Raw genomic sequence first — 144,179 nt, 5'->3', positions numbered from 1 at the left:
ATTCCAGACTCCTCGAATGTTCCTCAGATGCCCCCTCCACCTTACTTTTTCCATGCTGCTCATTTTCCGGAATGTCTGTTCCTTCTATTTCTGCCCCTAGAAATTTTAACAACTCTCCCTCATCCCCCCCACTCACAAAACTCCAATAAACCAGCTGTATTTTTTTCGAACACATATTAAAATAAAGTCATAGCTATAAAGTCAAAGTCCATATGGATATTACTCTCCATCATCTAAAATCATCTCACGTATCATCTATGGCGTGTCTACCACATTGTGGAAAATATTGCCTTAAACCGCTTATTCAATTTGCTTTTCCTTTTTTGTTATTTATGCACTTGTCTTATTTCTCCTAGTAAACACTCAGCCCCAGACAGCAGATAACATCTTCCTCATTTTGGGGATCCTGAAGCATCTAGATAACGTACCTCAGAGGTTCATTGAGTAAGCATTTTTTTTAATCAATAAAGCCTCTATTTTAAATTAATTAATTAATTTATTTATGGCCGTGCTGCATGGCATGTGGGATATTAGTTCCCCAACCAGGGATCGAACCCGCGTCCCCTGCAGTGGAAGCGTGGAGTCTTTACCACTGGACCGCCAGGGAAGTCCCAAGCCTCTATTTTATATCAGGCATTGTAATTGATAGCTAGAAGTAAAAATAAGAACAGTAATGAAATTTGGCTTAAAGAAAATTTAAGACTTTTTTTTAGAGCAGTTTTAAGTTCACAGCTAAATTGAGGGGAAGACACAGAGATTTCCCACAAACCCTCCACATTCACAGCCTCCCCTATTATCAGCAGTAGACTTTCAGAGAGAGAGAAACCTATCTTTTCTTCCTCAATTCCCTGCTAACTCTAGAGGGAGGAAGAGAGAGGGAGTGGAAGGTGATTCGACAAAACAGAAAGGATGTGGAAAAAAAAGGCAAGTGTTAGTCATTCGGGAAAAGGGAAACCCTTGTGTTAGTGTTTACAAGAATCTCGATGGTATCTGCTGACCCAGAAGGAAGAATCTTTTCCATTTGTTGAAAAATCCAGCCTGACCATATTGAGGTAGTACTCAGGGTCACCCACCCAGCTTCATTTTGGGGCATTCCAGCCTACGGTAGTTTCCCCTCCATCAGTTAGCATCTTCTTATACAATCACAAAGGTCCACAGAGTGAAAGTGGAGGATATGTGCTCTCAGTAAAAGTAGGAGTTAATCATCAGATCCTTCTTCTAGGCCCCTACTGTCAAGAACATGGACTTCATCTCCAAGGACCTCTTGGATTGGTGAGGGAGCTAAATGTAGCTGTTTGGTGGATACATTTATTTGTAACAAGTTCGGAGACTCACAGGTAGGGTGTGAGGAGGAAAGTGACAGGAGAATGACACTGGAAAATTAGTTTGGGAACCATCTGTGAAGGGCCTTGTAGACCAACCCAAGGAACTTGACCTTTAACCTGGAGCAGAGGTGACAAACTTAAAATCCCACAGAGACAAGGCATGTCGATGAGTGAAGCTGACCAGGTAACAGGGAGGGGTGAGGACTGTGGCAAAATGGGGATTCTTGCCTTGTCTCAAGGGTGCAGCTACTCTCAGCTTCAGCAAACTGTTACCAGGCAGGAATGGTTGGCCCAGTGTGACCAGATCTTCCAGTTTCCAAGAGAGGCTGGAAATCCCGGTGTGTTTTTGTTTTGTTTTGTTTTGTTTAATTAAAAAATATATTTTTTTATTTTTCTGCCATGCTGTGTGGCACATGAGATCTTAGTTACCCGACCAGGGATCGAACCCAGGCGCCTTGCAGCAGAACCGCAGTCTTAACCCCTGGACCTCCAGGGAAGTCCCTGGAAATCCAGGTTTTTATATGACAGTCCTAGGTTTTTAAAACATATGGGTCAAGTCAAACTGGTTCTCAAACCAGATACGGCTCACAGGCCACACAGCTATCACCTTGGCAGACTGAAGGGTTTTAAGGGAAAAAAAAAAAGATATGATCATATCTGTGCTTTAGAAAAAAATCACACTGTAGAGTGAGAGAGGAATTACAGAAAATAGACTAGAAGCAAGGAGACTCAACTGTTTCAACAGGAGGGAGGTGACAATGATCCGTGCTAGGGTGGGGACAGAGGGGAAGGTTGTTGGGATGACTTGGAGTCCAGGATTCAGGGGGAAGAATTTAGCTTTCACCAGCATCTGGAAGAAGGCACATTCCTCCTCTCAGTGCACGCCCTCCCCTCACCCTTTCCTAAACTGAAAGCTGAAAGGACAGACAGATCATCTCTAAAGCCAAAGGACAGGGAAGTTTAGCAAAGACTCTGGTCTTGGGAGCAGACTAATTTTACTAATGATCGTTTTTGAGATAAACTCCTTGACCAACTGCCCCAACTCTCATTCTCCCCCACCAATGGGCTCAGCACGTAATTAAAATTTAAAACTTATAGGGACTTCCCTGGCCGTCCAGTGGTTAATACTCAGCGCTTCCAACGCAGGGGGCACGGGTTTGATCCCTGGCTGGGGAGCTGAGATCCCACATGCCGTGCAGCCAAAAAAGAAAACAAACAAAAAAACCATACAGATCATGGCACTCTGCTCTTTGGAGCGGTGGAATTTGGGAAGCTCAGAGCCAAATCTTCTTTTGCTGACAGCAGAGGGAGGACCTGGCTCCCAAAGAGGCTGTTTCGTGAACACGGACGTGAGAGGTGGCTTCAGACCCATTTCATGGTCTTGGTGGTGGTACAACTGGTCACTTGGCTCCAAGGAAGAATGCAAAGGGTAGGAAGGTGCAAGTGGGAGAGAGGAATGGCGACTCACTTCAGAGAATTTTTCTAACAGCCAGCAAGAGCTATATTAAGGATTTTTTTCCTCCGCAGATCCTTCTGATTTTGAAGTCTGGCATAGGAAGTGGCCCTGAGGAGATGCAGAGCTAAGCCTCCCCTCCCTGGCACGGCCCGGGAGCGCCCCACAGGATAAGGGAGAGGACGGCAGTCAGGCAAAGGTTAGGGAGGAAAGCGCAGGCAGAGACCCAGGACGGCTCCAGGAAATGTTTGTGTTTCTCCACCGGGAGGGAGGACAAATAAGCTGTTTTTTCACTCCTCCTGGGCAGCTTTGCTTATTCTCCAGCTAAGAGAGAGGCTGAAAATAAAAATCATTCTGGGACAGGACTCAACGACTCCTCTCCAGCACGAATCTCCTCGGACCTGCCAGCTGCTTCCCAGAAACGACAACTGCGTGAAGTGACCCGCGTTTCCAAGCCCTGGGGTGCTACATGCTTCAGCTCTCAGGGAGACAGGCAGCTTGTGACCCGGGCTCCAGAGAAAGGAACCCCTACCTCGAGTCTCCCATTTCCTGGCCGAAGTTTCTGTTCTCCGTGGAGTGGCTGCATCCATGCCCACGTGTGGTACCTGTGTCCCAGGGTGAAGAAGTTGGAAACGCAGCAGCTGGAGCATTCAGGTAAGCATCTGTGTTTTGGGGGGAACTCCACAGCCCAACACACAGAACACTGGTCCTCTGTCCACCATGGAAAACAGGTCGTGCTGCCTCATCCAGTGGGACCCCATCTCCCAGGTGATGCCGCCGCTGCTGATCCTGGCCTTTGTGCTGGGCGCCCTGGGCAACGGCATCGCCCTGTGTGGTTTCTGCTTTCACATGAAGACCTGGAAGCCGAGTACTATTTACCTTTTCAACTTGGCTGTGGCCGACTTCCTTCTCATGATCTGCCTGCCCTTTCGGACTGACTACTACCGCAGACACAGGCAATGGGTCTTTAAGGACATCCCTTGTCGGGTGGCACTCTTCATGCTGGCCACGAACAGGGCTGGGAGCATCGTCTTCCTCACGGTGGTGGCTGTGGACAGGTATTTTAAAGTGGTCCACCCCCACCATACGGTGAATGCCATCTCCAACCAGACTGCAGTTGGCATCATCTGTGCCCTGTGGACCATGGTCATCTTGGGGACTCTGTATCTTTTGACGGAGAACCATCTGTGTGTGCAAGAGGAGATCACAACTTGTGAAAGCTTCATCATGGAGTCGGCCAACGGCTGGCACGACGTCATGTTCCAGCTGGAATTCTTCCTGCCCCTCAGCATCATCTTGTTCTGCTCCTTCAAGATCATTTGGAGTCTGAAGCGGAGGCAGCACCTGGCCAGGCAGACTCGGATGAAGAAGGCTACCCGGTTCATCATGGTGGTGGCGGTTGTGTTCATCACCTGCTACCTGCCCAGCGTGTCAGCCAGACTGTATTTCCTCTGGACAGTGCCTACCAGCGCCTGCGATCCCTCTGTCCACGTAGCCCTCCACGTCACCCTCAGCTTCACCTACGTGAACAGCATGCTGGACCCCCTGGTGTACTATTTTTCAAGTCCCTCGTTCCCCAAATTCTACTCCAAGCTCAAAATCCACAGTTTGAGACCTAAGCGTCTAGGACACTCCCAGAGGCCAGAAGAGATGTCCATTTCAAACCTTTGTCGCAAGAGTTGCATTGGTGTGGCAAATAGCTTCCAAAGCCAATCCGACGTGCAGTGAGATCTCCAAATGTGATGGATGGTACCAGAACAGACAGATGGACAAAATCAAGGAAGACCCATGGGCGACTTAGAAATAATTCATGCTGAGAGGTGGAGAGCTTTGAAAATGCCATTCTTTCTTAGCTGTATCCTCCTCACTCTGTTAGATACGAAATTCAGATCACTATGTCTTTTTGGAAGGTTCCAGTTGAGAAGTGAGTCGGTTGCATTTATATGATTTGATTCCAGTGACAGGGGCGTGTGTGTGTGTGTGTGTGTTTGTGTGTGTGTGTGTGTGTGTGTGTGTGTTGGGTGGTGGGTTGGGAAGAGTTTGGCTCCTGTGTATTTTTAAATGGCTGAGTTAATAGGTACTAATGTTTAAACCCATCATGTTCTCTCTCTGGGGGAGTTAGTGAATTTAATAGCCTATCCTCTGACCTTAAATTCTTACTTGTCTTGGAAAATAGAAACTAGTGTAAGTCAATATTTTTATTTCAGGCAGAGTGAGGCCCTTTAGACTGGGAAGTCTCGACCCCAATGATTTTCATCTTCCTGGGGCTCCTCTGTACTTTTCTGACTTCTCAGGAACCCAAGAAAAATGACAGCCAAACAATCTGTTCCCACCTTCTTGGAGCTCCACGTTTATCTGCAAGTCTTTGCATTTCAAAGAAAGTACTGAAGGATATGTTTACCTGCCCTGAATTTTCCAGTGGGAGCTGAGTGCTTGAAAAAATCCCGTTAGCCTTTGGGAAGTGCTGAATGTGGCGTAATTGCTTTGGCTGCTTGTTATGTGACTATGAGTTTGAATTATTCAATCACTCATTTTCCACGTATTTCCTGAATTAATATTCTGTGCCAGGTACTGTGTTAATGTCCCTTTTACCTGGACGGTCCTTAGTCAACTTGTGTGTGGCGGGGTGGGAGGCGTGTGTGTAGCAAGCAGACAGAAGTTAACGAAGTTCACCCTTTCAATGATTATAGTTTCTAGACCTGTTCTCTGCAAACACCAGTGTTTTCCTCTTATTGTAGGATTCCATACAAACATGAAAGGGAGGAAAGGGTAGTATCCCTTACACACATGAATTTCCCAAATATGTCCATGGGACCCTCAAAAGTAGGTGATTGTATGAGTGACATGCTGCCCCTGCCCTAGATTAGGGGGAAAGATTCCAAGCCAACCTTAGCTCCGTTCTCAAGCCACAAAGTGGTGAAAGTGTTCCCGGCTCCTTTATTTACACTTTCTCCAATTCCCAGGGGACTCTGCAGTTAAGGCCCTTACCAGTTTTTCATCCTTTAGCTTTGAAACATCCCACTAGGCTGTTCCTATTAATTCCTTCTTCAGGGGCACTGCACAGCCCAGGGATGGGCTGTACAAAGCTTAAATCACAGCTCAACTGCTTACAATGTGTGACCTCGGGACAGATTTTTTTTCCTTTGGCCGCACCACCGCGGCATGCGGAATCTTAGTTCTCTGACCGGAGATCAAACCCGTGCCCCCTGCAGTGGAAGCTCGGAGACCTAACCACGGGACCACTAGGGAATTCCCTGGGGGAAGATTTTTACCTAACCACGTTTAGTTTCAATTTCCTTATCTGTCAAATAGGGGTAACAATAACGTTGACATCAGGTCATTGGGTGGATTCACTGAATGTAGGATCCTGAAGCACAGGGACTTTGTTTACTATCATATACCCAGAGCCTAGAGGCATGCCTGCACACAGTAGGTGCTCAGTAAATATTTGAATGAATGAATAAGTGCATGTAAAACGTTAAGCGCAGTGTCTGGCAGTAAGTGCATAATATTATGATGTATTATGTTAACGCACTCTACATATAAAGAAACTGAGGCACAGAAGCAATTTCCCCCGGGGTTCAGAGCCCTGTAGGTAGCTGCTCTGTTGTGACTACTTGAGTTCTCTGGCTCCCTAGCTTCCAGGGGAGAAGTGAAAGCAAGGATTCTTATCAGCATCAAAGAACCATATATCCTCTTGATAGAAATCTGTGAAAACCCCACACTTCTGCTTTAAATTCCATTCTTAGTTCATTCTTTCCTGGGCTGCCACCTTGTTGCTTCATCTTAATAAAAACAGATTCCAAAAGAAAGTCCGCGTCCTGTGTGTGATCCTGTGTTAAAAGATTCATGAGGGGCTAAAGACGCAGATGTAAAGAATGAACTTGAGGACGTGGGGAGGGGGAAGGGTAAGCTGGGACAAAGTGAGAGAGTGGCATGTACTTACATATACTACCAAATGTAAAATCGATAGCTAGTGGGAAGCAGCCACATAGCACAGGGAGATCAGCTCGGTGCTTTGTGACCACCCAGAGGGGTGGGATAGGGAGGGCGGGAGGGAGACTGCAAGAGGGAGGAGATACGGGGATATATGTATATGTATAGCTGATTCACTATGTTATAAAGCAGAAACTAATACACCATTGTAAAGCAATTATACTCCAATAAAGATGTTAATTAAAAAAAAAAAAAAACATTCATGAGACTTTACCCGCCAAGGAAAGAAATCCAAAAAAATCCAGAAGCACACAGTAGGCTGAGGTTCTCACTAAAAAACAGCAAAAATAAACGAAAACAAAAATCAAATCCCCAACTGAAACAAGAGGGAAGTGGGCAGGGCACAACCTTTGAAAGAATGACATAGCCCAAGGACATGACATAAACTGATTAGAACCAAATGGGTCCAAGATGGCGGGCAAGTCAACTTCCGCTAGACCTTGAGCCTCAGGACACGCTCACTGTAACACATCAGCCAGCTAAATGACACACCAACAGGTGCCACGACAGTTCCAGGACCACCAGAAGAATCAAAAAGTGGGCGGTGGCCCAATTCCTGGAAATCCCTGCCCCTTCCCAAAATAGCTGGAATACTCCTCCCCTCATTAACCTATGAAATTACCCACCCCTATAAAAACTGACAACCCCATACTCCGTTGACTTTCTCACCTTCTGAGATGGCCCACACTCTGTCTGCGGAGTGTGTTTCTCTCTAAATAAATCCACTTCCTACCCATCACTTTGTCTCTCACTGAATTCTTTCTGTGATGAGACATCATCAAGAACCTGAACTTCATTAAGTCCTGAAGCCAGGTGTGTGATCTCAGTTGGAAGACTGTGGGTTTTGGCCAGGTTTGGATCCCGGCACAGGGGTTCATGTCCCAATCTGAGGTGCACCGTTTCACAACCACAGTCTTGACTCTGGTTTTGCTTCTCTTTTTTAAAATGCATAGAATGTGATGAAACAAATGTTATCAAGAAGTGTTCGGAATTGTAAGGAACAGTCATATAGCTTTGTTGACAAAGCTTTGTTTAAACTACCTGGAATAGGAAAATGTCATCGATTTAAAAGAAATATTGTGTCCTCTGACTTATAGGGTCTTTCAGGAAAGTCACATAAAAGCGAGAAGGGATAGTAGACCATTATTGTTCAGGAACTGTATGGAGAAAATAAGAGGTACCTTTTATTGGTGCTGACAACATAAACATTTAGGTTCTGGTCTATTCTCAGAATGGGCTTCCTTACCCTTTCCGACAACCGACATGGTTAAGATGGTGTCTGAGGTCACCAGTGTGCAGGGGCTGCTTGGATGGGACTGGAACTCTGGGCACAAGGGGTTGAGCCATTTATTCCCTAGCAAGGTGGGGAAGTGGCCACACTGCAATGCACAGTCTCAGCCTGCTGCCTTCTGGGCCTTTGAATCCACAGAGGTTTCCAATATTACTCAAGGCTCCATCATCCCAGTGAGTGCATAAATGGCTTCAGGATCAGCTAATATTGATAATTTGCAGGGCCCAGTTCAAAGTGAAAATGCAAGGTCCCTCATTCAGAAAGAATTGAGAATTTCAAGATGGCGACAGCAGGGCGTTAAACTAAACACAGGACCCTTTGAACTCATCCATGAAGCTGGGGCCATACATTTTATGTGTAGAGAGGTTGAGATAGAGCAAAATGAATAGATGGGCTCACATGTGGGCTTACTCTATACTCAGCTTCCAGTGATGATAGAGTTGCAGTGAGAAGGGGGTCAATATTTTCTTCCTTGTAAAGATTCATTCATTCATTCATTCCCTCTTTCAAGGAACATTTATTAGGCACCAGCTCTGTACCAGGCACAGTAAAAACACAAAAAACATAGCCTCTCACCCCATGGGTTCCATTTCAGAAACCAAGGAAAAAGTAAATTTACCATTCAGGGCAACTGCAGTGAAAGTGATAAACTTAGGGTTTACAGGAGAACCCGGGGCCCTTAATCCTGGCTTCGGGGCTGAGGGAAGGCTTCTCACAGGAAGTGCCTTGTGAACTTAGCCCTGAAGGATGGAGAAGAGGCAACCAGATTGAAACCTAACGGGACCCTATAGGGCTCCCAGGTGTGGAGGCCTTTTTGTCCCCCATTTCTTATAGGCAAGACTCCAGCCTCCATGACCTTCCCTGAGTTCCAAAGGGCAGATTAGAACACTTGCTAATCAAGCGGGGAGCTGCCAGGAAACCACTTGAGGCAAGATTAAAGGGACTAGAAAAACTCATCAAGATTAGGAGACCAAGGGCTTCCCTGGTGGCGCAGTGGTTAAGAATCCTGCTACCAGTGCAGTGGACATGGGTTAGAGCCCTGGTCTGGGAAGATCCCACATGCCACGGAGCAGCTAAGCCCGTGCACCACCACTACTGAGCCTGTGCTCTAGAGCCTGCGAGCCACAACTGTTGAGCCTGAGTGCCACAACTACTGAAGCCCGCGCACCTAGAGCCCGTGCTCTGCAACAAGAGAAGCCACCCAATGAGAAGCCAGCGAACCGCAACTAAGAGTAGCCCCCGCTTGCGCAACTAGAGAAAAGCCTGTGCACAGCAACAAAGACCCAAGACAGCCAAAAATAAAAATAAAAATAAATAAAAAGATTAGGAGACCACCTGACATCCTGCACACACCCTAATCTTGTCAGCAACCCCACCCTTTTGAAACTTTGCAGAATAAAGCAGAATGCAAGACTGTTACTGTCTTGATCCTTATCACATACCCCGACTATAAGACCCCTCCCTATTCCCCAGGGAAGGGGGGCAGTTCTTGAGGCGCTAGCCTACTGTGTTCCCTCTTTGCCTGGCAAAGAAATAAAGCCACTCTTTCTTTCTCCTCCATAACTCTGTCTCTGTATTTCTGTTCGGCATCGGTGCACAGAGAGTCAAGATTTCGGCATCAAGATGACTCAGTGGGGAAAGGTGTTCCAGTTAGAGAGGAGAGAGAATGAGAACACAGATTGTTTGGGAACCGCAGGAAGATCAATGGGACAGGAACGAAAAGTCCAGGCTGGGCTACAACAACCTGGTAAGAGGTGAAGCCCTGAGATCCACCCAGGTGAGAAGGGTCTGCTCACAATCTTTCTTGATAGAAGATTTGTGAATAGTCTTGCAGACCCCTTTCTTTTTAAACAGGAATTACATTTATTTAATCACAGAGGCATACATGTTTTTGTTCAAAACTCAAGGAACACACAAGTATGTAAAGTAAGCAGTTAGTCTTCCTTTCATTCCTCCATCTCATTTTCTAGAGGTGATGACTTTTTTTTTTTTCGGCCATGCCCATGTGGCACGCAGGGAGGGATCTTTGTTCCCAGACCAGGGATTGAACCCCTGCACCCTGCAGTGGAAGTGCGGAGTCTTAACCACTGGACCACCAGGGAAGTCCCGAGGTGATAACTTTTAACATTTGGGCTATATACACTCTTGCACAAAACTAATGAATCTTTAGTTTTGCTAAAGCAACATAGATAGATAGATAGACAGATAGATAGATAATTTTGCAAGGTGCTCTTATCAGGAATATCTTCCTATATCAGAACAGAGATTAAGCTCCTTGTTTTTAATTATATTTCATTGTATAAATGGACCACATGTAGTTTATTTAACCAATGGCCTTTTAACAGACATTTAAAGTTATTTCCAATTTTCCTCTATTGCTGCCATCCTATGGTGAACATCCTATTCTGAATGATATATCTTTGGGTAAATGTGCCAGAGGTTTCAGAAGATAGATTCTTAGACATGGAATTGTTGAGTCAAAGGACAGGCATATTGAGTGAGGTAGTGTGCAGAGCGGCTGAGAGAATAGCCCCTGGAGCCACACCGTGTGGGTTCAAATCCTATCTCCTTTCCTTACTAGCTGTGTGACCTCGCGCAAGTTACTTAACCTCTCACTGCTTTGTTTTTCTTGTCTGTAAAAGAATAATACCTATCCCTTAAGGATGTTCTAAGCACTAAACAAGTTTAGCTTATAAAGCACCTACACTAGTGCCCAAATGGAGTAGCTCTATTTCTATTAACCCTTATTATTATCTTGTATTAGTTCTTATTATATTAGCTTTTATTATAACCTTGATCGATACCACCAAATCACCCAACAAAAAGGCTGAACCAACTTAGACTCCCACCGACAGTGTATGAGAAATACTTCTTCCGTGCCCTTGCCAGCAGGCCCTTGTTCGGTTGCTTTGTTTCATAAGCGTTTTTCTCCTTCTTTTTCAAAAACGAAACAAAAACAAAAGCCTTTACTCCTTTAAAGTGGTGAAGTCCAATTTATCGGGTTTTTTGCTTGTTTGTGTGTTTGGGGTTGTACGTAGGAAGGCTTTGCCTAAGCCAGGGTCATGACGACTTACTCTCAGGTTTTCTTCTAAGAATTTTATGTCTTACATTTAGGTCTGTAATCCATTCTGAGTTCATTTTTGTGTACAGTTCAAGGAAAGGATCCCACTTCATTCTTATGCCTATTCAGTCATCTAGCAGCATTTATTAAAAAGATGATTCTTTCTCCCATGGATGTGTTTTGGCACCCTTGTTATAAAATCAGCTGACCATAAACGCAAGAGTTTGTTTCTGGACTCTCAGTCCTGCTCTATTGATCTATGTATCTATCCTTATGCCAGAACCACACTGTCTTGATTACTGTAGTTTTTTTTTTTTTAATTTATTTATTATTTATTTATTTTTGGTTGCATTGGGTCTATGTTGCTGTGCACAGGCTTTCTCTACTTGTGACTAGCGGGGGCTACTCTTCGTTGCGGTGCGTGGGCTTCTCATGGCGGTGGCTTCTCTTGTTGTGGAGCACGGGTTCTAGGAGCCCGGGCTTCAGTAGTTGTAGCACGTGGGTTCAGTAGTTGTGGTGCGCGGGCTCAGTAGTTGTGTCACACGGTCTCTGGAGCGCAGGCTAAGTAGTTGTGGCGCACGGGCTTAGCTGCTCCACGGCATGTGGGATCTTCCCGGACCAGGGCTCGAACCCATATCCCCTGCACTGGCAGGCCGGTTCTTCACCACTGCGCCACCAGGGAAGCCCCTTGATTACTGTAGTTTTGCAGTAAGTTTTTAAATTGCGAAATGTGAATTCTCCAACTTTGTTCTTCTTTTTCAAGATTATTTGGTTATTCTGGTTTTGCCCTTAGGTTTTTTGCAATAAATTTAACACCACGTTTCAAAACCCTGAAATACCTTTCTCCTTTCTTTTAATGTCTTTGTTAGTCAGTATCACCAGCTTCCTCTGCCCCCTTACTTCCCAATTTCTCCTACTTCTTCTTCTTCACTAGTGGTCCAAAGGTCTCTCATTTCCCAAATGTCCCAACTCAATGTCATTTACTACCTGCAGAGGCAAGTCTCCCCAAATACCACCAATGAACTGTGCCTCCTGAACCCACACCCTTATGTGGCCCTCCCCGTGGAAGATGGGCTGGCGTGGTGACTTGCCTTAGCCAGTAGAATGTGGTGGAGGTGATGTTCTGGGATTTCCAAGCCTAGGCGTTCAGAAGGTCTCCCTGTGTGCTTTCGGAAGTGTTGAGTAGCCTTGTAAGAAGTTCAGCGCGCTCAGTGGAAAGAATATGTGAAGAGGCTGTGTGCAGATGGCATATAGAGAGACACAGACCATATGAAGAGGGAGAGAAGCCCAGGCATCCCACATGGCCTGCGTGAGCCTACCTGCCATCTAAGAGACCCCAAACAAGGACCAGCCAGCTGAGCCCAGTCAACCCACAGAACCATGAGAGATAATGCAATGGTGATTGTTTTAAGCCACTAAATCTTGTGGTGGTTTGTGACACAGCACTAGATAACTAAAACAGAGACCCCAGCTACGTTCAAAGACAAACAGTGAGAGTGCCAAATTCTAACCACTAGACCACCAGGGATGGATGGATAAACAAGGTCCTACTGTATAACACAGGGAACTATATTCAATATCCTGTGATAAACCATAATGGAAAAGAACGTGAAAAAGAATATGTATATGTGTATAACTGAGTCATTTTGCTATACAGCAGAAACTAAACACAACATTGTAAATCAACTATACTTCAATTAAAAAAAAAAGTCTCTGGGGTTTCTGATCTGTAAAATGGAGATGGTGATCATAATAGGACATCTCACAGGGTTTTTGAGAGGATTAAATGAGATCACGTAGGCACATCTCTTAGCCTCATGCCTGGCACAAAGCAAGCATTTGATAAAGGACAGCTATTGTTATTAGTATTTTTTTAAAATAAATTTATTTTATTTCTTTATTTTTGGCTGAGTTGGGTCTTTGTTGCTGCGCGCGGGCTTTCTCTAGTTGCGGTGAGCGTGGGCTACTCTTCGTTGCGGTGCCTGGGCTTCTCATTGCGGTAGCCTCTCTTGTTGTGGAGCATGGGCTCTAGGCACGCAGGCTTCAGTAGTTGCGGCACACAGGCTCAGTAGTTGTGGCTCATGGACTCTAGAGTGCAGGCTCCATAGTTGTGGCGCACGGGCTTAGCCTCTCTGCGGCATGTGGGATCCTCCTGGACCAGGGATTGAACCCATATCCCTGCACTGGCAGGTGGAATCCCAACCACTGCGCCACCAGGGAAGCCCTGCTATTGTTATTTTTAATTTTAAAAAGTAGTTCCGTCCCGTTCAGGGGCACATTCCAGTTGTAATAAGAGAACTAGGCATGGAGATTCGAGTTAATTGTGAAAGTCACAAATGTTAAGCGGAATTTCCCCCAAACTTGGTAGAATCACTGCCTGAGCTGTTGAAATGATTCACTGGAACAAGTTTCTGTACAACTCATGCACTAGTAAGAAAAAAAAAAATACATAAAAGGACAGGAGCAAGACAAAACATGCCCACAGCACAATCGGAAGACAGGAAATTCCATAGCAGGGCCAGAATCCAGGGAGGCTGGGATTGACATTCTGTCTGAGTAGCTGTGGACCTGGATTTAGAATCCTAGGGTGTGAGAACTGGAAAGAAGCTGGAAGATGGTCTCATCCCCCACTTTATACATGAGGAAGCTCATGGGTTAAGAGGTTTCACGGCTAATGATGGAGTGAGAAAAAGGCATCCAGGGCCTCCAATTTCTCTCTTTTTTTCAAACGTAACAGTATCTATTGTTGTTCTTTCCTAATTTTATCCGTGGTATTGGGTTTTTTTTGTTTTCATTTTTTAAGATTTTTTTGATGTGGACCATTTTTAAAGTCTCTATTGAATTTGTTATAATATTGCTTCTGTTTTATGTTTTGGTTTTTTGGCCGCGAGGCACGTGGAACCTTAGCTCCCCGACCAGGGATGGAACCCGCACCCCCTGCATTGGAAGGCGAAGTCTTAACCGCTGGACTGCCAGGGAAGTCCCCTATGACTTTTTATTTCTTTTTAAAAAGCAAATATTGGGCTTCTCTTGTGGTGCAGTGGTTAAGAATCCGCCTGCCAATGCAGGGGACACAGGTTCAAGCCCTGGTCCGGAAAGATCACACATGTCACAGAGCAACGAAACCCGTGGGTCACAACTACTGAGCCTGCGAGCCACAACTATCGAAGCCCATGCGCCTAGAGCCTGTGCTCCGCAACAAGAGGCGCCACCGCAATAAGTCCACACACTGCAACGAAGAGTAGCCCTGCTCGCCACAACTAGAGAAAGCCCACGCCCAGCAACGAAGACCCAACGCAGTCAAAAAAAAAAAGAAAAAAAGGAAATATTATGAAATTGTAAAACTTAGAAACGGAGGATCCCTTGCAAATTCCAGTTCCCCAAAATAACTATCGTGAATGGTCAGGTTTTCTGACTCTTAGTTAATAAAGGCACTTAGGGTTTACTTTAGGGTTACTTAGGGTTACTTTATGAATGTCATTGACAAGTCCACATGCATCCAAGAAGGGAGCAGGATATTCACAGGCAGCAAGGATGGGAAGCAAATACTAGTCATTTCACTAGAGTCTAACTACAGCAACATAATGTGACCTCAACCCAGTAAGGCCTTCTAGAAGGGGCAATAATATAATAAGAGGCAGTGTAGTGTAATGGTTAGGGACACAGGCCTTGAAGCCAGGGCCAGATTCAAATCTTATTAGCTGTGCAGCCTTGGATAGATGACCAACCTCTCTGAGCTTCCTCATTTTGAAATTGGAATCAGTAACAGTCCCTACCTCATGGACTGCAGTCAGGGGAAAACAGGATAATGTATTTCAGATAATGATGGGACTTCCCTGGCGGTCCAGTGGTTAAGACTCCGCGCTTCCACTGCGGGGGGCACAGGTTCAATCCCTGGTGGGGGAACTAAGATCCTGCATGCCGAGCAGCACGACCAAATAAATAAAGAAATAAAAATAAAGCGCTGAGTGTGGCGTCTGGCACAAAGGAAGCTCCCCCTACCGGGGGTGCCAACACCATCTTCATCATCGTCAAGTGCCACTGCCTCCTGTGTGAGTCTAACATTAGATCATCCTGACTGCCGTTTCCTGGGAGGAGTCTACAAATCCCTATCGTGGAACCTGGGTGTGAAACTAAAGAAGCAGATGTCCTACTTCTCACTCAAAGTAGAAGCAACACAACTCAGAACCTCTTGCACGGCAAGAATTCATCAGACCAAAATACTACAGGGTGGAAATGTTCTGTAGTGTTATACCCAATTATATCGAAAAGCAAAGAAATGATGTGTGCAACGATGACCTGCTGCAAGGCAGAGGTCAAAGTCTTTTTACATTCTCTAAGTTTAATTTTCCAAAAATGGGGGCTTTTCAAATATTACGTGCATCGTGGGGGAGGTTGTGTGCGTGTGGGGACAGCTGGCATACCGCTGGTATATATACGCTCTGTACTTTCCACTCAGTTTTGCTGGGAACCTAAAACTGCTCTAAAAAATAAAGCTTATTAATTTTAGTAAGTCACGTGCTCAACAATAAATTACTTACTTGAGCAAGAAGCCATCTCAAAATCTAACACAAACAAAGAAAAAAACCTAACTTATTGTAACACACCACTGGCAACCCAACTGGGTTCAAGTTTTCAAGCATCTTATGAAATGGCATGCTGCTCTCAGATAGCTTTTTTTTCCCCTTAGCTGGGGATTAATTGCAGGGTTCTGGTGTAGAAAAGCAACCCCATGTTTTACAAAGAAGATGGCATGGAAACATCAAATGCAACACATCTGTCCTCATAAAATACTAGACAATTACTGTCCTCTCGACCTTTCCAAAAAAAAAAAAACCATACACATGCTACCGTTTCCTAAAACATAAGCCTGTTAATATTCCATGCAATTCTTCATGTTTCTGTTGAGAAACATGAAGTAAATTATTATTGCTGTTGTTGTTTTGTTTATTATGCAAGGCAACCACATGACAGTGAATTAATTCTCCCATGTTAAGTATTCAATATACAGGCACACAGCCTTCCACATTTCAGTCTGCTTGAATTATGTCACGTCATAATTCACAATGACAGTCTGCTTGCCCAAACGTATTCTTTACATTTAGAAAATTCTGTGGGTTCTTATATGCCCGGGGATTTTTTTTTGTTATTTGCTTATGCAAACAGCAGGTTGCATAAGAGCCTCGCTGGCTTTTTTTTTTTTTTAAAGCGATTTCGTAGTTTCCTGGTAACCATTCAGTCATCTATTTCAACACCCTGACATAACATAAAGGCGAGTGCTGAACCACAGGTTCGCCACTCAGACCCACACCTTGTTCCCTGAGCGTTCGCTAGGTGAGGCGCTCCCTAAGACCAACGCGATTCACTCATGAACCTGTCCCACCCGCATTTTCTGGAAATAGGCAAGAAGAACTGCTGTGTGTTCCGGGATGATTTCATTGCCAAGGTGCTGCCGCCGGTGGTGGGGCTGGAGTTTGTGTTCGGGCTCCTGGGCAATGGCCTTGCCCTGTGGATTTTCTGCTTCCACCTCAAGTCCTGGAAAGCCAGCCGGGTGTTTCTGTTCAACTTGGCTGTGGCTGACTTCCTCCTGATCATCTGCCTGCCTTTCCTGACGGACAACTATGTGAGGAAGTGGGACTGGAGGTTTGGGGAAGTCCCCTGCCGGCTGATGCTCTTCATGTTGGCCATGAACCGCCAGGGCAGCATCATCTTCCTCACGGTGGTGGCCGTGGACAGGTACTTCCGAGTGGTCCATCCCCATCACGCTCTGAACAAGATCTCCAATCGGACGGCGGCGCTCATCTCCTGCCTCTTGTGGGGCATCACTATCGGCCTGACGATGCACCTCCTGTACAAAAAGATGCTGATCAGGAGTCACAATTCGAATCTGTGCAGCAGCTTCAACATCTGCGACACTTTCCGCTGGCACGACGCCATGTTCCTCCTGGAGTTCTTCCTGCCCCTGGGCATCATCCTGTTCTGCTCGGCCAGAATCATCTGGAGCCTGCGGCAGCGACAGATGAACAAGCATGTCAAGATCAAGAGGGCCATCAACTTCATCATGGTGGTGGCTGTCGTCTTCACCATCTGCTTCCTGCCCAGTGTGGCCGCGCGCATACGCATTTTCTGGCTCCTGCGCACCGCTGGTACGCGGAACTGTGACACCTATCGCTCAGTTGACCTGGCGTTTTACATCACCCTCAGCTTCACCTACATGAACAGCATGCTGGACCCTTTGGTGTATTACTTCTCCAGCCCATCTTTCCCCAACTTCTTCTCCACCTTGGTCAACCGCTGCCTATGGAGGAAGGTGCCGGATGAGACCGAGAATAACCGCAGCACAAGTGTCGAGCTCACGGGGGATCTGAGTACTACCAAGAATGTTCCCGACACTTTTAATGGCCAATCCCAGTGAGCCTCAGAGCCCCTCTTATCTGATGCTGGCCTCTCCTTAAAATAACCAAGCCAAGAAGGGAGAGGATCATCAAGGACCAAGATCTCTGGAGAAGCAGCTGGGCTGGTACACAGAGTAACATCACGAGCCTTGGCCTGTGGTTTCCCAGAACTTCCAGATCCAGAGAATCAGATTTAGAGAATCGGTCTGGCAGCATAGGCTGCTTGGTTGCAGCGTGTCTCCACCGGGATCTCGGGGGAATGGAGGAAGAAGCTTCTAGGCGTCTGAAACTTCTGTTCAATCTCGGACACTCGCAGAGCTGAAGATGGCAAAACTGTCCACATTTCTGCTGCTGGAGAGTTGGAGCCACAGAGACGCCCACTGGCACCTGTGACTCACCAGCCTCTTTCCTTCACCTGCCTGAGACTTTGATGGTTCTCGGCTCCTGGGGAAACGCCTAGCCTGTTTGTGGGCTCCCACTGGGATAAGGAAAGCTAAGTGATTGGAGGGGAATTATTGCTCCTGGAGGGAGCCCAGGCATCATGAAACAAGCCAGGAGGTCACCTGGGTTCCGTGGGACCAATCCATCTTTCAGCTACGCTTTAGCAGAAATGGACCAGACAGAAACTCATAAGCTCTGGTTAATATCTGAGTTTCCAGTGCTGGTAAAGAGGGGATTTGCCCCAGCAGGGACTGAGCAAAACAGTGTTACTAAGGGAAAGGAAATGGCATTTATGTTACAACCTGCAAGGAATCCATTCCTCTCTTGTTTACACAAATTTGAAGGTTGAACTGTTAAAAAGACTTCAGGGAGAGAGCTGCTTGCCACCTCTGTTTGCTTTTATCACTAAAAGGGAAATGCTTCCCAATGGTTAGAGGGGGGAAGCTTCCTCCTGGTTCATTTGCTTGTGTTTCTATAAGAAATCTACCACTTCAATAAATTTTGCTATGAGACACACAATCTGGTGTTGCATGTGTCTGGGTGATGGTTCACAGACATGGACTTCTTACTTATGTGGAGAATTTTATGTGTTGTTAACCCATAAAATTTTCAACCAGGTTGCCCTGGTAGAAAAATACCACATACTGTAAAGTAAGAAAAGGACATGACTCTAACCTGCAACATGAGATAGTTAAGTAAAACTTACATATGCATTCGAACAAAGATGGGAGAGAGCTGGGAGAAGTAAAAGCAATTTAATTCAGAAGGGTAGTACAGACAGGACTGCAAGGGCACTTTGCTTTATTTAGGGTTTGGTGAATGTTGCTATGAGTATTTGTGTATTAAAAAAGGCATCCAGCCAGACTGGGGGAGGAGAGAACTTCCTGTGGAATGGTTTCAGTTCCCAGTTCTGGGATGGAAAGGAGACGTACTGGTTTGAGTCTGTGATCGGTCCAGGTTTCTGTTACGCTTTCACTTCCACTCAGTTCTTTAGCAAGATGAGGCTTGCTTTGGCATTGTGGCTCGGATGCCAATAAGAAATGCAGATACTCAGCCTCCCAGCCATGGCTGAATGGCAGTAAAGGAAGAACGATGAACCTTCTTGAGGTTCTGAAGTGTTTTTTGATCAGTGTGCTTGTCTGTTTTTTCAATTAACTCCTAGAGACAGAAAGTTAAAAGCAGAGATCACCTTCTTAAAGAGGAACAGATGAGCAGAGCTGAGCTCAGAGGAAAGCAGGGATTCCCCCAGCCCCAGATGCATGAGTCAGCAGGGAACCCAGTTGTGAAACTCTAACCTGTTCAGAACTAACAACCCATATCCGTCCTTTCGTTCATTCATCCCATCAGCTTTTATGTATTAAGCACCAGCTGTGTGCTGTTGTGTTCTGAGTGGTTGATGGAAATAGAGCAAGGAACAAGGTCCCCAGGACCCTCTTCTCATAGAACTCACATTCAAGGTGGGGAGGCAGACAGAAAAGAAGTAGACAAATAAATGGAAAGGGAGCTTGGGATGTCTATGAGGACTCTAAAGCCAACAAAGCAGGGTGACAGGCTAAAAAGGGGGTGGGACTGGGATGACTGGGAAGTGACCTGGAGCTGAGCAATGAATAACAAGACAGAGCAAACAGTGCAAAAATCTGGAGGAAGGGCATTCTAGGCAGAGGGGATGGTAAGTGCAAAGGCCCTGAGGTGTGTGAGTGTATTAGTCTCCTAGGGCTGCATAGCAAAGTACCACAAATTTGGTGGCTTAAAAAAACAAAAATTTAGGGTTTTCCTGGCAGCGCAGTGGTTAAGAATCTGCCTGCCAATTCAGGGGACACGGGTTCGAGCCCTGGTCCGGGAAGATCCCACACGCCGCGGAGCAGCTAAGCCTGTGCGCCACAACTACTGAGCCTGCTCTCTAGAGCCCACGAGCCACAACTACTGAGCCTGTGTGCCACAACTACTAAAGCCCGCGCGCCTAGAGCCTGTGCTCTGCAACAAGAGAAGCCACTGCAATGAGAAGCCCTTGCACTGCAACGAAGAGTAGCCCCCGCTCATCGCCACTAGAGAAAGCCCACGCACAGCAACGAAGACCCAACGCATCCAAAAATAAATAAATAAATAAATAATTTAAAAAGAAAAGAATGAAATAATGCCATTTGCAACAACATGGATGGACCTAGAGATTATCATATTAAATGAAGTATGTCAGACAAAGACAAATACTGTATGATATCATTTATATGTGGAATCTAAAATATGACACAAATGAACTTATTTATGAAACAGGAACAGACACAGACATCGAAAACAAACATATAGTTACCAAAGGGGAGAGGGGGTGGGGGAGGGATAAATTAGGAGTTTGGGTTTAGCAGATACAAACTATATATAAAATAGATAAACAAGGTCCTACTGTATAGCACAGGGAAGTGTATTCAATATCCTATAATAAATCATAATGGAAAAGAATATGTATAACTGAATCACTTTGCTGTATATCTGAAATGAACACAACATTGTAATCAACTACTTCAATTAAAAAAAAAAGAGAGAGAGAGCAGTCTCCTAAATACTTCTGTTTCCCTGTCCAGGGGAATGCCAACATTAATTTTAATAAACTTATTTATTTTTGGCTGCGTTGGGTCTTCGTTGCTGCATGCAGGCTTTCTCCAGTTGCAGTGAGCGGGGTTTACTCTTCGTCGCGATGCAAGGGCTTCTCATTGTGGTGGCTTCTCTTGTTGTGGAGCATGGGCTCTAGGTACACAGGCTTCAGTAGTTGTGGATCGCGGGTTCTAGAGCGCAGCCTCAGTAGTTGCAGCGCATGGGCTTAGTTGCTCCGCGGCACGTGGGATCTTCCCGGACCAGGGCTCGAACCCGTGTCCCCTGCATTGGCAGGCAGATTCTTAACCACTGCGCCACCAGAGAAGCCCGCCAACATTAATTTTAAAAGGGAGCAAGCAATGACATTCTGGGCTAAACCAATGGCATATTCTACTCAGTCTCAAACTGTGTGTGGTACAACGTGTGAGTGTGTGTGTGTGTGGGGGGGTGTAACTATACGTATGCATGTCTGTGTGTCTATATACATATTGGAAGGGGCAGTTATCATCATTTACACATCTCTTTTTCATTACTTCCTCTATATTTTGGAGGGTACCAGTTCTTGGGGTCATGAGTTCCATGAGTTTACTCTCTGCAATGTAAAAAAGTAGGACTTCCTTTTAGCTGCTCCCAAAGAAATGCCCTGGGACTTCCCTGGCGGTCCAGTGGTTAAGACTCCTCGCTTCTACTGCAGGGGGTGCGGGTTCAGTCCCTGGTCGAGGAACTAAGATCCCGCATGGTGTAGGTTAAAAAAAAAAAAAGGGGGGATTACCCCTAAGTCCAGAACCATAAAATCAGGTGTACAAAATTGTCTTTGTTTCTGATTTTATGAACTCTCTTACCTTTCCAAGTTTATTAGCCTATCTGCCCCAGGGCACCTTGCCTGACGGGAGGGGATTTAAACTGCACCTAGTGTTCTGGTCCTTAACATGCCTTTTGGTTTAATAGTCAATCTGCTGATTATGGTCTGATTATGGTCTGTCAATCCTGATTATGGTCTGTCAATCCGCTGACCTTCCTGCTTACAACAAGCAGTTGGATTCACAGACGGTCCATCAAGCCCAGCTCGCCTCTCTCTTCCCCCACTTTGCTTCTACAATCAGAATTTAGCTGAGGGATTCGGTTAACCACAGTGCCTTGGTGAAGCCACTAGGTACTGGAAATTGACCAATTACCAACCAACGGAAATATGGATCATCGCCTGCTCCCCCATCCTTTGGATCAAATTGGCGACTTCTTCAAATTGGAAAGGAAATTTTGATGAAATCCTTCAGTCGTTGAGGCCGGGTTGTTTGTGTTACTGGAAATTCCTCTTTTTTTATTTTTGTCCTTTCTCATGGTAGGGAGAAGATGCCTTACTATAACTGTTTAACTCCAAGTGCTTATGGATGAAGTAACTGAAACACACGTAAATTAACTTAAGCAAAAAAATTAAAGAGAGAAGAAATATAGCGGTGTTTCTAAACTAAGAGAGAATTCAACCAGGTGTGGGCAGACCCAGGACACCAGCGCACAGCTCTTCACCCGCCTCTTAACCATGAACATGATTCAACCCTTAATACCTGTGTCTCTCAGGTCAGATTCTCATAAGAAATAATCTGATTGGTCCCAAACCACATTTTATAAAAGGGTCATTAGGACAACAATCACATGGCTGCTGTGTAAAGGGTTTTTTTTTTTCTTCCAGTTTTCTGGAGATATAATTGACATACAGCACTGCAGAAGTTTAAGGTGTAAGCATAATGATTTGACTTACATACAACATGAAATAATGATCATGATAAGTTTAGTAAATATCTATCATCACATATAGATACAAAATTAAAGAAACAGAAAAAAATTTTCCTGTGATGAGAACTCTTAGGATTTACTTTCTTAACAACTTTCATCTATAACATACAGCAGAGTTAATTATATCTGTCGTGTTATACATCACATCCCTAAGAATTATTTATCTTATAACTGGTAGTTTGTACCTTTGACTATCTTCATCCAATTCCCCCTCCCCCACCGCCTTCCTCTAGTAACTACTAAAGGGTATTTTAATTTTTTAATATTAATTAATTTATTTATTTCATTTTGGCTGCATTGGGTCTTCATTGCCGCGCGTGGGCTTTTCTCTGGTTGCGGCGAGCAGGGGCTACTCTTCGTTGCGGCGCGCCGGCTTCTCATTGCGGTGGCTTCTCTTGTTGCAGAGCATGGGCTCCAGGCGCGCGGGCCTCAGTAGCTGTGGCACGTGAGCTCAGTAGTTGTGGTTCGAGGGCTCTAGAGCACAGGCTCAGTAGCTGTGGCGCATGGACTTAGTTGCTCCGCGGCATGTGGGATCTTCCCGGACCAGGGCTCGAACCCGTGTCCCCTGCATTGGCAGGCGGATTCTTAACCACTGTACCACCAGGGAAGTCCCTAAAGGGTATTTTTAAACTACTGTTTATATGAACTCATGCTGACTGCCAGGCGTTCCTCAGATAACATTTCAGACCACCGCCCACATCACTCGCTTAAAAACCACGTTTGCGCTTTCAGCAGACTTGATCTCAATTCTCTTGCTTCCAAAATTTCTGCCACGTTACAAAACTCTGGAGAACAGACAGGTAATCAGCCAACCTTGAGGAAGAAATGCAGTTCACACTGCCCCAAACCCAAACAGACGTGGACCTCCAGATGTTGACTGCTAGAGCCCTTCCGAAGGCCTTCCTAGAGAATTAAAATCTTTGCAATTTTATATATTACTTAATAAACTCGAGTCCAAGACATACTCTTTGGCGGGCTTAGCTGTGGTGAGTACCTAGCCATGACATTCTGTTCACTGAGTTCTGCGTCTGCTATGACACAGGAAACATGGCTATTTTTACAGCCCGGTGCTGGGTTCTCTTGGGGCTCAAGTTTAAGATTTGGTCACCCTCTGTCTCTTCAGGGAGAAGGGATTTGCATGTGGCATTACAAACATCAGGCCTGATCACAGTCGCATGGCCCTGTCTTATGAAAGGCAAGCACTTCTAGGCTCTTAACAAATACTGATATACTGGGCAGTGGCCAGTATAGAGAGAGATTTACGGGCATCAATAGGTATTGGGAACAGTACATGACATTTCCAATGCAACTGAAAAGAACAGAAAACTGCCTACTGATGTCATCAGGTTGAAAGACAGTGGGTTTCTTTTCATTGTGCTTACAAAATATCCCTCCTTTGGAATACAATGCTTCAGTAGGAAAATGGTATTGATTCATTTTTTATTTCAGTAAAACAACATGAGGCAAAGATTGGCTCATAATTAGAGAGATGCTTCATTTAGCATCATTTGATCGCTATCAATTATTGTATGGAAGATTTCCTCCACGCCGTCGGCCAGACACTATGCCTAGTGTTTTCCATAGGTGATCTCGTTTCATCCTTTCAGTAACTTCATAGGGTAAGTGCTATTCCATTTCACAGATACGGGAACTGAGGTCCAGAGAGTTTGAATAATTTGCCAAAGGTCATAGGACCTGTAAGTGATGAACCGAGGGAACAAGTATAGGCAGTCTGACTCCAGAGTCTTTGCCTTTAAAGTTCCGAAACAACGCAAAGTGAGAGATGAGCAACGTGAACTGAAAAAAGTAGGGTGAGTGCCTTGACCCATTAGGGGTCAATAAATCCAGAACTTTTCAGGCTGCCCGACCACTAGGGATCTCCCAGGTCCAGGCTGAGCTCATGTACTTAAGCTGCCAGGCACCGTGCTTGGCACTGAGTGGATCAATAAATGTTAGTTTCCCTTCTTCCAAAGCTCACTGGTGACTGAGCTCTTTCTCCCTTGTTGAATATTCTTCTCGTCTTTCTAATGAAGCTACCATCTCACGAGGAGGCAGGTAAACGATGTTCAGTGCAACAGTGTTTGTAATAGTGAAAACCAGGAAACAACCTAAGTGTCCATTAGAAGGGGAATAGATAAACAGCAATACAGGCACCCAGTGGAATACTATCAATACATAGCAGGGAAGAAAAAAAGGAACCAGAGTTACCTGTATCAATAGAACTGAACCTTGAGCATAACATCTAGAGCAAAGAGCAAGTTGCCAAAAGATACATGTAATATGATAACATTTTTTAAAATGTTTAAAATATGCTAAACGAAATAACATGGATTTTGGAAGCATCCGTATGTAACAAAACAAAAATCATGGAAGAGAAGGAGGCATAGCAGCTGCAAGATACAGATGACCCCTGTGGAGGAAGGAGGAGCACTTGATTGAGGGAGGCCTCAACTGTCTCTGTAACGTTTTTACTTTATTTTAGAAGAAGGATCTGCAGATGTCCTTCAAAGGGGGAATGGTTAAACAGCCTGGGACACGTGCATGCCATGGAATACTACTTAGCAATGAAAAGAAATAGACTATTTGACACATGTAACAATTTGGGTGGATTTTAATGGCATTATGCTAAGTGGGAAAAAAAAAGACCAATCTTAAAGAGTTTCATACTGTATGATCCCATTTATGTAACATGCTTGAAATGACAAAATTATAAAGAAAACAAATAGGGAATTCCCTGGCAGTCCAGTGGTTAGGACTTTATGCTCTCACTGCCGAGGGCCCAGGTTCAATCCCTGGTCAGGGAACTAAGATCCTGCAAGCTGAGTGGTGCAACCAAAATAAAATAAAATAAAAATTAAGAAGATGAATAGATCAGTGGTTCCTAAGGGTTAAAGAGGAGGGAGTGGGCATTGTACAGTATGAGGGTGTTCCCTCATGGTGGCAGAATCATCTGTATCTTTTTTTTTTTTTTTAGCGGTACATGGGCCTCTCACCATTGCGGCCTCTCCCGCTGCGGAGCACAGGCTCGGGAGGCGCAGGCTCAGCGGCCATGGCTCATGGGCCGAGCCACTCTGTGGCATGTGGGATCTTCCCGGACCGGGGCACGAACCCGTGTCCCCTGCATCGGCAGGCGGACTCTTAACCACTGTGCCACCAGGGAAGCCCCCATCTGTATCTTAAATGTGGTGGTGGTTATACAAATCTCCATATGTAGTAAAATGTCATAGAATTAAAACAAAGACATACAAGAAGAAGAGGGATTGTTAAGTCTGGGTGGTAGGAACACAAATTGTGTTATTGGTTTTTGATCTTTGTGAGTAGGAGGTTGTATACACACATGATCAGGTAACCTGACGGGACTATGGGGCAGATGCTACAATTCAGGCCCTCTCTCTCCATGTTCAGTTTTTCCTCCACCTTCTTTTGCATCCCTCAAAATACCCACAAATGTCCTTTATGTTTTAAAGATTTTATGGCTGGCAACTTGGGAAACTCATAAAGGGTAGCCCAAAATTAGCTTGTTTATGAAACCATAAGGTTAAAAACTCTTACAAAATGAAATAAGGGACTTCCCTGATGGTCCAGTGGGTAAGATTCCACACTCCAAATGCAGGGGACCCAGGTTTGATCCCTGGTCAGGGGAACTAGATCCCGCATGCATGTCCCAACTAAGAGTCCACATGCAGCGACTAAGACTCGGCTCAGGGCTTCCCTGGTGGCACAGTGGTTAAGAATCCACCTGCCAATGTAGGGGACACAAGTTCAAGACCTGGTCCGGGAAGATCCCACATGCCGTGGAGCAACTAAGCCCGTGCACCACAACTACTGAGCCTGCACTCTAGGGCCTGCGAGCCACAACTACCGATCCTGCATGCCACAACTACTGAAGCCCATGCTCCTAGAGCCCATGCTCCGCAACAAGAGAAGCCACCACGATGAGAAGCCTGCACACCACAACGAAGAGTAGCCCCCGCTCGCCACAAATAGAGAAAGCCTGCATGCAGCAATGAAGACCCAATGCAGCCCAAAATAAATAAATTTAAAAAAACAAGGAAAAAGACTTGGCGCAGCCTAAGTAAATAATAAATAAATAGACAAATAAATATTTTTAAAAAATGAACCTGGAAAACATAATGTGAGAGTCAGATACAAAGGGCCACATACTGTATAATCCCATTTGTATGAAATGTCCAGAAGAAGCAAATCCATAGAGACAGAAGGCAGACTGTGGTTGCCAGGGGCTGGGGGAGGGGAGATGGGGTGTGACTGCTAAAGGGCAGGGGGTTTCTTTTTTGGGTGAAGAAAATGTTTTGGAACTAGATAGAGGTGATGGCTGTACAACACTGAGAATGTACTAAATGCCACTAAACTGTTCACTTTAAAGTGGTTCATTTTGGGCTTCCCTGGTGGCGCCGTGGTTAAGAATCTGCCTGCCAACTTAGGGGACATGGGTTCGAGCCCTGGTCCGGGAAGATCTCACATGCTGCGGAGCAACAAAGCCCTTGCGCCACAACCACTGAGCCTGCGCTCTAGAGCCCATAAACCACAGCTACTGAGCCCGTGCGCCACAACTACTGAAGCCCGCATGCCTAGAGCCCATGCTCCGCAACAAGAGAAGCCAACGCAATGAGAAGCCCTTACACTGCAACAAAGAGTAGCCCCTGCTCACCACAACTAGAGAAAGCCCGCACACAGCAATGAAGACCCAACATGGCCAAAAATAAATAAATAAAATAAATTAAAATAAATAAATAAATAAAATAAAATGGTTCGTTTTATGTTATGTTAATTTCACGTGATTTAAAAAAGAAAACTGTTACAACTCTATAGAGTAGCTGCCCCTCTTCTCTAGCTCATCCTCTCTCCCATCCCCCACTCTCCGTCCCCAGTCCTCTCCTGGGTCAGGCAAGATCCCTGCCCCAGAGAGGGTGGTCTGAGGATGGACTTAGGGTGGAATACTAGGTATGAGCCAGTGTCTTGTGACTTCTGGTCGTTTCTAGCCTGGGTAGTTCTCGTATAAACATGTTCCTCAGTTTCACTGAATACAACTCCTTAGAGCAAGATATAAACCAGGGTGTCTGTTATGAGCTGATTTGTGTCCCCCTCCACCCAAATTGCTATGTTGAAGCCCTAACCTCCAGTACTCTTTTTTTTTCTTTTTTAATATTTATTTATTTGGTTGGGTCAGGTCTTAGTTGTGGCAGGTGGGCTCCTTTGTTGAGGCTTGCCAGCTCCTCAGTTGTGGCATGTGAACTCTTAGTTGCGGCATGCATGTGGGATCTATTTCCCAGACCAGGGATCAAACCCGGGCCCCCTGCATTGGGAGCACAGAGTCTTAACCACTGTACCACCAGGGAAGTCCCTCCAGTACCTCTTAATGTGACTGTATTTGAACAAGGGGTGTTAAAGAGGTAATTAAATGAAAATGAGGTCATTAGGGGTGGGGCCCTAATTCAATAGGACTGGTGCCTTTATAAAAAGAGGACACAGAGATTAGGACACAGATGTGCACAGAGGGAAGACCATGTGAGGACAGGGGGAAGACGGCTGTCTACAAAGTGAGGGGAGAGGTCTCAGAACAAGTAACTCTACCCACTCCTTGATCTTGGACTTCTGGCCTTCAGAACTGTGAGAAAATAAAATTTCTGTTGTTTAAGCCACCCAGACTGTAAAATTTTGATAAGGTGGCCCGAGCAAACTCGCACAGCGTCTGATCGTCTTTGTCCTATGCCACGTCAGCCAGTGGTTTCAGAGCTCAGCTGGAATGCCATATGTGTTTATTTAAAACCACTTATCACCTATAAATTAGAATAGAATTTCACATAAGGCCTCTTGTGCTACACAGCAGAGAAATTCAACTTAAAAAAAGTAGAAGAATAACATTAAAGACAGGTTGACTTTTCACAGGCAAACATTGCCCAACTGCCTCTTCTCTCTCTCCAGCTATCTTTTGTTTAATGATGGAAACCAATCTCAAAAGTCATTAAAATGCATATTTTTTAAAAACTGAGAGAAAAAAAAAATCACACTTCTCTCTGAGGTTCCCATAGAAGCTGACATTTCAGTCATGATTTCAAAAAAAAATTTTTTTAAACGAAACAACTAAAATTATTATAGTCCATCCAGAAAAAAATTGCTGAATAGTCTTATCTACTGTTAACATTTCTAACAAAGAATATTCACATAAAGCTCCTAAAAATTATCCTTCTAAAACAAAAATTGAACCATGCCTCTTTTCCTAACCTCAAAAACCTTCAATTATCCAAAGAATAGAGTTCCAACTCAGCACAATCTTTGCTGCCAGGCTACCTGGTATCAACGTGGGGTGGAGGTGAAAGGGAATGGCTTTTGGAATTAGATGTTTCTGGGTTGAAATTCCAGCTTTCCCACTCCTTGGCCAGGTGCTGGGGGTGCAGAGAGGATGACAGAGGTCCTGGGCTTAGGATCCTTACAGCTACAGATATTTTATACTGAAATATAATTCACATGCTATAAAATTCATCTTTTTTTTTAGGTCATTTACTTTATTGAATATCTTGTGTACTTTCTTATAGTCTTAATTCAAGAGACTTTCTTTCAGATACATGCCTAAAAAGCCTGAGAACAGCAGGACAGCCAGGGCACAAAATTCAAACTCCTGCCCGGGCCCTTCCTATGTCTTTCCCATTGAGGACTAAGCCAGCACTTCCCCTCTATCTCAACAGCCCAGTGATCCCTCCTTTATAGCTGACAGAGTGAAATAAAATGGAATCTGGGAGAACCAACCAGTTGACAGAGGGAAGCCAGAGAAACTCTCAAGAGAGATGGTCCAGCTGATTCTGGAAGCCGCAGCAGGTCCCTGGGTATGGCTGCATGCTGGCAGAGGTGACCAGGATGTCCTGGGTCATAGCCTGGCTCCAGACACAGACTGGATTCCCAGCCACCCAATCCACGCAACCAAGACACCATGCAACTCCCTGAGGATGCTGTCCTCCAGCCCTCAACCAAAGTTCACTGACTAAAAACATGAACTAAAAACAGATACTGATGCTTGATCTTAGACAAAAGGCTGAGAAATGATAAATTCATCCTTTTAAAGTACAGTTCAGCCATTTTTATTATTGTATATTCACAAACTTGTGCAAACATCACCACTGTCTAATTCCACAACTTTTTCATCATCCCGCCCCCAAAAAACCCCCATGCCCATTGTCAGTCATGCCCCATAGAGCTGCCCCAGCTCCTGGCAAATACCAATCTACTTTCTATCTCTATATCATCATTATTATTATTGTTATTATTGTTGTTGTTGTTATTATTATTATTTTGTGGCCATGCACCACTCAGCTTGAGGGATCTTAGTTCCCTGACTGGGGATTGAACCCGGGCCCTCAGCAGTGAAATCGCAGAGTCCTAACCACTGGACTGCCAGGGAGTACCCATGATGTATTTTTAAATGAAGAAATGCCATTACAATGTTGGAAAAATTGAGGTAGGGCGATTTGGGCAGGGGGCCTTAAACAGGCTTTCTTCCCCATCTGGTTTTTGACTGTTTGTTCTTCTGAAGTTGAGTCCAACAGTCTTGTGGGACTGAGCCCTTCACCTGTGGGATCTGATGCTAATGAAACAGAGTAGGACCCTGTGGGGACCTCCCGGGTTCAAATCCTTTCTGTGTCCCCTGTTTCTTGTTTGTAGGAAATAGGCTTTATTCAGCCTTCTTGACCTTCCGAGTTCGGAAAGGGCAGATTTGAACAGTTGCTTATCAGGGAAGGGAGGGGATGCAGAAACAAAGGAGGAGCAGTGAAGAAACAATAGTGCAGCCTTGGGGCAGGGTCCTGGTTCCTCCTCAAGGGATACACAGAACAATATCTTTGAGTTCTTCTGTAGGAACTAAGACCCCCACCCAGGTGGAGGATGGTAACTTCAGGCCAAGCACAAGATTCCTGGGACACTGTCCTGTTACCTCACCACCAACCAATCAGAAGAAAGTCTGCACACAGTGGGAGGTGATGAAGACTCTGACCCCATCCCCAAATGATTTCCCTTTAAAAACTTTCCTGGTCAAGCAGAACATTTGGAGGTGGCTTTTGGACACAAGTCCGCCTTCTCCCCAGGTTGCCAGCCTCCTGAATAAAGCAAGTTTTCCTTTCCAACCAACACTTGTCTCTTGAGGATTGGCTTTTGAGTGGCGAGCAGCCAAACCCACGTTTGGTAACAGAAGGTGAGTAGAATCTCTACTGAGAGCCAAATGAACAGTCTGGGAGACCAAGTGCAAGAAATGTCTCCAAACATAGAGCAAAATGATAAGGAAATAGAAATCTGTGGGGAAAGATAAGCGAGTTGGAGGATAGCTCCTGAAGAATGAATGAACACACAATAGGAGTTCCAAAACAAGAATAAGCAACAGATCAACAAATAATAGGAGAAAATGTCCCTGAAATTACTAAAGATCAGCAACTGCAGATTGACAGGGTTCACTGAGTTCCAGACTGGTCTGATAAGAGTCATATGTGGGCATATTCTGGTAAAATCACCAAACCTGGAAGATAACCATCTTACAAGCGTCAAGCAGAAAGCAGAAGATATGCACAAAGGAAAAAAAGTCAGACTGGCATTAGATTTTCATCTACGCTATGGAAAGATGACAGTGGACCAGTATCTACAGAAGAGAGAAAGGACTCCGACCCAAGAATCCTCTATCCAGTTTTCAAAATACTTTCCATCTATTGAGGCAAAAGGAGAAGAGTCAAGGATACCCCCAAGGATTCAGAGAATATAACTCCCAGGTCTTCATCTGAGGAAATGACTTGAGAAAAGACTTACCAGACTACAACTACACCTGAAAAGAAAACTGAAAGAAGAAGAAAACAAAAGAGAAAACAGTGTTAAGAACACAGGCATAGGATGTCTTACATCTAAGTGGATCCAGAGAGGGATTTGTGTAACAGAGAAGGACTCTTGAAACCAAATGGACCTCCTCTAAGGGAGTTCTAACAAACACTAAATTATTTCAGCCAAACCTCAGAGACTGGTGAGTGGAGGTGGGGAGGTAAAGGGTCTCATGGGTCTCATTGGGGAAGATGGAAAAGGAAAGGAGGAGAGGGAGGAAGTGAAAGTGTTCTAAAGGTCTCATCTCGGAGGGATGAGGGAGAAGGGGAGGAAACAGATCTAGGAGCTGGCAGGACAGTGCACCTCCGTGTGGGACATGGTGAGTTACAGGCTTCCCATGATCAGGACAAGGAAATTTGCTTTTGCCTAGTTGAAGCCAAGAAAGCAACATGGGTCACCAGCAGCTCTACTGGAGTCATCCAAAAAAAATTGGCCAGCGTTCTAGCTCTTGCTGCGTCTGCTCAAACCGGCCCAAACCGGTACAACCTGATCCAGAAATACAGCCTCAATATGTGCCGCCAGTGTTTCCGCCAGTACGGGAAGGACATCGGCTTCATTAAGTTGGACTAAGTGTGAACTTCTTGAATGGGTCATCCAGCATATCTACCATCCTCAGAAACAATACTAACTCTTTGTATATAAAATAAAAAATTTTAAACTTACCCAAAAGACAAGGAAATTCATCATGAAGGAAATGGAGAGATCTTCTTAACCAAGCCTGGGAACTCAGAAGCTATGAAAGAAAAGATGGGTATTTGACTATGTCAACATTAAAATGTTTTATGTGACAAGGGGTACCAAAAATAAAGCCAGTGCAAGTGATGGAGCTGGAAAACTATTTGTAATACAAATAATAGTCACCAACTGTGGTTGACTAACTTACTGTGTGCCATGCACCATCCTATTGACTTGTATTAACTCACTGGTGTCTAGAACAACAGTATGAGGTAGGAATTATGATGTTGATCATGACTGCTACTTCCCAGATGAGTAAACTGGGGCAAAGTTGAATGACTTGTCGAGGTCACATAGCCAGTCAGGGGCTAAGTTCTGAGGCGACCCTTGGCAGCCCGCCCCAGAAGACGATGCTCTTAATCACTTCTCTGCAATTAAGCCAAAGTTCAGATGGATGCTATCTCAAGAGCTTTTACAAATTGACCTGAACAAGACAAACAACCGAGACAGAAATGGGCTTAGATTATGAACAGGTTATTTACAGAGGAGCAAAACCAAATGGCCAACAAAAGAATGTAAAGATCTTCCAATTCAACAGTGGTCAGAAAAACGCTAATTAAAGAAGCAATAAGACATTGCATCCACTAGACTGACTGACATAACTAAAACGAGCAGTGCTCTCAAGTGTTGGCAGGAATATGGAGAAAAGGCCACTCTGGTACATGTGAAGTTTTGCAGCCATTTGGGGAAGCAATCTGGCAACATCTGTTAAAATGGAAACGAAACCCTTTGACCCGTTTATCCAACTCCTGGGAATCCGTCCCAGAAAAATAAAAGTACCAATACTTAAGGACAAGGATGTTGACGGGAACATTGTTTTTTTGTATGTGTGGTAGGAAGCTGGTCACAAAATGAATGCCCATCAAAAGGAAAAGGGGAATGATGGAATAAATGATGCTCCATCCACCCTATACATGTTTTAATAAAATAAAATCAATCCGTGTCTGCAGCCTGGCGGCCTGCTGGCCCTAAGGGCTGGCAGATGTGTTTTTGGTGAGCCAGCAGTGTTTTTATAAATTCCTGCAGGCTTCTGAGTCTATGATCCCCTGCAAATATTTCCATTAGACACAAAGTCTGCCGTCAAAAGGGCTACAGTACACAAACACACGTGGTATATGTGTGCTATTAACCTTTCATGGGGGGGCAGGGGGAGGTGTGGGTGATGATGTGGAGAAATTGGAACCCTCATACATCGCTGGTGGGAATGCAAAATGGTGCTGCCACTGTGGAGAACAGTTTGGTGGGTCTTTGATAAGGTAAACACAGAGTTACCATAGGATCCCAGCAATTCCACTCCTATGAATATATCCAGAAGAACTGAAAAAGATGTTCAAACAAACACTTGAACACAAATGGTCATAGCAATACTATTCACGATAGCCAAAAGGTGGAAACAACCCAAATGTTTATCTACTAAATGAATGGTTAAACAAATGTGGTCCATCCATCCATCCATACAATGGAATATTATTCAGCCATAGAAAGGAATAAAGTACTGATACATATACAACGTGATGCGGAGTGAAAGAAGCCAGAACTAAAAGGCCACGTGTTTTATGATTCCGTTTATAGGAAATGTCCAAAAGAGGCAAATCCATAGAGACAGGAAGCAGATTAATGGTCTCCGGGACCTGGGGGGATGGGAGAATGGGATGTGACTGCATAATAATGGGTTTGGAGTTTTTGTTTGGGGTGATGAAAAAGTTCTGGAACCAGACAGTGGTATTTGTTGCACAGCACTGTGAATGTATCAATAGTTAATGCCACTTTAAAGTAGTTAAAATGGTGAATTTTATGTTATGTATATTTTATCACAATAAGAAAAGATTCATGGAGCGGGACAATTAGAAAAAGAGAGTCTGAAAAGGTAACTGGGGGAGGGGCAATAAAGGAAAAGGGGTTGAGAAACACTCTGGGATAAAGACTAGTCTGTGCTTCAATATATCAAAGATCGTCAGCCTTAAAGCAAATACCTAAATAATTCATCTTTTTTTTTTTTTTTTAAACAGTGAGGGGGAATTCCCTGGCGGTCCGGTGGTCAGGACTTGGGGCTTTCACTGCCATGGCCCGGTTCAATCCCTGGTGGGGCAACTAAGATCCCACAAGCCGTGCAGTGTGGCCAAATAAATAAATAAAACAGTAAGACAGGAATAAAGCCACAGACCTACTGGAGAAGGGACTCGAGGCTACGGGGAGGGGGGAGGGCGAGCTGGGACAGAGCGAGACAGAGGCGTGGACATGTATACACTACCAAACGCAAGGTAGACAGCTAGTGGGAAGCAGCCGCACAGCACAGGGAGATCAGCTCGGTGCTTTGTGACCGCCTGGAGGGGTGGGATAGGGAGGGTGGGAGGGAGGGAGACGCAAGAGGCAAGAGATATGGGAACATATGTATATGCATAGCTGATTCACTTTGTTATAAAGCAGAAACTAACACACCATTGTAAAGCAATTATACTCCAATAAAGATGTAAAAAAAAAAAACAAAAAAAACAGTGAGGGATCTTGTAGGCCCTTGAGGCAAATCACCCTCCTTTTCTGCTTCTAACCCAGGATTTGGGGTGTGTTCTTTCACAGCCCACAAGGATTTGAGCTTGATCACTCTTTCTTGCCCAACTTTTGTCCGACTCTGTGTTACTTGGGACCTTCTGGGTTACCTGGGGTAACGCACGTTATATAAGCAACCGAAGTTAGTTTGCTCAGGAAACTGTCAAGCCTTGTGCTGGCCTGGACCATACTGCTTAAGCCAAGTCCAAATACCATCTGACAGAAGATGCGTCGTTACTTTATACGCTACGAAGACAGGAAAAGAACGTGCACCCACGATGGCAAACTTCTTATCACTTGAAAATTTCAATGGATACTTGTCACTCTTGTGCATATATTAAAAGGAAAATGGAAATAAGTTGACTAAGGTATTCCTACAATGTCTTCCTGCTTAGAATCTGACTCTTCTCATAACTTTTCGAAGCAGTCACACTGAGGTCTGTGTTTTTCACTCACCATCGTCCTCCGTGCCTTGAGAATGATGGTGATACTGCATTTCTCTCTCTTTTTTTAAAAATGTATTTATTTTTATTTTTGGCTGCGTTGGGTCTTTGCTGCTGCGCGCAGGCTTTCTCTAGTTGCGGCGAGCAGGGACTACTCTTCCTTGTGGTGTGAGGGCTTCTCATTGCGGTAGCTTCTCTGCAGGGGCTCTAGGCACCCGGGCTTCAGTAGTTGTGGCACGTGGGCTCAGTAGTTGTGGCTCGTGGGCTCTAGAGAGCAGGATCAGTAGTTGTGGCGCACGGGCTTAGTTGCTCTGTGGCATGTGGGATCTTCCCGGACCAGGGCTCGAACCCGCGTCTCCTGCATTGGCAGGAGGATTCTTAACCACTGCGCCACCCGGAGAGCCCGATGTTGCATTTCTTAAAAGACTGAAAAGCCGCTGGCATTGGGTTCTTGTGCCGGCTCAGGAATCATGCAGGGGAGCCTCCTTTTGACTCCTCCAATGGCAATGTTGCTATACATGTCTGATCCTCTTCTTGCCTCATCCCTCCTCCAACTCCTGTGTTCTTAGGAGTGAAAAAAGTGCTCCACTGTTTCCTGGAGCCATCGACACCCATCCTGGAGCTTTGGACCCCTGTGCTTTTGGCGCTCACCTTCCTGCAGGCAAAGTCGTCACTCCAGAATTGCTGCCCCCGCAGCAGCAAGAATTAAGACACCAGCTATTGTTAGACACAGTCCAAGACATTAAACGTCATGAAAAACAAAGGATACATTTAATTTAATTTAATTTTTTTTCAACTTTATTTTATATTGGAGTATAGTTGATTAACAATGTTGTGTTAGGGACTTCCCTGGTGGCACAGGGGTTAAGAATCCGCTTGCCAATGCAGGGGACACGGGTTTGAGCCCCGGTCCGGGAAGATCCCACATGCCGCGGAGCAACAAAACCCATGCGCCACAACTACCGAGCTTGCGTTCTAGAGCCCGTGAGCCACAACTACTGAGCCCATGAGCCACAACTACTGAGCCCACGAGCGACAACTACTGCAGCCCACGCACCTAGAGCCCGTGCTCTGCAGTGAGAAGCCACCGCAATGAGAAGCCCGTGTACGGCAACGAAGAGGAGCCCCCGCTCACTGCAACTGGAGAAAGCCCGCGTGCGGCAGCGAAGACCCAACGCAGCCAAAAATAAATAAATAAATTTAAAAAACAAAAAACAAAAAAACAATGTTGTGTTAGTTTCAGGTGTACAGCAAAGTGGTTCAGTTATACATATACCTGTATCTATTCTTTTTCAAATTCTTTTCCCATTTAGGTTGTTACACAATATTGAGCAGGGTTCAAAAGATGCATTTTTGCTTACATCGATGAAAATGGTATGCCAGGAAAGAGAAGCTCTAGAATTGTCCCCATTCTCACGATGTGGCCTCAGTTGGTCGTTGCTCTGACTTCTGACTGTCTTCTTTGGGGGTCTCTTGGCTTCTGCCCAACTCCAATGGAGGGGTTTATTTCTTGCATATCTTGCTTGGGTCCAGACTTCCATAAAAAGAGGACCTGACTGGATCGTTGTCACTGTCCAGCATCTTCCCTGACATGACTGGGTCTAATAGTCATTATACAATGGGAGTGGGTTGAATGGTGATCCTCAAAAAGATATGTTCACAGGCTTCCCTGGTGGCGCAGTGGTTGAGAGTCCGCCTGCCGATGCAGGGGACACGGGTTCGTGCTCCAGTCTGGGAGGATCCCACGTGCCGCGGAGCGGCTGGGCCTGTGAGCCATGGCCGCTGAGCCTGTGCGTCCGGAGCCTGTGCTCCGCAACGGGAAAGGCCACAACAGTGGGAGGCCCGCGTGCCGCAAAAAAAAAAAAAAAAAAAAAAAAAGATATGTTCATGGATTAATCCCAGAACCTTAACTTGTGAATCTTACCTTATTTGGAAAAAGGGTCTTTGCAAATACAATTAAATTTAGGATCCCAAGATAAGATCATCCTGGATAAGCCCTAAATCCAATGACAAGCATCCTTATAAGAGACACACAGAGAGGAGAAGGCCATGTGAAGACAGAGGAAGAGACTGGAGTGATGCAGCCACAAGTCAAGAAACAGCTATAGGGCCACCAGAGCTACAAGAGGCAAGGAAGGGTCCTCCCCTAGAGCCTTCAGAGGGAGTGTGGCCCTGCCAACATCTCAATTTTAGATTTTGGCTTCCAGAACTGTCAGAGAATAAATTTCTGTTGTTTTTTTTGTTTGTATTTTTTTTCCACCCAGACCGGGGCACGAACCCATGTCCCCTGCATCGGCAGGGGGACTCTCAACCACTGCGCCACCAGGGAAGCCCCAATTTCTGTTGTTTTAAAGCACCAAGTGTAGGGTCTTCCCTGATGATCCAGTGGCTAAGACTCCATGCTCCCAATGTAGGGGGCCCGGCTTTGATCCCTGGTCAGGGAACTAGATCCCACATGCCGCCTCAACTAAAAGATCCCGCGTGCCGCAACAAAGACGTGGAGCAGTCAAACAAATAAATAAATATTAAAAAAAAAAAAAAAAGTGAAGCACCAAGCCTGTGGTAATTTGTTATAGCAGCCTCGCCCCAGGAAACCAATATGCAGTGCGGAGTGCCTTTGTGAGCAAAGCGTATGTACCAGGCCAGCTGACAGCTGTCAATCAACCAGTGGATGGCTCCCCTGGGCTGGTCTAGTCAACTGAAGCTCAAACGGTGACATGACACGGTCCTCGAGCCATGGGCTTCTCTCTCAGCACAGCACAGAGTGACACAAGGACTGCAATTCCATTTTTAAAAACTTCCCCACTCTGGCCTTTATGGGTCTAAAACAATCCTTTGTTTTCAAACCTAGTATTATTTTTCTCATACACATTCAGTTGAAAACAAATTAATCCCCATAATGCTCTAGGTGGTGTCCCTGGAGCCTGCACTTGGCCTTGCTGGCTAATTGAGGGACTTCAGTGACACTGGCTGATGTCACTGCTTTCCCTTAACCACTCATTGCAGGGAACTGCTGCAGTCTTTCCTTGTGTCTATTGTCATGGAGGATCCAATCAGAACACTTCCTCTCTTCCATACTTTCATTGTACCCTGTGCTTTTTTTTTCTTCATCACATTTATCACAATATTAATTTAAAAATGATCTGCATAACCCCAATGTTCATAAGTGATCATCAACAGATGAATAGATGAAGAAGATATTACATATATATATATATATATATATATACACAGTAGACTACTACTCAGTCATAAAAAGGAAAAAATTTTGCCATAACAAAAAAAGATGCAAACTCACAGAGCACAAACTAGTCGTTACCAGAGGGGAAAGGGAAGGGGGGGAGGGGAAATACAGGGGTAGGGGAGTAAAAGATACAAAATATTAGGTATAAAATAAGCTACAGGGATATATTGTACATCACAGGGAATACTGCCAGTATTTTATAGTAACTATAAATGGAGTATAACCTTTAAAAATTGTGAATCACTACATTATACACTTGTAACTTATAGCAACTATACTTCAATTTAAAAAAAGAAAAAAGTAATTATTGATAGATAAAAATAAATAAATAAAATGAGCTGCAGAATTATTTGTTTAACCTCAATCTCCTCCACCACACTGTTAGCTCCATGAGGACAGGAGCTAAGGCTCTCTGTCTTACCATCATCTCCCGACTGCCTTGCCCAGTGCCTGACACACAGTAGACACACAAGAAATATTTGTGGAATAGACAAAGAAATGAATTCCACACGGCTTGGTGGTGGAGGCAAAGGCAAATCTGGGTACACAGACCAGAATCTAGACAACGTTAAATAAATGGAAGTTCCTTGAAACACATTCCCAGTGTTTCAAAGGTGCCATAAGGGAAGCACACCCTGGATCCACCAGGGTCCTTCCTTTAGTATACTTTAAGAGCTTCCATTTCACACAGGCTTCATCGTCTGACATGCTGTTTGTCATGACCTTAGTTCCCACACTTCCTCCTTAAGACAGATGTTTGCAGAACAAACAATCCCCAAAGGAAAGCTTGCTTGGCAGGTAGAACAGTAAGGTTCACACCCTTGAACAGAATACAAATTAATCTCACAATACGGGGAGGGATGGTTGACAGAGAACTTGCCTACCTGTGTCATGACATTCACACTCAAGGTCACCATCTCCTGAAAATGGCCCTCTTCCACGGGACCATGCCCTTCAGAGGTGATTGGGTTCTCACCCAGCTTCAGGGTGTGACTCTTGATTAGTTTTAGCCAATCGTGGTGGTTTCACTCTCCTTGCCAAGACATTGCTGTAGGCTCAGAGATGTGACACAATTCTGACCTATAGGATGTGAGGGGAAGTCTAGGGATGTGTTTCAGAAAATTTTCTAGTGATTCCATTCCTAAGTATATGTCCCGGAGAACTGAAGATCAGTTACTTAAATAAATACATGTACAGGCACGTTCACAGCAGCACTGTTCGCAAGAGCCAAAAGGTAGGAAGAGCCGAAACATCCATCAGCAGCTGAACGGATAAACTCAATGTGGCATATCCACGCGATGGATTATCAGAAAAGGGAACGAAGTACGGATGCATGCTACAGTGTGGATGGACCTCGAGCACATTGGATGAAGTGAAAAAAGCCACAAAAAAGGCCACGTACTGGGACTTCCCTGGCGGTCCGGTGGTTAGGACTCCGCGCTTCTTCCACTGCAGTGGGACACAGGTTCGACCTCTGGCTGGGGAACTAAGATCCACATGATGCGCAGCCTGGCCAAAATAAAAAAAGGAAAAAAGGCCCCACATTGTATGATTCCAATGTCCAGAAGAGGCAAATCCTTAGAGACAGAAAGATTAGTGGTTTCGCAGGAATCGGAGGGGAGGGAGAGAGGAATGGCTGTTGAGTGGGTATGAGCTCTCCTCTGCAGGGTCATGCAGATGTTTTGGAACTCAATAGAGATGGTGGCTGCAAACACTGTGAAGGTACTAAATGCCACTGAATCGTTTACTTATAAAATGGTTAATTTTATGTCGCGTGAATTTCACCTCAAATGAAAAAAAAAAAAAACCTTTGGAATTCTTGCCTAAGGATTTAAATGTTTGGTGCAGCTGAGGCCTGCCACCTCCGTTCCCCCCGTTTTTTTTTTTTTTTTTTTTGCAGTACGCGGGCCTCTCACTGTTGTGGCCTCTCCTGTTGCGGAGCACAGGCTCCGGACGCGCAGGCTCAGCGGCCATGGCTCACGGGCCCAGCCGCTCCGTGGCATGTAGGGATCTTCCCAGACCAGGGCACGAACCCGTGTCCCCTGCATCGGCAGGCGAACTCTCAACCACTGCGCCACCAGGGAAGCCCCCACCCCCCCTCTTTTTAAAAAAAATTTTTGGTCGCACCACGGCATGCGGGGTCTCCGCCTGCAGTGGAAGCATGGAAGTCCCAGCTGAGTCCTTTTGTGAGGAAACAAGCTAAGGCCAAACCAGTATATTAAAGGATGGCTGAGTGCAAAGATGGAAAGAACCTGGGCTCAATTACATCATTGGCAAGTGCTGGGAACTCAATATCTGAACTTCTGATTATGCAAGATAGTAAATGCCCTCTTTACTTAAAGCCAGCTCTAGTTAGGTTTTTTATTACTGGCAGCCAAAAGACTCCAAAGAAGGTTCTGAAAAATGAAGGCAAAGGTATTGATTTTATCCAAATGGGAGCAACAATCACACGACTAACAGTAGCCATGTTCGTGCGTCTCTCCCTGGAGAGAAAAGATAGCGTAATGAGTTGCTACAGCTAAAGTGAAAGAAACAAACCTTTTCAGCTTGTAGGTAGACAGCTAATGATAAAGAATTCTCAAGTGCAGTTAAATCTCAGGGTTAGGTAAGGAGTATGTGTATGTGCGTGTGTGTGTGTGATCCCCAAGATGAACCCAGGTCTCATACTGTCTCAAGCCAATCTTAGTATTTCAAAAACAGGGAAGGACTAGCTTTAGGTGCAATATGTAAATAATTATAGGATTGTCGGCTCTGTGTACTGCAGGCAAGATGCAATCGCTAGCCACACCACTGAGTTTGTGTGGCTTCTCTCGGGCTTTGAGAGCTTAGCATAGAGCAGTGAAATGTGACCAAACGTTGTGAAAAACTCATGCTTTCTCTGTGTGAAATGTCAATTCTATGCGGTGAAAGTGAGCACTTCCCTTTTCAAAGTCAGGTTGACTTTTCTGAATCACTAGGCTGTGACTGGGAGAAAGCAGAGGAAGATAGAAGTGGATCCCTCTCCACCCCCTTTCCCTCAATTTTCTGTGGTTCTGGAAAGTTCTGGCACCTGTTGGGCTGCACCCCACAGGCCAACAAGCCCTGTGCTTCCCCAGCTTCAAGAGCCTGGAGTCAGCTACAGATATATCAATGGTTCAATGGATGGGGGAGCTTACACATCTGAAGCAAGGTCCTAGAGCGACACCCCACCTGCGCAGCGGTCGGTGGGCAGGTCGGTGGTGGCGGTCTTCGCTCCTGGGGGGCAGGGGAGGTTACCAGTTATAGGAGAATTGACCTCACGTGGGCTCATTAGTTGCCAGGGGAACTAGCAGAGGGGCACGCCCCTCACCGCCCCTTTGATAAGAACAATCACTAGCTGGGGCCTGGGACAAGTACTTAGGAAGGTCAGTCCTGTGCGTAGGGTGTAGGTGAAGCAGGCACTGGTCGGGCAGGGGATGGACAGAGAGAAAGAGAACAGCCGTGGTCAGTGGCCTGATCATACACAGCCTTATCCGTTTCCTGCTCTACTCCACAGACAGAAAGCATTCAGAAAAAGGATAATGCAGCTGGATGGGCTTTTATAAGGGCATTTAAGGGCTAATATTAGAGATTAATAATTGAAGTGTGGTTGGATTTGATCTTGCTCTTACTATATTTCTTGGCACTTAGTCCTAAGTCATTGTGTAATGTGTAAACTATTAAAATAAATGACTTAAGTCGCCTACGGTAAAAACCTGTTTCACAGCTGATGGATTAAGGGAACCCGGTCCTTCACCCATGCTGATTAAGGTGCTATATTTGTCTATAAATGTTGCAGGGCCTTAGCCATGATGGAAATTAATTAGGATGTATTCCTCTGAGAATCTCTAATAGGGACATGGAGTTACCTTCCTCTCTGTCTTCACATCTTGGTTGTTTTTTATTGACTCAGCTGGGATTTCATATATTCAATGGGTCTTCTCTCTAAAGAGGTGAGCTGTTTATTCAAGAAGTCTTGAATTGCCTGGAATGTGAGGTATTTCCAAAACAATGAGTAAGTGCGCTTAAATAAAAGGAAACAAAACAGAATCCTGCCGACTTTCGGAGTGTGGACATTGAGTTAAATCTAAACTACTGCCAAGGTCCTTTGGGCTCTGCTTATGAGCCAGCTGCAAAGAAAGGGAAAGGAAAGAGGAATAAAAAATCGGCTTTTGAGACTTGCCCTGCTGGTTACTTGTATCCACTTTTGAAAGCTGTTGATTCTTCAGCTTTTCTGTAGATTTAATGGGATAGTTACAGGAGATGGATGACGGTGAGGGTGGCACACCACTGTGAATGTACTTAGTGTCACTGAACTGTACAGTTAAATATGGTTAAAACAGTATGTTTTATATCATGTGACTTTTATCTCTCTCTCTCACACACACACACACACACACACACACACACACACAAAAATGGGATCGTTAAAATGCACATGAGATTGGGTAACACGGCCAAAACCACAGGATCCAGAGCGGAGGGCTAGGTTCTGGTTTAAAAACCTGAAAAACTGAACTCTGTAATCACCAAGGAGGAAAACATTAGTGAAACATACATTGTTTACTAATTAGAATCAGGGATGAAAATAAGTAAACACTTAGCCATAAAAATCAGAAGGAAGTTGTCATCACCTTTCAAAAGAATATGGTTTCGGGCTTCCCTGGTGGCGCAGTGGTTGAGAGTCCACCTGCTGATGCAGGGGACACAGGTTCATGCCCTGGTCCGGGAAGATCCCACATGCCACGGAGCGGCTGGGCCCGTGAGCCATGGCTGCTGAGCCTGTGCGTCCGGAGCCTGTGCTCCGCAACGGGAGAGGCCACAACAGTGAGAGGCCCGCATACCGCAAAAAAAAAAAAAAAAAAGAATATGGTTCCTATATTATTCAGCCCTACAAAGGAAGGAAATTCTAACATGTGTTACAACATGGATGCAGCCAGAGACATTACGCTGAGTGAACTAAGCCAGTCACAAAAGGACAAATACTGTATGAGTCCATTTAACTGGAGTTCCCTAGAGTAGTTAAATTCATAGACACACGAGTAGAATTGTGGTTACCAGGGGCTGGGGAAATGGGGAGTTAGTGCTTAACGGGGACAGAGTTTTAGTTTTGCAAGATAGAAAATTCTGGAGCAGGATGGTGGGGATGGTTGCCGAACAGTGTGAAAGTATTTAATGCCACTGAACCGCACACTTTAAAATGGGTAAGATGGTAAATTTTATGTGTATTTTACCACAAATAAAATTTTTTCTTTAATGGAAAAAGAAGAAAGAACATAGTTCCTAATCTATACTGGGAATGTTCTGTGTCTTGATTTGGGTGTTTATTACATAGACACGTTGTCTTTGTGAAAATCCATGACGATTTCCGTACTTTTCTGTACTTTAGTTTACTTCAGTTAAATTTATAAGATGAGGGCTTCCCTCGTGGTGCAGTGGTTAAGAATCCACCTGCCAAAGCAGGGGACATGGGTTCGAGCCCTGGTCCAGGAAGATCCCACATGCCGCGGAGCAACTAAGCCCATGCTCCACAACTACTGAGCCTGCGCTCTAGAGCCCACGTGCCACAACTACTGAGACTACGTGCCACAACTACTGAAGCTGGCGCACCTAGAGCCCGTGCTCCGCAGCAAGAGAAGCCACCGCGGTAAGAAGCCCACGCACCGCAACGAAGAGTAGCCCCGCTTGCCGCAACTAGAGAAGCAGCAATGAAGACCCAGTGCAGTCAAAAAAATTAAAAAAAAAAAAATTTGTAGGATGATTGTGGGACTTCTCTGGCAGTCCAGTTGGTCAGGACTCTACGCTGTCACTGTTGAGGGCCCGGGTTTGATCCCTGGTCAGGGAACTAGGATCCCACAAGCTGTGAGGCGCGGCCAAAAAAAAAAAAAGTATAAAATGATTGTTTCTTATCAGTGGCAAAGTAGAGAGCTCACTCTCACTTAAAGGAGTACACGCTTTATCCAAAGGCAGAAGCAGTAGAATTTCAGGAGGCTGGAGTGGTTTGAAGTGTCCCCCTTACTCCCCAACCACAATATTCATGTCCACCTGGAACCTCAGAATGTGACCTTACTGGGGAAGACTGTCTTTGCAGATGTAATTAAGGTAAGGATTAAAATGAGATCCTACAGGATTAGGGTGGGCCCTAAATCCAATGACAAGTGTCCTTATAAGAGACAGAAAAGGGGAATTCCCTGGCGGTCCAGTGGTTAGGACTCGGTGCTTTCACTGCCAGGCCCAGTTGGAGAAGTAAGATCCCACAAGCCGCACAGAGTTGCTATAAATAAATAAATAAATAAAAGACAGAAAAGGACAGAGAGACACACGGAGCGGGCCATGTGTTGATGGAGATAGAGACTGGAGTGATGCTGTCACAAGCCAAGGAACACCTGGCACCACCAAAAGCTGGAAGAGGTAAGGAAGGATTTTCCATTAGAGACTTTGGAGGGAATGTGGTCCTGCTGACACCTTAATTTTGGACTTCTGGCCTCCAGAACAGTGGGAGAATAAGTTTCCGATGTTTTAAAGCACCCAGTTAGTGGTCATTTGTTATGGCAGCCCTAGAAAATGAATACAGAGATATTTGGGGCAAATAGAAGAGAAACTTGAGTTTTCTCCCACTGCCTTTCAAGAGACCTAACCAAGGAGGTTGGATGAAGATGATGTGATAGCATAACTTCGTCACTGGCTTTCCTTCCGGTTCTTTCTTCCTTTCCCTCTTAAGATCTCCTCTTTCACTCTTCCATACAACCCTCACCACTTACATTTTCTTTTCACTCTCGCTAAGCCCAGAAGTAAAAATGAAAATATAGAAAAATCCCACCAGTAAACTTGTTTGAACCAAAAGCATGGAACTTTCTGAGAAAAGGTCACCCACTAATATATCAGCATGCAGAATGCAGAATTCTTTTCTTCTTTTTTCTTTTTGGCCACGCTGCACGGCTTGTGGGATTTTAGTTCCCTGACCAGGGATTGAACCCAGGCCCTTGTCAGTGAGAGTGTGGAGTCTTAACCACTGGACCGCCAGGGAATTCCTCAGAATTCTTCTTCTTCTTCTTATTTTTTAATTTTGGTGAAGTGCAATTTATCAACTGTTTCATTTATGTCTACATTAACATTTTTAAAAACTAATTAATTAATTAATTAATTTTTGGCTGTGTTGAGTCTTCATTTCTGTGCAAGGGCTTTCTCTAGTTGCGGCGAGCGGGGGCGACTCTTCATCATGGTGCGCGGGCCTCTCACTGTCATGGCCTCTCTCATTGCGGAGCACAGGCTCCAGACGCGCAGGCTCAGTAGTTGTGGCTCACAGGCCCAGTTGCTCCGTGGCATGTGGGATCTTCCCAGACCAGGGCTCGAACCCGTGTGCCCTGCATTGGCAGGCGGATTCTCAACCACTGCGCCACCAGGGAAGCCCCAGAATTCTTATTTTTACATGGCAAACTTATGAATGATTCAACTATTACAATCAGTGTTGTATACTGTGGTTGGTGAAGAGTCATCTTAGAAAGAGAGATTGAAACACCAGCATATGCATTCATATCATTTGATGACAAAAGTTTTCCTAGATATTCTGGCTCCATGTGACCAAAAACATCATCAACTACAGGGCATGTGATATTATGGGGTGGGAAGAAGAGGAAGAAAGTTTGTAAATTACCACTTCTTCTTTTGAGGTATGAAATATAGTATGGGTTATGAGTAACATCCTTTCAGACTTAAAAAATCAAGTCTATATAAAGAACACTGGAAAAAATAAGTTGACAAGAATCCTGGTTTTGAGATCATGCCATTTCTCCTGATTCATCATATTATTTCTTTGAATGAAAGGACTATCTTAACACTTCATATGTAGATGCATAGTCATATAAATAAGATATTCTCTTAAGTAATTCAAGGAACTTGGATACTGAGTAAATGTCATGTAATAAAGAATGAGTGGGAGTTAACTAGGCAAAGAGAGAATGGGAGCAAAGACTTGAAACAGCATATGGTGTGTGCAGAGAATCGCTCCCAGAGACAAGACAGGGAGTGGAAAAAAATCTGATCATAGAGTCTTAACTGATATCTTAAGAATGAGTAAGCCAATATGTATACATATAGAAAATAATAAAACCCCCTCAAAGTATCAAGGTGGTTAAAAAGCTATACGACAGGGCTTCCCTGGTGGCGCAGTGCATTGAGAGTCCGCCTGCCGATGTAGGGGACACGGGTTCGTGCCCCGGTCCGGGAAGATTCCACGTGCCGCGGAGTGACTGGGCCCGTGAGCCATGGCCGCTGAGCCTGCGCGTCCGGAGCCTGTGCTCCGCAACGGGAGAGGCCACAACAGTGAGAGGCCCGCGTACCACACACACACACACACACACACACACACACACACACACACAAAAGCTATAGGACATAACAATATTATTTATAATAGCCAAAAGGTGGAAACAGCACAAATTTCCATCAATGGATAAGCAAAATGTGTTCTATCTATGCCATGGAATATTATTCCACCATGAAAAGGAATGAAGTACTGATACATACTACAACATGGATGAACCTCGTGGCCACTAAAGACCACATACTGTATGATTCCATTTACAGGAAATGTCCAGAATAGGCAATTCCATAGAGACAGAGAGTATATTAGTGGTTGCTTGTGGGTGGGTGGGGTTTGGGAGGGGGAATAGGGGGATGATAGCTAAAAGGTATGGGGTTCCTTTTAGAGGTGATAGAAATGTTCTAAAATTGACTGTGGGGACTTCCATGGTGGTGCAGTAGTTAAGAATCCACCTGCCAGTGCAGGGGACACAGGCTCGAGCCCTAGTCTGGGAAGATCCCACATGCCGCAGAGCAATTAAGCCCGTGCGCCACAACTACTGAGCCTGCACTCTAGAGCCCACGTGCCACAACTACTGAAGCCTGCGCGCTAGAGCCCCTGCTCTGCAACAAGAGAAGCCACTGCAATGAGAAGCCCGCGCACTGCAACAATGAGTAAACCCCACTCGCCACAACTAGAGAAAGCCCGCGCGCAGCAACAAAGACCCAAGGCAGCCAAAAATAAATAAATAAATAAATTTATATTTGTGAATATTCTCAAAACTATTGAATAGTATACTTTAAATATGTGAATTTTATGGTATGTGAACTATATCTCAATAAAACCTTTTTTTGTTTAAGCTGTAGGATTACTTACCAAGGGAAAGTCAGTTTAGAGGTTGTATTCTTCGGTCTTATGGATGTTGGAAGGAGAGTTCAAAAAGAGAAATTGCTCTAGAAATTTCTTTATTTCCTTTAAAAAAACATTCAGCCTTGGTTGTTCTAGAAGCACAGGTTCTTGTTTTCTGGTTGCTTTTGAATATGTAAAGAGTGCCAGAAAGAAAAAAAAACCCACTTTGTAGCTCTCTAATCGTTTGTAAAGTTTATGGTAAGACTTAGCTGTTGTGAGTTAAGATTTAGAATCTTGCTGTGCATCCTGGTTAAAATCATATAGTGTGATGGCCACTCGACTCTGAGATATGCAGATATACTGTGGATTTAACTCATCCACAAATCTCAAGTGGAAAAGGGAGGGGAGATAAGCCAGAATGGAAGACAAGATGTTTGTCCTGGCATTTTTTCCCCTTCATCAAGAGTATTGTAAGGTCTCCCACTAGGATGGCTAAAATTAAAAGGACTGATATACATGCACCCCAGTGTTCATTGCAGCACTATTTACAACAGCCAACACATGGAAGCAACCTAAATGTCCATCTACAGAGGAATGGATAAAGAAGATGTGGTGCATATATACCATGGAATATTACTCAGCCATAAAAAAGAATGGAATAATGCCATTTGCAGTAACATGGATGGACCTAGTGATTATCATACTAAATGAAGTGTCAGACAAAGACAAATATATGGTATCACTCATATGTGGAATCTAATTTTTTTTTTTTTGCGGTACGCGGGCCTCTCACTGTTGTGGCCTCTCCTGTTGCGGAGCAAAGGCTCCGGACGCGCAGGCTCAGCGGCCATGGCTCACGGGCCCAGCTGCTCCACTGCATGTGGGATCTTCCCGGACCAGGGCACGAACCCGTGTCCCCTGCATTGGCAGGCAGACCCTCAACCACTGCGCCACCAGGGAAGCCCCTAATCTAATTTTTTAAACAATGATACAAATGAGCTTATTTACAAAACAGAAACAGACTTACAGATATCAAAAGAAAACTTGTGATTACCAAAGGGGAAACGTGGATGGGAGGGATAAATCAGGAGCTTGAGATTAACATATGTACACTATTATATATGATAGATAACCAATAAGGACCTCCTGTATAGCTCAGGGAATTATCTCAATATTCTGTGATAACCTATATGAGAAAAGATCTGAAAAAGAATCAATATATGTATAATTGAATCACTTTGCTGTACACCTGAAACTAACACAACATTGTAAATCAACTATACTCCAATAAACATTTTAAAAAATAAAAATAAATTTTAAAAATAATAAAATTAAAATGACTGATGATTCAAGTGTTGTCAAGGATGTGGAGCAATCTCTCTCTCGCTGGTGGGAGTGTAGACGGTACAACCACTGTGGCAAGACTGTTTGGCAATATATATATATATATATATTTTTTTTAAAAATAAATTTATTTATTTTTGGCTGTGTTGGGTCTTCATTGCTGTGCCCGGGCTTTCTCTAGTTGTGGTGAGAGGGGGCTACTCTTGGTTGCGGTGCACGGGCTTCTCATTGTGGTGGCTTCTCTTGTTGCGGAGCACAGGCTCTAGGCATGTGGGCTTCAGTAGTTGTGGCGCACAGGCTTAGTTGCTCCACGGCATGTGGGATCTTCCCGGACCAGGGCTCGAACCCGTGTGCCCTGCATTGGCAGGCAGGTTCTTAACCCCTGAGCCACCAGGGAAGCCCCTGAACTTAAGATTTATGTGCTTTATTGGATGTAAGTTATACCTCAGTATTAAGAGTATTGCATAGTAGGGACTTCCTGGGTGGTCCAGTGGGTAAGACTCCACGCTCCCAACGCAGGCGGCCCAGGTTCAATCCCTGGTCAGGGAACTTGATCCCAAATGCCACAACTAGGATCCTGCGTGCTGCAACTGGGACCCTGCACAACCTAAATCAATCAATCAAAAAGAGTATTGCAAAGTAAAGTCGTCTGTCCCAGTAGTTTCCACAATGGTGTGCACAGGACAATCCATTGGATATAGGAAGAAAGTATTAGCATCTCCATTTTTTATTTCCTCTTTTTAAAAACTTAACTATATTTGATTTATAATACTGTGTTAATTTCAGGTGTACAGCTTCAGGTTCTTTTCCATTGTAGGTTATGACAAGATATTGAATATAGTTCCTATTTCTTCTTTTCAAAATCTCTACTAAAAGAATACACATTGGGAGTATATATTCAGAATTTTTTACTGAAGGACATGCAGTAAAAGACTTTGGTGGGGGAGCAGTAGTCTGTTATACCTAGGGCACCAACATTCAACAAAAAAGGAACACGTTGGTTATCTTAAGCACCTATGTATGCTTGCTTAGCTACTCCCCCCTGGATGGATGTGATCACCAAAACTATTTAGTCTTATTCTCTTACTTAAAGAAAACTTGTCAAAAACTACCCAAGGGAGGGATCCAATGTGTTTACATAAGCACAGCAAGTAGATTCCAAATTTCTGGGCCCCAGAAGAAACAGAAGAAAGAAGACTGAATATCCTACCTGTTGTCAGACCACCTTTTCCATCCTCGGGAAGGGCAAGCAGCGCCTCACTAATTAAATTCTCTACTCCAACTAGTCAAAGGAATAGCTATTGAGCCACCTCATGGAAAGTCAGAGATGATGAAAGACTGTGCGTGAGTCATGAAAATTAAATGTAATGTCTTTACTTATTTAATTGTTGCTAAATTCCTCCCTTTTTTTTTTTTTTTGGTTATGTGTAATGAGGTTCCTTCATTTGTTCATGTGACCATGAAACATTCGAGGAAGGAAATTTACCCTGAAAAATGGGTAGCCAAAATTCATTTATCTCATACATATATATTAAGAGCCTACTACATGAGGCATCGCTCTAAGGTATGGGGACAAAATAATGAATGGTGAGACAATCAATAAAGAAGGCGACAAAGATAATTTTGAACAGTTTTGTGAAGGAAGTACATACGTTCATGCCCTAGCAAGTGACTGGGATGGGGAGACATTGGCCAGAGAAAAGGGGAGAGTGGTAGGAACTGAGGCCAGAAAGGTAGGTGGGCTGGATCCAATTTTAAGCCATGGTATGGATGGGCAGGTAGCACTGAGCTATAACAGATCCACCTTTTAAATCCTGTGCTTTAAAAAATGTGACCCTTGGGCTTCCCTGGTGGCGCAGTGGTTGAGAGTCTGCCTGCCGATGCAGGGGACACGGGTTCGTGCCCTGGTCCGGGAAGATCCCACATGCCGGGGAGAGGCTGGGCCCATGAGCCATGGCCGCTGAGCCTGCGTGCCCGGAGCCTGTGTTCCGCAACGGGAGAGGCCACAACAGTGAGAAGCCCACGTATCGGAAAAAAAAAAAAAAGTGACCCTCCACAGGGGTTGCCTTTTTTGGGTAGATGTACCGAGAGGAGAACATTTTTATAGAAAATCTTCCTAGAGAGTGCTGAGCAAAAAAATTAATCAATAGTCAATCTAAAAAAGAAATGAAAAATTTTACTTGAGCCAACCTGAGGATTATAAGTCGGGAGAGTGTCTCAGAGAGCTCTGAGGACTGCTCCCAAGAGGTAAGGGGGGAGGTGAGTATAGATGTGATTTTGGTGAAGGGTGCGTGTAGTCAAGCACACATCTTGATAGAAGGTTGCTGCTACTCACCAGGGAGAGACATCTTAGTGATTTTAGTGCTTTTCTAAGTATGGGAAGAGGCAAGAAACTGGGTTCACAAAATCCTCTCCTGAAAATATTTGGGGACCAGTTCTGCCAGTTTTCCCAGAGCACAAAGTGACTCATCCCCATCCTTTCAGGAGGTGTTGTAGGTCAGTGACTACAGCAACCAATGACTAGATTCCTGTAGAACCGGATGGTGGGCAACATTCTTTATTTTACAACCCCTTCCTTTCAGTCTTAATTGCAACCAAGGTTTGGGAGGCATTTCGTGACCAATTTGTCTCATGGCACTAGGAATGTGCATTCCCAGGTCAGGTGGGGATTTTGTTGATGGGCCACTCAGTGTGCTATTACTGGCCTAGGCTCTGTTAACTGTAACCAAAGGCCTCTGGACCACCTGTCTTACTGGTCTGTTATGGTCCAGGAAATGGTTCCTTCTTGTTGCTTCTTCCCATATCTAGAGCTACACTATTACAATCATTGATCTTATAGAACTATAATTTTTGATCATTTCAAGTCATCTAGTCATCATTAATTTAAAAAAAATTATTTATTTTTTATTTATTTTTGGCACATTGGGTCTTCGTTGCTGCGTGTAGGCTTTCTCTAGTTGCAGCAAACGGGGGCTGCTCTTCGTTGCAGTGCGTGGGCTTCTCATTGTGGTGGCTTCTCTTGTTGCAGAACACGGGCTCTAGGCGTGTGAGCTTCAGTAGTTGTGGCACGTGGGTTTCAGTATTTGTGGCTCTTGGGCTCTAGAGCACAAGCTCAGTAGTTGTGGCGTACGGGCTCAGTTGCTCCGTGGCATGTGGGGTCTTCCCGGACCAGGGCTCGAACCCGTGTCCCCTGCATTGGAAGGCAGATTCTTAACCACTGTGCCACAAGGGAGGCCCTGGTAATCATTTTTTTTTTTTTTTGCAGTACGCGGGCCTCTCACTGCCGTGGCCTCTCCCGTTGAGGAGCACTGGCTCCGTACGCGCAGGCTCAGCGGCCATGGCTCACGGGCCCAGCCGCTCCGCGGCATGTGGAATCCTCCCAGATCGGGGCACGAACCCGTGTCCCCTGCATCGGCAGGCGGACTGTCAACCACTGCACCACCAGGGAAGCCCGGTAATCATTAATTTTATCTGAGGTCCAGTCACACATTTGGTAATGCAAGAAACAATAATCTTGTAAAATAGGCAGAATACAAGAAATATAGCTAGGGCTTCCCTGGTGGCGCAGTGGTTAAGAACCCGTTTGCCAATGCAGGGGACACGGGTTCGAGCCCTGGTCTGGAAAGATCCCACATGCCACGGAGCAACTAAGCCCGTGTGCCACAACTACTGAGCCTGCACTCTAGAGTCCGTGAGCCACAACTACTGAGCCCACGTGCTGCAACTACTGTGCCCACGTGCCGCAACTACTGAAGCCTGTGCGCCTAGAGCCCGTGCTCCGCAACAAGAGAAGCCACCGCAGTGAAAAGCCCACGCATCGCAGTGAAGAGTAGCCCCCGCTCGCCACAACTAGAGAAAGGCCGTGTGCAGCAATGAAGACCCAGCACAGCCAATAAATAAATAAATAAATAAGTAAGTAAATAAAAGATTAAGGGAAAAAAAGAGAAAGAAATATAGCTAGTAACATTAGTAATCATAAGTATTTTAGCTAAGAACTTTCATTATGTGCAGCCCAGTATCTCCCCAGGTTGTCTGACCAGTCTGTTCTGCACCAACCTTCTTTTTTCTTTCTTTCTTTCTTTTTTTTTTTTTTGTGGTTTGCGGGCCTCTCACTGTTGTGGCCTCTCCCGTTGAGGAGCACAGACTCCGGACGCGCAGGCTCAGCGTCCACGGCTCATGGGCCCAGCCGCTCGGCGGCATGTGGGATCTTCCCGGACCGGGGCACGAACCCATGTCCCCTGCATCGGCAGGCGGATTCTCAACCACTGTGCCACCAGGGAAGCCCTTCTTTTTTCTTTTTTAAAAATATTTATTTATTTGGCTGCATCGGGTCTTAGTTGCAGCACAAGGGATCTCTAGTTGCAGCACACAAGCCCTGAGGCATGTGGAATTTTAGTTCCCCTACCAGGGATCGAACCTGCGTTCCCTGCATCGGAAGGCAGATTGTTAACTGGACCACCAGGGAAGTTCCTGCACCAATCTTTATAAGGGAACCAATATATTGGTAAGGCGAGTGGTAGCTCATTGTGACCCGTTATAGAATTGCAAAAGGAATGGCATCTTATAAGGCAGTGGTCCCCAACCTTTGTGACACCAAGGACTGGTTTTGTGGAAGACAATTTTTCTACGGATGGGAGGGGATGGTTCAGGAGGTAATGTGAGCGATGGGGAGAGGCAGATGAAGCTTCACTCGCTCGTCTGCCACTCACCTCCTGCCGTGCAGCCCTGTTCCTAACAGGCTGTGTGGGCCGCTATCGGTCCACGGCCCAGGGCTTGGGGACCCCTGTTCTAAGGAGTTACATGGCTGGTGCTAGAAGAAGAGAAATTGAGCTTTATGGTTGTGCAGGTATTTCTGCTACAGGGGAGGTCTGGTTGTGCATAATGCAGACGCACAATGCACACTAAAGAGGCCAAAACAAGCAGAGAAAAAGTTTTAAGTTTTTCTTGTCTTAAAATGCAAAATTTTCTTTTTTTTGGCCATGCCGCGCTGCACGCGGGATCTTAGTTCCCCGACCGGGAATCGAACCTGCGCCCCATGCAGTGGAAGCGCGGAGTCTTAAGCACTGGACTGCCAGGGAAGTCCTATAATGTGAACTTTTATTTCATCAAGATCTTTGTTTCTAATTTGAGCAAAGGTGCCAGTGTGCCTCAGTTGGCGACTTGGATTTTATGTTAAGTGACAATGGTGAGCCAGTAAAAAGTGTGACGCAGGACAAGATGAGATCGGGCTTATGTTTTAAGAATATACTTAGGGAAGGGGACGGAGAATGGCTGTATGGAGACAAGAGTGGAAAGATAAAAACGATCATGGCTAATAAAAATATAATAAATATAACAACAAAAAGTATCCTGGCTAATTATGTATCTGAACTTAAATATATTTATATTCCATAAAGCTACTTCTTTGGCATATCAAAAGCTAACCCGTTACCCTATCAGAACTGTGCACGTCTGTTAATCTTCCATCAATTTATTTGATAAATTTTCCTAATCTAGAATTATTTTGAGGGATAATTGACATATAACATTAGTTTCAGGTGTACAACATAATGAGTCAATATTTGTATATACAATGAAATGGTCACCACAGTAAATCTAGTTAACATCCAGAGCTTTATTCTGAACAATGAAACCAGTTAAGACTGGGAAAGAACTCCTTTTTTAGCGCAGCTTGAGTCCATGAAGCCGGAACGTTCATTTCCATTTGTTACGTTCTAGTGCCACCACTTGACCCTTTCATTCCTTGCACATTTATGCCCAAGAATACCATCACAGGCTCTACTCGTGATCTCAGGCTTATAATTACAGTTTTCTTAAGGTTCAATCACATAGATATTAAAGAAATACAAATGTAAATACTGAGACACTATTTTCACCTATCAAATTAGCAAAAAGTTTAAAAAAGTATGATTGCCAGGACTTCCCTGGTGATGCAGTGGTTAAGAATCCACCTGCCAATGCAGGGGACACGGGTTCGATCCCTGGTCCGGGAAGACCCCACATGCCGCAGAGCAACTAAGCCCATGTGCCACAACTGCTGAAGCCCATGCGCCTAGAGCCTGTGCTCTGCAAGAAGAGAAATCACCACACTGAGAAGCCCATGCACTGCAACGAAGAGTAGACCCTGCTCGCCGCAACTAGAGAAAGCCTGTGTGCAGCGACGAAGACCCAACGCAGCCAAAAGTAAATAAATGAAAAAAAAAAAAAAAAAAAAGAGTATGATCACCCAACGTTGGGGAGGATACAGTAAAGCAGACATTCATGTTTCTGGTAGGAATAGGCTTTTGTGAATAAGACCTTTTGAAATGCATGCAGTTTGGCAATTTGCATCTAGTCTTTAAAATGTCCTTCTGAGAGTTCCCTGGCAGTCCAGTGGTTAGGGCTCTGAGCTTCCACTGCAAGGGGCACGGGTTCAATCACAGGTTAGGGAACTAAGAGCCCGCAAGCCACTCAGCATGGTCAAAAAAAAAAAAATCCTTTATTCCCTTTGATCTGGTGAATCTGTTCCTGGGAATGTATCTTAAGGAAATAACTCCAAATAAGGAAAAAGGTTTGTGGAAAATATTGATGTAAATTTCCAGAAGAGAGCAAGTGGATGACCATCTAAACCTACTGCAAGTAGCAGGTTTACAAACGAGGCGATTAAGGCTTTGAGACGTTATATAACTTGTCCAGGATCACACAGCTCGTAGGTGATAGAGCCAGAGGTCAAACCCAGACTTGTTTTTTATCCAAAACCCATGTTTTTAGTCATAGCACGTTGTTTCCTGTATAGAAATAACATTTTTCTCAACAGGCAAAGGCAAACAAATTCTAGTATTATCAAATTCAGTTTATTCACAAGTAGAGAAAAAGACCACACAGGCAGGATAGAGGTGTGGGTGACGTTTCTGTGTCCTGGGTCCCGGCTGCAGGCTCTCAACTCCATGCCGCCCTTGCAGGCCAGCTTCCATCCTGCCCTGTCCTGCCGGGGGCTTACAGCCTGCAGCCTGCATCTCCCAGACCCCTTGCCAGATGGCTTCTGTTCATTCCTGCTATTTCTTGGCACTGGCACGAGAATCAGGAGGCTGGAGAAAGCAAAACCCTGCCTCTTTTCCCTTCTGGAGGCGGCAGCACTATAGCCAAGGGTGACCAAGCGCTGCGTGGGCAGCAGTGCCGGCGGGAGGAGGCTCAGCCTCCGGAACAGCAGCGCCCGAGCTCCGAGGCAAAGCAGCTTCCTTTTCTCTTTTTTTAATTAATTAATTGTTTATTTAATTTAATTTTTATTTTTGGCCGCGTCGGGTCTTAGTTGCGGCACACAGGATCTTCGTTGAGGCGTGCAGGAACTTTTCGTTGCGGTGCGCTGGCTCTTTGCTGCAGCTCGCAGGCTTCTAATTGTGGCGTGCGGGTTTTCTCTTCTCTAGTTTTGGCACACAGGCTCCAGAGCACATGGGCTCTGTAGTTGTGGCACTCAGGCTCTGTAGTTGCGGCACACAGCCTTAGTTGCCCTGCGGCATGTGGGATCTTAGTCCCCTGACCAGGGATTGAACCTGCATCCCCTGCATTGGAAGACGGATTCTTTACCACTGGACCACCAGGGAAGTCTCAAAGCAGCTTCTGATGTTAGGCGAACAGCCCCTTCCCTTTAGTTTCTCCAGCACCCCCTCTTCATCTCCCTTTTGCCTTTCAGTCCTCTTGACAGCTTTGTAACCAATTCCTGACACTCAGTCCTTCTCTGCTTCAACTAGCTAGAGTGGTTTCTGTATTTCTGGCTGGCCACTGACGGACACGCTCTGCAGCAAAGATTATATACATATTTACTAGAATGACGTTAAAAAGACTGACATTCTTATTTATATAGATGGAAGAAACAGAATATAAGTAGTTGCTTTTCTTATGGGGGGAGCAAAAAACTTTCCTTCATATAGAGTGCAAAAAACTAATAGTCTTTACAAGTTATACACGTAACTGGCAAAGAAGATATTTATTAATTTGTGACATGAGTTCTTTACGAGACAGTTATGCTATTATTAAGCATCTTAGTTATTACTTCTCGAGGAACATCTGACAATAGCTACTGTACACAGATTGCGCAATTTAAAAACTGTAATAAATAGGGTCATTTGATAACAGATTCCAAACTTCCTCTTATTCTTCTTGAAAAAAGTTTTGATGATCTACTATGATCCATTAAGAAACACCTAAATGGGAAGAAACACAGAAGCATTTTTATGAGTGTCACTTAGTTTTTTAAATAGAAAATGGTTTGATAAACTATAGAACTTAAACCCTTGACTATATTGCTAAAAATCTACGTATGAGATTATTTTGCATTTTAGACAGATATGATTGGAGAAAAACAGATACATTTTAAGGGCCACAAATCTGTCTCCTGAATCAATATTCTCCCTTTTTGAAAAAAGTAATCTTATGTCATTGAGCACAACAGACTGGAAGTGGAGAAGGGAAGTTATTAATGGATGTTAACAAAATGCAGGCTTATTTTAATGTGATTGATCTGGACCAAGGGAAGAAAAAAACCGCTAATAACTTAATTATGTCCATAAAACTACCAAAACATGATCAAAATTAAAATTTTTACCTTATATTTAAGTTCAGAACAGGAATAAAAGTGATTTACGTGCATATTTTATACACAAAAACATTTGGAAGCACATACACCAAATTGTTAACAATGATCTTATCTCTGGTTTCTGAGATTTCAAGTTACCAGTTTTCTTGTTATTATTATTTTTGCTCTTCCAGATTTCTTTTTTTAAAAAAACTATCTATCTATCTAACTATTTATTTATTTGACTGCATTGGGCCTTAGTTGTGGCATGCAGGATCTTTCGTCATGGCGCACAGGCTTCTCTGTAGTTGTGGCATGCAACCTGCAGAGCGCACAGGCTCCATAGCTGTGGTGTGGCCTTAGTTGCCCCGTGGTATGTGGGATCTTAGTTCCCCAACCAGGGATCCAACTGGCATCCTCTGCATTGGAAGGCGGATTCTCAACCGCTGGACCACCAGGGAAGTTCCGCTCTTCCAGATTTCCTTGTTTTTCTATAGTGAATGTATATGTCTTAGCTAATTAAAGAAGAAGTAATAAAAGCAATGGATACTCCAGCACAACATTAATCAATGCCCTTTAAAATTTAGTTTGTCGGGGAGTTCCCTGGCAGTCCAGTGGTTAGGACTCTGCCCTTTCACTGCCGTGGGCCAGGGTTCAATCCCTGGTTGGGGAACTAAGATCCCTCAAGCCGCACGGTGCGGCCAAAAAATTAAATAAATAAACCCGAGAGTGGAACCTAGGCCTCTTGATTCCCGGTCTGGGACTCTCTCATACAAAAAGTGAAATATAAAAATACATGCAGTCACGCATAAAAAATCCATTTATCTCCAGAACAGGTTGGCTCAATTTTAAGACCCTAGAAGTAAAAATCGTGTCAGGTTAGAACCCAGTAACTCTGGGCCAGATTTACCTTCAGAGTTTCACAGGGAGTGGCTCCTGGTGGCACAGGTTTCCCACAGTGCTTGTAATATTCAGTTATAAAGATGGAAGCTTCATCTAAACTATGGAATCAACAAGAAGAGGGGCATGAGGAAAATGTGGGAGTGATAAATACGTTTGCCCTGTCCACTGTGGTGATGGCTTCACAGGTGTATACAAATATCAAAATTTATCAAGTGGCATACTTGAAGTATGTGCAGTTGATTATATATATCAATTTTACCTCAAAAAATACTACTTGTTCATCAATGACAACCTGTAATTATGGTTGGATCACAAGTGGTAAACAAGCAGAAAGAAATCCATGGCATGGCACTGAGAACGTGACACCTCCAGGGATCAGCAAAGTTAGACCAAATGTAGGGATGGACCCAGAAACATTTCAATCCTGACTAAGCTTTCCCTTTCTTCTGTGCCAGCCCATTTCTCCCTTCTTTTTACTTTCCAAATCCCCTCCGAACCCTATGCCAAGAAGCTTACTATTTCTAAACTTGTGGGTGCTGGAAAATTAGATAACCAAGCTTAGCAAAAATTATGTTACATATAGCTACTGATTCTTTGGTCAAGTGTCTAAGGAGTAAAGTTGTCATGTAGGGTTTTAGAGCAGGACTATTTTGGGAGGTCAGGCAGCTTGATTAATTGTCTGATTCCAAGTTCATGTTCCAAGAGATTGGATTACAAGACAACTAACCTCTTAGTATGTGTTAGTAGCAAGGTAGGTGTAACGTAGTGATGCTACAGCTTAATTATTTGGATTACAATCAATCAATTACAATCAAATAGCTTTACGATTATTTGATATTTTCCTCCAAAATAAAGATAAATTTTAAGGAAATTCTACATTAAGTTGTTTTTTAAAAAATTTTATTAACTTACCTTAGCTCATTTGCCAAATAGTTTACTAGTTCAGTGACGTTGTTGGTATTCATCATGTGTGATTTCAACACTGGGAAGTATTTTGTCTTTGCCAAAATCCCAAACTCCTTCTTATCTATGATATTATTCAGGACCAGACTTCTAACCTGTAGAATGACAGGTATCATCACACGCAAAATGTGTTAGATGCCATGTCATCTTATTCAATACCAAAACATTTCTGACAATTAGGAGTTAAATTATCATCGCATCGTGACTAAGCCTCCTCTTTGAGGGTGGGCAGGGGGGACTGCTTTGGTCCATTTCAATATACAGTGAATAAATAAAAAGTTGTTGTTAAGCACTTTGGGACTTTTTGCAAGGAAAACTGTTCACAATGACAAATACTGAAGGCTACAGATTTTCCACTGAGAGGAGCACTAAACAAACCAGACAGCCAGGGTCGCTGCCTCGTAAAAATTTAACGAGGCTTTAATGAAAGCCAAATAATTGTATATATTAACAAACAGATCGAGATGGGAGGTTTTCAGCTTAATCTTGGTTTGGGGAAAATTTATTACCTTCTAATATCAAGTTTTTCATAACAAAAGGGAGAGGAAATTGCCTCTTACTTGATGTGAAAACCCTGCCAGCTGGCCAGTATTCATATGTTCCTCTAACTGCTGTAAAATGATCTGAGGGTCACAGGAGCCCAGAAAATTCTAGAGAAAAAAAATCAAAACATAATTAATGGAAAAGTATAATTACTACTAATTTCTGTCAAACCTGGAAGGTTTTCATTTTTAAATTTGAAATATCATAAAGCATATCTACTACAGGAAAAAAACCACCTCTATCAACAACAACAAAATTATTGAAATAAGGAAAAAAAGCATTTTACAAATAACTATTCCAACAGCAAAGAGTTGCTTAATAAGCATTTTGTCATTCTAAGTGCCAAAAGGAATCTATTTAAATACTAAAACTCTGAAAAGCATCAATGGATGAGTTTAAGAAGTCAAAAAGGAACAAAGTCAAAGACAGGCACAGATGGCTCTGAAGAAATGCAACGAATAGAGCAAGTGAGAAATAAAAATTATGCTCACTTATATAGATCTCTACCTACTGGCTTCTCTACCCGTGGGGAAATAATTGTAAAACGTTTCCAAATGCTTTGTTCTATTTATTCTATAGTATAAAGGGGATGGGAGTTATTTTTAAAAGTTCTATCCTCAGAATGCTCGTGGTGCCTTTGTTAGACACCCACACACAACCTGACTCTTCTCTCCTTTATCTCCCACATCTAATCACCAAGTAAAGCTGTATCTTTCCCACCTAGCTCATTTTCGTTGCCACCACCCTACTTTGGGTACTTATCCCCTCAGGCTTCCCCTGCCTAGCCACAAGATTGTTGGATAATTCCTATTCAAATGCAATGATTCCCAAGAGTTTCACTTCTCGCCCCCTCTCTCCTCTGATCAGGCCCACGTGGATTATTCCTTCAAAAATACTGCCTGATCATTTCACTTTATTCTGGCAGGAAAATTCACTGTTCCCCACTGATAAAGAATAAGGTGCAAACTCCTCTTCGGGCATCCGTCAGACAAACCTTCATCTGTCTCTCAGTCTTGCCTCCCACCAGACCCCCACACAAACCTTCCACCCCACTCATGCTTTACAGGTTTAGTGAAAAGAAAGTGGAACCTTTTGCAGGGGACATGCAGCATGAGACCTTCCACACCCTTGGCAGCCCCGGAGGAACATTTTGCAAAATACCTTTATTTCCTGGTGCCTTTTTTCCGAGTGGGGCATGAGCATTAGACAGGCTAATGCAAAAGCTGGAAGCTCTAACTGGACATACTGCCTGGCCACTCTGATCAGGTCAAGATCATCTGAAACTGGACATCTTCAAGAGAGCACGGTAATTAGTTAATAACCTGTCATATTCACTAGATTATACTGGCCTTCCTAGTTTTCCACAGTGGTTACCTGTTTACGGTTTCAGTAATTTTAAACATTAAAATGCTGGTGCATAACGTATGCCTAGTAATGAGTAGTTTGAGCCTTTTATGACATCCTTCGTGGAATAAAAGACTTGATCTACAGGAACACAGACTCCTGACTGCAGCTATAATTGTGGCTGAAAGTCTATACGTGGCTAAAGACGAATACTTAGAAGACTCAAAATCCATGAGACAACACTGTATGATTTACGGTAGTCACAAAAGGTGCTCTATACTCACATTAAAACTGGGTACAAAGTTTAGGGAATGCAGGTTGAATATAAGTTCACTAGTTGCACTGCATGTGGAAAGTAGACATTGTAAAAATAATAGAGATATTTTATTTTCAAATCAAGTGGTATGCTTAACTTCCCCCCAAAAAGGAATTACTCACAGGAACGTTTATTAGAAATGAATTTTATAAGCAACAAATCTGATTTTGGGGGGTAGGAAAACAAATATTTTACTTACTCTAGGACAGCGATGAGACTCTCACAACAATCTGACAGCTGACTGGGGCTTAAAGGACAAGAGGCTGAAAATTAAAAGCAACAATAATGTGTCTATATGCATAACTATAAAAGGCTACTGTCAGTGTGTCGGGGAGAGGGGAGAGAAAGATACCTGAAAGTAGCGGTATCTGAACCACGTGCTGCCAGGCTCTGCTGAAGTAGGGAACCTGCGGAAACAAGTTTATTAAAGAATTCATGTCTGGGATCTTATGAACCTCTCTTTATTTTGCAGTCACAGAACTATATACACTTAGAGCTTATATTCTTGATGTTAAGACCAAAATTATAAGTTGATATCTCCCAGTTTTAGATCATTAAGATTCTAGGAGAATTTTCTTCATAACTGTATATTTCAGGATATTAACATATAATCCTGGCTGATTCATTATTATTAATTTTGCTCTGCAAAATACCTTATTTATTTATATTTGAAAAAATTGAACTGTAGTTGATTTACAATATTATATGCAAGTGATTCAGTATTTTTACAGATTATACCCCACTAAAAGTTATTATAAGATAATGGCTATAATTCCTTGTGCTATATACTATATCCTTGTTGCTTATCTGTTTCATATGTAGTAGTTTGTATCTCTTCATCCCATATCCCTAATTTGCCACTCCCCGCTTCCCTTTGGTAACCACTTGTTTGTTTTCTCTGAGTCTGTTTCTGTTTTACATACACACTCATTTGTATTATTTGTTTAGATTCCGTATATAAGTGATATCTTACAGTATTTGTCTTTCTCTATCTGATTTACTTCATTGAGTATGTTACTGCAAATGGCAAAATTGTATTCTTTTTTTATGGCTGGGTAGTATGCCATTGTATCTATCTATCTACACCACAGCTTCTTTATCCACTCATCTGTTGATGGGCATTTAGATTGCTTCTGTATCTTTGCTACTGTAAATATATAGTGTTGCTATGAACATTGGGGTCCATGTATCTTTCCACGATTCATTATTGTTGCATTTGGGAAAAAAGTGTCAGAACTCAATTCAGAAAACAAAATTTATACTAAGTCTATGTATGTGCCAGACATTGTGCTAGGACCATAGGAAAGGCGGAAGGAGAGAAAGAATTTCAAAAAATGAATAAGGCAACACATAAATTTCCATCAACAGGAGGAGTGGTTAAATAACTTATGATACATTTTATTCCACATTTTGGAGAACAATTAAGAGTTAAAAATCATGAAATAGGGCTTCCCTGGTGGCGCAGTGGTTGGGAGTCCGCCTGCCGATGCAGGGGACACGGGTTCATGCCCCGGTCCGGGAAGATCCCACATGCCGTGGAGCGGCTGGGCCCGTGAGCCATGGCTGCTGAGCCTAAGCATCCAGAGCCTGTGCTCCGCAACGGGAGAGGCCACAGCAGTGAGAGGCCCGCGTACCAAAAAAAAAAAAAAAAAAAAGAAATACCTCAAAAGATTAAACATAGTTATTGTAAGACCCAATAATTCCACTCCTAGGTACACACTCAAAAGAAACAAAAACATATGTTCACTTATACACAAATGTTCACAGAGTAGCATTATTCATAATAATCAAAAAGTGGAACCAACCCAAATATCCATCAACTGATGAATGGATAAATAAAATGTGGTCTATCCATATGATGAAACATTATTCAGCAATAAAAAGGAAAGATATGGGATTTCCTTGGTGGCTCAGTGGTTGAGAATCTGCCTGCCAATTCAGGGGACATGGGTTGGAGCCCTGGTCTGGGAAGATCCCACATGCCGCGGAGCACCTAAGCCTGTGCGCCACAATTACTGAGTCCGTGCTCTAGAGCCCGCGAGCCACAACTACTGAGCCAGTGTGCCACAACTACTAAAGCTTGCGTGCCTAGAGCCCGTACTCCGCAGCAAGAGAAGCCACTGCAATGAGAAGCCCATGCACCACAACAAAGAGTAGCCCCCGCTCGTTGCAACTAGAGAAAGCCCGTGTGAAGCAACAAAGACCCAATGAAGCCAAAAATAAATAAATTTATTTTTTTTTAAAAAAAAGGTATGATACATGCGATAATGTAGCTGAACCTTGAAAACATGGTAAGTGAAAGAAGCACAAAGGCCACATATTGTATGACTCCATTGATATGAAATGCCCAGAAGAGATAAATCCATAGAGACAGTAAGTAGACTAGTGGTTACCAGTGGCTAGAGGGAGGGGGGAAGAAGGAATGAATGATCCGTGATGGATATGGGGTATATTTTCAGGGTGAAGAAAATGTTCTAGAATTAGATAGTGGTGTTGGTAACACACTTTGTGAATATACTAAAAGCCACCTAACTGTACACTTTAAAAGGGTAAATTTTATGTGTGAATTATATCAAAAAAAAAAAGATCTATACGTGCTGATGTGAAACAATTTCCAAGATACATTGTTATGTGGAAAGAAACACTTTGTCTAGAATGTGATTGCATTTATATGTGCCAAAATGAATACATACACACACAACACCCACACCCACACATATATGCGCCCACACCCCTGCTTATATATAATAGGAAAGCTCTAGAAGAAAACATAAGAAATTGTCAACAGTAGTCACTTCGGGGGAGATAATTATGAAGGGAAATGGTAAAGAAAAATTTTCATGTTTTACTCAGCATATGTTCTAATTTATTAAACTAAGAATAAATTATACATTTCTATTATATATATATATATAATGTGTGTGAACAACACATGAAATTTAGAAAAGATGAATAAGACATGGTCTTTGACTTTAAGGGTCCTCAAAGTCCAAGAGGGGCAGTCGAATGTGTGATTTAAATAAATTATACCGTGACCAATGTTACAGTTGAGCCAAAGTGTTTTGAAAGCATAAAGGAAGATGTGATTCCTGAGGCCTGAAGAACTGGGAGAAGTGATGTCATGGATGAGACAATGTCCAAGCTGAGTTTTCTGGGTCCAGGCACCACTTTAATGGAACAGCATCCTGCAGCTTCACTGAGGAGCTGACTACTTAATCCAGTGTATCCAGCACTAGCCGGTGAGTATAAAGATTAAATTCTGTAAAATTTACTTTAGAAAACTACATACCTGCCATAAAGAATAGATGCTAGAAATGGCTGTTAAAACCTTCCTTAGATAAGGAATCTGAAAAAATAAAACACAAAAGTTCTGAAGACCACCCAAACAGAAAATTCCAATGTGAAAACTAAACTTTCACAAGAATATCAGTAAAATTTATCTTCCATGAGGACCACCAGAGAAGGTCACTTACAAATTCACAAACATCAAAAGAGGCCAGGGAAACTTCCATTTGTTTCCAATGAAATTTATGTCAGTTTTGAGTTTGCACTTTCTCTGGCCTAACGCCAAGTTCTTTAAGTTGGGCATGAAGCCAGTGAGAGTGAATGTTTTCAGCATCCATCTGTTCAATAACAAGTATCAGTGCAAAATGTTTAGGAGATGCTGTGCAAAATCTTTAAAATATACTGCAGTCTAGGGCACTGAGTCTTACTTACCATTCTGAAGCCAAGAAGCTTTTGCAAGAGTCCATTCCAAAGCTGCAGGTCATAGATTTTGTATTCTAAACAAAGCTCAGTCACCAACCTTACGGCCTGAAGCAGACAAAAAAAAAAAATTCATACTGTTTCAAGACACCAGTAAATCAAACCACCTTTGGAAAAGGTAGGGCAGCTAAAGACAAAACATGCTTATAGTCTAAGTGTGTCTATTGCCTAATTTCAGTGAAGGCCCTCATCTCTCTAGGGAAAGAAAAAAAAATTATTCTTTTTCTTTTTTGCCGTTATGGACTCACAGCATCTCAGACTCCCCTTCCTCCCCGCTTTGTTTCATCTGTCCTAGAACAGTTTGCCTGTTGGCCTTATACCCTTCCCGCCCTGGGCTCCAACTGCCTCAGAGACTACATTCCCACCAGTAACTAGAAAGAAGAGAAACAATACTCCCTACACAGGGAAGTCTGTCTAGATGAGGACAGACAGGACTTGGGGAGGGATTATAAGTGTTCCCTTGGGTAGGTGGGATGGCTTCAGGCCTTAGGCTTTCAGGGAGAGAGGTAAGGGGACTTCCAAGTTGCCTTGTCACCTGCCAGGATAGGAAAGTCAGGAAGCCCTCAGAGCAGTAGACCTGTTCAGGAACCAAGAGTTTCTCTGGTTCTGTCTTTCAGAACTCTGAGTGGTGGCAGGCAGCTGAGTGAACACAAGAGCATCTGAGAAGACGGAGGCCCCACTGCCGATGACTCTGTGTACATACCATGGATTCGTGGCTGTGGTTTTTCCATAGACCTTTAATCATTCCTTCTTTAGGACTGTTGCAAAATAATTCATATGTGATGGGGATATTCAGAGCCTCAAATGATGCCAAAAAAGTTATACATTTCAAATAAGATCTGGAAAACAGAGGCATGTATGGGAATCATCCTCACTGACCATATTTACATTTAAAATAATTTCCCTTGGAAATATCGGACAGTTTGTTGTTAAATGTCTATTTTAAGCTTCTAAATATAGTCATGGAATATTAGAAAGAAATCAATTTGAGGGGCTTCCCTGGTGGCGCAGTGGTTAAGAATCTGCCTGCCGCGGAGCAACAAAGCCTATGTGCCACAACTACTGAGCCTGTGAGCCATAACTACTGAAGTCCACGCACCTAGAGCCCATGCTCCACAATAAGAGAAGCCACTGCAATGAGAAGCCTGCACACTGCAACGAAGAGTAGCCTTCGCTCGCTGCAACTAGAGAAAGCCCGTGCACAGCAACAAAGACCCAACGCAGCCAAAAATAAATAAATAAAATCAATTTATATATATATAAAAAGAAATCAATCTGAGCAAGATGAAGAAAACACTCAGTTTCTAAATGTCTCAAGGACTCAAGGGAAACAAGATGTTCTTAAAGGCCTGTTTCCCCTTTGCCAGAACGTCAAGGACACCCGAGGCAACAGAACCACGTTGACACGGCCCCTCTAACGCGCTCTTCTGAACTATGGGGCTTAAAAGTTATGTTTCCAAAGAATCTGTTTTCTATTAATACGATTTTTAAACTTCCACTTACTTCACTTCTTCAATGGGTTTTTTGAAGAGAGATTCTACAGTTTCCTTGTCAGCCAAATAGAGGAGACACTGCAGGGCTCGCGTTCTGTGGGCGAAAGTCAGCTGGTGCACGCCTAACGTCTGTAAGACCAAAAGAGGTTTGTAGAGCTGTGCCGCGTGTTGTAGTTGGATAACTGAGTTTCCATCTAGGTAACATGAGCCACATCAGTTTTTAAAACATTAAAGTCTATGTCTGCCCTTAGGGAGTCAGTGGTTCTTAAAGTGTGTTCCATGGACCCCTGCATGGGGGTTGGAGGGTTTCTTACATTCTTTGAGAAGGAAAATAGTTAGAACCATTTTTGTAATAATACTATAATGGTATACCTGCCTTTTACACTGTGTTAATATTTGCACTGATGGTGCAAAAGCACTGGTGGGTGAACGGTAGGAACACCCAACTGCTGTGGCAGCCACCACATTCTTCACATTTGCAGCATTGCAAACAAGAGACGTCCACTTAAGAAGGTTCTTGAAGCAATAAGAATTAATTTTATTAAACCTCAACTCCTGAATATACTACTATGAGTTCACACTTGAATACGTGTTACTATTAATTAATCAAAACATATTCATTAATGTTCTACATGACTGAACAGGAGGTACTCGTAAAGCACACCGCGAGGCAATGGGTTTTTTCAGGGAAAAGCCCTTGTATGACTGAGCTGTGAGCTGAACCAGGCACTTTTCATGGAACACCATTTTTACTTGAAAGAATGACTATCAGATAAACTAATATGCAAGAAGGGATTTTTCCCCCCTTGCGGTCAAAGACACACAATCAGCATCTCAGCCTTTTTCCCATTCTTCCTTCTATCTACACCTTTACTCTCCCTCTGCTCCAACTGCCTCAGAGAACATTTCTATATGTAAAAGCCTGAAGGCCAGAGATCGAGTTGCCTTTAGGGATAAGGGAAAGTTATCCCTAGAGTTTAGTGGGGAGGGGGTGTGACAGCTCAGGCAGGGCCTGGAGACCAGGGTGGAGACTTCTCTCAGGCTGGCTCGTTGGGGCCTCTGGTATTAGGGATGCAGCTGGACCAGGGCGTTAAAACATTGAATGTGGATAACCCATGGGAATTGTCAACAGCTGCACCACTCAGTTTGCCAAGCAGGATGTTTCAGAAGCCAGCACTAAACGGAGCTCGGCAGATACTACAATCCTCATCTGTAGAGTAAGACGTATTTTGAGTAAGTACAGAAGTGAGCATTATCTTAATCATTTGTAAATGGTAAATATGCAGAAAAAATGTTAAGCTTAGATGTAAAGATGAGCTTTGACTAAGTTTGTAGAGCTTACAGTTGTAGCTGATGTTGCAAAAATGAACAGCATTCTTGAACTATAATCAACCGGACGAGACAGAAGGAGATACAGGACTCTGAAAAAAAATTGTTAATTACATTTAGACTTTAACTTAGTGAGAGATTAGCAAAACAAGAGACCTGTTTTACTCTCCATAGAAAAAGTCATTAGACATCCCAAACACAGCCCTGAAGGGCTATCTCCTTTAAAGGGTGCTTAATTTTTTCTTGAGTTCCTTCACAGCTAAAGAAGATAATAAAGACAATAAATGTCAAGCGTCAGTCCTCTCATCTATGAAATGGCTAGTCAACCTCCCCAAACGTATATTCTTTCTAGTTAAGGAATTAATACAAATCATACTAACCACAGCTGCAAAGTACATTGAACACTACACATGGAAACTCCAGGTTTAGTTCACAGGACCTTGTTAGTGGCACGTTTTAACCTCTGGACTCAGGGCTGACTGGCCCCCTCCAGAGAAGGGCAAGACAGTCAGGTGTACTGGAAGGGGAGGGGGGTGGAGATTCCAGTGGGAAAAGGCAGGAAGTTATGAAATTGGCATGAAGTACCCTTTGGGATCTCCTTCTTGGGGTTCTCTCTCTCGCTCTCTCTCTCCCTCTCTCTCTCTCTCTGAACCGTTTCCCTCTAAGCCTGTCCAGGTGGCTGGTTCAATCAGATGCTCCAGGAGCTACCTCTTGCTTAGACAAAGGTGTCCCTGCCCTTAAAGGACTAAGCAAGGACGAAGGGGTGACCAAAGGAAAGAAGGGCATGGAGGGGATACTAGGCCAGTTCTCCCCAGACCAGGAAGAATTCTTTTCCAGTGTTTATCTTTCCACATCCTCTCTCACCATCAGATCTCCAGGGCCAATGTAGGGTGTAGGGCTTCATGAGTGAGCTGAGCTACTTGGGTCCAGACCAGAATGGCAAAAAGCTGGGATGCATGCTACCACTCCCTTTCCCATGCCTATGCCAAACATCATTAATAGATTACCACATTTTCTGATTTGAGCACAGATATAGTCTTCTCAAGAGGGCAAGCCATGACTAGTCAGACTTAGCACAGTACGTAACACCAATGTGCCTTTCTAGGTCTCAGTCTTAGGTTAGAAGGGAAAAAGAAATCCTGGTGGCCTATATCTGAACCAGCCTAGCTCCCCAGGGAGAGAGAATACACAGGGGTCTGGGGCAGAGTCCTAGCTACAGAAGAGTTTTCCTTTGCTCAATGTACATTCTCTGCTAAAGGTGTTCTAGTAGGAACTCACTGAGGGTTCAGAAACTCTGGATCTTGGTTGTTTTTTATTTATTCCACTGGAGATACTTAACACACTCACAGCCATATATCAATCAACTGATTCTTCTCAGAGGTTCTGATCCAAGTTATACCAAGAAAGTCCAATGTCTAACACATTCATTGGTAAGATCCCTACTAGGCAACAGGATGTAGACAAACATAAGTACAGGAAGAATACCTTCGTAGTGCTTCATCTTCCTGAAGTTCAAATAATTCTGATGGTGTCTTTGAAAAAGTGAAAGAAAAAAAGTTAAAAATTGAAGAAAGTTGGTTGACTGTATAAGCTTATGAAAGTCTATTAGATGAAAAAACCCAATATACAAAATTATATTTAGAGGAGGAGGTGTGGCTCAGTGGTAGAGTGCACGCTGAGCATACATGAGGCCCTGGGTTCAACTCCCAGCACCTCCATGTTTGATGACAGCAAAAAAAAAAAAGATTTATAAAAAAATTTTTATTTACAGACAGGGAATTACAGTGTAATTCATTACTTTATGAGAAGATTCTTGCTTTAAATAATGGGATTACTCACATTCATTCAGTCAACAAATATGTACTGAGCACTTACCATGCACCAGGCATTTGCCTGAGTGAATAAAACAAATATTCCTGTCCTCCTGGAGCTTACATTCATTGGGTAATTTTTAAAAAGAAAGGACTCCATGAATTTTATGAGTTATCCCTTAATTCAGTATATATTTATGGGGACTTACAAAGAAATGTATTAGGTGCTATATGTATAAACACAGTTCCTGGTCTCAAGGGGCTTTCAGTTTAGTGCTCCAGGTTTATGCGTAAGTTAAAACATGTGGGTTTGAGTCAAACACAGATTCTACGTGGCCTGGATATGCTTCTAAGTCCTCTGTTTCCACTGATACACAGTCCTTGCTCTTGGTAAATACTCAAAAAATACTTGTTAAAGTGAACGCCAAGGAATATAAAAACCACTAGTTGAAAATCTAATGTCATGTTAGTTATACTATTTGTTTAAAAATGGATTTTTTTCCCCAAGGATATCTGCCTAGGTGGATAGAGGAATTATAGAAACTCCCTCATTAAATTCTGCCTGAAAACTCAGAAGAAACAATTCCGAAGATTCTGCATTTGGATTGCCGAATCCCATAATGAATTCAGATGTTAATATTATTTCTAAAAAACTGATGCTATGTGTTCTCCTATCTGAAGAGAACACATCCCCTATAGAGTACACTGCTAAGACTCCATAACCTGAATCTAATCATGAGAAACATCAGTAAACCCAGAACGAGACATTTTATAAACCAAATGGCCTGCACCCTTCAAAAATGTCCAGGTCCCGCCACAGATAAAACAGATTCAGGTAAGAATCATCAGTAGAGTCCAAATCAAGGCACGTGTGTGGTGCAGGGGGGAATCTGAAGCACAGAATATTTCACTGTCTCAAAACATCTCCCCTAATAATTATAAAAGGAAACGTAGTAATTATGTGGTACAGAAATGGACAACAGCATAACCAAATTAGCTAAATTAACATCCCTATTAGGGCAAAGAGACATCGTGTGCCCCCAGATGCCAGACCCTGGGCAAGATACACAATCACTCAGGTAATGCTCTATCCAAAATGCGTAACTCCAATCTTATCATGAGGACACAGCCAAGCCCAAGTTGAGGGGCAAAATAACGGGCCTAAACTGTTCAAAAATGTCAGTGTCATGAAAGACAGAAAAGTTATGGAGCTGTTCTAGAGTAAAAGAGATTAGCGACATGACAAATAAATGCAACACATAATCCTGGATTAGATTCTGGTCCCAGAGGAGAAAACTGCTGTAAGGAACATTATTTGCACAACTGGTTAAACTGTAACATGGACCATAAATTCAGGTGTACATAATATATATATGTATTTTACCAATATTGTATCAAAATTGTATCAATACTAAATTATCTGATTTTGATAATTATACTGTGGTTAAGAGAAAATCCTTGTTCTTCGAACTACAAACTTAATTCTTAAGGGGTAAAGGGGCATGACACATGTAATTTACTCTCAAATGGTTCAGAAAAATGTTATGTGTAAATATATTATAGGGAGAGTGATGAAGCAGATGTGGCAAAATGTTAAAAACTGATAGATCTGGGCGAAGGGTATACAGGGAATTCTTTTATACTATTCTTGCAACTTTTCTGTACCTTTAGAATTATTTCAAAATAAAAAAATAAAATAATCACATGAATCTGAGTCTAAGAATAGGCCACTTCTTTTATACAAGAATTCAGCTGAAATTCATCTGAAATTAATTTAATTCATCAATTAAAAGGTAGAATGTATCAACTATACTTCAATTAAAAAAACATTGGCAAGTTAAAAAAAAGGTAGAATAGCAGCAAAACAACATTTAAAGGAAAAGAAAATGTAAACAACCCCACTGAAACTCATCGGACAACAGAAGACATTAAAATGCTCCAATGCTCCTTCTAACATTCCGTGCTCCTAATTAGAAGTCGTATCATTGCAAGACAAATAATTAGCCTTTGAGAAGAAGCCATCAGCCCATACTCAACAACAGACATGCTCAGAACAAACACTTACTTCACCAGGTTTCGCAGACGGGCACAGCCATTTTTCCAACAACATGTCCCAGACTTTCTCCAAATTAATTTCATTGACTTCAGCTATTTCTTTGGCAGCCGCGTGAATATCTAAGATATTAAAGGCAAAGAATTAAAGAAAGAAAACCTCAGGTTTTCAATGCAAGATACCTGGGAATCAAAAGGATAGGTCTCCTTGGACAAAAAGATAAAAAGGGTTTTGCCCTCACCAGGATAATCTTTGCCAGATGAATTCTGAATTCTTTGATTTATGCTGGGATGTTCGTACAGACTGACAATGAGATGTGCTGGTTTCCCGATCATTCTTAAATACTCTGCAGTGTTCAGCTTGTGGGCTATGAGCACAGCCTCCGTGCCTGATCGCCGGTACTGAATATGAAGCTTCTTCAACAGAGCTTCAGCTTTTTCACGTGTTTCATCCTTTTAAAAAAATTCCAAGCAAAAAGAAACTCTTATTTTCTAAATCGCAAGTGAGCCTAAGAATCCAGCTTTATCAGTCAAGGTCCCTCTCTGCCTTAGTTACACCTTTAAGTGTCTACACCAAGCCTCATCTTCTTTTTCCAGTTTAGGCATCCAACCCTTGAAAACACCTATCACCGGGGCAGGATGAGAAGGGATGCTAGGGGAGCACAATTTAAATTAAAAAGAGGGCTTCCCTGGTGGCGCAGTGGTTCAGAGTTCGCCTGCCTATGCAGGGGACGTGGGTTCATGCCCCGGTCCGAGAAGATCCCACATGCCACAGAGCGGCTGGGCCCGTGAGCCATGGCCACTGAGCCTGCGCTCCGCAACAGGAGAGGCCACAATAGTGAGAGGCCCGCGTACTGCAAAAAAAAAAAAAAAAAAAAAAGAAAGCAGAGCCTGTACCCCAATGTTCATAGCTGTACTACTTACAGTAGCCAAGATATGGAAGCAACTTAAGTGTCCATCGACAGATGAATGGAAAAAGAAGATACGGTATATACATATATATAAAGGAATATTACTCAGTCACGAGAAAGAATGAAATTTTGCCATTTGCAACAACATGGATAGACCTGTAGGGTATGTATTATGCTTAGTGAAATAAGTCAGACAGAGAAAGACAAACACTGTATGTTACCACTTACATGTGGAATCTAAAAAATAAAACAAACAGATGCATATAACAAAACAGACCCACAGATAGAGAAGAAACTAGTGGTTACCAGTGGGGAGAGGGAAGGAGAGAGGGGCAATATAGGGGTAGGGGAATAAGTACAAACTACTATGTATAAAATAAACAAGCTGCAGGGATATATTTTACAGCACACGGAGTATAGCCAATATTTTATAATAACTATAAATGAAGTATAACCTATAAATATTTTGAATCACTATGTTGTACACCTGAAACTAATATAATATTGTAAATCAGCTACCCTTTCATTTAAAAAAAAAAAAGAGGAGCCTTCAATCTTACAGTTCAGACACACCTGAGATGGGATATTCTGAAGCCACCTCTCAGCTAAATACAGGCAGAATTTCAAACTGGACATCTTGAAGGAACCTAGAGAGATAAAAGATTTCTAAGCAAATCGTAGTCCTTTCAAGACAATGTATTTCAGTCAAATTAGCCAGTTTTTTAAAACAATGACAGGAAGCATACTCATAGTAAAAAAACAATTTAAACAGGCCAGAGGATACAAAGTAGGAAGTGCAAGTCCACAGAGGCCTTCAGTTTCTATTCCTATCCCCTAGATCCTTACATTCCTCCAGAAGTTTTCTGTGTATGTTTGTGTATGCACACACGTGCTCAAGCACGTTAAAATGGGATAAGATCATACATGTAGTACAGTTTGCTGTTCTCACTTAATATATATCTTGGATATATTTCCAAATCAACTACATAGAATTCCATTCTATGAATACACTATTTTTTTAACCAGTTCCTGACAAATGAGCATTTAAAAAAATCAGTTATTTTCTTTTTTTTTCGCGATACGCGGGCCTCGCACTGTCGTGGCCTCTCCCGTTGCGGAGCACAGGTTCCGGATGCGCAGGCTCAGCGGCCATGGCTCTCGGGCGCAGCCGCTCTGCGGCATGTGGGATCTTCCCGGACCGGGGCACGAACCCGTGTACCCTGCATCGGCAGGCGGACTCTCAACCACTGTGCCACCAGGGAAGCCCAGTTATTTTCAACTTTTGTTACAACCAAAAACATGGTAATAAGTGCCTGTGTTTGTGTATTTTTTTGATCATGCAACAATGTCTAAGGATTCATTACTGAAAGTATGTATGATTGGATATGAGGAAGTATTAATCTATATTCAAGCTGGGCAATGCCTATGTCTCTGCGCCCTGGGCAAGCAGCATGGTGTCTTGCTTGGTTCCTCTTTAATGTACAGCAGTGCCGTAAGTGAGGAGAGGGGGCACATACATTTCTAAGCTATCATACTGTTTCTCCTTAAAGATGAGAAAGGAGTACATTTTTTTACAAGTTCCAAAAACAACACAGCCGACCATTTTAAGCCCAATTAAAGGAAGAATCCATACCTTCTGGGACATCCTGGGCTAGACTGATGGCAATGGCTACAGCCCACTCCGGGTTAACGATAGATAACAAGTAGGATTCGATGGTTTGAGTGATCTTAGTTATCTCCTTGTTAATCAGTGTCGAGGATTTAGCTTGTGTTAACTGCAGGAGCTTAGGCTTCAGTTTTTTTTCAAAAACGTGTTTGGCTGTAGACACGTACAGAGTGTCCAAAGAGAACTTCAAAGACAGGAAAAATTAAGGCTGACTTACGTGCTCACCTTTAAATGCTGAAAACAGCATAAAATCTTTCTACACAGGGTCTGAATGAATTACAGAATAAAGATAAGACTTTTATGAGTTTTAACCCATTACCTTCATTAACTTAGAAATTAAGAGCAATGTTGGGAAGGATTCTTCACTGAGTTCCGTAGCTAGAAAGGAAACAAAGATAGTATGATTTACCTAAGAAAAGGGTTTTGGCTATTCGGTACAATTCATAAGAAGTTAATGAACATACAGAGAATTTTCCAGAAGCTCTGTGCTGTGCCGAAGAATATTAGGTGAAAAGGCAGTCTAGTTTGGGCAGCTGATGGCAAAGTTATTACATGCTCCAACATATACTGATATTCTAGGTCCACTGGAGGAGAAATTCTTCTGTATGACTTCAAATGTTTCAGAAGACTCAATGCCTACATTAAATTAAAAAAGTATTTTCCTGTGAGGTTAAACCCATCATTAAGTGTTTTAAAATCATCTAATTCTATACTATCATAGGGTTCCATTCCTGGGACAGTCTCATATTCATAAAGATGATCAAAACCTTTCGTAGTTTTACCTTCAAAACTATTATGCTATTCTTCTAAACCATAACTTTTGTGATCATTAAAGAAATTATACTAGGAGAAACCGGCGGAACCCTGTTGTTGGTGGGATGTTTTATAAACCAGAGTTTGGAAGTTCTCTACTCTCTTCAAATAGTTTTAGATATACCTCAAAAATACTTGATTTCACTTTAAATACATAGGCAGTAGATCTAAAATTAATCCTCTATATTCTCTCTTAAGTTTACATCTTATATTCTGGGGGCTTGTACAACTTTTTTTTTTTTGGCCGTGCCACACGACTTGCATGTGGGCAATCTTAATTCCCTGATCAGGGATTGAACCCAGGCCCTCGGCAATGAAATAGACACATCCTAACCACTGGACCGCCAGGGAAGTCCCTGGGGCTTATATAACTTTTTGAATCAACCCATTTTCTTTTAATTTTTAAAATCCAATTTAAAAATATATGTAAGCTCCTATGACCATATTTGTAAAACACTAGGAAGTTACTGAGTACTAAAATAGAATTTAGTCCAGGACCTACCTACTAATATAGAAAGCTAAATTTGACTCCGGGTCTTACATGCTTTGATTTTTTTTTTTTTTTTTGGCCAGATGACAAATATTTTTGCCTTAATTCTTCTAAATCAGTCTTTTCGTGACTTTGTACTCTTGGCCAGATTTAAATTGCCTCAGTAGAGCAAAAACTGGATTAAGATAAAACATGGAGAGCACAAAAACTCTTTCTACTTCTGTATCCCTTTTAAAGAAAAGGAAATAGAGTAAAAACTACAGTTTAAAGGGAGCTCAGAGGACAGTCCAGAAAGACACTAGATAACAGTAATTTTTTTAAATGGTCCAAATAAAAACATAAGTTTAAAATCTATAATATATTTGTTATACCTGATTAATATTAATGTTGGTTATCTTTTCATCAGCTCTTTCTATGACTTTCAGGATGACTTCAATCATCTCATAGTCATAGGGATCCAACTGTATAAAAACAAAAATATGTCAAAACTGGAGAAGACGTTGCCAGGCTCGTTGATGGTTTTATGCAGTTATGTTCATCAGCAGAGATTACAAATATAACAGCTCAGTGCACTACAATATTATTAAGTTAGATTATTCTTTAAAAAATGAACATTTTCTCATCTCTAAAATTAACTATTAGAATAAACATACATCTTTAGAATGTCTCAAAAGCTGTTTTTTAAGAAACCTGTATGAGGCAATGTCATTTCAATACAGAGAAATGTTCTTAAGGTACTAAAAACCTAGAAAGATAAACATATTAAAATTTTATAAGACTTTAAAAAATTTTATTTATTTATTTATTTTTGGCTGTGTTGGGTCTTCGTTGCTGTGCATGGGCTTTCTCTAGTTGTGGCGAGCAGGGGCTACTCTTTGTTGCAGTGCGGGGGCTTCTCATCGTGGTGGTTTCGCTTGTTGCAGAGCATGGGCTCTAGGCGTGCAGGCTTCAGTAGTTGTGGCACGTGGGCTCAGAAGTTGTGGCTCGTGGGCTCTAGAGCACAGACTCAGTAGTTGTGGTGCACGGGCTTAGCTGCTCTGCGGCATGTGGGATCTTCCCAGACCAGGGTTCGAATCTGTGTCTCCAGCATTGGCAGGCAGATTCTTAACCACTGCGCCACCAGGGAAGCCCGAATAATTTTATAAGGTTTTTAAATTAAAATTCTTTCTTCCATTTATGATGGGAAAATTAGAACAGGAGAAATTTGACCTTTTCTTGGAAATGACATAACTAAAAGTGTGGGCCTCCAAGCAAAACCTTTTCAAAGGATTTCATTCCAGCTATAACCATATATTAAGATACAAGAAATAGCTGGGTGGCATCTATATATGTTTATAAAAAGAAAGGAAATATTCTCTTTGTTCTGTTTCTGCCCACACACCATTACTTTTAAAAAAAAATTTTAAATGCCAACTAAATTCACGTGAATAATAACATCGAACAAAGTGGGAAGATGATCTCTTTAGTACCTAGAAATTTTGAGCAAGTCTATATAATTTTTGGCTGAATTACAAGCAAAACATAAAACTGAAGTATTATAATTTTAGTCTTATAATTTTATTTCCCCTTCTATCCACCTTCACTCCCCCATCAAACTACCCCTTGACCTAAAAGTTCCAATTCTCAGAAGATCTCCTAAAAAATAATCAAAGAGGGCAAATGTGTGTATGAAGATATTCATTTTAACAACTTATAATAATGAAATTTACAAAAAATTTAAATGTCCTTTCATAAAGGCCTGGTTAAATACAGGATGTTTCATCCACATAGTGGAATAATAAATACGTATCTGTCAAAAATGAGAGAGACGTCTATGCATTGACATGTAACGACAATATGTTAAATGAAAAAAGAGAGTGACAGGATAGTATATCTAGTCTAAGATATTTACCAAATTATTAACATTTTAATCTGTGGGAGTGGGGTTGTAGGGAAATTTCACTTTTTGATTTATACCTTTCTCTCTAGTTTGATCTTTTTCAAAGAATGTGTGCTATTTTTAAAAATCTGGGGAAAAGGGCTATTTTTATTTTGGAGGAAAAAAAGACAGGAAACGTGCTGTATTAAAGTATAATAAAAATACAGAAATCTAAAATTTTTTGAAAATTAATAGTTTACAAAAAATATAGGACTTACATTTTCAATTTGTTACTATAGATATCTGATTAATTAAGGGTAGGAGGGATGCTTGAAACGACCCAATGCATTCATTTCACCATTCATCTACCTTATGCAGTATTCCACTAAGACTGATGACCAAATCTTTTGTGCTTGTCAGTAAAGGAACCATTTCGATGGCTTTGGCCAGGAGTTTGGAACGCTGCTCCTTTGTGGATTCCGTGCTTGTGTCTCCCTGGCTCTGGCTGGCATTAGTGTTGTGGAGGAGTGTTTCAATGAACAGCTGAAGAGCTGCATCCGAGTCCAACTGAAATGTGCTGAAATAAATATTCAATTACACATGAATGTCCCAAAATGCATGCATTTCTACAGTTTCTCACAGAAAACTTAGGTATGAGCTCCCACCACTGAAATCTAACCCTTCCATTGTCAAGTGTCATAACCAGACCATCTACTTGTTTTCAAAGTTAATTCTTGCTTTTAAAAATATCAGATATTCTTGGTGGGCATATGAACTGGCACAATCTTGGAGGGAAATTTGTAATAAAGTTGAAAATATATATTTATGTCCTTTAATAGAGAAATTCCACTTTCATACACTTCACAAAAGTAGCAAAGATACACATATAGGATGTCCTGTAACAACTGCTTGTAATATTTAAAAATTGGAAACAAATACTCATCAATAGGAGGCTGGTTAAATAACTTATTCAAAGGAATACCATAGGATTCAACAGATATGAGGAAGAGCTATATGTCCTAATCTGAGAAGACATTATTTTGTTAAGTGAAGGATACATGCTATAAGATAATGTACAATTCTATTTTTCATAAACTTTTAAAAATGCATGTTAGTAAATGCATAAGGAAAAAAAAAAAAAGAACAATATAGGCCAAACTCTTAACAGTGATTATCCCTGATGGATGGAATTATGTGGGACTTTGATTTTAATATGTTCCGTCTGAATTGGAAAAAGTAGTACATTTAAAAATTAAGAATCAGGTTAGTATAGACAAATTGACAACTGAAATGCCTTCTAAGCCCTATTAATAAGATAGGGATAGTTTAATCTGTTATACAGAATAGCTGAAATCTCAAGAAGAGCTTTACATCCAATAATTTTAAAGTCATTCCCTGAAATTGTAAAGGTCACCTAAATTTATTCAGTGGGACTGCCTGAGGCAAGACGGTCACTATCACACAAGTAAAAATCAGCAATGCCATATGTAAGCACAACGACTGTGAAATGAGCCTGACATAATTATAGCTATTTCAATTTCAGAAAAGAGGTCACGCCATAAAACAACAGACAAAAATCTACCAGGAGTTCAAATTAATAAAGAAGACGGAGTGTGCGTACCTCATTCTGGATTTGTAGCACTCCAAACTGAAGAATGGCATAGTTTTGTTGTACCAGAGTGCAGGTAGGTCACAGCTAGTTAGAGCTATGAGCAGCCTATGGTCCCTGACTTGCAGGTTCAGGATGGTGACAGCCAGGGACATTACTCCCCACCATCCACAAGGACAAAGAACTAGATCCCTGTCTGGTGAGGAAATGCACTAAGCAGCCTCATTATCGAGAACTGAGATTCCACCCATCTGTCACAAACTGGATAAGGATTACAGCACCCTTGGTATTTTAGGAGCAGTACTTATTATCTGACCTTGAGTAGGGCACCTAATATGGGTTTGTTTTCTCATACATAAATTGGTTATAATATACAATAAAAAGTAAACGTGATGATGTGTGGGAAACCACTTTGAAACTAATAATGGGCCAGCAAATTTAATATCTAAATTTATCAGATAAAAACAACTGAGATATAAATTGTAAATCATTTGATCCTCCTCATCACAGTAAGCTGTATCTATAAATAACATTTGGTCTCAGTTTTTTAAAGTTATTAAAAAAAAAATCTCCCTAAATCATACTTTTCAGCAATTTTTAATTTAAGATCAACTTGCCCCTAACTTGACCTGATTTAGAAGTTTACTTGCTCAGAATATTCCCAAACTTCCCTTATCATGTGAATCGTCTGGAGCTTCTATTAAGACCAGTTTCCTGGGCCTCAGCCCAGACCTGCCGAGTCAGAACCAATATAGAGGGACCCAGGAATCTGTATTTTTAATCAAGTGCCCCACGTGATGCTTATCATGAGGCAAGTTGAGGAAACACCAAAGAGTAAATTATCATAAGAGAATTTAATCTGGTTCGGACTTATGCAGTTTGAGGTTGAGCAAAAGAAAACATCAGAGGTCATGGGCCACATGTAATAATCACTGTTATCACTGTGTTCTCACATTAGCATTACCGGTTTGTTAAGCTAACAGCAAAAATACCAATGAAATTTAAAGAATTACCTGCAATATTCCAGAATGAGGCTTGTATCCATATCTATATTCTCCACAAGAGCTTTAATGAGGTCTTTCTTGGTGAGAAAATGTTGCCTAAAAACTGGCTGGAAAGAAATCTAGAAATAAAAAGAGCAAAACAAAAACCCTGCTAAACTGAAATGTATCAGACTAAGGGCACGGTTGTGACCTGCCCTTTTACTATCCATGTTTTTAGAGAAACATTTTTCTATAGCTTCTTCAACTTTTATTTTTATCATACTACCCAACTCGAACATCACTCTGAAATTTCAGGTATTTTTGGCTAGAGGTCCAAAATCTCTCTTAGTCACACTAACCCCTGGCTCTTCAGTAAAGTTTGGTAGTTAGCAACAAACAGTCCCATTACTGCATAGGAACGAGGCGTCAAAACATATACCATTTCTACAATGGTTACATTCCTGATATGTCAACTATTTGCAAATAAAATAAAATGTTTTACATTCATAGTAAAGAAAACAGGATTTTGTTGGTTTGTTTTTGCAAAGTGAAAAATAAGGGCCACTTACTTCTCCCTGGTAGGAGTTGCTGAAGCTTAGTACAACGTATATACATTTTAATATTATCTTTAAACAGATAGCACACAAAAAAGTATGAGGCTAAAGGCTAGGCCTGGAATACCTTAAATGTTAATTAATACTAGATACATTCCTATAAGGAGAAGGCTAAGCAGATGAAATGTCAAGCCTCTTCTAATTTCTTTAAAAATATAGCAAAAAGAAAATGAGGCAAAAGGTCCTTATTTCTTTGAAAGCACCAATGCGTGTAATAACTAACTAAAACTTACAAGTCAGTTTATATATAACCTCTCCAAAAGTAAAGGATAATGAGTTCTTTTTTTTAAATTTTCCAACTGGAAATAGATGAAACTTCATGGCACTTGAAGAATACTCACACCAAGTTTACTAAGACGAATGCCCCACCGGGAATCAGTACTGAGTTCACAGAACTTAAGCTCCATTTCTATTTCCTGATAGAGACTGGCCAGCTGAGAGCCCACCAGAGATATTGCCTAAAAAATTAAAATTGAATTAAAATTGAATTGCAAATAGAAAATGTTCTAATACCCTTTATATGAAACCCAACAATAAAAACCATAATCTTTCTTTATGATAACAGCTGGAATGTTACATGTTGCTTCATACACCGTCATTACTTGTATTAATATAATACTTAGGTAATTCGGCTTTTAGTGTGATGCTGTAAATTTAGTCTGGATTTCTTTCATAAGAAAAGGTCAAATTTGAGCTATCCTGCACGTAAAATGCCCACAAAGGGCAAATTTTGAAACAAACAATATCAAAGACAAGTTTTGCATCCGTTAAACTTGTCCTACAAAGAAGAACTGGCTCATGGGTCTAAGATTTCCAGTACACTAGAGTAAGCATAAGCAGTGAGGTTCTCTGGCTGAATACAGATTTAAGAAATAAAAAATGTAATCTTCTGGGTTGAGCAATGCTTAGGACCTGCATATACATTCCCTGGTGTGTTGCCAGTTAAGGAAAAGCTGGTAGAAACCATGTGTGTTAGCTTGACGTTTCTTTTGCTAAATCTTTAAGATCTGGTGGCAAAGCCAATTTTACGTCTTCCCCTAAATCTTCAATATTTCAAGAACTGAAGGTGTGCTTCCTTAGGTCATACCAATATTTTGTCGTAATTCTGCCATGCTTTATCTATGAGCTTCCATATATTTTCAAAGACTTCTTTTTGTGGTAAGAGAGTGCAGTACCCCAATGCCAAGTTGAGGTCCACCAGGCGACAATTAAATACCTGTGGGAAGAAAGCATCCAGAGAAGCAAATTCCTCACAGTCAAAACAGAATTCAGTCTCTAAAGGCTGATTTGTCACTAAATTTAGTTTTAGGCCCTATGAAAGAACAAGCATTTCATGAAAAGTTATTTATAGTAAAATAGTTCCAACTTGTTTGCTTAGTTTTAATGTCTTTTATCACTATTATACATTTAAGGAAAGAAACTCTAACAAGTTCTATATGACACAGAACCCTTACCTTCTCTGTATTACTTCAAGTCCCCAACATCCCCTCCCCCTCCCCACTCTTATCCTCACTGAAAAATCAGAAGCAGGAGAGAGGAGGGAGAGAGAGAGAGAGAGAGAGAGAGAGAGAGAAGAGCTTACCACAAACTAATACTCACTTTGTACAAAAGTGTTGCGGCGTTTCCCCTGATAAACATAATGGCTTTCTCTTTCAATTCCATAACAACATGCTTGGATTTAACTAATGTGGCCTCTCCACACAACTTTTAGAAAAGAACAAAAGAATTCTCAGGTCCACATCTATGCATAGTTTTGAAAACTTTTCTTAAATATTAAGGAACTTTGAAAATTCAGCATTATATGCGAAAAGTATTGTCATTTAATCTATAATGACAGAAAGCTGGGGCTTGCAGGGGAATTGACTGGGAAAGGGCAAAAAGGAACCTTATAAAATACCCTGTACCTTGATTATGGGGTTGGTGACAAGGTGAATACATTGGTTGATATACTTAAAATACATGCATTTTAATTTTGAAAGCTATACTTCAATAAAGCTGATTTTTTTAAAATATTGGCATTTAGTAAATATGAATAGAGTAGTAGAAATGAATACAAGACCAGCTTCATCAGCAAGTTATCAACAGATAGTTTGTCTTCTAGAATCTTTTTAATGACGCCGTCGGGTAATAATTATAATTTGGGCCACAGTAAAACAAATAGCAGATCGATAGCAGATTGAACCAATGTGGTCACTGGGCTTGGAGTAAGAGGACTTAACACTGCAACCAAAAGCCTCAGATTATTTACTTTACCTCCCTGAATCTGAGTTTCTTCGTTTGCAAAGTGGAGTCTCTCAGGTTTGTCGTAAAGATTAGGTATGAAAATGTGTGCAAGGGCTTCCCTGGTGGCGCAGTGGTTAAGAATCCGCCTGCCAATGCAGGGGACACGGGTTCGAGCCCTGGTCCGGAAAGATCCCACATGCCACGGAGCAACTAAGCCCGTGCGCCACAACTACTGAGCCTGCCCTCTAGAGCTCGCGTGCCACAACTACTGAGCCCGCGTGCCACAACTACTGAAGACCGCGCACCCAGAGCCTATGTTCCACAACAAGAGAAGCCACCACAATGAGAAGCCCACTCACCGCAACGAAGAGTAGCCCCCCCTCACCGCAACCAGAGAAAGCCCACACGCAGCAACGAAGACCCAACACAGCCAAAAATAAAGAAATACAATAAAATAAAATAAAATACTAATTTTTTTTAAAAAAGATAATGTGTGCAAGCACCTTCAACTATACCTGACTTTGTAGATGTTCAACAGACGTTTCCTAAATCTGACAAACTATCAATTTCCTTACAACAAAGCCAAATAGGAAAATGTGGGTTCCAAATTCCTTTGTTTGGCAGTGCTTTTTTTTTTTTTGCGGTTCGTGGGCCTCTCACTGTTGTGGCCTCTTCCGTTGCGGAGCACAGGCTCCGGATGCGCAGGCTCAGCGGCCATGGCTCACAGCCCCAGCCGCTCCGCGGCATGTGGGATCTTCCCAGACCGGGGCACGAACCCGTGTCCCCTGCATCGGCAGGCGGACTCTCAACCACTGCACCACCAGGGAAGCCCTGGCAGTGCTTTTGTATCTGTATTTGCGCAAAGTGAAAGTAGTTGTTCTCGAAACTGTACCTTGTCACTCAAACTGGCATTCATGAAGTTTGACACAGAGTGCTGAAGACAGGTACCAAATGAACCAACTACAAATTTTAGGGCCAGCTCCCATTGGCTAGATTCCTGAAGGTTCTGAAGCAAGGCAGAGATGGAATTGATAATAGGTAACATAAGGCCGTCTCCTGTGAAATGATAAAAGTATTTTACTCGAGTACAAGTATTTTAATATTTAGATTTTTTTTTAAACAAAGAAATACCATATTTGGAAATTGTTTTCCGGGACGGTCTACTTCTTCAATGCAGGTAATGGTCATAGAATTTATTCTCAAAGTTAGTAAATAAAAGAGTTAACATGAGGCTTGATCTAAACCAGAAAATAGCTAGGTACATGGATACTGAGGTACTTTGATTGTAACTTGCCTATTTTGAGATGCTTAAATCATTAGCTGAAGAAAACCATTTCTCTACTTGGAAGACCAAATTTATGAACAGATTCATAAAAGTTAACACTATAAGCCAAATGACCCATTTTCCTGACACTTTGGAAGAGTAACAATGTAACAGTAATAATTAAGAAACTATATTAAGGACATTACATCAGATTCATATTCAGGATTTCAAGAAATTTCTACGTTGGCCTATTTACAAAATTGTAATTCAATGATTATACGTTTCTGATGTCAAATACCTTCACTGATGGAGCAGTACGGTAAACTTGTAGAATCGAAGGGATATCTTTTGCTTTCTACAAAAGAGAATAAATTCAATAACAATAAGTAAAATAACTCTCTTTTAGGGCACATAGTCCCAGAGATACTTTAATATTGTGCTCGTATCAAATAATGTTCTAAAGCAACCTGTTACTTAAAAAAAAACAAAACCTTTACAGGTCTGGATGTATAGATAAGTGTACATCCAGACCAAGACGCAGAACACTACTAGCATCCAGAAACCGTCCCCTTGCCCACTTCCAGTCTACCCTCCAAGGGTAAACACTACCTTGACTTCCAATAGCATGGCCTCCTTATAGTCCGTCCTTGTACTTTACATAAATGAAATCATACAATACATATCCTTTTGTTCCTCACTTCATTTGTTCAGCATTATGCCTACAAGATTCATCCACGTTACTATGTGTAGTTTCAGTTCCAAACCTCTACCATTTAAACTTGCATGAAGCAGAAGTACACAGAAAAAAGATGACACAAATGAGATTTACCAGACAGAGGCACAAGTGATGAAATCAATTCATAGATGACAGGGAGCACCATCTGGGACTCGAGAACTATCCCATCTTCACTGAAGAAGTCACAGTAAGACCACTCCTCATATGGATCTTTATGAGTTCCAAAGGAAGTCTAAATATCAAGTCATACAGAAAAGACACAGATAAGGACACTCCAGGACACAGATTCCTTCTTCACCAAGCAGAATCCAGAATCAGATCTATCAGAGCCAAACACAATGTTGATGGTCAAATACAACCATGTAGTCTGTTTCTTCTGGTCTATGGCTTAAAATAATGCTGCTTTAAGTTAAATTGTTACTCAGGGAACTCCCCAGTGGTCCACTGGTTAGGATTTGGCACTTTCACTGCGGGGGCCAGGTTTGATCCCTGGCAGGGGAAGATCCTGCAAGCCACATGGCCAAAAAACAAAAAAAAAAACCAAACTGTTACTCTGGACAATGTCCAGAGATGCCTTGTTTGAGGCCCAATGTTTCAAAAGATAGTGCAAATTAAAGCCAATAAATATTACTAGAAAAGAGAAGTGGTCTCATGCCCTTAAGTAGTTCTCTGGTCTAGAGTAAGAAAATATGAGAGGTAGATTCAGTATTTTTATAAACTATGCAAGTGATTTAAAAGTGGTGTGTAATGGATTGGGTAGGGCTTTTGTTTAAGGAAAAGAAATTCAAAGCAATTTACTTTCATGAGAATTCCGCAGTCATCCATTTGGCACTGTCTGGAAAGCTCTACTGCCATTAAAGTATATTTACAGAGTTCTAAGGCATCTAGCAAAAAATCTGAAAGAAAATGGAGAAAAAAATCATTAAGCTAGTATTTCATGTGTTTAGAACAACATAAACAACCTTTAAATAATTACCATTCAAAATTCTAAGGTAGGCCACAAAGCAGAGAGAAAGGTTTCCACATAGCTTTGACTACCCTAAATAATACAGGTCAACATTCTTTTTAAGCTTGACTTGAAAGTAAGATCAGATATGGGGAGGCAAGGAATTTCACAATCTTCTGAAGCGAATATTGTCAATAGTCAGAAATGACATTGTTAATTTTGGAAATACTTTAAAATAGTAATCCCCATAGAGATTCAATTATAAGTGTCCCCTTTGTGAAAGAGGGATAATGATCGCTTCTCTACCTCAGTGTCCAACTGTAATGAGACAGCATTAGACAAGTACGAAATGAAGCAGAGAATATAAAACCACGTAGATTATAAATCTTGTCACCTGGACTGCAGATGGTGGCAGCCTGGCATGCTAGATCATGTATCTCAGAAGGAAGATTTAGTCCCTCAGGGATTGCCATTGGAAAGCCATTAGCCAACATCTGACAAAGCTTCTGACACGTCAGGAACAGCAATTTTCCAGTGTTGGTGTTGCAGTGATACTTAAACAAGTCTCTTTGGAAGAAAGGAAGTGTCGGAAGTTAGAGCACTCATATGGAAAGCAGATGGATTTGCCTTTCTTGGATTAATATATAACCACTGGGGCTTCCCTGGTGGCGCAGTAGTTGAGAGTCCACCTGTCGATGCGGGGGACACGGGTTCGTACCCCGGTTCGGGAAGATCCCACACGCCACGGAGTGGCTGGGCCGGTGAGCCATGACCGCTGAGCCTGCGCGTCCGGAGCCTGTGCTCCGCAACAGGAGAGGCCACAATCGTGAGAGGCCCGTGTACCGCAAAAAAAAAAGAAAAAAAAAAAAGTATATATATATAACCACTAACAACATTTACAATGCCTTTAAATGTTTTCAGTGTGCTTCGTTTTTCAACTTGCTTGGGATACCACTAACTATTGCACTGCAAGGTGACCTAAACTCAATGGTTTGGTTACCTAACTACACACGGTTAGTCACACCTCTTGTATGCCATCACTTTCTTTCTTTAAATAAATTTATTTATTTATTTTTGGCTGTGTTGGGTCTTCGTTGCTGCGTGCGGGCTTTCTCTAGTTGCAGCGTGTGGGGGCTCCTCTTTGTTGCGGTGCACGAGGTTCTCATCACGGTGGCTTCTCTTGTTGTCAAGCACGGGCTCTAGGTGCGCAGGCTTCAGTAGTTGTGGCACGTGGGCTCTAGAGCACAGGCTCAGTAGTCGTGGCGCACGGGCTTAGTCACTCCATGGCATGTGGGATCCTCCCGGACCAGGGCTTGAACCTGTGTCCCCTACGTTGGCAGGCAGATTCTTAACCACAAGTCCCTACGCCACCACTTTCTGACCCAGGCATCCAAAACTGGCTTTCAGGGCGAGAAACCAAGAATCACGTCTGTGGAAGTGAAAGGGTCACCATCCCTATCCTCGTCACCGAAGAAGTAAATAAAGGGCTTCCCTGGTGGCACAGTGGTTGAGAGTCTGCTTGCCAATGCAGGGGACACGGGTTCGTGTCCCGGTCCGGGAAGATCCCACATGCCGCGGAGCGGCTGGGCCTGTGAGCCATGGCTGCTGAGCCTGCATGTCCGGAGCCTGTGCTCCGCAACAGGAGAGGCCACAGCAGTGAGAGGCCCACGTACAGCAAAAAAAAAAAGAAGTAAATGAAACCAGGGTTCCTTTCTGATGAGCTGCGTGATTTGGGGACCCAGAACTCACCTGCATTTTCTCAGTGCCCCTTCCACGTTCCAGTCGTTCAAGGCCCTCAAAATCATCTTGGCCTCCAGCTCTTGCCGGGACACCTGCAGGGCCAGCACCTGTCGGTGCAGCTTGGACTCGGCGCTCAGCCTGTCCTCCTCGGCAGCCGCAGGCTCTGCTGGCCTCCAGGGTTTGTGTTTAGCCTGTGCGACTTGCTGAGCTTTAATGTGCTGTTCTCGGAGCTCTACCAGGGAACTACTGCTGTAATCTTCAAATGAAAGAAAGACCTCAAAGTTCTCCTGTAGCAAGGCAAGCAAGACAAAGCTCCACGTCTGTCCAGTTCATCTGCGGTTGAAAACCATTGGAGTGTCTCGAAACTCTATTTTACCTCTCTCTCTCTCCCTTGTAAATCAAGAATTTAAGACTCTATATTTCAAAAGTAACTTATTATATAAAGGTTGGAAAAGGGGAAAATATCACTTAACCCAGGGCTTTCTCAACTTTGGCACTGCTGACGTCTTTGGGTCTGGTAATTCTGTTGTGGTAATTCTGCCCTAATCCTAACCCTAACCCTAACCCTAACCCTAACCCTGAACAGAAGGAGGGAGGGATTAAGTATTAGGTTTGTGCGATTCTACCCCGGTGGCTTGAAGAAGCTAGTTTTGCTCTTTTCTGTAATAACTTCTGGTTAGCTGCTAACACCAGACCTAGAATTAATTTTTCCAACCCAATAAAAGGATCCTGCTGAAGCCCAGGGAAGGACACCAAGAGGTAGTGGGAGTGAATGAGACCTCCTTCTTTGACGCCACACTTCAGAACAGGGTTTCTCAATCTGCCAGATGATTCTGTGCCGCAGGGGCTGCCTTTGCACAGGAGGATGTTTAGCAGCATCCCTGGCCTCTCCCACTAGACCCGGCACAAGGATTGTTCCATAAATGGTAGCACCATAACTAAACATGACTTTGCTTAGATCTAAACCATTGCTTTAAAGTACCTGTAATTTTCAAATTTAAGAAGACCGCGGAGAAGTTAACTTATGCTGACTCCTGGGTGCTTCACACGAAGACATCTATTGTTTAACACAGAAGATCGCAAACTTTTGTGTTGTAGCACCTCTTTACACTCTTAAAAATTATAGAGGACACCAAAAAACTTTTTAAGGAGATATCTATCAATATTTACCATATCAGAAATTAAACAGAAAAGTTTAAAATACAAGAGCATATAAAAGTGCACATACCATCAGCCTTTAGAGCGATGATGTTACCACATCATGAAGCCTCTGAAAACCCAGTATACTCTCATGCGAGAATATGGATGGAAAGAACAATCTCTTATTTTTGCTATAAATAGAGTTTTAATCTCATGGACTCCCTGATAGGGTCTCAAGAGACCCTTGGGAGTCCATGGGCCATACTTTGAGAAACAGCAGTACAATAAACTGTGATAAATTATTTCTTCTTTACACACTTTGAGATAATACAGTTGCGAGTTAAATCTGCCGGTGTGTTAATTTCAAGTTTTCACAAAGAGATCCTCACATCTACCCAATATCCTATTTGATGAAACTTATCAGTTAGCCCTGACAGCCCTTCTATTTATAAAATCTTTTCACGTTAGGAAGGCCCTAGAGCCAAAATAAAATAATTTCAAATTTCAAATCTGAAGACAATGAGTTCAAAGTTAACAGAAATTAATTTTCAAGAAAAAGTGAACGGCCTAGAATGAAACTATATAGAAAAAAAAAATTAAGACATGATGAAGTAGACAGTAATCTTCTGGGCCAGTTTCTATAGACAATTTGCTGTCTATTGCAATATTTTGAGACACTGTGGTGCCTCAGTTTCCTCATCTGTAAAGGAGAATTATAACAGTACCCTCCCTGGGGATCTACTGTGACAAATAACATATGCAAAGCCCCATGTCTAGTACATAGTAAGTACTGAGTAAATGACAGCTACTGTTAGCCATCATTCCGGGCCACTAGAGTTAAATAAATAATCTATAAAGATACCGTAAACCAAAATGGTTTTTTAAAAAGGCATAAACTAGAATACAATTAAAAAACAGAGAACAGTTCCTTAAAAAGTTAAACACAGAATTACCATATAACTCAGCAATTCCTCTCCTGGGTATATACCCAAAGGAATTGAAAGCAGGAAGTTAACAGATATTTGTACATCCATGTTCAATGTAGCATTATTCACAGTAGCCCCAAAGTGGAAACAACCCAAGTGTCCATCAAGAGATAAATAAACAAAAATGTGGTAGAGCCATACAGTGGAATATTATTCAGCCAGAGACAGGAAGGAAGTTCTATACATCCTACAACATGGATGAACATCATACTAAGTAAAAAAAGCTAGACACAAAAGGACAAATGTTTTTATGATTCCACTTTATATGAAATTTATGAAATAGGAAAATTCATAGAGATAAAAAGTAGATTAGAGGTTACGAGTGGCTGCGGGGAGAGAGGAATGGGGAGTTATTGCTTAACAGGTGCCAAGTTTCTGCCTGAAGGGATGAAAAGTAGATACTGGTGATGGTGATGGTTGTACTGCACTGTGAATGGAGTCAATACCACTGAATTGTAAATAGAAAAATGGTTAAAATGGCAAATTTTACATTGTATGTACTTTACCACGATTTAAACAATCAATAATGCAATACACCCAAAACCATTGAATTATACACTTCAAATAGATGAAATGTATGATATGTGAATTATATTACATTAAAGCTGCTTTTAAAAAGAGAGACAGAAAGAGGAAAAAACAGTATATCTGAAGTCTCTGAAGACTAGTGCAGAAGGTTTTAAGGAGGAACTGATCTATGTCAAATGCACTGATGAGTCAAGTAATAATGTTCAACATGGCTTAACATCTTTACCTGTAAGCTAGCAACAGTTTTAAATTGTTTCAAGGTTTCTTCCCATTCATCCTTCTTCTGCAGATTGTCTGTAATTAAATTTTTAAAAGTTATAGCATACATCCAAATTCTGATATTATCAGAATTTTTAAAAGCTAAAATTTTAATTCGCTTTGTTTTTCCCAAGTCTTCAGTAGTTCTTTTCAGATTCTGATAGAAGACAATTTAAGTACAAAAAGAAATCTAATTATTCTTTCTGAAGGTAGAAAAGAGAAGTTTGTTGGTTACAAAACAAATGGCAATTTTTTTGAAATAAATTCCAGATTTTTTTTCCCCCAAGAGAATTACTTTGTTAATTGTTTTAAATTCAAGGTTAAATGGGTTTTTTCCCAATCATAACCAAGTGATAAGTGAGCAATGTGAGTAAAAAGTGCAAGGCACCAAAGAAATCTAGTCCAGCATTAAACAGTCACTGAAGCATATGCACAAATGATGAGTTGATCTTACATGCTTCTGCTCTTACACTACTAATCAAAAGAATAAGGCAAGAAAGCCTTTTCATGAAGTAAAGTGTGTGAGATCAAAAAAGACAATCAGAGGCAGGAAAACTGTGGGTCAGGATGGGAGGTGTCACTGATGCCCTCTTCTGAAAAGGATCAGCTTTAGAACTAAACCAAGAGGAGCGAACAGAGATGGAAACTACCTTTCTGAATGTCACACAGTAATTTAAGAATGTCTACTGATGTCTTCGCTACAGACAGTCTCCAGGCCTTGTCCTAAAAAGAAAAATGCAAAATGAAGTCCCTTTCTTGTATTTGCCATTGTATATGTAGTGCATATATAGACAAATAAATAAAAAGCACAGAATCAGAATAAACAATAGATATGGCTTAAGAGTTGAGAGGTCTGTGTTACAGGGAGTTGGGCAGCCAAAGAATGGATCATAATTGAATAATATATAAGCTAAACATGAAAAATACCCATATGGACTCTTGGATATATGATTTAGAAATACTATAGAATATGCAAATCTCCCAAATCACCTTTCAGATACACTATAATTATCTTTTTTTTTTTTTGCGGTACGCGGGCCTCTCACTGTTGTGGCCTCTCCCGTCATGGAGCACAGGCTCCGGACACGCAGGCTCAGCGGCCATGGCTCACGGGCCCAGCCGCTCCGTGGCATGTGGGATCTTCCCGGACCGGGGCACGAACCCGTGTCCCCTGCATCGGCAGGCGGACTCCCAACCACTGCGCCACCAGGGAAGCCCCAGATACACTATAATTAACAGGCATTTGGGTTTTGTTTTTTTTTTTAAACAGCTTTTACTTATTATTTGAGAAAAAATCTGGAAAGGATCTCTGGAAAAGTTAAAGAGAACTGAACTCGTTTAGTATAGAAATCAGAAGTCTAAGAAAGAATCATCCTTAAGACTAAAAAAAAAAAAAAAAAAATTTTTTTTTTTTTTTAAAGATAAGAAAAAACAAAGAGGGAAAAGCTTTAATTGAAAGACATGGTATGTGTAAAATGCTTAGCAAGGGCCGAGTCCGTACAAAGTACTCAAACATTTTGACTACGGGCTGCAGTTGAAGCTGGTGGTTGAGAACACAGACAGTTTGAAATGAGACACTGCCACTTTCCAAATACCCTTTGGAAAGCCACTAATTTTAAAATTTTAGTTTCTAAACGCAATCAAAAGGAGCTAACAATAGGGTCTCCTTCACAATTTTGTTCACAGTTTTATTGTGAGGAAGAAATGGACAATCTATGTGAAGTATTTAACCTAATGCCTAGTGGACAATAAGAGGATAATAAATTTTAGGTGTTAAAAAAAAAAATCATTTCCCTAAAGGTAAAAAATGATTGAAGTGCACCACTGAGAGAGGCTGGGAGGTAAGTATCTTCAAAGGTTTAAAAAACTCAACTACCCTGGATAAACTAGGTTTTCGGTCCCTTATCTCTCTACCGTGAATTGGCTCTCTGGAAACCGTTTCTAAGTTTCAACGTTCTGTTCTCAGATTAGATTTACTTTGGTTCTGTGGCTGACATTACTCGAGAGTAATGACTATGTCCCATATAATGCAAAACACTGTTTATACTTCAAGGCATTACGGAAAATTCTTTATGTATAACAGATACTTCAGTTAATCCTTTTGATCTGCAGATCCTAGATTATTCAGTGTGGGCTCAAAGCCACTGCTCCAAAGCAGCTGTATTTGTTTGTTTTTCTATATGGTAAATTTTCTATATAGTAAATGGGAATTTTAATGTTAGGCCATTCTATGGGCTTCCCTGGTGGCGCAGTGGTTGAGAGTCCGCCTGCAGATGCAGGGGACACGGGTTCGTGCCCCAGTTTGGGAAGATCCCACATGCCGCGGAGCGGCTGGGCCGGTGAGCCATGGCCGCTGAGCCTGCGCGTCCGGAGCCTGTGCTCCGCAACGGGAGAGGCCACAACAGTGAGAGGCCCATGTACTGAAAAATAAAAAAAATAAAAAAAAATTAGGCCATTCTAGCAGTGAGAAGAGCAAATCCTCATATTTGTAAGTCTGTCTTTTCTATCCTGTTGATAAATATCCATAAAAATTGGATTTATCTGCATTTTATTTAGTGAAAATCTCACCTCATTAGAATTATCTGGTTCTTCCTGTAATGCCAGCCGTGCCCATATGATTACTCTTCCTGCAGTTTTCTGAGCTTCAGCAGGAGGCAAAGACCTCAACAGAAGGATACAGTCTTCACCCTGTAAACAGAGTTTGAAAGGAAGAAAAAACAGCTGCTACCTGCAAAGGATGATTTGGCTTTCCCTTTTACTTTTCTATTTAAAGATGAAAAGACATCATTTTGAAAAAGACATTATGGTTCCATGGTTTAAAAATCTGAAAATTCTGTTTTGGATGACAGCAAACAGAAAAAGTAAATTAAAATACTACCCTTTGTATTTTGTAATTCTTAGGTATGCCTGTAGTTTTGGAATTATATAAAAATAAAGACACTTAAAAACACAAAAAGAAAACCCACCTCCTATTCTGGAAACAAAGGGTCCTACACATATGTAAAACATGAGTCTGAGTTTTGTCAACTACCAAAGACTATGAAAGCTCATTAGGTATTCACAAAATACTTAAAACAAAACTATACATATAGGCCAATCTAACGTCTAATGTTGGTATAACTTTATTTTGTGCTTGTTTGTTTGGATAATTTGATAGTTAAATCTTTAAAAACTCAAAACAAACCAACCATATAAAAGTATGATGTAAAACTTTCACACCTTTTCTCTATCAATCAGGTCAATAATCCTTAGACTGTAGATTTCGTCTTTAGGCAACATATATGCTTCGGCCACCTTTAAAGCATCTTCTAAAGAAGATGGGACATCTTGTTTGAGAATGTATCTTACCACCCTCTGAAATAGAGACAATACACATTTCTTTGTTATGAAATCTCACAGAGAGCCCAGAAATCACTTGTTCATATAATTAAAACAATGCAGCAAACTCTAAACTGTATGAAAAATTAAAACATGATTTGCATTCTGAATTTAATGACAGTCCTTTCACCCTTCTTTTTTTCCCCTTAGCTTTACTGAGGTTTAATTGACAAATAAAAATTACATATATTTAAGGCGTACAACATGATGGTATAATATATTCCTTCAGCTTCTTAATTTACTGTCTGTTGTCTTTACTACTCTAACAACCAATCAAACACTCTCTTAACATTCTATCTAACAAAAGGGAAGCGGTGAAGAATCTAGCTCTATTAATCTTAAAGAATATAAAATCTGGTTAAATTTCTCATGTTGCTCTGGAAGTGGAGCAAAGGCGTTAAAAGATTCAATTATTGTACTTACCATTATTTCCTTGCTTAAGAGATTCACCTCCCTTATTCCATAGCCTCGTAAAAGTTTCTTCATCTCCATTAGTTTGTAACTTTCCTGTAATAACTTGACTCTAAAAGTAAATTTATTGATATTAACATAGACTGTCTTTTTTTTATGAAATACTAAGGGACACAGTAAAGGATAGAAAAACATATATGAATTTCAACTCAAAACATGAAGTCTATCCAACAGCAAAAAAGCTGTTTGGGACACTGTAATCTTACTTGGGATGGTCCATCTCCAAGTGCTGTTTCACCAGCTGCTCCACAGCTGCACTCCAGGGGACCACTGCTGCATACATTATCTTGAGCACAGCATCAAATATGAGCTATAAAGACACACACACTGACAGTGAAGAGCCCTCGGATTTACTTTTCATGCAAATTAATGACACAGCCTGATCTACAGCAGGGATCTTGCATCTATTGGATAGAAGCTTGAGAATATTTCATCTTCTGACTGCAAAAGCATATGTCTTCCAATATTCACACATAAAGGGCAATTTTATTATTTAGAAAAATTCAGAAGAGTATTTTCTCTGCTGAAAGTTAAATCATATAGCTCTATTAGCTTTCTATAGACTCTGTGTTTAAAAATATTCTCCATGGTTTTATTCACATTTTACAATGGTGACTAATAACAGTGTGAAGTCAAAATAAAGGCATATGATAAACATATTTTAAAATGTCTCTATGTTTGTAAGACCATAGAAATGCCTGAAAATATATGCATCCAACTGTCCATGTGGGTTTTTCTGGGGGTGGGAATGAGAAGACTTTTTATTTTCATAAGAAAAAAGGATTGAGTGGTTTTTATTTTCTTTTTATTCTTTTTCCTATTACACAAATTCTCCCTAACAAATATATATTGCTTTTGTGACCAGACGAAAAGTTTTAAGAAAGGATGCACTGCTCAAAAGGAAAATCTATATGATCACTATTGACTTACATCGGTGTCAGATAAACACCCTATTACCGCCATAGCTTTCGCTTCCCATGCTGTATCGAAGAGTGAGGTGAACTTTGAGCTACATCTCTTCAATAAATCCTAAAATGGGATAAACATTTTTTTAAGTTTAAAACTCTCACTAAAACATCCCCACACACATATATAAACATAGATAAATAGCTTTTATGGATGCGTAAAAAACCAAAAACTTCTACTTAGCCATGAATGCTGAACAATGGTCAACAAGTGCAAAATTGCCAAAACCTTGGCCTTCAGTTTTATTTACATGGTACAGAAAACTTTGTTCACGCTCCTATTATTTCACAACAACCATTTGGAGAAAGTCCTAACATTATCTCACTGTGCTCAAGGCGACCAGTCAGTTAGTAGCAGAGTTAACCCACATTCTTAACCAATACAATATGCTGCGTCAATCCTGATGGTAAAGCATGACATTCCGTAAAGAGTTAAACATTTAATACAATGATGCACTGCACAGATCCAGAAAAAAAGACTAGAGCTAAAGAAGAAGTTACCTCTATGTACAGAAGGAGAAGTTCCTCCTCCTGTAAGTCATGTTCCCTCACATAAACTCTTATAAACTTCTCGAAGACGGAAGGGATAAGCTCGGGGGCCAGTACTTTATCAAACATTCGGAATACAATGGTGGTTGTATCCTCCTGGATGTTGAAATAAAGATGGCATAAATGCAAACTCTAGCTGTGCTGGCTATGATAAAATAGTAACAATTCTGATAAATCTAGACTTCTACCTTCTCAAAATCAGAGAGGGCCAATTTGCAGTTGTATTTCCTATGCAGTGTGATTAACTCTCGTAGGTTATTTACCAAAGTCCTTAACTGACAAACTTCCTCCGTGTTTTGATGATCCTTATAAAACAAAAGTGTTGAAGTTGTTAAGGATATGAAATAAAAGTGTGAGAGGGAAATACAAACAAGAGGAAACTGCAACTTATGCCTTTAAGTTTTGTAGACGTTTAAGCAAAATTAACTAGTACAAATTAACAGATCAGAATCCAATAGAAATCTAAAAGAAATTTTCTTTCTTAAAAAAATAGAAAAAACTATTAATATTAGTGTAATATTTTTTCAGAACCCCAATATACTTAGGTACACAAACATCATTTAGATAATCCTCAGTGTTCCATCCATATAGATCATGACCAGATACAAAGTGATGACATTTCCTAAAGTTATATACAAGGAACAGAATTTTCAATTGATAAAAGGCAATTAGGGAAAAGACGAAGTGGTGTTTTATAGCAAGAGGAAAAGCTCTTCTGTGGAAAAACATATAAAATGATCAATATACATTGTACATTATAACATGTATTGATTATATAACATCAATATACTGCTTGAAACTTACAGAAAAAATTCCCATCTTATTCTTAACAGCACATAATCAGTAAGTATAATTAATAACAAGAATCTGCTATATCAGAAAGTAGGAGGAAATTTATTATTTATTTTTGGGCTCCAGAAACTTAAGGAATAAATGTAATTTCATAATGTATGTATGATGTTACAAAAGGTCATACCTTCCAGTCCTTAAGTACTTTAAACTTCAGAGTTGAGGTTATACTGAGATGTCTCAACATGTTAGTTTATAAACTAAATTATGGTACCCCAACAAACTTTTTCAAAATATAAGAATGCATTTTTTTCCAATATAATGAATGCTTTCTGGTTTTAGAAATATGAAGGGAAAAATAAATGAACTTAAGAAATTTAGAAGCCAAATAATAAATTCAGTTCATTAACCTCAAATTAACGTCATATGTAACATCAATATTCCTGATCTTAGTTCTCTTTCTAGCATTGCTATTTTATTCAGTCAGTCAGAAAGTCCCAGATTTTTTTCAATTTGATCTTTTAAAAAATTCTTTGGTACTTAAGCCATTATGACTATTGGAATGCCAGAGAAATGCAATCAAAACTAGAAGTAGTTTACTACTTTAAATAAAAGAAGTAAACCTGATTGATACAGCCTTTGAAAACTAATCTTAATATGTTATTAAGTTTTGCCCTTTTAAAGGACTGTGAAATGTTACTAATGCATAAAATCCCAATTAGACTACTTAGGAGTATGTTTATATATTGTTTCCCTTTTGGTTGGCTCAATAGAGAAAAACAGTGCATTAAGACAGGTTCAAGTTGTAACAGAAACGTAAGGAAGAAAAAAACCTAATTTTCCTTTTTGTGGATTTTAAAAGTACACAACAGAAGAACATACAAAAAGAATATTTAAGAAGTGAATATGTGTCTAAATACACATAGACAAACCCTTCAATATAAATTAAATGTTTTATTACTAAAAATTTGTTTTTCATATCATACCAAGGAACTCCAATGCCAAGAGGACGCCAATCCTAACTCATCTGGTTTTTCTGCTGTAAAAAATACCTCTGCCAGTTGAAGCCCATTTTCTGGCCAGTTTGCCTTTAAAAAAATATTAGAGACCATTAAAAATAATGTTTTATGCCACGGGGAGTACTGGAAATGCCTTTTCAGTGCTAATTATACTGGTATTACCTTATCAGTTAGTTCAAGGTTCCTGGCTGCTTGTTCCAACCATTTTGCAAGAACTTTCTGAAATAGATATATCATAAAATGTATTGATATGAATAAATAATCACTGAAATAATTTAAAACCTCCATCGTAGTCTTTCAAGAGACACTAAAGTGAACTAACTGGTGTTAGCACGACTTAATCTTCAACGATATAATGTAAAAAATAGAATCATCAAGAGTGAAAACACTGAAGGCAACTTACCTGTCCTTCAGGTACAGTCCTTCTCACAAATGGGATCACATCATTTTTAAGCCATGGACAAAGCTTTTGCAAAGAGACTGGTGTAGAAACTGAGTTGAGCAAGTTCTCAAGCATTTTCACATCAAATCTGCTTTCAAAGTTTGCCTAAATCGTACAGAGTGAGAAACTAAGATTTATCTAACAAATTTAAACCGATAGCCTCCCAAGAGGTAAAGACCTATTAGAAAGTCATTTCAAGAAATATTTTACTGTGTTTCCCTGGTGGTGCAGTGGTTAAGAATCCGCCTGCCAATGCAGGAGACAGGGGTTCGAGCCCTGGTCCGGGAAGATCCCACGTGCCTTGGAGCAACTAAGCCCGTGTGCCACAACTACTGAGCCTGCACTCTAGAGCCCACGAACCACAACTACTGAGCCTACGCACCACATCTACTGAAGCCCGTGCGCTCCAGAGCCCGTGCTCTGCAACAAGAGAAGCCCGTGCACCGCGACGAAGAGTAGCCCCGGCTCGCTGCAACTAGAGAAAGCCTGTGTGCAGTGACGAAGACCCAACATAGCCAAAAATAATAAATAAATAAAAATAAAATAAATTTATTAAAAAAAAATTTTACTGATGTAACGACCCTTAAAGGTGATTTACTCTGTGCAAATGATTCAAGTTGGTAGCCACAAATTCCGTGAAACCTCATGGCAGTGAGTACTAGCTAATAAATTAGAGGCAGAGGAACAGGCAGAGATGGCATTCTAAGGAAAACTTAACTGGAGGTGATAGTACAAACCCTAACAAGCATGTGTCTTTAATAGCATCACACCCAGATACTGAGCTTTGGACCTAATGTTCTATATCAACATTAAGGAGATCCGGAGCAGCAATTATAATGGCAATCCTTTTCCACAATCTGAGCTGCAACAGGACTACCCTCTCCACCATTCCTACCTAAGAAAGCCCATCAATAAACCACTTAATAAAATGTTACCTCTTGACCTAAGTTTAGGAGCTAACTAGACTCTGAATGATGAGATAACATAAGTTTATATTTTATGTATAATATTTCCTCTAAGTTAACATCATCAGAGGATAGTTTTCTCTGGGACAGGTCATATTTTATCAAACTGTCTGAAAACACACCATTGCCCAGTCACTCCTGCCACCCTATTAGTTTCCAACACTGATTCAATCACCTCTCACAGGAGCTATAAAGCCATTAAGAAAAAAATGCAAAACAAATTACCCGATGTCTCAGCCAAAGGTACTGTGCACAAACGAGGTTTCCTTCTCTTAGCTGTAAAAAAATATCCTTAAGGTCATCTTCATTATTCAGAAATTCAATCCAAGAACTACCCCTGCAAAGTCAAAGAGAGGAAATAAGTTAGTAGTCAAAAATATATATTAAAGTTATATGTTACAAGTAGATATCATTATGCATTTTAATTAGGTTTTTTTCCCCTCAGAGTTAAAAAAAGAATCAAAAGATTATACAGTGAAAAGTTTCCTTCTTATCCCAGACCTATAGAACTCCTGTATCTTCCCCAGAAGTTATAGCTCTCCTTGTAGGTCCTTCCTGAGATAATCATTACATATACAAGCAACCATTTTTAACTTTAAAATGAATGAGAATTTTTTATGTATACTATTTGTACTTAAAAAAATTCATTTTATATTATCTTGGCAGCTTGTACCAACGAGCACATATAGATATTATTCTTTTTAAGGACTACATATTATTCCATGGCATGGATTTACTATAATTTTTTTTTTTTTTTTTTTTTTTTTTGCGGTACGCGGGCCTCTCACTGTTGTGGCCTCTCCCGTTGCGGAGCACAGGCTCCGGACACGCAGGCTCAGCGGCCATGGCTCGCGGGCCCAGCCGCTCCACGGCATGTGGGATCTTCCCGGACCGGGGCACGAACCCATGTCCCCTGCATCAGCAGGTGGACTCTCAACCACTGCGCCACCAGGGAAGCCCGGATTTACTATAATTTAACTAGACACCCACAGTTGAACATTAGGGTTACTTCCAGTCTTTTGCTATAACCAACAAAGCTATAGTGACTACCCAGTCCTAGTTAAAGCTCAGAAATAGATGATGAATACTTCCTTAAAATGATAAAAAGACAAAACCCTATAAGCCTGTATCATGCTTAAATGATAAAATAAGCACTTTCACTAATATCAGGAACGAGAGAAAGATGTCTATTTACCACCATTATTTAATAATGTTCTACATGGGACTTCCCTGGCGGTCCAGTGGTTAAGACTTCACCTTCCAATGCATGGGGTGTGGGTTCGATCCCTGGTTTGGGAGCTAAGATCCCACATGCCTCATGGGCAAAAAACCAAAACATAAAACAGAAGCAATATTGTAACAAATTCAATAAAGACTTAAGAAAAAAAGGTCTACATCAAAACAAAACAAAACAAAAATGTTCTACAAGTACCAGTCAATGAAATTAGGCAAGGAAAAAAAAATGAGGAAAAAAATGAAGCAAAATTATAATTATTTGCATATATAATTATATACTTGGAAAAAACAAGACCAATTGAAATATTACTACAAGTGAAAAAGGAATTCAATAAGGTAGCTGGTTTAAAAGTAATTTAAAAAAATCAATAGCTTCTATATCCTTTTGAAAATACAACGGAGAAAAGTCCCATTTATAAAAGTAGCAAGAAAGACAAAATTAACAAAAAAATGTAAAAAATCTATATGAAGACAACTGAGTAGATACCACTCAGGAATATAAAAAAAAGGATAGAATGAGTAGGAAGACACATACTGCCCTTAAATAGTGATATGAAGACTTGATATTGTAAAGATACTGATTCTCCCCAAACTGATTTTAGGTTCAGCACATTCCCAATAAAAATAAATAATAAAAAATCCAATATAAATAAGATTTTTAAAAAAACTGGATAAGCTGATTCTGACTCCAAGTGTCATACAGAAAAGAGTAGCTGCCCAAATTCTGAAAAATAAGAAAAGTACAGTAGAACTAGTCTACCAGTTAATAGGACACTTTAAAGCTACATTAATTAAAACTATTTGATACTGGTGAATGAATAGAGAGATGAGATCAAGCGAATACAATTATATTGCAGAAACTTAAATACACGTGAGAATTTTAACATGTGATTAAGGTAACATTTCAATGAGCAGTGAAAAGATAGAATGTTTAATGATAGTATCAGGATAACTGAATAGCTATAAGGAGAAAAAATAAAGCTTCCTTCATTGTTAGTTTATCATGATAAATAAATTTGTCTTAGCTTTAAGGTAACTAGATCTCATATTTGTCAATAACAATATTCTTGGTGCACATGTTAGTATATCTAACAGGATTAATTTCCAGAAGTGGATTGTTAGGGCAAAAGGTATGTTTATTTAAATCTGCCTTCCAAATGTATCAGTTCCAATGGATGATGTAGGAAGTGCCTAAAGCTTAGCAGGAAAGATAACATTGTCTATCACTGAACCCCCCAGAAACACAAATTCACTCAAAGCAATGCTATATCTTTTATAACATTCCAAACTTAAATCTAATTCATAATCCAGAATTCAAAATGGGGAATGCACATACCTGAATTTTTCTGGTCCAAATGCTCCATAAAAAGTAGTCAACTTTGCATGAGCCCTTAGTACCTAAAAAGAAATAACTTGACAGTCTGAATGTTGTGTGCAATAACATTAAAATAAAAAACACCAAAAATTAGGCTTTCTGTTTCAGAAGTCTTGTACATATTCTCATTTTATCCCATACGACAAGTCAATTCCCATAAATATGACTGCCTTTACTTAGCACAAAACAAAAAAACTTGAAATAACGGAAATATTTCCAATCACACTCAATGCAATAAACCTGCAAAGAAGAGGAAGGTATTTGCACATTAATTGTAGGTGCCTTTCGAAATCAATTAGTTTTCCCACTGATTTATAAATATGCCCTTATGGTAAAACCTAGCTGGATTATACTAAACATTTACTTTGAGATAAGAGTTAAAAAATATATAGATGGTCCCTGACATGCAACGGTTCAACTTAAGATTTTTCGACTTTAAGTATGGTAGAAACCATACTTAGAATTTTGATCTTTTCCTGGGTTAGCAATAATATATAGGATGATTCTCCCTCGTGATACTGGTGGCAGCAAGGAGCCGCAGCTCCCAGTCAGCTACATAATCACAAACAACCGATATACTTACAACCATTTTGTTTTTTCACTTTCAGTACAGTATTCAATACATTACATGAGCTATTTGACAGTTTATTATAAAACAGGCTTTGAGTCAGATGACTTTGCCCAACTCTAGGCTAATATAAGTGCTCTGAGCACATTTAAAGTAGGTGAGGCCAAGCTATCATGTTCAGTAGGTTAGGTGTATTAAGTGCATTTTTCTTTTTAAAACATTTTTTATTGATGTATAGTTGATGTACAATATAGTGATTCAGCAATTTTTAGAGGTTATACTCCAATTATGGTTACTATAAGATATTGGCTATATTCCCTGTGTTGTACAATATATCCTTGTAGCTTATTTTTTTATTTTATTTTTTAAATTTATTTTTTATACAGCAGGTTCTTATTAGTTATCTAGTTTATACATATTAGTGTATACATGTCAATCCCAGTCTCCCAATTCATCCCACCACCACCACCCCACCTTGAGTGAATTTTTGACTTGCGGTATTTTCAACTTAACAATGGGTTGGTCAGGATGTAACCCCATCATAAGCTGAGGAAGATCTGTATGTACATGTGCACACACATATATCTTTGGCACCATCATAGCTATCATCAGTTTACAATTATTTGAAATAGCAGGCACTACGCAAAATGATTTATAGGAAATATTTCATTTGACCTCAAAATAACCCATAAGTACTACTATTATTCCCATTTTGCAATAAGGAAAAAATGTATTAAAATAATTTGCTCTTGAAAAAATACAGACCTATCTTGAATTCAAAAGTATATTGTAACAGTATATTCACTCCCAAATTGACCTATAAACCCAATGTAATTACCTCTTTTAAGCCATCAGAATAGATAGGAACAGCTTTATCTTCTTTCTTCAAAAGCTAAGATGAATAAGAAACACGGTTAGAATATCAGCTATACTAGGTTTTTCATGAAAGATGGATTTCCTGTGAATTAAAGGAAAAAATCATCTTTAAAAATTAAATTGCACTCAACTCTGAGATGAACAATGAACAATAAAGAAGTTACATATCTTAAAAATAATGCATTTTATGAAAACAGCTCACATTTTGCCCATCTGTTACACCTTGATTTTAAGGAATATAACTAGCAATGGTATTCATTTACAGGTGAGTGAGGGGAACAACCTATAGCAAAAATGGCATCATTTGGAAGAGCAAAAAAAAAATGCACTTTAAAAAAGGTCTATGGGAAAAATCATTCAGTTTTTTGCAAAATACTTCTTTTGCATAAGACAAACTAACATGCACAAAGGTCAGAAACACTTACCCTGGTTTTGGCATAATTTAGCATTTCCTGGGTTGTTTCATAGGTTATCCATTGAGCCTCCAAGCAGTAATTCACCACAAATTCATCGTCCTGTTTCATAAATGCCAGACATGGTAAGGCAACATAATACTGATCAATCCATTGACCTGGATATTCTAGTATACAACAGGGAAAACATACCTGGATTTTATGCAGATTTTCCTTAGCTTCATCTACAAGTTTTTGCCATTCAGTCTGCTCACTGGTGTTCAGAGAACTCAAAGCTAGTTTCTCCAATATATCATTTGATTTTACTTTGTAAACAAGCTGTAATATAAACATGCAACATCAAGAAACTTGAAGCAAAATAATGCCTGTGGATGAAATCTTACACTGTATGCTAAATAAAAAATGTGAATATTCATGTGGTTCAAGAATAAGCATTAAAGAAGGTAACACTTAGGTAACAGAAAGGTAACCCAGATTACAAAGTGTTATGGAAACCATTTCTACCGAGTCCTCACTAAATGTGACCAGCAGTGTACTAAGAGCTTTATGTGAATTATCTCAGTTAACTCTCATAAAAACCTAAGTAAGCATTTGCACCTCCTCAAAACCCTATGGGGTAAATACTAAGATTCCTATTTTACAATCAAGAAAACTGAAGCTCAAGAGAGGGTAAGTAATGTGTCTGAAATTTTGCTGTTCAGAAGTGAATGGAGGGCTTCCCTGGTGGCGCAGTGGTTAAGAATCCGCTTGCCAATGCAGGGGACATGGATTTGATCCCTGGCCGGGGAAGATCCCACATGCCGCAGAGCAACGAAGTCCATGCGCCACAACTACTGAGCCTGCACTCTACAGCCCATGAGCCACAACTACTGAGCCTGCGTGCCACAACTACTGAAGCCCGTGCGCCTAGAGCCCGTGCTCCGCAACAAGAGAAGCCACCGCAATGAGAAGCCCACGCACCGCATCGAAGAGTAGCCCCCGCTCACCGCAACTAGAGAAAGCCCGTGCGCAGCAACGAAGACCCAATGCAGCCAAAAATAAAAATAAATAAATTTTTTAAAAAAACAGGAAATTAATACTGATATATTAAGAAAAAGTGAATGGAGCTGGTTTTTAGAATACCACACAATTATGTTTCACGTCTACTTTTCTAAGTTTATCAAAGGTTCTTTTTTCTAAATTTTATTTAATTAATTAATTTATTCAAGGTTCTCACTACTTCTTTGCTAAGTGATTTGCTAAACTGATATAGTTTAACTCAGGTTAGTGAGGCATACCATTTTATTTTATTTTTATTTATTTATTTATTAAACATCTTTATTGGAGTATAATTGCTCCACGATGGTGTGTTTCTGCTTTATAACAAAGTGAATCAGCCATACATATACATATATCCCCATATCCCCTCCCTCTTGCGTCTCCCTCCCCCCCTCCCTTATCCCACCCCTCCAAGTGGTCACAAAGCACCGAGCTGATCTCCCTGAGGCACACAGATTCTTAACCACTGTGCCACCAGGGAATTCCCAGTCTATCAAAGGCTCTTTAGCAGCTGGAAACAGCTTGAGTTAGACAAAGTCAAAATTTCAGGTTCCTTTTTTATAAACAAAATACCAACTTTAACATGGGCTCTCTGGCTCCGAAAGCTAAAAGTGATACGAAAGAGCAGTTTCTCTAGTTCTGTGTCTCCACTCCCTGAAAACATCTTTCACTGGTTTTGATTTTTTTGCTTCATTTGCTCTGTTTAAAAATTAGTTATTATGAAACTTTCAGATATTCAAAAAGGTAATAATATAACAAATACTCATGTACTTATCACCTAAATTAAAATTTTTTAATAATATAGTTTATATTAATATCTATAATAAATAATTTTATATTATATAAATTTATAATAAATAATATATTTAATAACATAATTTACATATTTAATGTAAATATAATTTATAATATTTATATTATAGTTTAATATTACTTTCTCTTCTTCCAAATAAATCATCCTCCTTCCCTGAACCAGAAGTATCCATTATGCTGATTTTGGTGCTTGTTATGCCATTAATTCATATACTGCTTTACTCATATACACTTCTAAATATACAAAATTGTTTTGCATGTTTTAAAATGCTACTTTCTTTAAACTTTTTATTTTATATTGGAGTATAGTTGATTAACAATGCTGTGTTACCTTCAGGTGTATAGCAAAGTGATTCAGTTATGCATATACAGGTACCTATTCTCTTTCAAATTCTTTTCCCATTTAGATTGTTACATAATATAAAATGCTACCTTTTTAAAACAACAAACACATGGGTACCCACCACCCACTTAGCAAATGTTAGTTCTTCACTACCATCAGGCTTCATCCTTCATTACTTCCCAGGACGTTTCAAGGGATATCAATGAATTCCTAATCACCAAATCCAACAGACAACTTTCAGTTTTTATACCTGATTTTATTGGTAGTATTTGCAACTGCTGATCACTCCCCACTAAACTGTTTGTTTGTTTTTTGGTCACACCTCACGCCTTGTGGGATCTTAGTTCCCCAACCAGGGATTGAACCCGTGCCCTCAGCAGTGAAAGCAAGGAGTCCTAACCACTGGACTGCCAGGGAAGTCTCCCTTGGCTTCTTTAATCATACATTTGTGTGGTTTTCTTCCCAAATATGTTTATAGCCCTTCTTTCTCTATCCCCCGTGTGCTGGTGCCCCTGTAGCTCATCCTCAGATCTCTTCTTACTCCACACATTCTCCTTGAGTGGTCTGAGCCATTCCTCCGGTGTTACCTATGTCTAGATTCAGCTCAGATCACTCTCCAACTTCCTATCAGACAGCCTCATTTTATAAGATCCCTTACATGCAATTTTTATAAAGCAGAATCCTTCATATTTTACCCCTAATCTGTTCTTCCACACATATTCCTCATTTTAAGTAATGCCATCACATTCCAACTACAGTAAGTCCCCTACATACGAATCTTCAAGTTGCGAACTTTCCAACACGTGAACGTGCGTTCACATGTCCAATCACGTAAGTTAGTTCACGTGTCTGGTGTACATTGTCACATGCGTGCATCCTCTACAAGTGGTTGTGCTTTTGTGTACTTTACTGTACAGTACTGTATAGAGTACAGTAGTACAGTACCTTTATTTCAAGCCCAGGATGTCCAGAAGCAAGCGTAAAAGCAGCGGTGATGTACCTGGTATTGCTAAGAAGCACCAGCTCTTGTACTGTACTGCTGTATTTTTCAAGGTATGGTACTGTAAGATTAAAAATGTTTTATTTCTTGTGCATGTTTGTTTTTTATGTATTATTTGTGTGAAAAGTATTATAAACCTATTACAGTAGAGTACTATGTAGCTGACTGTGTTAGTTGGGTACCTAGGCTAACTTTGTTGGACTTCTGAACAAACTGGATTTATGAATGTGCTCTTGGAATGGAACTCGTTTATATGTAAGGGACTTACTTGCAGTACGCTGAGCCAGAGTCCTGCTAGTCCGCTCCTGACATTTGTACCCCCCACTATGTTTGATCGCTGAGCCCCACTGCTTCTACCTCCTATACACCTCTCTCATCAGACCTTCCCTCCTGTGTGTCTCCACCTCACTGCATTGGGTCAGTTTTTCAACTGGTCTTTGCATCTCTAGATTTACCCTTTTCCAAACAATTTCCCATGTTTACAAAATGACAACCTAATCAAGACATTCTCCAGCTTAAAAATCTCAGTAGCTCCCCATCACCTGCAGAATAAGATCTAAATCCTTTGCAGTACATACAAAGCCCTCCAGGCTCTGACCCTCTCATTTCCCACCATCTCCTTTCCCTTCTATGTACATATAACCTACAACCTAGTCCTATCTAATTACTAGGAGTTCCTGGAAGCACCATAAGCCTCCCTCACTTTCTTCATGTGTCTTAACACCTAGAATTCTCTTCCTCTCCCAGGACTATCTGGAACATTTTCAAGATCTGACATAAAATCACCTCCTCCACGAAGTCTTCCCACCCTACTTTAAGGGTCAATATCTCCTTTGAATCCCTACTTTACTTTGGTCGTATCTTAATTATAGGCCTGATCACACTAAATTCCCATTATGTCTTACATATTTGTCTCCACAGCCTCTAGCACACGAAGAAATGCTTTCAATGAATGAATGAATACATGAATAATTACCTCAACATCTAGTCCAAACTGAATGGCAAAGCTCTCGGCTTCAGCAAATCTGTGTTTGTGAAGTAACCGACTCAATCTGATAAATTGAAAGAAATTTCAGTAAGATTTTTATTAATCAGGGAATTCAAGCTTTTCATCAAGGAGTAAGGCTTAGAAGAACACAAGAGGGCTTCCCTCGTGGCACAGTGGTCAAGAATCCGCCTGCCAATGCAGGGGACACAGGTTCGAGCCCTGGTCCAGGAAGATCCCACATGCCACAGAGCAACTAAGCCCGTGCGCCACAACTACTGAGCCTGCGCTCTACAGCCCGTGCTCCACAATAAGAGAAGCCACCGCAGTGAGAAGCCCGCACACCTCAGTGAAGAGTAGCCCCCGCTCTCCGCAACTAGAGAAAGCCCGCGCACAGCAACGAAAACCCAGTACAGCCAAAAATAGATAAATAAATTATAAAAAGAAAAAAACAAAACACAAGTAGTTACCTGTTTTCTGGCAAAGCTTCTGTAAGACATCTGAGTACTAAAACAGAAACTGAGTCTTCAGATAGTCTGAGAAAAGTTTTAATATTGACATTTGTCATTTAACATCAGTAAGTAAATTTTAACTTTGCTATTATTTAACAACTTATCTGATAAACAAAACAGGACTTACTTTGGATCATTTTTGCAAATTCCTTCCAGAAGGTATATGGTATCCTACAATAGCAAAAAACATGTTTAAAATTGAAATACAGAATTAATTCACTTTATAGAGTAACAACTGGTTTAGGCAGAAATTATCCATCAATGGATTCTAAAATTACTGGGAAAAACTGGTGAGGAAAAGGATATTCCCATAGTCTCAAAATAACACCACGGAAATTACTTACTAATTATACAGGGGAAAATGTACCTTTACAATGGAGAAATATGGCAGAACTGCTTTAACTAAGTGATCAAATTTAACAGCACCAATAACAGGACAAGTGGACATAAGTCCTTTAATGTGATGCAGTTAGGACACAGTATCACTTATGCAGGATGCTTGCCAAAAATCTTAGCACGAATCTAATCATGACGAGACACAGATCCAAATAGAGGGACATTCTACCACACAACCGGCTAGGACTCGAAAAATGTCAATGTCCGAAAAGACAAAAACAGACTAGGGAAGTTTTAGAGATTAAAGTAGACTACCATGTGACCACGACAACAAAATTCAATTCATGATGTTTGATTGAATCCTGGGTCAGGAACAAAAAAAGTTCTCAAGTAATTGGCACAATTGGTAAAATTTGAATTTGGATGGCATATTTCATAATAGTATTGCATTAATGTTAAATTTTGTGGGCCTCATTCTTAGGAGATACCCGCTGAAATTAGGAGTGAGAGGTCATGATGTCTGCAAGTAATTTCCAAATGGTTTGGAAAAATACAATGTGTGTATATAAAAAGAGATAAAACAGGGGCTTCCCTGGTGGTGCAGTGGTTGAGAATCCACCTACAAATGCAGGGGACACGGGTTCAAGCCCTGGTCCAGGAAGATCCCACATGCTGCGGAGCAACTAAGCCTGTGTGCCACAACTACTGAGCCTGCGCTCTAGAGCCCGTGCGCCACAACTACTGAAGCCCACGCGCCTAGAGCGCGAGCTCTAAACAAGAGAAGCCACCGCAAGGAGAAGTCCATGCATCGCAGCAAGGAGTAGCCCCCGCTCACCACAAATGGAGAAAGCCCGCGCGCAGCAACGGAGACCCAATGCAGCCGAAAATAAATTAAAAAAAAAAAAAAATCCGCCTGCCAATGCAGGGGACAGGGGTTCGATACCTAGTCTGGAACGATCTTACATGCCGCGAAGCAACTTAGCCCGTGCGCCACAACTATTGAGCCTGTGCTCTAGAGCCCACGAGCCACAACTACTGAAGCCTGTGTGCCCTAGAGCCCACACTGCAACTACTGAAGCCTGCGCGCTCTAGGGCCTGTGTGCTGCAACTACTGAGCCTGAGTGCTGCAACTACCGAAGCCCATGTGTCTAGAGCCTGTGCTCTGCGACAAGAGAAGCCACCGCAACGAGAATCCCGCGCACTGCAACGAAGAGTAGCCCCCTCTTGCAGCAACTAGAGAAAGCCCGCGCGCAGCAACGAAGACCCAAAGCGGCCAAAAAAAACCCAAAAAAGCAAGGAATAACCTCCCCCAAATTAACAATCATCTGTATTTCCTGTGGAGACAAGAAAATTGAATGTGCAGTTGACTGATGTTTTATTTGATTAATTTCCTTCTTTTTAAATGAAGACTGACCTCCTGTAAATATATTCGAGGACCTCTGATAACAATAAATATGGTTTACCTGAGATCTATCCAGGTATTCCACTAGGCTCCACTCATGCTTAGCTTAGTTATTCTTTTTTTTTTTCAATTATAAAAAAATACATTAGTTCAAAATACACATCAACTTACTGAGCTAATTCCTGTTTGGACCAGAGAAGAAACACCAGATACTTCCAAAGAATATAGTATTTCCATCATAGGTAATGAATAGACCATGAGGTTTCTCATCTAAGAAAAACAGGACAGCAATTAATGTCTTAGGTCAATATAAACCTATGAGCACAAGACAGCACTTCACAATCCAGGGCATAGATTAAAACACCTGATACGAAGTTAAGTGCAAAAAATAAGTAAATCTGTTACTGTATTATTTAAATGTTACATAGAAAATTATGTTCTATCCTACCTTTTAAATCTGTTAAATGAAAATCCACGTACCTGGAGTCCATTCTGCAATTTGTTTTTAAGGCAAATGTAATTCCTCAGTGCCAGAACTACATTAAGTATCACTATAATAAACATTTTCTTATAGACATTTTTATTCCTGAAATGCTCCAATTACAATGTGGAGCTGAGATTTATACCTTTTTTTTTTTAATGAGAAAAAAGAGCTCTGCAGGGTTATTTCTGATCTGTCAAGTACCTGTGTGAACTAAGAGCTAATACACTGTGAGTACTACTTAACAACTAGTACTCCTATGTTAATGCTATTTCTAACACATAATATGGACGAATGTGATATAAATTTTCCAATACCTTCTTATTAGTAGCAGTTGTCAGAGCTACTAACTTGAGATTTGTAATCCCTTGCCTGAAAGAGAAAAGAAGGTTTAAGTGAATCAAAGAAGCCAACTGCTAGACATAAGCTAAGTCAAAGTGATATCCTTGTATAAAAGTTAAAATTAATTCACACAGAAGATACTGAACTTGACTTCTGAATGTTTATGGCCCAGACTCACACTCTTTCTAACACATTCACATGGAGGTTTTTGTGTTGCCTATTTGTTCTCAATGAATTTGGCTAACAATGAAATGGTCTTTACCCTGTCAGTCTGTTCACAGTGTTATCTAGAATGTAACACATAAGAAATGATCTGAACAGAACCAGGCAAGAAACCTGGTTCTAACAGAAGGGAAATCAATATGAGCATCATAATGTACCACGTGACTGATGAAGGTGAATCTGCTTCTGTGGTGAGAAGAAAGTCTTCTATGTGAAGGGAGGGCCAGTTCCATATGGGAGTTAGGGTGTAAATATCCCATAAGCTCAGCACGTTCTGCAAAAGAGACATTTCATTGATACGTCCTCTTAACGACTAAAAATTTACATTTTGGAATCTATCTTTTGATACGTAACTGAAATAAAGCACATTACACAAGGTAGTAATCTACCCTGGCTAAAGTCCTTGTCTTTGTTAAGTTCGACAAAATTTCTGTTGTTAAACTTAACACCAAGTGAAAATACTTAAGGGGAAGTATCAGAAACATACATTGGTATCAAGAACAAAAAGTAGATTGTCTATCAGCTGGAACTTCTTTGCACCTACAAAAGAGAAAACAAGGTGTGTAAGGACTATGTTTCTGGGTTACATATAGCCATATTTAAAATAGTAAACTAACATATTTATGGAAAGGCAGAACTACCCTTAAAAAAGAAGTTCCCATTCCCATTTATTCCTGTTTCTCTACTTTTTTGTAGGATCACTAAAACGTAAAACCTCCCAAAATGAAGGGTAACAATTGCAACATGTTAAGAAGCCAAATACACGGACAATCATCAGACTAAGCTGGCTTGTTTCCAAGGTTTGGTAAAACGGCTCATATGCCAGACTTAGTGTACTGGCATGAAAACGACAACTCACAAGTACCAAAAGTAGTTTCATTAACTGATTTTACCTTCAATAATCTCTGCATCAATAACACTCTTAACGGTCATCCCTTTCCTAGAAGAATCTGGTTCCCATTTTGAGAATGCACAATTACCAGTTCCCTACAGAAGTGAAAATAGTATGTCAATTACAAACTTGGGTCTAGATCTGAATTCTCCTCCAAGTAGAAACATCTAAATTGTACATGTGACTAATTTCAAAATATATTTATATATTCAAGCCCAGCTAGCTCTTATCATCTAGTTCCTCTCTTAGTTTGTTTTCAACAGAACAGAATGGAAAAAACAGCAAAGTCCTGCTGTACACTGTTACCACATGAACATTTAATAAGGAGGAGGCATATTCAGCAACTCACTCTAGAGACATCAGGTAAGCTTCAAGACCTCCTCCAGCATTACAAGATAAAGATAACCTTTGATGAAGTATTTTCATGAAAATAACTACTAATATTTGAAAACAATTCATAAGTATTCGTTTCAAATTATTTGAAACCCTCATGAAATACTGAACTAGATACACAAAACGGGGAAAAGTGACTGCTTCTTAACATATTATATAAATTTGGCAAGTAAAAATGTTGTAAATGCTGTAATAATATAATTCAATATAGAATTTCTGCCTACTCCTTGAATATAATATTAGATGTTTTGTTTGCTGCTGTTGTTTTTGCCTACACTCATAATTGAAAGACATGCTAAATGTCAGGTAGAGATTAGTGAAAATAAAGATGCAATATTTTTTCCAACACAGAGACTTAGTTATACTTGTTGAGTTAATTTTATGACCTTCATTTTATAATTTCCCTGTTTCTGTTATACAGTACAAATTAATACGTAACTTTACCAAAACTATGTTTTAATGAAGAAACATTTCAGAAAAAAAGCCCAAAATTTTATTAAAAAAAGAGAATTACCCCAATTATCACAGGGATTTCGCTTGCTAAATCACCAGCCACAAGATTGAGACAACCAAGGGTATGACAATTTTCAGTAGAAATAAAACTGGACTTGATTTGTCCTTGTAACTGCAAGATTTAAAAAATAAGAATGTTATATATATGCTCCATAGTCCAAATTCCTTGGAAAGACTGATAAAAAATCAGTTTAAATCAACAGCTATAAATGTATTTTTTAAAATAGGAATGTTATTAAAATGCTTTATCATGCTAATTCCCAAAATATCAACCATTAGATAATTATGCAGAAACACTTCCCTAAACTGACATTAAATCTAAGTTTCAAGAAGACAATGTGGTTTTGTCTTCTTACCTTTTTTGCCGTATGGAAGTCTACCTTTTCAATCGCTGCATGAAAAAGAGAAAGTAGGCTAAATTTACACTATAACCTATAAAATACGTATGAATCTTCCCTTTTATGTCAAGGTTAAATTACATATAATCTAGTAAGAGGAACACTGGTCAGAAATTCATAAGGTGCTGGTGACGTTTCAGTTTTGCCCTTGACCAATGAAATAAACTGTGATGACATGTCATACTCAGGGCACCAGCCAGGCTGCCTTACGGTCCCTACAGTGTCTGTCCACTCCTTCCCTTAAAAGGTTCTTCCTACTAAGATGGTCTTCTCCCTGCTCCAACTCTCCTATTCAAGCTCTGAAGTCCTACCTGTGAAGTCTTCATCACTTTGCACTCCCTTTTGTAACAGTTGTTTCACTTGTCTGGCTCCTTCATTAAACTACAGAGAACGTTATATCTTAAATCTCATTGTATCCCCAGAACTTGGCACATTCTTAGCACAGAGTAGATCTTTAAAAAGTATTTGTTGGGGCTTCCCTGGTGGCACAGTGGTTGAGAGTCCGCCTGCCGATGCAGGGGACACGGGTTCGTGCCCCGGTCCGGGAAGATCCCACTTGCCGCGGAGCGGCTGGGCCTGTGAGCCATGGCCGCTGAGCCTGCGCATCTGGAGCCTGTGCTCCGCAACAGGAGAGGCCACAACAGCGAGAGGCCCGCGTATCGCAAAAAAAAAAAAAAAATTTGTTGAATACGTGCCCGGAATCAATTCCTCAATCTCTGCCGGCTCAGAGGGATGTATGGTCCACACCACTCACTTAGCACACACTCTAGATTATTGCCTTGTATTGTTAACACTTACAAAATCATTTCAGTTTCCAGGTTCATTCATTCCATCAAAAAGTATTTATTACTATGCTAGCGTAACTCCTGTCTCCCCAACTAAGTTGTAAAGTCCTTGAAGACTATAAATAAATATGTCTTCAGATTCTGTTGTAGCCCTAACTGTGGAGAATAAGTATATTATGAATACTTTAAAGTATACCCAATATCATAGAATGTAGTTAAACTAAAATATTCTTAAAGAGTCTATTTTAAAATTTACCTGGAAAACTAATAAGAAATATTGCTGCAAATCAGTAATAAGAAAATAATACATTACTTACCTTGTTGAATTTTTACAAGCTGAAGGTTTGTAATACAAAAAAATCCATTGTTTGTAAGAAGCAGCATATAATAGGTACCTATTAAAATAAAATCAAGCCGGCTTCTTTAAAAGGCACATGATATAAAATTTAAACCAGGGTCCGGATCTAGCTTAAAAGTATGTCCATTTGCTCATTTAAAGTCTAATAATAAAATAACACAGTAACAATACAAAGCTTATTTACAAAGAATTGGTAAGTTATTTGCAAAAACAATGTTAACTTCTTTGAAACTTCTATAAACCAAATTTCATTTGCCAGAAAAAAAGAAACTCAGATATATCAAAATAAATTAAGGACCAGTTAACATTTGTTAAAAAGAAATATGATAAATACACTGAAACCCATAAGAACATATTAAAAGAATATTAGGTCTCCCTGATAATCTATAGAACTCTCAAAACTGTAAAAAGTTTAGGATATTATACTTAAGAAGAGTACATTTAAGCCTCTGAAAAGAGCTAAAATCGAAAACTTGTTTTTGAAAATAATATTAATTGCATCCCTAGAAAGTTTAACATTGTGTAGGTAACACCAATTAATTTACATAATATATTAACTCTAAATCTGATTTTTTGACTGGGTATTAATAAGAAGACATTAAAAAAAGAAATTAAAATCACTTACCTTCATTTGAACTATCTTTCTCAATAACAAGATTCCGGTAAGTACACTGATTTTCATCATTAGCTTTCTGAACAAAAGCCTAATTGCAAATTAATTTCAAATGATAAGATTAAACCCAGAAAATTACAGTCAAGGATTATATTCTTTAAACTCTAGGGATATCAATTATCATTAGCAATAATTCTGCCTATATTCCAAACATTTTAGTTTTCAAATGGAAAACTATTTACAAGCTTCCTGCAAAAATGTTTATTTTCAATACAAAACTGTTTTGGGCAAGTATACTATCTTCAAATCATACTTTTTCAATTTTGCATTTATTTCATATGTTTTGTGGATGAAAAATGTTGCCTGCCATATTAGCAAACAAAGGATGCTGCGACCATCAAGCCAAGAGGGAACTCAGGATGGAGATAAACAGGCTGCCCACTGTCAAGCCATCAGCCATTGCAGCAACTCCCAACTGTGCATCCTGAGGGGACTCAGGATGGAAAAGCACAGGATACTGGCCCTAAGACAGCAAAGGTGTATATCAAAGGAATAATTTCAATGAGCCCAGACTCTTGCATCTTCCATACATAGAAAACGCTAAATTTGTTAACCCGATATACCTGCTTTTCTTTAACAGTAATCTTTTGATGTTCTGACTACCTGGTCTCCCTTGCAAAACTCCTATGTATCCTGGCTCCTCCCTCACCTCTTCAGAGCTGTCCCTCAGAGCATCTGAGAGGCTGCCTCCTGGGCTTGAAGTTCTCAGAAAGTCCGCCCAATAAAACATAATTCTCAACTTTTAGGTTGTGCACTTTTTTTTCAGACAGTTTCTAAGGTATGATTCTTAAATTCAATGTAAAGAAACATTATTATTTTAATTTAGGCCACAAATCAAGTAATGCTTTGCTAGAGCTTTAGCTTTCTAAAAGATAATTTAGAATTTAGATAATGAAGATGAAAAACATAACAGGGTCTTACATTGGTGAGTAATGTTTGCTTTGATGTTACATGAATAAGATGTAAGTTGCCACTTCTCTCCCCAACCAGAAGAAACTTTCCTTCTTGACATAGGCCAACAACATCCACTTCAGTATCTGAAAATTTCAAGTCAAAGTTACAAGCTTCCTCTGAAAATGTTTATTTTCAACACAAAATATTGCAAGTTTTGTTATTAAAAGTCAACTCTTTTAAGCTTCTTTTAAATATTTCATGAAAGTAGTGACTAATGTAAAAATGAATGCTACTGACTCTTTGTCAACAAATATTTGCTGAGCACTTAGTATACGCTAAGCACTGTTCTAGGTCTTTGGCATATATCTGAGAATAATAACAAGAGTCCCACCTTCATAGAGCTCAAATTCTAAGGCAGAAATAGATGATAAACAGTCAGCATAGTAATCAAATTGTATGACATACACAAAGGTGATACATTCTCTGGAAAAAAGAAAAAGTAGAGCAGCGAAAGAGAACTCAGAAGAGCCATGCAGTATCAGGTGGAGTGCTCAGGAGAACCCCCTTTGATAAGGTGAGATTTGAACAAAGACTTGAAGGAGGTAAGGAAGTTATTGCTTGCACACAGCAAGAAGGCCAGGGAGAATGACATGGAGATCGGGAGGGAAAGACTAAGAGATAAAAGCAGTAACATATAAATTGCTTATAACTAAAATTATTCAGCAGCAATATCTTTATACAAAAGTATTATATGTAGGGACTTCCCTGGTGGCACAGTAGTTAAGAATCCGCCTGCCAATGCAGGGGACAACAGGTTTGATCCCTGCTCTGGGAAGATCCCACATGCCGTGAAGTAACTAAGCCCATGCGCCACAACTACTGAGCCTGTGCTCTACAGCGCATGAGCCACAACTACTGAAGCCCACGTGCTGCAACTACTGAAGCCCACGTGCCTAGAGCCCATGCTCCGCAACAAGAGAAGCCACTGCAATAAGCCTGCGCACCGCAACGAAGAGTAGCCCCCGCTCGCTGCAACAACAGAAAGCCCATGCACAGCAACAAAGACCCAACGCAGCCAAAAATAAATAAACAAATTTATTTTAAAAAAAGTATTATATGTAAAACACAGCCTCACTTTTAATTGGTGAAACTGTGAATCTTGGGGACCCATCAGGGTAGATGCGTTAAGATTCCACAAAATATCGGTTTCTCTCCTGCAAACTGTGATCAAGATTTTGTTCTTATGTGCATACCTTCTAATTCCTTTTCATCTACGTTCTTTTTAAAAATAATTAATTAATTTTCAGCTGTTCTTACGCAAACACTTCAATAACCATCTGTCTCTCAAAATTTCAGAAAAAAATTCATAATACTATCACCTATTTTCCAGCATAATCACTGACTGTCTGTCCCTTAATTTACTCTGAAGCCCATACTTGCATATACACACTTAAAGCCCTTTAACTCAATAAAGAATTAATTCATGAGTACTTTTAAAAAACTTTTTATAGTGCTAAAAGTATTCAAATTATCTGTTGATGGTATTGAAATTATGTACAAGATTCAGGAACTTAAACATAATTGGGCTCAACTGTTTTCTACAGTATTCTAACACAAAAACCACGCAAATAAATTGCTGCTTTCCATGTATGTTTTTCCTTAGACTTATTGAGAGAAGGGATCATCTCAGTACCTGTTCCGTCTGGTACTCAGCACAAGGCACTCAAGATTAATTTCTTGAAATTAGTGTAATTTTGAGTCTTATAAATAATGGAGTAAAGAAAAGGCAATACTGTAGAAATTGGTAGCAAGATATAGATGACTTCCAATTTACTTTACTGAATTACATTAGACTTACCAAATATAAGATGCAATTGAAGCAATCTACAAATACTGTCCAACAGTATCACTGATTGGTCCGCTACAATAATAAACCCATCACTTAAGCTGCATGCTTGTAGTTTTGGATTTAATGAGGCCTGTGGGAGGGAAAAGCAGGACTAAAATAAAACATTTTTATACATGTTTAACAATACCTATCAATAGTATCACCACAGTCACAATCACCCAAGTTTAAAACTTCACCTAGGGCTTCCCTGGTGGTGCGGTAGTTGAGAGTCCGCCTGCCAATGCAGGGGACACGGGTTCGTGCCCTGGTCTGGGAGGATCCCACATGCCGCGGAGCGGCTGGGCCCGTGAGCCATGGCCGCTGAGCCTGCGCGTCCGGAGCCTGTGCTCGGCAACGGGAGAGGCCACGGCGGTGAGAGGCCCGCGTACCGCAAAAAAAAAAAAAAAAAAAAAAAACTTCACCTAATAGGCCTTCTTTCTTTAGCCCATATATCTAATTAGTCAAGCTTTTCTTTGTATGATATATATATATCTAATTAGTCAAGCTTTTCTTTGTATGATATATCCTGAATCCATTCAGAGCCTAGAACAGGGAAATAGTCCAGGGTTGCTAGAACAGGGCAAAGGATTCGAAAGTACCAAGTCTTTGTTTCCTAAGGGCCGAGCTTATGCCCGGAGAAGCCAGCAGGCATTAACGTAAATGAATGAACCAATACTGGCATAAAGTCTCAGGGTCTGGGAAACAACAGGGAGCAGGACTGTGAACTGGAGGGCACGAGGCCCCACATAAACTAAAGAGAGCAGAGTCAGCCAGATGAATGCCCTGTGGAAATGCGATCCTGGCATGGCCACAGCTTCCAATTTACCAAGAAAATCTGGATCTTTATGTGAAATATTCTAATTTTTAAATATTGGCAACTAAGTCAACATTTTAAAAAACACAATGCAAGCCAAATATGAGTCTCCTGTTTGTAGCTTCTATTGATTAGAGCTTACCACATATAATCTTTTTTTTAATTAATTAATTAATTAATTTTTAGTTGCACTGTGTCTTTGTTGCTGTGTACGGGCTTTCTCTAGTTGTGGTGAGTGGCGGCTGCTCTTTGTTGCGGTGCAAGGGCTTCTCATTGCAGTGGCTTCTCTTGTGAAGCACAGGCTCTAGGTACATGGGCTTCAGTAGTCGTGGCACACAGGCTCATTAGCTGCAGCTCGCAGGCTCCAGAGCACAGGTTCAGCAGTTGTGGTGCACAGGCTTACTTGATCCATGACATGTGGGATCTTCCTGGACCAGGGCTTGAACCCGTGTCCCCTGCATTGGCAGGTGGGTGCTTAACCACTGCGCCACCAGGGAAGCCCTCCACACATAATCTTGAAGCCGTCAGATAGCTCAGTAGTTGAGAAGGCTGTCACTTACTAGCTGAGTAATCTCAAGCAAATGCCTCAACTGACTCTCTAGTAAAGCTGGAATAATAATAATAATAATAATGCCTACAACGCTGGCTGGTATGGAGATTCAATGAATTAATTCATGTAAAGGGCTTAGAAGGGAACCTTGCCTGTAGCATATGCTGGGATAAACGTTAATTACTCTTAATCTTCTCTGACAAACTAAGCCAATCAACTCATTTTATACCTGTTTCAATGGTCACCTTCTGCAGGTATAACTTTTGAAAACTACATTCTGATCCCTCTTATATATATATTTTTTAATAAATTTTATTTATTTATTTATTTGTTTATGGCTACATTGGGTCTTCGTTGCTGCATGCAGGCTTTCTCTAGTTGCGGCAAGCAGGGGCTACTCTTTGTTGTGGTGCACAGGCTTCTCATTGAGGTGACTTCTCTTGTTGCAGAGCACGGGCTCTAGGTGTGCGGGCTTCCATAGTTGTGGCATGCAGCCTCAGCAGTTATGGCTTGCGGGCTCTAGAGCGCAGGCTCAGTAGTTGTGGCACACGAGCTTAGTTGCTCTGCAGCACGTGGGATCTTCCCAGATCCGGGCTCGAACCCGTATCTCCTGCATTGGCAGGCGGATTCTTAACCACTGCACCACCAGGGAAGCCCCTGATCCCACTTATACTCTTAACTTGCTTCTTCAACTAGTGAAAAGTTACACCAAAGTGTCGCAAAGAAGAAACTGTGCCACACGTCCTAGGGGTCTATCCAGGCTGTATTCTTTGCCTGGACTGCTCTTCCCCCTCTTCTTTTTAAGACTTTTTTTGGCCGTGCCGGGAGGCTTGTGGGATTTTAATTTCCCAACTGAGGATTGAACCCGGGCCCTTGGCAGTGAGAGTGCAGAGTCCTCACCACTGGACCACCAGGCAATTCCCAAGACTTTAATTTTTAAGAGCAGTTTTACGTTCATAGCAAAATTGAAGGGGAACTATAGAGATGTCCCACATAGCCCTGTGTTCCACACATGCATAGCCTCCCACATTGTCAATGTTCCTCGCAATTGATGAACCTACATTGACACATTATAATCACCCAAAGTCCACGGTTTACATTACAGTTCACTCTTGGTGTTGTACATTCTGTGGTACACACATCTAGCATTATGGTCTCATACAGAATATTTTCTCTACCCGAAAATCCTCTGGGCTCTGCCTAGTCAACCTTCCCTCCAACCCCCAAACCCTGGCAACCGCTGATCTTTTTTTCACTGTCTTTTCATTTTCCAGAATGTTACAGAGTTGGAATCAAACAGTATTGTTTGATCAAACAGGTTGTTTACTCCTTGTGTGAGTTTTAGCAGATTGTGTTTTTCAAGGACTTGGTCCAGTTCATTAGGCTATCAAATTTGTGGGCATAGAGATGTTCATAATATTCCTTGATTATCCTTTTAATGTCCACAGAATCTGTGGTGATGCCCCCTCTTTTATTCCTGATATTAGTAATTTATGTCTTCCCTCTTTTTTCTTAGTTATCCTGGCTGGTGGCTTATAGATTTTATTCATGTTTTCAAAGAACCAGCTTTTGGTTTCATTGATTTTCTCCATTGATTTCTTATTTTCAATTTCATTAATTTTTGCTCTCTTGTTATTTCTTTCTTTCTTTTAAAAAAGATTTTATTTATTTATTTATTTGGCTGCAGTGGGTCTTAGTTGCGGCATGTTGGATCTAGTTCCCTGACCAGGGATCGAACCCGTGCCCCCTGAATTGGAAGCATGGAGTCTTAACCACTGGACCACCAGGGAAAGTCCATCTTCTTTTTCAGGTTTCCTAACTTGAAACTTAGATTATTGATTTTAGATTTTTCTTTTTTTCTAATATATGCATTCAATTTCCCTCTAAGCACTTTTGCTGCATTCCACATATTTTGGTAAGCTGTGCTTTCATTTTCCCTGTTTTTTCTTAAGGCCCAAGTCAGGTGCTAGTTTATGAAATGCTCCTTAAATTGTCCCAACCCACAGTGAGCTCTCCATCCTCTGAATTCCTACTGCATTTACTGTCTGTACCATTCATTTGGTAGTTCTCATATACTGACTTGCACATCTAGATAGATATCTTTTATTGCTTGTGTCCTGTCTGCCTAACTTTAAGGAAAGATCCTAAAGAGAAGAGATAATGTTACCTTACCAAGGGCCTAGCATGGGTTGTGAACATAGCATTTGTTACAAGTAATGCCCCAAGCTAATAACAAATGGAATTTTAGTTGTTAACTGAATTCAAAGCTCAATACACACTATTACTTTTCAACAGTAGCCCTCAGAGATCAAGTGGCCTGGGCCACTTCCATCTTTTAAGGCTGCTGGTAATATTAAAAAAATAAAGAAATACCACTTTCTCATTACAGAACTTATGGTATTCTTTACCCTTTTGCCTTAACAAATAAACAATTTAATGCCAAAGAACATAATTTATCTGTATTACTCATAAAAATTATAAATCCTGTGACTTTTAAATGCCACAAAGCAGTAAAGGCTGACAACAGGATACAAGCTGAATAAAGAATGATTTTTTTAAAAATCCCTATTGGCCAGTGTCTCTGAATGCTCATTTGAAGAAAAGTCAAAAGCCTACACTTGAGGCCATTTGTGAATAAGGTTCCCCAGAGGAGGCCCTGCCTTTCTAGCCCTAGAAAATACAAATCTTGTCTGGTCTCTTCTCCTTTCTTTCACACTTTTTTTTCTTAATTAGAGAACTAAACATTACGTTAACTTACTATGGGAAGTAGAGGAATCCTGGGCTATAATACTGTGACAGATCATTTGCACTTTCTCTAAAAGAAACTTTTGTTTATCACGACCATCAAAATTTTAACAAAAGCAAATTACTAAGAAAGCAAATCAAAGATAAAAAACTAAGAGCAGGGCTTCCCTGGTGGCGCAGTGGTTGAGAGTCTGCCTTCCGATGCAGGGGACACGGGTTCGTGCCCCGGTCCGGGAAGATCCCACAAGCCGCAGAGTGGCTGGGCGCGTGAGCCAAGGCTGCTGAGCCTGCATGTCCGGAGCCTGTGCTCCACGACGGGAGAGGCCACAACAGTGAGAGGCCCGCGTACCAGCAAAAAAACAAAAACTAAGAGCAATATTTTCTGTAAAAGGCAGAGAATACGGTTTCAAGCCTGGTGTGAGAATGGTGGAAGAGTTATTAAAAGAAGAAAGTTAAAATATAGAAAGAAATTCATGGAAAGGATAATCTCAACCTCAGTAGAGTGCTTAACTCAGGGGTGGAGTATGAGAAGAGCCCGGGATCAGGAACGGCCTCCAGGGCTTGCTTCGATTCTATTGGTAATGTTTTACTTCCTAAGCTGGTGGTGGATATTCTTTGTATCATTTTATATACATCTGTATGTCTAAAATGTCAAGAGGAGCTATGAAAAATTCAGGTTTGGAATACTGACCATAAGGTGATGCAGGGGGAATTCAGATGGAAATTTCCAGTGATCTGATACTGAACTTTGATTCCCTGAGAAAGGACTATACTCATTTATAAAACATTTACCACGTGGCTACTAGTCTTACTAAACACTCAGTAAAAATTTTGTGAATGAAAACAGTCCGCGTCATAACCATTACCTTTTCGGAGGAGATCTTCGCTAGTAAATCTACTTGATATAAAGCAGTTCCATGTTCTTTTCTTGAACCAACACTTAGGTACCCACTTCCTGTATCATCATTTGTTAGCAGCTCAATATCATTCCACATATTTCTGAAATTGTTTTCCTGAGACAGGAACCACTGCCTTCCCTGTGACAACATGTAAAATTAGGCCAAATTTTATTGTTGCATAGACTCCAGTTCCTTGGGAAATGAAAATGCTTTATCCCCCCCTCAAATATACATATGCACACACACATCAATAAGTAAAGACTTCTCTGTCTTTGTGTTATTTCTGTGGTCACTAGACACTTTGGATCAATAAGATACATGGAACTAGTGCTATGGTTGTCTGTAGAGAAGAACATATTTGTTTAGGGACACAAGGAAACAATTCCAATCTTACCAATCTGTCCTAGAGCTTCTAGTGTTTTGTGTGCCCAGCTGAAATTATAACAAGTTTTCATTTGGAAAAAACCTTTAACCAATATAGCAATAAATAGTGAAGGCTCTGAAGTCAGACTGTCTGGGATATCTTAGAATGGTAAGGTTCCAGATGAACTTAAAAAAAAAAATGACCATTCATGTTTCCAGTATTGTTATTCAATAAATGAAAATGTTAAGGAGAGGAAGAAAAAATTGCACTAGGCTTCTGACTGGACCAAAGAGTATATTTGTAACCTTTCGAGTCACTTAACTATCTCATCAGCAAGGACTTATATAACTCATTTCATTGGATATGGGTAGGCATAGAATACGAAAATGAAAAACAATCCTTGGATCAAGACTAGTGGGGAACAATAACCAAATAATTACAGTTGCTTTGGTAAGTGCTCGCAGAAATATGTTTTTAAATCTTTGGAAGGTACAGTACAGGGAAGAAATGATTTTTGACTTGGTGTTCTTTCACATTTACTAAGCTGCTTCTACGTAGCTGGAAAGGTCACTATGAGTTTCAAACATTCACAAAACAATGCTTCATTCACGGCAAGCACTCAATTTAAGTGTTATCTAATTCACTACTGTTATTCGTGGAAGCAGGTAACATTTTGGTTAGAAACTTAAGGTCACAGGAGCTTTTTTTTTTTAACTTTTTTTTTCCCCCACAGGAGCTTTTTAAATATAGGAAAAGAGTTCTTACTAGGAGTGTAAGCAAGGGCACAAAAACAAAGTATGTTAGAATACACGATTTTAGTGGCTGTGTTTGGGTGGGAGTTGGGAGAAGATTAAGACAGGTTGGAGTGAATACTTTTATGGGGCTCAGAGTCCCATATCTGTAAAAATAGAGAAATATCATCAGCCTCCCAGGTCTGTCACACTCACTCATTTGACAAACGTTTATTGAATGCCTACTACGTGTCAGGCACTGTTCTAGGAGCTGGGAATACAGCTGTGAAGAAGACAGAAAAGGTCTTTGTCATTATGAAATTTATATTCTCGTACGAAGGATAGAGAAAAATAAAATAAAGACGGTATTGAGTAGGCAAGATAGTTTGAATGCATCACTCATTTAATCTGCACAACAACTCATTTTACAGCTGAGAAACATGAGTCAGGGACTAAGTAAACGGCCAAGGCCACCTCAAGCGAGTTAATGATGTAGCTAGACAAGACTCAAATTCAGGCCAGTTATTAACTGTTATACTGCCTCCCTACGAAAAACTAAGTAAACGCAGAATTACAAATAGTGCTCAAATGAATGGGGGGGAGGGGCGCATAAGAAAGACCTGTTTGGTAAGTGAAAGAGATGACATCTGAGCTGAGACCCGAATATCAAGAAGCCGACTATGTAAAGCTCGTGGGGACAAAGATGCAGGCCGAGTACCAAAGGCTCAGAGGGTAGAATGAGTTTGGGGCTGCTGCCCGGACACAGCAAGAATGGAAAAGTGCAGGCGTTAAACGAACAGGTGGAGCCAATGTATCCTTGATTACAAGACTGAATTTCATCCTCAGTGCTAGCGAGGGAAAGATACTAAGCAGACCAGTGACATGATGTGATTAACGATTTGAGATTCCTCTGGGTGCCGGGTGAACAGATTAACGAATTAAACGAAATGAAACAGTTTCAGTTAGGCCTCCACGCGTAAATGCTCTCAGCTGGACACCGGGGCCAGCAAGAACCGACTCCAACCTCTCTCCCGCCAGCGTCTTGAGGGGAAAACACATCGAACTGAGCTGAGGCCTCTGCTCCTTCGACCTGAATCCACCCCCAGCTCCCTACAGCAGCGCGGCTCACCCTCCTCACCTGTAATTGAAGAAACTAAAGAGGAGCACTCAAGTGTATCGTCCCCCCCACCTTCCGAGCTCCAACAGACGTTCCCAGTCTCTTTAGGGTCTATGCCACGAATTTAAATTGGCGGGAGAACACCAAGCCCAACCCCTTTTACGGCGGCCAGCGGAGGCCAAGTTTGCTTTAGAATCGAAATAGGAAGTCGCCCCACCCTAAATTCCACCCATTCCGATATCCAGGCTGCGCATTCTAGGGTGTGTTCTAGGCCCCGCCCCGCTCCCCGACCTCACAACCCCCCTTCCAAAGAACAACCAATCACCGTCGAACCGCGTTGCTACAGAAACTCTTATCACCACCCCTTTTCCTCCCAGCAAGCTGTGCGACGCGCCGGGTCTTAGCCCTTTTGTGCCATCCGGGTCTCTCGCGGGAGCGATTTCAGTCTGTTGCGAGGCGTTTAGGCGGCCGGTACTGTGGAGAGCGGCAAGTGGAGGTGCCGCCGTAGCGGCCAGGACTCTGGACTATGGCGGTAGGTGCCGAATCTGAGTTTAAAGTCAGGCATATTTTTTTGCTGCTCTGCAAAGAAGGGATGAACGGCTCCCAGAGCTGTTGTCGGGGCTAGTGTGTGGACAAGATGGCGCCGCGGCCTTCTTCTGCGCCCGCCATCATGGCTGGCTGCCGTAGGGAGGGGGAAAGAAGGCGGTGTCGATGGGGGTGGGGAGCCGCAGGGAGTGTCTTTTCTTCCAGAACTTTCCTCGTGTCTTTCCCAGTTTTATGTTCCTTTTGTCCCACAGAACTGACTCCAGTTTTGCTTACTCACTCTGGTTGGTGATTAATATTGAGTTTTGTTAGGGCTTGGGCATTTATGTTCGCGATGGGAAAGGGCTGGGGAAGAGAGAAAAGGGATCAGGGGTCGTCTCTGAAAAGTATGGGGTCAAAAGGGAGGTGCCTGTAAGAGGTAGAACGTGAGAAGGGAGCAAGCGGTCTTGTAGCGATTATTTTGCCTACGCTCAGTGAGATGATTCTAGCTGCATAATTTCGGTTAGGGTGAACGTCCGTGTAAACCTTAGTTTATTCCTTAGTAAGCATCTAGGGAACGTGTTTCTCGAAGGGAGTAAAAATTCGACTTAATGAAGAGAAGTCTTTGGAACTACGAATTCTGACTGATGCTCCGTTTCCGAAGTGCCTCCTGATGTAATCATTTTGAAGGTTTCGAGAAACATAATCAAAGCCCTAACATTGGCATTATTACTTTAAATTTAAGAGTCCTTCATAGGCCCGTTTAATTTTAAGTGAAAGCTACAGTTCTTAAATTACGTTTTCTGAGAAATTAACCCTGCTTTGGTTATAAGATGCCCAATCCTGATGGATCGCATTATTGTGTGATTACTTCATTTTACTTATCCGGTTACAAGAAAAATGCAAACATTTTGCATTCTTTTCCATTGACTAAAAAGTTGTGTTTTCTCGTTTTCGAAGATAAATAGGACTAAAATAAATAGGATTGTTAAGAATAACGAAAAACTCGTACTCATCCGATTATTGGGGGTATCTGGAAGTAGAAATCGTCTGCCTCTCCCCCCCGCGCCCCCATACCTAATTGATTTGATTTAGAACCGGGTTTTTGATAACCGATTTAGAATCGTTGTTCAAACAGTTGGGCACATAATCGATTTAAATATTTTTTTGTTTAACTAGTGTTTTGGACCTCTTAATCTACTTGAAAGAACAGTATTATTTTACTTGGGCTCAAATATTCAAAAAAAAATTCAGACATTCGTTTCTGCAGCGCCTTGTTCAATAAAAAGACACGATCCCCTTGAGATGTGGCCTAGTATTAAGTCCAATGTGCCGTCTTTGCACTAGAAAAAATTCTTACACTATGTCTTGAGTGCCATTGGGGTTTTAAAGAAGATGTGAATTTTAAGAAACCGTGGTGTTTTTCTAATAGAGCAAATGGTAGAGTGAAGGGAATTTTTGCAGTTAGCATTTAAGATTTACACATAGGTCTGTACTAAATTGAAATCTTAGATATTTTCAGAGAAGTTTTAATACTCGATTTTATTTGGACATTTTTGTTATTCTACTATAATATATTCTCAAGGAAATAAAAGCTTCGGGTGAGCTAAGTGGCCCCCTATTATTCACATCTGTTTAGTGATACAATGGTTTTTGTTTTTGTCCTGTAGTGTGTTTTACAGATGAAAATGGCTGTTCGGTGTGAGTTATTAGCCCGTTTTACAGAGTGCCTTCCCTTAAGGGCATTTTACTAAGTGTAAGTTTACCAACACAGCACATCACAGACCTGTCAGAAATAATCCTTAAGAATAGTGATGAGGGGATTGACATACATACACTAAGATGTATAAAATGGATAACTAATAATCTGCTGTATAAAAAAATAAAATTAAAAAAAAAAAGAATAGTGATGAGGACTTCCCTGGTGGTCCAGTGGTTAAGACTCCACGCTTCCATTGCAGGGGGCACGGGCTACATCCATGGTCGGGGAACTAAGATCCACGTGCCGCACGGTGAGGCCCCAAAAGAAAAAAGAATAGTGATGAGAACAAGAGTAAAAGAAAATGACCAATGTTAGTTGTGAAAATCAGAATCATCTTTAGTTGTGTGATATAGTGTCATGTATTAATATTAGACAGCAAAGAGAGTACCATCTTACGTGAGTCAGCTAATGTTGCTGGATCTCATCTGTGAAATGAGAAAGTTGAGCTTGATTCTAAGAGATGAGAGCCCTTCTGCACAAAAATTTTATGATTCCAGAAATCACCCATACATAAGGAAGCAAGTGTGCTGGAATGGGCCTCCCCAGTAATTAGGTGTTTCATCCTATTTGTTACTGGGTTTTTTGGTAACATTGTTAGAGGCGTAACACATAATATGTCTTTCATCCTAACTAACCTGTAAATCCTTCCCTTTTAATTTGTTATTTTATTCCTGAAGTCTAACATCGAGTTAGGTGCATTTTTGACCATCAGAAAATAGTTGTTAAAATAATGTGGTATCTCACACTTCATTTGTTAAAGTACTCCCCATTTAGTTTACTTGGTGTTTGTTTTCTGGACTAATCTTCCTAAAGGAAGAAGTTCATTATCATGTGATTATTTCTCCTGCTGAAAATGTATAGTATATTCACTATTTATCCAATCCAGATCTTTTTTCTGTAAAGAGCAAGTTAGTAGGTATTATAGGCATTGTGGACCACGTGCAACATACAGTCTCTGTCACATTCCTTGCTTGCTTGTTTTAACAACCCTTTTAAAAATGTAAAAGTCATTCTTAGCTCAAGGGCGATACTTTGCTAACTCATGTGGTAAGTAATCAACTCCCTGGGCTTATTGACTATTTTCGTATTTCGTCTCTGGTTAGATGGGTCACCAACGTCCACCTTCCACATATTACGGAAACTGTTTTCCCTGCCTTTTATCAGAATCTCACTCAGGAGAACATTTAGGTTCTAGTTTCTCCTTGAAGCTTTTTTTCTATGACTCTTTTTTTTTTTTAATAAACTTATTATTGATTGATTGATGCTTCGGGTCTTTGGTGCTGCGCAAGGGCTTTCTCTAGTTGCGGAGAGTGGGGGCTACTCTTCGTTGCAGTGCGCAGGCTTCTCATTGCGGTGGGTTCTCTTGTTCCGGAGCACCGGATTTAGGCCCGCGGGCTCAGTAGTTGTGACTCACGGGCTGTAGAGCACAGGCTTAGTAGTTGTGGTGCATGGGCTTAGTTGTTCGTTGCATGTTTGATCTTCCTGAACCAGGGCTCGAACCCATGTCCCTGCATTGGCAGGCAGATTCTTAACCACTGCGCCACCAGGTAAGTCCCTCTATGACTCATTTAAATCAATTTAATGAAGGAACCTACTCTCCTAGGTAAATCAGGTCTTTGGGAAAGAGTGTGTACTCTTGACTATTTTAATTTTTTTTAATTTATATTGTGATAACTTATAAAATGCTTTAAAGCAGAAACACCTTAATGTTTCCATAGCCCAGAGCATATGTGAGGAGAGGCAGACCATATTTTGCAGCAGCACTGTGCCAAGGGGCTTTCATTAAAGAGGGTTAATGAAATTAAGATTGGGTTCTCAGATAGGTAAGTTAATTTTCTGTTTTTTTTTTTTTTAATAATATTCTAGAAGCATTCTCTTTGCTTTTTAAGATTTTACAGTCTTCGGTCTTTTTAACCTTTAACAGCTCATTTTTAAATGCCTCTTTATGCTAATTTAAAATACAAGTATTGGTAAAGTCAACTAAATGAATTCATAGATCTAAAATGGACTCTATTTTCTCTGCTTGAATACTTAATGGAGATACTTGGAGCCCTATTTTCCCCTTCCCCCAGTGTTTTGAAAGTTATACAAATAATGATTTAAAAAAATAAAGATATATCCATTCAGTTACATGTGTCTCTGGTATTGGGTTAGTCAGTTTATTTATTGTTATTTCAATTTATTCAGGCCTACTTAGCAAGTACAAAGCATATTTAGCTACTTGAAAATCAGTTCTTCTGATTTCTTGATTTTCTTTATTTTTTAATTTTGTAAAACTCAAGGATAACTATCTTTCCTCCCTTCTCACTCTTTTAAGTTATTGGAAACATTTTAAATGCAGTTAAGAATTTATAACCATTTTTCTTTAAACTTTTAGGCTAGTGATACAGAACGAGATGGACTAGCCCCAGAAAAGACATCCCCAGATAGAGATAAGAAAAAAGAGCAGTCTGATGTATCTGTTTCTCCCAGAGCCTCAAAACATCATTATTCAAGATCACGATCAAGGTCAAGAGAAAGAAAACGAAAGTCAGGTATGTGTAAGACATAAGTTTACTGATGTAATTAATATGTGTTCTTCCCATTGAGAAATGGATAGTGAAAAGTGCATTGGGAATTTTCTGGAGAATTTTTCAATTATGAGGAATACAAATGTCCTAATACAGGAATTTTATAACTTGTCAAAGACAAAATGTATGCTTAAATTTGTGTCACAATAACTTATCCCTCAGATGTTCAAATTTTATCCTTTCAACATAGGCAAAACAATATTTTGAAAGATGTAGTCTGGGCAGTGGTATATTCTGAACTTATTTAACATCTTTGACGTAAGTTACAAGAACTTTTTTTTTTTTTTTTTTTGCACCACGTGGGCCTCTCACTGTTGTGGCCTCTCCCATTGCGGAGCATAGGCTCCGGACGTGCAGGCTCAGCGGCCATGGCTCACGGGCCCAAGCCGCTCCGCGGCATGTGGGATCTTCCCGGACCGGGGCACGAACCCGTGTCCCCCGCATCGGCAGGCGGACTCTCAACCACTGCGCCACCAGGGAAGCCCACAAGAACATTTTTAACCTTGGTTTTCTTTTTAACTTAATGTTAAAATATTTCCGAAAGCAAGAGTTTTTAGTGTTTTGAAATGCTCCTTATTTGGAGCATTTTTTTAACTAGACTGATGTGGTATAGAAAGCATGATGTATTGTTAATGAATCAATACTTAAGTAGTTAAAAGAGAGAGAGAATAGAAATGAGTTTAAAAGTTTCAAGACCTGGGCTCTGGTTATTTATCCTTTGCACCCACAGATAGTCCATCTACAAAGTGGTTCAAGTGTAATTTTTATGTATGTGTTTGAAACTGTACAGTATCAAAACTACTTTTTAATGGGAATTTTTCTAAATTGTAACATCTTTTTGACTATTTAAAAGACACCAAATATAATTCAACCTGTTTGTTTTCTTTTGCATTCTTTGTTCCTTTTGTTCTTAATTGTTTTCCTCTAGTAAGACCCTTTATAAGTTTGCTATGTAATAGGAAGCAAGATGAACTGGACAGAATGTTTTGTAAAATATAGAGAATCTGTGATAGGGGCTTCCCTGGTGGCGCAGTGGTTGAGAGTCTGCCTGCTGATGCAGGGGACACAGGTTCATGCCCTGGTCTAGGAGGATCCCTCGTGCCGTGGAGCGGCTAGGCCCGTGAGTCATGGCCGCTGAGCCTGTGCGTCTGGAGCCTGTGCTCCGCAACGGGAGAGGCCACAACAGTGAGAGGCCCGCGTACCGCAAAAAAAAAAGAATCTGTGACCACCTGAAAGACAAACTCTGTTTGTTATGTGTCATGGAACATGGACTTGTGGGACTTTTTTGCTTGCTTACTTGATTATATTCTGGTTTGCTCAGATTGCTTGATTTATTTCAGATACGTGAAGTATTACTGTAGTAGAATAATCCCACCCCTGCCATAAAAAAATAGTCTTTAGAGTATGACTAGTAAATAGATTAGTTAGGTAAGTGGCCAGAAATGTTCTTTGTATTAGTTTTGGAATTTGTGTTTGAGGTGTTTCTGTACCATTATTTATGGTGAATTTTTGTGTGTTCACAGATAATGAAGGAAGAAAACACAGGAGCCGGAGCAGAAGCAAAGAGGTAATTAACACTTTGTAGTGAATAGGCACTTTAGAATACTTGTAAAGTATCTGGTAGAAATGTTTGTGTGAATATATGATATTGTCAAGGTAAGTACCAAAACTTGAAATTTAAAAGGTTTAATTCAGTTATAAAATAAGCATGATTTGGATTCATCATTTTTCAAGAAGATAGATGTTTATATGAAAAGTTCATTCAAAAACTATTAATGTTATGTTGTGAAAATATTCACAATAAAAATTTCATATGAAGAATATAACTGGTTTTTTAGGCCTGTCACACAGAGCTTCCATTAATCTGAGGTCCCGAGTCTCTTTATGCCTGACAACTGCTCAGGACTTTTAAATAGCAATCATCTTTAAGTAGCAATACTCTTAGATATCTATGGGCTACTTTTTCTTTATGGAAGATAATGAGAGTCCTTTTCATTAGTAAACTAGTTTGATTCCCTAAGAATAGTATTGAATTTTGAAATAAAAGTGTCAGTGAGGGACTGCTGGAAAGATGGCGGTGACACAAAACTTGAGGATAAAGAAAGACAGCAGCTGTATTGCAGAGGAGTTAACTTGCCCACCTGAGAAGACAAGGAATGAGCCAACAAAGGAAGAGCAGAAGTAGAAGCCAAAAAGGGAGGAGAAGAATCTCATGGGGGCTGGGCAAGGGACTCCTTAAACAACTGTGGGCAGGGACTTCACCTCTTCCCCTAATGGAAGCTCTGTTAAATTTTAATTTAGGAGAGTTTTTGTGAAAATGACTATTTTGTTTAGCTCACATGATAACATTTCTATAATAAATCATACTCAGCGTGCTAATGCGCGAAGAGACTGAACTGAAGACGCTGCAGACTCAGATAGCAAAATAATAAGCCTACTTCATGATAAGGTAACTATTAGTCATTCAAACTCCTATTTCCCTTAAGTATATCTTAAATCAGTTAAGGGTTTTAATGGTTTTTTTAAAAAATAATAATAGTAATGTTATGTTTGGAAAACTGGTTTGAAATAAACTGAAACTTTTGCAAGCTTAATAACCACTTAAAGATTTTCCAGTTTGCCACCATATGGCAAAATCAAGGAAATAGTCTTTTTTATAAGCTCATATGGAGAACTGGCATTGAAACTAAAATTTAGCTGTGTCTCCAGGTCTCTTATTTTTCTGCAAAATAATAAATTACAGACTATGATCCTTTTCTGATGTATCACCATGCATGTTCTAAAATGCTTGACTAAGTTTTTTGTTTTTAAGAAAAGTTAATCTTGAGCGGAAGGAAATATGTGCTAAGGTCTCTTCTGGGAAGCATGAGTTAAGTGTCCTGTTGTGGTGGAAAACGGTGCCCTGGGTGTCAGAAGAATATGGGGTCTGGGTTCAACTCTCCTAATATGTAGCTTTGTGACTTTAGATCTTAATTTAGTCATATATAAAGTAAGGGGAATTAGAAGATCTGAGTTTCCTTCCAGCTTTAAAATTGTGATTCTGAAATGTCCAGGATTTTAAGCTTTAGCTACAAGATGGATTTGACAAATATTAATGGGGGGAAATCGAATGTTTAGCACTTCCTAATTCAGTATGTGAGTGTAGGATGGAGACTTGATCATACAATTAATTTAGCTCAGTCTCTGAATGCATATGTTGTGAAAGCAAAAGCCTTGGTTTTTATAATCATTCAGAATATGGGGGAAGTATGTATTATATAATGGTAGAGGGATTAATTGTGTTACACCTAGTTTGATTTCATAAAAATTAAAACAGATATGGTTGCCATTTTCTACCCTAGGTACATGAAGTGTAATAGAACTCCAAGCCTGTTGGGATATTGCAAGATGAAAAGTGATTGCTTCACAGTTTAGGATTGGGAGAAAAATCAAGAGCCGTCTTTAAGAAAGGATGTGGCAGTATAGCTATAAAAAGGACACTTAACTTTGCGTAAAGTAATTTGAAGTTGCTAGAAGATATTAATACTTAGGTTAATTTTACTTAGTTACCTAATTGGAAGTGCATTTTTCTGGTGCATTTCTTTGTGTCCTTATCTTCGTTATTGTTAACTTTTAAAACTTAATACTATGTACTCTGGATTTAGAAGTTGTTGTATATACATGTCTGTTTCTCTAAAAGGTTTGTTGGAAAATTGAAAAAACTTTGATACATGTGTACTTCCCTCTTAGATAAAAGAAACATCAGGGATTCCTCTTTTTCTGAAATAGTGGTTTTTCGATATTATTGACATTGAAAGTTATTGTTTTGATTGTGGTATTGAAAGTATTTGGGGGTGGAAACTGCATTTGGGGGGGTTTATAAAGAAAAAGTAAAATTAGTAATATACATCTGCAACATTTGGGTGATGTGAAACTAGATCTTTTTTTAAATTTGCCACACACTCCTAAGGTTACTAATGTTGCATCACAACATTTTTGCTACTGATACCCATACTAACTTTCTTTGTTGCACTATTTTCCTGAAAGAACCAACTTCTTCTTAAAACAGGCAAGAAGACATGAATCCAAAGATAAATCCTCTAAGAAACACAAGTCTGAGGAACATAATGACAAAGAGCATTCTTCTGATAAAGGAAGAGAGCGGCTAAATTCATCTGAAAATGGTGAGGACAGGCACAAACGCAAAGAAAGAAAGTCATCAAGAGGCAGAAGTCATTCAAGGTCTAGGTCTCGTGAAAGGTAAGTAGTTTCTCCTAAGTTAATGCCTTCTAAAGAACTCCTAAATTACATAAAGGTTTGCATTAATGGAGCAACACCCAAAAAAATCTTAGCTAGAAAATTGGTATTTTTAACTTTCTGAGTTGTCTGTCACAGTGAAAAAATTTTTGCTGAACTATGTTTATATAGTTTGCCAATATCATAATCCTTTTACATTGCTGGTGCAGGATTCATTTGCTGCTGAACTCTAATCTAGGTTTTATTTAGGTATGGGTTAAAAGATTTTTAAGAAGCTGGGTCATGGTTCAAATTTTTGTGGCTTTTTTGTTGTGTTTTAAGAAACCAGTGTCCGCAACATATTTTGCGGATTTCTATGGGGAATATGTGTGTGGTATCAGATTTGGTCAAAATTTTTCAGTAGTAGAATAACTTGATTGTTACTTTTAGAAATAGTTTGGTTCAGCAGTAGACTTCAAGCTATTAAACAGAATCTTAAATTGGGGTAGGAAACATTGCTTTTTTGACATTATCAGTTTATTGTGTTCCATGTAAGTAACTACAAATTTATGTACTTGAATTTCAGGCGTCATCGTAGTAGGAGCAGAGAGCGGAAGAAGTCAAGATCCAGGAGTAGGGAGCGGAAAAAGTCAAGATCCAGAAGCAGAGAGAGGAAGAAATCACGATCCAGAAGCAGGGAGAGAAAACGTCGGATCCGATCTCGTTCCCGCTCAAGATCAAGACACAGACATAGGAGTAGAAGCAGGAGTAGGACAAGGAGTAGAAGTCGGTAGGTATTCATCATCTTGAATAAAATCAAACAGGCCCCTCACAGGGTCTGTTCAGTCAGGCTTAGAAAGGTTAAGTAACTTGCTCAAGAAGCCCAATATCATAGAGTTCTTAAATGGTAAAGCTGGGACCTGGTCCCAAATGCATCTGAAAGCAAAGTCAGTATGTGTGCTTAATCCACCGTACTGGTTATACTCTCTCAGATACTCAGAAGGATGAGCTTATAAATTCACACTTGTCTTGATTGGAAGGAAATTTTAATTTGTTTAGGCAGGAAATACAATAAAGAGCATTTAATTATAAATATTCAGAGAATATGTTTATTCTCTACTAATATTAGTTACTAATAGTGTGTTATATCTGTATTCACAGATACTGGTAATAAAGTTAATGTGAAAGCTTCTTTGTTAATTTATTGTTCATTAAGTCAAATAGTCTAAAAGAATGAAATATGGATAAAAGTGTACTTTGGCTTGTAATAACTTGGTTTGTCACTTGTTTGATCATTTTTTCAGTTTTTAATCAGTGGTTTTAGTATGTAATAGTTGCCTAAATTGAACTTTACCAGTTAGGAGATATAGTCAATCTAAAGTAAATGGTAATTTCACCATTAATTACCATTGTTTTTTTGGTTTTGTTTTTTGGGTTTTTTTGCGGTACGCGGGCCTCTCAGTGTTGTGGCCTCTCCCGTTGCGGAGCACAGGCTTCGGACACACAGGCTCAGCGGCCATGGCTCACGGGCCCAGCCGCTCCACGGCATGTGGGATCTTCCCAGACCGGGGCACGAACCCCGTGTCTCCTGCATCTGCAGGCGGACTCTCAACCACTGCACCACCAGGAAAGCCCTGTTTTTGTTTTTTTAAAATCACCATTTGGGCAATTCAGGTCATTATTTATGGCATTTCTAGTTTTAACCACTGATACCTTTTATTCTAATCAATGACTATTTTTAATTCTAATTTTGTTTTAGTGATTTATATTTTTGAAAACATTTACAAGTTAATTCATTGTACATTAGAATACTAGGACCATTTAACTTATCAATCCCACCTAGTAGGAATTTATCCTACCTATTGACCTACACAAGTGTAAAATGACTAACGTACAAGTCTAGCCTTTGCAACATTGGGTGTAATAGCAAAAGATTGGAAACAACCTAAATGTCCATCTGAAACAGGGATGGTTAAGTGAATTTATAGAAACTAGTCTTATACACAAGGAACTTGATGTGCCTATGGAAGGTGTACAACAGAGGTGGAAAGGAAGGGGTTCAAAATATATTTCCTAGACCAGTTTAATTTTTATTGAACTATGTAACTATAATTTATTTTGATTCAATAAGATAATTATTACTTGGCCATACTGAGACATGTAAAATATGATTTATTAAAGAGATAGAAAGAAGAGAATTGAAAAACCGAGAAGATTTAGCAGAAGTTTAAGCCGAACTCCTAGCCCACCTCCCTTCCGAGGCAGAAACACAGCAATGGATGCACAAGAAGCTTTAGCTAGGAGGTGCGTGTATTTTTTATTCAATACATTTTTTTCTCCTTTTCATCTTGAGGTAGATATTCAATTGTGTGGACCAAATGAATGCTTTCAGAGGATAATTCAAATAATTAAATCTAGCCATGACTACTGTGGCAGTTTTGTGATACAGAATTGTATTAAGTGGTTTGTTAATTCTCATCTTTAATTTGCTTATTTGCACAACTGGAAAGAGTATTTCTTCAACAGTTTCTCTTTTTTCTTCATGATTAACTAATTCATTTTTCTCAAGTCTAGACTCAAATATTTTCAGTTGGCCATTGGAACTTTTAAAAAAATCTTAAATGTGATCTAATAACTGTTAATGTTGCATCTAAAACTGCTTTGTTTTTACCTTCTTTGTTCTTCCTTAAGAAAAGTCTCTGAAACAATAAGTAGAATTCTGTCAGTAGTTTTCCTATTTTGAAGGTGGCGAATAATAAGCCAGTTCATTTGATCTTAAAGTTTTTACTGCTGTGATAGCATAGGAAGATCATTGTATTTTTAAATTTTCTAATGTTTCAAAGATGGGTGATTGTGGGACCACACACAGCAGGGCTGTCTAACCGAAATCTGCAAAACCATTGAAAGAACTGCCTCATAGAGGCAAGAAGTAAAGTAAAATCCAAGCCCTTGTTTGCAGGTTTTCCCATATTCTAAAAAACTAAAATCTTTTGATTTTGATTTTTTTTTCTTTATGAAATTGAGTTTGTATTTTTTTTTTCATTACAAAAATACAGTTATCACAATGTAACCTGATGGGCTGCTGCCCTGTGAACCCAGCCTGGCAGAAACTCCCGCTGAACAGCAGCAGCAGCAAAGGTGTGAGCTCACCCCTTCTTCATTCCATTCACCTTAGTGAATGGTATTGATTCCAGACCTGCAGTGGCCACTTAAAATATACAGCCAGTAGCTGTCAGTTATTTTCTTACTGAAACTAAAATCAACAGAATTAGGAAATAATTTTCTACAATATCTGAACTAATTTATAAAGAATGGTGCATTAACTTTGATCATGAATTTTTTTAAGCCCTAAAGTTTGTTCTTGTTTACTCTTAAGTTTCTTGTATTTAAAATTTTGGATTATACTAAAGTTGAATCTATAACTAGCATCTAAAACTTTAATTTAGTCTACTTAGTGATTTTCAGATGACAATTTTTAAAACTGCTTTGGAAATACTTTTATTTATGAACCTATGTTTTAACATTAATCCTAATCAGAATTCTTTCTGATTAGGACAAATTCAAGGCTGTACTACTTGTCTTTCTTTCATGTGTGCTCAACAGAAGGGAACAAAATTACAGATTGTTATCCTTTTATGTGAATTATGGCAATTGTTAAAGCAAATGTCAATTTTCTACTACTGTATTTTACCTGTAGTGCCCACTGCTCCCCTCCCCCAAGAAACTGTTTCCCCAATCCTTGCCCCTTTATACTATAAAGGAGGGAGAGGGTGGTGTTTAACTTATGATTGGTAAATCAAGGAATCTTTGGAAGAAAAGGGCTTTCTCTTTCAGGAACTCACTGTGAAGATAACATTACTTACCATTTGTGATATACCAGATAGATACCTACTTGACAGCACATTTTGTTTAGTGTGTGTATTCAGTGGTGAATTTAGTGTGAATCAGAATTCGTTTTTGTTTGGGGATGAATTTGTGTTTCACGTTTTCAGTTCCTTTGCTAATAATTTCTTTACCTCCTAAACGTAATTTTCTAATATTTAGGTTTTTTCCCCCGTTTTATTAGATTATAGAGAATGGCAGGGTTTGCTTGCCTTTTTTTAAATTTTATTTTTGGCTTTTTAATTTTCACTGATTTAGAGACTAATAAAGTCTGTTTATGTAAAAATCATTTGCATGCTTTGATTGGCCTTAATCCTGTATCAGCCTCCCTTAAGAAGCATTTAGGTAATTCTATAAATTATTGCATGTACCCTAAGATTTACTCAGCTTTCAATATGTTTTCTCAATGTCTCAATTTGCAAGATTTAATTTTATCCTTCTCCCGTAACCAGCACTGATGAAGATTGAATAACTTTTATCTCATAACCATTTTAATGACTCTGTGGGAATTGTATATAAAAGCTACTAGAGTTGTTGGCTATTCAGTGAAATTAAAAATGTTTAAAACCAGTAGTGAAATATTATTTAATTGTGATTGATACCATCTTAAGAATGATTGCTTTTTTTCCCACATGCAGATATCAATTTGGGGAAGGTATTAAATTTATTTAACATTCTATATAAAGTGTTTTATGCCTACATATGTATACATAAAGAGGTAAATGTTGGCTTTATATTGATATTTTTATTTATTTAAATTGTCTTTGACAGGTTGGAAAGGGCAAAGAAATTACAGGAACAGCGAGAAAAGGAAATGGTTGAAAAACAAAAACAACAGGAAATAGCTGCAGGTAATTTTTGTTTTCTTTATTATGGAAGTATGGCAGTGTTTGTAGAACATTTGAAAAGTTCAGGAAAAGTAATAGGAAGAGAATCACGTGTGATCCCTTCTACCCGTCAGTATGCTGTAGATCAGTATGCTGTAAATTACTAATTGAATTGGGAACATGTTATTTTTAGTGTTACTTTTGTACCTCATAAAACTTTTTTTGCACTGTATTTCTGATTTGGTCAATGTAGATAATTTTGAAAAGTGAATAGTGACTATTCTTGTTCATGTAGCAGTTTAGCCATCACTGCATATGTCTTTTAGTTATGATTTTGGAAATGCAGTTTATTGAAGGTGATGAACTGAACTGGAGTATGTATTATGTCTTACTATTAAAAATCAAGTTTTTAGACAGACACACTGCCTGTGGATGATTTAAAGGTGATCAGAGAGAGCCTGTATGAAATGTAATCTGGAAGGTAGAAGTAACAGACTGGCACTTAACTTTTATAGGACTTGGGCTTAGTATGTTAAGTGTGTATAATACCTGTTTAGTAGTTTTAAATGTTTCTTGTGAGTTTCAAATTAGATGTTGTGAGATTGTTTTGTGAGCTATAAAGAACCATACAAAGAAAAGTCAATTTATTAAAAGTTTAACGACAGTCACTAGTTCATTTCCATTGAAATCATACACTTTTATCCTATTTGTAGGATTCTCTTTATCCTCAGAAGTAAGTGAAGTTTAAGTATATATAAGGGATCATATATAGAAATGTATAGCGATGAATACATTAATGTTTGCTAAAATGTTATTGCTTTATAAGCTTAACACAGTTATTTTCTATTTGGTGAAAATATTCTGCCTTTTTGCAGATTAGTAGCTCTTATATATAAATAATGTATTACTGTAAATTAGGAGGTTTGTTTTGGTTAAAATCCATACTTATTTCCTCTTCAGCAGCTGCAGCTACCGGAGGTTCTGTTCTCAATGTTGCTGCCCTATTGGCATCAGGAACACAAGTAACTCCTCAGATAGCTATGGCAGCTCAGATGGCAGCCTTGCAGGCTAAAGCTTTGGCAGAGACCGGAATAGCTGTACCTAGCTATTACAACCCAGCAGCTGTGAATCCAATGAAATTTGCTGAACAAGAGAAAAAAAGGAAAATGCTTTGGCAAGGCAAGAAAGAAGGAGTAAGTTCTCTTATTCTCCTTTTTTGTCATTGATTCCTCAGCTTAGAAAAACAAACTTGGATTGGAAAAGATTAGTTTGGGTTTATCTTTCTTCTGAGAGCCTGACTGGAATGATTTAATTTGCTACAATTATTAATTCTGGGGGGGAAAATGCACGATCTAAGTCAGGCTTTCAAAGAAAACCAGTATTGCCCTACATTTATTAAGGGGAAAGAGTTGGTTCCTTAGCTTAGATTTTTTTTTCATATTATTAAGGTGATTATAAATTCCATTGGTGGAATGCCATAAATGCTATTGTTTTTCTATTAAGACTATATTATGGAAAGATCTAGTATCATAATACAAGGTATTTAAATTTTACATATGTTAAAAATTCATTGTTTTTTTAACAGGACAAATCCCAGTCTGCTGAAATATGGGAGAAATTGAATTTCGGAAACAAGGACCAAAATGTCAAATTTAGGAAATTAATGGGTATTAAGGTGAGTTATACACTTTGTAATAAAGTTCATGTTATTTTATATTTTAGGGTAACATTGGTTCTCAACTTAAACATTACTTCAGTGATGTGTCATCTCTGGGTACTTTCTAGTGCTCTTTCATTTGTGTTCTCTAGATTAACTTCATAGAATTAACCAATAAATTATCATCACTAGTCAACAATACAAATTGTTAAAAAAATTTTTTTTTTAAGAAGATGTTGGGGGTAGGAGTTTATTTATTTATTTGTTTTTGCTGTGTTGGGTCTTCATTTCTGTGCGAGGGCTTTCTCTAGTTGTGGCAAGCGGGGGCGACTCTTCATCACAGTGCGCGGGCCTCTCACTGTTGCGGCCTCTCGTTGCGGAGCACAGGCTCCAGACACGCAGGCTCAGTAGTTGTGGCTCACGGGCCTAGTTGCTCCGCAGCATGTGGGATCCTCCCAGACCAGGGCTCGAACCCGTGTTCCCTGCATTAGGCAGATTCTCAACCACTGCGCCACCAGGGAAGCCCCAAATTGTTAAATTTGATTAAAACATTTGTTGAGGGACTTCCCTGGAGGTCCAGTGGTTAAGACTCCACACTTCCATTGCAGGGATGTGGATTCAATCCCTGGTCGGGGAACAAAGATCCCACATGCTGTGTGGCATGGCCAAAACATAAGAAATAAAACAGTTGTTGATTGTTACTGCATGTTTATGCCTTAAGCAAACCTTGTTCAAAATCATAAGCTTTTCTTAGTAAATTTAAAAAAAAAATTGTAAAAAGGAATTAATTTGCTTTTAAAAATGCCCGTTTAGGGCTTCCCTGGTAGCACAATGGATAAGAATTTGCCTGCCAATGCAGGGGACAGGGGTTCAATCCCTGGTCCAGGAAGATCCCACATGCCGCAGAGCAACTAAGCCCGTGTGCCACAACTACTGAAGCCCATGCACCGTGCTCCACAACAAGAGAAGCCTGCGCACCACAAGGAAGAGTAGCCCCCGCTCACTGCAACTAGAGAAAGCCTGCATGCAGTAACAGCGACCCAACACGCCCCCCCCAAATTAATTAATTAAATTGCCCATTTAAATGGAATATTAGCCATAAAAGGGAATGAAACAGTTATTTGTAGTGAGGTGGATGGAACTAGAGTCTGTCATACAGAGTGAAGTAAGTCAGAAAAAGAAAAACAAATACCATATGCTAACGCATATATATGAAATCTAAAAATTGGTACTGATGAACCTAGTGGTAGGGCAGGAATAAAGATGTAGACATTGCGAACGGACTTGAGGACACGGGGTGGGTGGGGGGAGGGGAGGCTGGGACATAGTGAGAGAGTGGCATTAACATACATACACTACCAAATGTAAAATGGCTAGTGAGAAGCTGCTGCAAAGCACAGGGAGATAAGCTTGGTGCTTTGTGATGCCCTAGAGGAGTGGGATAGGGAGGGTGGGAGGGAGGCTCAGGAAGGAGGGGATATGGGGATATATGTATGCATATGGATGATTCACTTTGTTATACAGCAGAAACTAACACAACATCGTAAAGCAGTTATACTCCAATAAAGATGTATAAAAAGAAAAAATGCCCATTTAAGGTTAACTATACTTGGTGTGGGGTTGGACTTTCTTAATTTTTTTCAAGGAAGTTTTTTGTTTGTTTGAGTTTTTTTGTGGTTTTTTTTTTTAAATAATTAGTTAATTTGGCTGTGCCAGGTCTTAGTTGCAGCAGGCGGGATCTTCTAGTTGCGGCATGCGAACTCTTAGTTGCAGCATGTGGGATTTAGTTCCCTGACCAGGGGCTGAACCCAGGTCCCCTGCATTGGGAGCACAGAGTCTTAGCCACTGGACTACCAGGGAAGTCCCAAGGAAGGTTTTAGGTTTTACACAACAACCTGGTAAGGTCGACAAATGTTCAGATATTGGTTATTACTAAGGGAGTTGGTTTTTCCTTGAAGGGATATTTGGTTTAAACTCCACCCCCATTTTCTCCTTCACTTTTCCCTAGATGCTTTATTTATTTTTGGCTGCGTTGGGTCTTCATTGCTGCGCGCGGGCTTTCTCTAGTTGCAACGAGTGGGGGCTACTCTTCGTAGCGGTATGCAGGCTTCTCATTGCAGTGGCTTCTCATTGTGGAGCGCGGGCTTCAGTAGTCGTGTCGCACGGGCTCAGTTGCTCCGTGGCACATGGGATCTTCCCGGACCAGGGCTTGAACCCGTGTCCCCTGCATTGGCACGTGGATTCTTAACCACTGCACCACCAGGGAAGTCCCTGGCCTGTTCTACATGTTCTTTCTTGGGCCCACTGAATGATTTTTGTTATGTCCTGCTCTATCCCAGTACCTATAATGAACATTGCCTTGAATTCCATAGGTGCTGAATGAATGAATGGAAGCTAAGTGAGGTCAAATATGTACTGCAAAAATGTGATCTAGTAGTACTTCTTAAGGGAGAGAAGCACTTTTTATTCCTAGGTGAATTCATTTTAATAGTATATTTTGTATCTTATTTAGAGTGAAGATGAAGCTGGATGTAGCTCCGTTGATGAAGAAAGTTACAAGACGTTGAAACAGCAGGAAGAAGTATTCAGAAATCTAGACGCTCAGTATGAAATGGCAAGATCACAAACCCACACACAAAGAGGAATGGGATTGGGTTTTACATCATCGATGCGAGGAATGGACACAGTTTGAAGAAAATCACACTTTGTACTTGGGACTTTTATAGACTTCTGGTTCTGATGTCAGGTCCTTGTTCACCAAACAGCTGGCATTCTAGCTTGCATGGGTGTTGCATTGACTTTAATTTATTGAAAAATATGATTTTTTGTAAATATCAGATCAGTGATACTGGTGTTAGTGTTGTAATCAGGTTAAACCCGCTTCCATTAAACTTGACAGGACTATAGAAGGACAATATTTTTTAGTTAATGAATTCTACTTTTCAAATATATAAAAGCTGCAGATGGGATAAAATCTCATACATGGATTTTTGGTGTCCACTGTCTTGTGTACTTTTGTACTTAACCTTGTACAGTTATTTTCATCTCTTGAAACATGAAAGAAATGTTATGTAGATGTTCTTTAGAAGATCTGGCCATTTGGTACATAATCCAGCACAAATAGGCTGGGTGGTAATGATAATAAAAATGGTTTTCTCAAAACTCGTGTTAATTTAAGTTACCTGGAATTCTTATTTGAATTTGTCTTATGGTTTCTGTAGCATTTTGCAATTTCTAGTGGAAGACACTGGCTAGAAATTCCTTTTTTTTTTTTTAAAGAATTATGCTATAGGCAATACCATGGTGAGCAAAAATGTAAAAGGAAGTTGGGAGGAGTGAAGAAACTTAGTAAAATAATACTGTTTTCCTACTATTATAAGGGACAGAACTGGTGTACAGTATTTGTTAAATATTCCATATGTTATTCAGGAAATAGATTAATACATTAAAGGGATGTAAGCACTTTTATTTTAATAAAGTGCCTTATAACAAGTTCTTTGTATGCCCTTTCCTCATTATCCCTTTTGAATTGTCTAACCTGAAGTACTAAAACAGAAAACAACTTTGTCACTAAATTGATTAAATTTAGGGCATAGTTCTGGTGGAAGGAGGGGACTACAGAACTTGTACTTCATTTGCTTTCATTACAACAAATTCATAATTTTTAGCTTTCACTGGAAAAATCCTTTGAAAAACATCTCCACAAT

General features: G+C 40.7%; 4 protein-coding genes, 1 long non-coding RNA gene and 1 pseudogene across 19 annotated transcripts in view; 4 read left to right on the top strand and 2 right to left on the bottom strand.

Annotated features, from left to right (window-relative positions):
• Nucleotides 1-39,676, bottom strand: part of LOC113629929 (uncharacterized) — a 46,916-nt gene extending 7,240 nt beyond the window's left edge. The window contains exons 1-3 of one of the 2 annotated variants that reach the window (XR_003436758.1): nt 39,061-39,676; nt 31,871-31,940; nt 22,864-24,034 (exon numbers count right to left, since the gene is read on the bottom strand). This is a non-coding gene — a long non-coding RNA (uncharacterized LOC113629929). Of the gene's footprint in view, nt 1-22,863; nt 24,035-31,870; nt 31,941-39,060 lie in introns of those variants that run through there. The other variant, XR_003436759.1, reaches the window with a different exon arrangement.
• On the top strand, nt 595-6,710 carry HCAR1 (hydroxycarboxylic acid receptor 1). Its single transcript, XM_027124937.1, has one exon. The coding sequence runs from the start codon at nt 3,499-3,501 to the stop codon at nt 4,504-4,506; it is 1,008 nt and encodes a 335-aa protein (XP_026980738.1). The 5' UTR covers nt 595-3,498; the 3' UTR covers nt 4,507-6,710.
• On the top strand, nt 16,406-18,481 carry LOC113629926 (hydroxycarboxylic acid receptor 2-like). Its single transcript, XM_027124936.1, is given in 2 exon segments — nt 16,406-17,520; nt 17,522-18,481. Coding segments are annotated over 2 exon segments (1,086 nt in total). The 5' UTR covers nt 16,406-16,494; the 3' UTR covers nt 17,582-18,481.
• Nucleotides 31,239-31,868, top strand: LOC113629928 (40S ribosomal protein S29 pseudogene; annotated as a pseudogene).
• Nucleotides 39,677-56,156: 16,480 nt separating the features above from the next.
• Nucleotides 56,157-125,172, bottom strand: KNTC1 (kinetochore associated 1). Of its 5 annotated transcripts, none has more exons than XM_027124932.1 (64): nt 125,059-125,172; nt 122,793-122,963; nt 117,788-117,908; nt 115,957-116,072; nt 114,988-115,066; nt 114,322-114,399; nt 113,178-113,212; nt 112,823-112,933; nt 111,917-112,010; nt 111,511-111,563; nt 111,182-111,297; nt 110,777-110,831; nt 110,150-110,248; nt 108,368-108,411; nt 108,199-108,264; nt 107,720-107,795; nt 103,742-103,867; nt 103,562-103,651; nt 103,099-103,152; nt 101,654-101,715; nt 99,307-99,418; nt 98,078-98,221; nt 97,837-97,893; nt 97,642-97,743; nt 96,055-96,171; nt 95,819-95,962; nt 95,283-95,381; nt 94,559-94,662; nt 94,305-94,404; nt 93,723-93,857; nt 93,072-93,191; nt 91,154-91,226; nt 90,472-90,539; nt 87,601-87,878; nt 86,246-86,418; nt 85,704-85,801; nt 84,999-85,137; nt 84,468-84,524; nt 83,798-83,961; nt 82,282-82,386; nt 81,770-81,898; nt 81,024-81,140; nt 80,099-80,208; nt 77,846-78,053; nt 75,990-76,079; nt 74,780-74,951; nt 74,635-74,693; nt 74,283-74,499; nt 73,223-73,296; nt 71,981-72,191; nt 71,752-71,861; nt 69,361-69,407; nt 67,889-67,967; nt 66,557-66,675; nt 65,757-65,892; nt 65,006-65,101; nt 64,578-64,634; nt 61,641-61,695; nt 61,488-61,551; nt 60,790-60,919; nt 59,646-59,735; nt 59,035-59,180; nt 58,130-58,220; nt 56,157-56,848 (listed from the first exon to the last, which is right to left on the bottom strand). In XM_027124932.1, the coding sequence occupies exons 2-64, from the start codon at nt 122,919-122,921 to the stop codon at nt 56,828-56,830; spliced, it is 6,621 nt and encodes a 2,206-aa protein (XP_026980733.1). In that variant the 5' UTR covers nt 122,922-122,963; nt 125,059-125,172; the 3' UTR covers nt 56,157-56,827. The 5 variants fall into 5 exon arrangements, with proteins under 5 accessions (XP_026980733.1, XP_026980732.1, XP_026980734.1 ...); XM_027124931.1 differs by having other exon boundaries at nt 56,157-56,440; XM_027124933.1 differs by lacking the exon at nt 101,654-101,715 and having other exon boundaries at nt 56,157-56,440; nt 99,307-99,357.
• Nucleotides 125,173-125,407: 235 nt separating this feature from the next.
• Nucleotides 125,408-143,964, top strand: RSRC2 (arginine and serine rich coiled-coil 2). Of its 10 annotated transcripts, none has more exons than XM_027124930.1 (11): nt 125,408-125,569; nt 129,699-129,855; nt 131,415-131,458; nt 132,263-132,340; nt 133,918-134,130; nt 134,693-134,896; nt 136,288-136,410; nt 138,760-138,839; nt 139,779-140,008; nt 140,401-140,490; nt 142,985-143,964. In XM_027124930.1, the coding sequence occupies exons 4-11, from the start codon at nt 132,333-132,335 to the stop codon at nt 143,162-143,164; spliced, it is 1,128 nt and encodes a 375-aa protein (XP_026980731.1). In that variant the 5' UTR covers nt 125,408-125,569; nt 129,699-129,855; nt 131,415-131,458; nt 132,263-132,332; the 3' UTR covers nt 143,165-143,964. The 10 variants fall into 10 exon arrangements, with proteins under 10 accessions (XP_026980731.1, XP_026980722.1, XP_026980728.1 ...); XM_027124925.1 differs by lacking the exon at nt 132,263-132,340 and adding an exon at nt 129,040-129,144 and having other exon boundaries at nt 125,448-125,569; nt 139,776-140,008; XM_027124921.1 differs by lacking the exon at nt 132,263-132,340 and having other exon boundaries at nt 133,940-134,130.
• The last annotated feature ends 215 nt before the right edge of the window (nt 143,965-144,179 follow it).

This window comes from Aethalodelphis obliquidens, unplaced genomic scaffold (assembly GCF_003676395.1).
Source record: "Aethalodelphis obliquidens isolate GAN/ISIS:26980383/991018 unplaced genomic scaffold, ASM367639v1 scaffold28, whole genome shotgun sequence".
NCBI classification, from domain to species: domain Eukaryota; kingdom Metazoa; phylum Chordata; class Mammalia; order Artiodactyla; family Delphinidae; genus Aethalodelphis; species Aethalodelphis obliquidens.
The sequence above is the reverse complement of the archived record's forward strand: the minus strand, read 5'-3'. Positions and strand labels throughout refer to the sequence as shown.

Excerpts from the sequence above, each read along its gene's own strand:
- HCAR1 (XM_027124937.1), top strand. The coding sequence starts at position 3,499 with ATGGAAAACAGGTCGTGCTGCCTCATCCAGTGGGACCCCATCTCCCAG.
- KNTC1 (XM_027124931.1), bottom strand. The coding sequence starts at position 122,921 with ATGTGGAATGATATTGAGCTGCTAACAAATGATGATACAGGAAGTGGG. Across the intron at positions 81,141-81,769 it reads AGAATTACGACAAAATATTG|GCAATATCTCTGGTGGGCTC; the intron begins GTATGACCTAAG and ends TTAATTTTTTAG. Across the intron at positions 78,054-80,098 it reads CTCATTCTGGAATATTGCAG|CACATTTCAGTTGGACTCGG; the intron begins GTAATTCTTTAA and ends TATTTATTTCAG.
- RSRC2 (XM_027124920.1), top strand. Across the intron at positions 136,411-138,759 it reads CAAGAAGCTTTAGCTAGGAG|GTTGGAAAGGGCAAAGAAAT; the intron begins GTGCGTGTATTT and ends TGTCTTTGACAG. Across the intron at positions 140,009-140,400 it reads GGCAAGGCAAGAAAGAAGGA|GACAAATCCCAGTCTGCTGA; the intron begins GTAAGTTCTCTT and ends TTTTTTTAACAG.